The 105,050-nt window shown below is 37.7% G+C and overlaps 6 protein-coding genes across 15 annotated transcripts; 4 read left to right on the forward strand and 2 right to left on the reverse strand.

The window, feature by feature from the left end:
* Positions 1-211: 211 nt before the first annotated feature.
* On the forward strand, positions 212-8,570 carry LOC306854560 (mitochondrial fission factor homolog B-like). 4 transcript variants are annotated; one of them, XM_079392689.1, is made up of 8 exons: positions 212-383; positions 1,825-2,038; positions 3,062-3,234; positions 3,369-3,460; positions 5,635-5,799; positions 7,225-7,278; positions 7,393-7,477; positions 7,723-8,566. In XM_079392689.1, the coding sequence occupies exons 2-8, from the start codon at positions 1,825-1,827 to the stop codon at positions 7,852-7,854; spliced, it is 915 nt and encodes a 304-aa protein (XP_079248815.1). In that variant the 5' UTR covers positions 212-383; the 3' UTR covers positions 7,855-8,566. The 4 variants fall into 4 exon arrangements, with proteins under 4 accessions (XP_079248815.1, XP_079248817.1, XP_079248816.1 ...); XM_079392690.1 differs by having other exon boundaries at positions 237-383; positions 1,788-2,038; XM_079392691.1 differs by lacking the exon at positions 5,635-5,799 and having other exon boundaries at positions 7,723-8,570.
* Positions 8,571-9,190: 620 nt separating this feature from the next.
* Positions 9,191-15,270, forward strand: LOC306853915 (large ribosomal subunit protein mL44-like). Of its 2 annotated transcripts, none has more exons than XM_079391608.1 (5): positions 9,191-9,447; positions 10,212-10,434; positions 10,511-10,756; positions 13,893-14,071; positions 14,390-15,270. In XM_079391608.1, the coding sequence occupies exons 1-5, from the start codon at positions 9,275-9,277 to the stop codon at positions 14,565-14,567; spliced, it is 999 nt and encodes a 332-aa protein (XP_079247734.1). In that variant the 5' UTR covers positions 9,191-9,274; the 3' UTR covers positions 14,568-15,270. The 2 variants fall into 2 exon arrangements, with proteins under 2 accessions (XP_079247734.1, XP_079247733.1); XM_079391607.1 differs by having other exon boundaries at positions 9,230-9,504; positions 14,390-15,215.
* Positions 15,271-16,124: 854 nt separating this feature from the next.
* On the forward strand, positions 16,125-45,460 carry LOC306854383 (arf-GAP domain and FG repeat-containing protein 1-like). 5 transcript variants are annotated; one of them, XM_079392336.1, is made up of 13 exons: positions 16,182-16,536; positions 30,294-30,387; positions 33,588-33,703; positions 34,057-34,219; positions 34,731-34,899; positions 35,592-35,714; positions 39,349-39,552; positions 39,732-39,891; positions 39,977-40,056; positions 40,130-40,240; positions 43,549-43,698; positions 43,853-43,938; positions 44,693-44,890. In XM_079392336.1, exons 1-13 carry the CDS (start codon positions 16,370-16,372, stop codon positions 44,750-44,752), a joined length of 1,683 nt encoding a protein of 560 aa, XP_079248462.1. In that variant the 5' UTR covers positions 16,182-16,369; the 3' UTR covers positions 44,753-44,890. The 5 variants fall into 5 exon arrangements, with proteins under 5 accessions (XP_079248460.1, XP_079248462.1, XP_079248463.1 ...); XM_079392337.1 differs by having other exon boundaries at positions 35,595-35,714; XM_079392333.1 differs by having other exon boundaries at positions 16,233-16,536; positions 43,856-43,938; positions 44,693-45,460.
* Positions 45,461-45,555: 95 nt separating this feature from the next.
* Positions 45,556-54,516, reverse strand: LOC306853792 (thiamine transporter 2-like; the record flags this gene model as incomplete). Its single annotated transcript, XM_079391446.1, has 6 exons — positions 45,556-45,723; positions 45,850-45,991; positions 49,839-50,031; positions 51,502-51,714; positions 52,459-53,083; positions 54,370-54,516. The coding sequence occupies 6 exons, from the start codon at positions 54,514-54,516 to the stop codon at positions 45,556-45,558; spliced, it is 1,488 nt and encodes a 495-aa protein (XP_079247572.1).
* Positions 54,517-56,251: 1,735 nt separating this feature from the next.
* On the forward strand, positions 56,252-57,526 carry LOC306853949 (biogenesis of lysosome-related organelles complex 1 subunit 3-like). Of its 2 annotated transcripts, none has more exons than XM_079391673.1 (2): positions 56,252-56,501; positions 56,639-57,526. In XM_079391673.1, exon 2 carries the CDS (start codon positions 56,649-56,651, stop codon positions 57,255-57,257), a length of 609 nt encoding a protein of 202 aa, XP_079247799.1. In that variant the 5' UTR covers positions 56,252-56,501; positions 56,639-56,648; the 3' UTR covers positions 57,258-57,526. The 2 variants fall into 2 exon arrangements, with proteins under 2 accessions (XP_079247799.1, XP_079247798.1); XM_079391672.1 differs by having other exon boundaries at positions 56,258-56,331; positions 56,639-57,513.
* A 1,235-nt stretch (positions 57,527-58,761) lies between these two features.
* On the reverse strand, positions 58,762-86,257 carry LOC306854279 (sestrin-3-like). Its single transcript, XM_079392156.1, has 11 exons — positions 85,932-86,257; positions 72,436-72,787; positions 65,661-65,726; positions 64,432-64,626; positions 64,163-64,345; positions 62,938-63,186; positions 62,494-62,626; positions 61,947-62,065; positions 61,653-61,843; positions 60,656-60,800; positions 58,762-60,463 (listed from the first exon to the last, which is right to left on the reverse strand). Exons 2-11 carry the CDS (start codon positions 72,487-72,489, stop codon positions 60,377-60,379), a joined length of 1,422 nt encoding a protein of 473 aa, XP_079248282.1. The 5' UTR covers positions 72,490-72,787; positions 85,932-86,257; the 3' UTR covers positions 58,762-60,376.
* Positions 86,258-105,050: the final 18,793 nt, after the last annotated feature.

The following is a 105,050-nucleotide window of genomic DNA, read 5'->3' on the forward strand; positions in this document are numbered from 1 at the left end:
GTCTAATCAGCTGGTGGATCGTGATTTTTAAAGTCAAACAACTTTAATAGAAATAATTATTAAATAATGTAATTTGTGTATTTCCTGTTTTGTGACTGAGGGAATGCAACCCAAAATTAACTTAAACTGAAAATTATTTACAGACTGGTAATTAACAAACTTACACCAGAAGAGAAAGTGGAGAGACTTTTATTTTGAAAAGCGCTCTTTTGGTTCAAACAGCGTCCGCCAGCTTCACGCAGATGATAGATCTGGGTTGATCTGGTGTGTGCTGTATGACTGTCTGTTTCTAAAAAAAAATTAAAATCACAAAATAATCGCGTTTTACGACAGCATTTCACTTTAAGGTGTCTAATCGTTCGGCGGATCTGCTCTCGGTGAAGGTATGTGTCTGAAAGGTTTGTGATGTGGTTTTCGGCCCTTTATCAGCTGTCATTGATGTACTCATCATCTATTTCCACAGTTTTACGGCCCAAATATAACACATTAAAGTACCTTGTTATGTATTTTCTCTTTGTTTTGTTTTGATCCACCTAAACCTTCAAAAACTAAATATTACAAGTGCTTCTACGGTAGTACTGCTGCTGTCAATGCTGCCTTGTATCCAGCATAAATGAAACCAAAACCGCCCATATTGATGTTGTTTTTGTAAACTGACTTTCTGAAACACAATCCACAATAGCATGCAGTCGGCATGCTTACTAAGAGATTCAACTTTGGAGCTGCCAGTGTATTCAGTGGCATTTTGCTTCCTGAAATAGTTGATCTCACGATCCAACCACAAGACGATCTGGGCTTGATAGTGGGTGCATTGGTTATTTATCTAGGCTATATTACATACATGGTATTATTTAGTTACCACACAGCCAAGCTTACAGTCTTATTGAGTTATGGGCAAATGTCACAGGCCAGGTAGGACAACCTGTGATTCTGGTTTTTGTTGTATGAGAGGTTTTGATTTTGTTTGGAGGTATTTCGTTTTATAATTTGGAAGGAAATTTAAGGGATCATTTTTGGATTAAGCATAACACAACTAGATCGTGTAGTACTAGTGTTGTTATTGTTAACTGAAACTAAAACTATTATTAATTGTTTTTGGTAATTGAAATAAAACTTGAATAAAATATAAATATTAGTTGAACATTTTTAAAACTAAACTATACATTTAAAATGAGAAATGCTGCCTTGGCAATAAGCGGAAAAAAATTATAAATTGTGTTATAATTATAAATTAAATAAAGTACTAAAAGTGATATAAAAATAGATAAAAAAAATAATGAAAAATACAAAAGCACATAACAAAATGATTAACTTTAAGATGAAAACATAAAAATAAATGCAAGTGTAAAATACTAAAATGCTATAATAGTATAAAGATAATACTAAAACAAAAAAACAACTATGCAAGATGGATCTAAAGGACCTTTTTCAGAATTGTAATCTGGTTTCTAATCTGGGCATCGTAAAATATGTTGATTGTAGAGATCATTGGTGGCAATGGTTCTACGATCTATTTAGGGTTACCACGCTTTTGTGAAACGCAGCCCTGGTTTCTTTTAGCTGTCCTGACATGAAACTTTTTTCATTACAGTACAAGAAGGAATTAAAAGAAGAAAATATCAAAACATTGTGTGCATCCATTAAAATTCAATTGGATTCTTAGAGGATTCCTATTTGTTCCCATTTGATTGGTTTCAATGTATGATAAAATTCCAATAGGAATTCTGTGCACATTCCTTTACATTTTTTTTTTTTTGATTGATTGATTGATTGATTGACATGTTTAGGTCCTCACATCACAGCCCTCCTCCTCTTTCCCTGTAGATGAATGGAGCAGCATTCCCCTCTCCTGCAGCCGAGATGGCGGAGATGAACCGGATCCACTATGAGCTGGAGTACACAGAGGGCATCAGTCAGAGAATGCGTATTCCTGAGCAGCTCAAAGTGGCTCCGTATGAGCCTGAAGAGCAGGGACTTCCAAAGCATGAGACGCTCCACACGGCAATGATGCACGTTCCCGAGAGAATCGTGGTGGCAGGTACGAGATGGGAAGATCTTTGTTTGCACATTACAGTGGGATATAGTGCAGTGATTACGTATTTTTGTAGGTGACCATTAGTCCTATGATCAATTTAGGCTTACGATGCTTTTGGGAAACGCAGCCCTGGTTCTCTCAACAAAAAAAACAAATGGCATTTTTCCATTGGCTTTTGGATTATTGCAGAAAATAGGCCCTGTGACCAACAAAAGTTCATGATACTCACATATTTTGTTCATCATGATAATCTTCACAAATGAGCACAACATATATGACTTTGGAAATCTAAATACAAACACCAGAAATAAAAAAATATATAAATGGCTATAAACGAACTACACCACAGTGGCACAACTAAGAAAGTTTGAGTTAGAATAGTTTGCAGGAGTATGATTTTAAACACAATGATGCTGCAAAGCAGACTAGTAAGTTTGATGTATTTTATGTTGTAGAATAAATAGTGAAAATCTTGTTAAGCACAGACCTTTTTTTAGGCATTTTAATCATAAACCCATTGAAGAAACCAAAAATATGTGTGATAAACACAAAAACAGAGCTAGAACTGGATATGGCCTACAAAAATGTCATCCCTGCAGCACTATTACATTTAAAAAAATTAAAAAAAATGTACAAATTGCTATCAATGGTTCCCAGTGTGTTTTTTATATTCTTTTTTTCATTTAAAAAAAAAAAAAAGTAAAAATTCACGAAATCAAAAATCCCCCCCCAAAAACACCCCAAAATTGTAATTCTGTCTTATTTACTCTCCCTCATGCCATTCCGAAACTGTATGATTTTTTTTCTGTGATGCACAAAAAAAATATATTTTTTAATATTCCTTGTGGTTTTTGTCTTGAGCCCAGTGACTTTTAATTATAAATAAATAATAAAAAAAACTTCCCCAGATTATCTTCTTTTGTGTTTTACATAAAAACTAAAGTCATAGATTTTTGGTCAATTTCATTTGCTGACCAATTGTCACAGGGTTGAATTTCTGATTATTTGCTCAATCTTCCTTTTTAGGAGACGGTGATGACATGCAGTTTCCCAGAGATCTAGACCTCATCCAATCCACCACACTGGAGTCAACGCTGTCCCTCAAGACACCACCTCGGGTCCTGACGCTCAACGAAAGGCCCATCGACTTCGACCTTGAAATGGAGCAGCCGAGCTCCGTCAGTCACCCCAATGAAGAAGTAAGTGGGATTTAGCGAAACGGAAGCTGTGTAAATGTGACCGGTCACTAAAAAAAAGAACAACAGTGTGTCAGCTTGGGTTTAGTCAAATGAGGAACACCTGTCCACTTTAGTTTTTTTTCTGCTTCACACAGGTGCGCACGCAATCCAGGACACGTAGAGAGCGCTCGGTCAGCGAGAACACAGGTGTGCATCACAATAGCCAGCTCGCCAGAAACGACTCCATGTGAGTGCAAAGCCACGAATACACACATACATACGTACTTTTGTTTCAACTCTGGCCCTCTCACTGGCCCTATATGTTTTACCCTCCTTCCTGGTGTCTTTCTTTCTCCCTTCATGATGCTGTCTCAAAGGGGGTGAGTTAGAACCATGCATGTATATTGTTTAGTTTCAAGCCCTTTCGGTTTGGCTTTTGTGCTTTTTTTAACCTCAGTGCATGTTATTGCATGTGCAGGAGTGGAGCAATCACATTGTCAGTCATGGTCGAGACCAATTTTATCACAACTTGTGATATTGGTCAGTGTAGTTTAGAGTTGCTTTGTCAGTCAATTTCTCTCATGCTGTGACTGCTTGACAGCTCTATTCTACTCTATTGTTCTCTATTCTGTTCTAATGAATGGCCACTCCTGGCATTGAGAAGCTGTTCACATGGAGGGTTTGTACTTACAAAAACAGATCAGTCATTCTCCTTTAACCAGTTGTTTGCTTGTTTTGACATGGTGTTTTCTGATTGGCTGGGCTGTCAGTAAAAGTACGTAAACCCACCATTGACCAGCATCTCTTTTTATAGACCCCAATAAAATGAAGAATAGTGCAGCTTCTGCTACTAATCTAAATGCATCATGTCCATCAGCCAAACTGTTTTTACTTTTAATTTAGATTTAGTTAAAAAAAACAAAAAACATTTTAACAGAATCTGCTAATATAACATAATATAACATATGCACACTGCCGTTCTTAAACGTTTAGGGTCAGTACATAAGAGATTAATCATTTTATTAAGAAAGGATGCATCAAATTTATCAAAAGTGACTGTAAAAAAATGTATGATGATACAAAAGATTTCTATTTTGAAGAAATTCTGTTCTATTTATCAAAGAATCCTCAAACAAAAGTATCACAGTTTCTATGAAAATATTAGGCAGCACAACTGTTTACAACATTGATAATAATCGGCATATTAGAATGATTTCTGAAGGATCATGTGACACTGAGCATTGGAGTAATGGCTGCTGGAATTTCAGCTTTGAATCACAGGTATAAATTACATTTTAAAAATATATAAATAGAAAATTGCTATTTTAAAATATTTCATAACTGTATTTTAATCAAATAAATGCATGCAAATACTCCTTGGTGAACATAAGAGACTCGAATATAAAAATCCTACCGACACTTTTGAATTGTAGTGTATTTAATTATTTAACAATATGAACTAATACAATAGCAATAAACAAAATGAACTATGAATTAACTGTACACAAACTCGTCAATGCACTTGTTCGCTGTTACATCAGTAATTAATTACACAAAACCTGTCAAGAACATGTCCAAGTCTTATTTTACTAATTAATATTTGCATAAAGAAAATGAAGCTTATTTTTTTCATGACAATGGCAGTTCTAATAAATGTAATAAATACATCTTACTCCCATTACTGTGATGCAAAAACATCATGCTAAACTATTCAAAGGATATAATATAAAATATTATTGTACTATACTATAACAAAATGTATATATGATAAATTATTTTTAAATAAAACTATATATATTATTACAGTATATAACCCTTATTTTATGCAGATTATAAAACAAAAAAGTAAGCATGCAGTATGAACAATTGTGCTTCATTAATAATAAAACATGATTTTTTCTGGGGTTGGTGAAATGTGACCTGGACATTAGATTCACTTAACAAATACCTGAGCTGTTTTGATGTGCACTATTTTTAAAGCAGACCACATTATGGATCTCAGAGATGAAGTTGTCTATTTGGATTAGTGTGGATGGATTCTATGGCTCAGTAAACAGCCTCATCGTTAGTCTGATATGAGTTCAGCCGTTTCAGATCTGCTTTTGAGGTTGTAATACTCAGAGACTGCTTTGTGTGTTTGTGTTGTTAAACGATGAGAGTTTGCTTGTTTGGGCTTGTTGAAGGGTTTGTATTGGGCTTGTGAACCTTTGTATATATGATGAGGCTGTTGCCCATCTGTTGCAGTCTTTATTTTTTTCCTCCTACTTCTATTTCATTCTTTCTCCTTTTATTTCCTTCTTTCTGAAACCTAAAATTTGTTTGACTTTCTCTCTCACTTGTATCCTCTACTTTTCCTCTCTTGTTCTTTCGTTACCCCTCTCTCTCTCTCTCTCTCTCTTTTTCTCTCTGTGGTTCGGTCAGTATGACTCCCTCCCCCTCTGCTGCATTGCGCACTATGGCTCCTCTCGGTGGTGCCGAGGATGGCTATAACCTCTTCAGCGCCCGCGGCGTCCTTTCCTTCATCCAGTCCACCACACGTCGGGCCTACCAGCAGGTCCTGGAGGTCCTGGACGAGAACCAGCGCAGGTGACCTTTGACATCAGACCCCTGAATCTGCCCTGAAAGACTGACTTTTGACTAAATTAGCTGTTGCTTCACCGATTCACTAATCAGATTAGAAGTCCTCTACGACTATAGACGTTCACTTGTCATTCTGATAACAAACTGATTTGGAGAGAAAATGCACTGAGGATATTTGCACTGACAGACAAACAATTCTCCTTTCAAATGCAAAGCACAAAACCTTACATATTAAAATGTTAAGAGGTAGTTTTATAAATGACAGCTTTATCTCTGTGTTGTTTGCTGTTGGATTTGGACACGCTGCTTTCTTAAACTCCATTTCTTTCTCAGCCTCTCGGTTTGGGGTTTTATGTTTAGCATGAGTAGAAATGCGCACAAGATTGTATTTCTTTCTCTTTTGTTTGAATCCTTTCTTTTTCCCCTGAGCTTTTAGATTTCAGTTCAAATTTCACAAGCAGTTTATGGCATTGCTGTATAGTTTATAAGGAAATGTTTGTGCTCTTTACAAGTTTAATCTATATTGACAGCATTTGTGGCATAATTGCCACTAAAAATAATTTTTTTAGCATTTTATTTCAATTAAGAAAAAATCACAGCTGTATTTTTGGTTACAAGAGAACTTATTATATTTTTCTACTGTATTATTCCTTAAAATATGTGCAGACACACATTTATTTGATCAAAAATACAGTAAACAGTAAAATTGTGAAATATTATTACAATTTGAAGTAACTGTTGTTGTAACATATTTTAAAATGTAATGTATTGCTGTGATGTAATTAATTTTGCAAATGTAATTTAAGCTGAATTTCTTGCAGCCATTACTCCAGTCTTCAGTACCATGTGATCCTTCAGAAATCATTTTAATATGCTGATTTGCTGCTAAAGAAACATTTCTTATTATCATTGTTTAAAACAAATGTTTACAATAATTTTTTCTTTGGTAAACAATATTATGCCACAAATGCTGTGAATTGAAACAGCCTTAAATTGAATACAGAGCATTCCTTTAATTTTGGTTTCTGTGAATACCTGCACAGTTGGTATTCATGAGCTCATTTCCTGTGCCCTGTGACCTGCTTGGCTTCTCATTAGTAGCTTTCAGAATGGCGTTAACTTCAATTCCACTGACAGACACTAAACTCAACTGTAGGTTTGTGTAAAACCACTGTCTGAAAATGAGACTAAAATCAGTATTTTGTGTTTACATCTTTGCATTTGGCTGGTTTTACCATAAAATCATAATTTCTTTTGCAAGGTTTATTTGATTAGAAAATGTTGACATGGTCTGTGAGACAAAGACCTTCTGCAGTATATACATATTATATGCCAGTTGAAGTGCATGTTATTAAAGTTATCTGTTTGTCTGTCTGTCTATGTCTTCTTTTGTCCTTTCCCTCTCTCACTTTCTCCTTATCCGCTTCTCAGCAAGCCATCTCTTAGAGGGGGTTCAACCCTCTCTAACCCTCAGCATGACAACAGGTAACTTCCTCTCATCTCTTCCCTCTCATCTGTTTTTTCTCTCTCGATTTGTTTTTCTCTCTATCCTCTCAATACAATCTCAGTATCTTATAAATGAAATAATGTTTTTGGCAGGCATGCCCTGGCCACACTGGACTCGACTCTGGAGGGAGGAGCAGACGACATGGCTGTTGTGGATGCCACTTCTCTACGCAGACAGGTATTAAAAAAATACATGTAAAAGTAGAATTAAAAAAATGAAAGACACATTTTATGTACACTACCATTCAAATGTCTTTACTCACACTTTTGATCAATTTAATGCATCCTTTCTGAATAAAAGTATTAATTTCTTTCAGAAAAATCTTACTGACCCAAAAATTTTAAACAGTAGTAATTGCGCAATACTTGACCTGAGAGATGGAGGTGTTTATTAATTTATTTATTGATTTCTTGTCATTAAAGATTGTCAAGCTGAACCGGCGTTTGCAGCTCTTGGAGGAGGAGAACAAAGAGAGAGTCAAGCGAGAAATGATCATGTATTCCATCACTGTAGCTTTCTGGCTTATCAACAGCTGGGCTTGGTTCCGTCGCTGAAGCTACATGGACTCTGCAATGTGGGAGGGGCTAAATCAAAACTCCGCCCCTCTGTTCTATGTGTCAAACTTTAGCCGTATTTTTTAATGGCTAAAATGTTTAATTTTCTTCACAGTAAGAGCAGTAAAGTCAGAGATAGCTTTTGTGTTGGTGTTTGGGTTTGTCTGTCTGGTATGATTTTGTTATTCTAAATATGTATTTATACTTTTTTTTTTTTTTTGTACAACTGTACAATTGTTCTTTTTCTTGGTTTTGTACGTTTAATTACATTTTGATTTTTTTTTTTGCGTAAGTCAAGCATGAACCAGATGTATATATTACTTCACCTGTCTTTGAGCTTTGGCTGTAATCATTTATTTTTCCATATGTTTGCTACATAAATTAGTACAATATTATGTCAACTTTTACAAAGACCAATGGAATGGAATGCACTGATATGGCATAGTCAAAAGAAAAGCATATAATATTAAATAATAAGAATATTTACAGACTGTTGTGATTTTAGGTGTTACTTGCATCCATACTTGTTAAGTGTGAGTTTAGTCCTGGTCATTATTTATGTACATTATTGTAATATGCTGATGTTGTTATTTCTGCTCTTTTTCTGCAGGATATTACTGAAATGATACACATTCAGTTTTCCTCTCACAGAGCCATGAACATTGTATTACAAACGCTTTTATTTGAATAAATTACAACAGTAGTGAACTGCACTCTATCTTGTCTGCTTTTAATCTTCTGGATTTGCTTGCTTGTTTAATTTCTGAAGATGAAGTATCATTTTTGGTCTTAAGCATGACAATTTTTTTTTTAAATCAGGAAAATATGTACTTAGTGTCATTTTAGTATTTATTTTTATACTGTTATAATATTAATATATATTTTTTTCAACTTTTATATATTTATTTTTTAGGCTTGACCAATTTTAAAAGTTTTAGTCGATTTTGTTTTTTATTAAAAAAAAATTTCCTATATAGATTTAACTAGATTAATTTTAGTTCATTTGTCGTAATTGTAGTATCGTAACTTTAGCTTATTTCAGTTAGTTGCCAAGGCAGTATTTTTGTTTACGTTCAAGTTTTTCATCGAATATTTATATATTTTGTCTATTTTTATTTACGTTTTCATATAATAATTATATATTGTATATTTATTTCAGCTTTGTCATTTACCGAAAGAAAAAAAAATGTATATTAAGTACCGTGGTCATTCATACTTTTTATATTGTACTAATAAGTAATTGCGATATTGATGATTATTAAAAATAAATGTATTACACAACTTTGGGTAATTTTAATCACTTGTGGCGGCATGTTAATTCAAACTCAGTGCTCCGGACACGTGGTGGCGCTGTGGACAGTTCTCTCCCGCTTTCCGTCGCTCTTTCGCGGACTGCGCGCAGTGTCAGGTCGCGGCTGTCATGGCGGCGTGCAGGGCTCTCGTGAGTCGCGCTGGATTACCTCTGCATTTCCATCATGTGTGCAGAGGAGTGATGCTCACACACATCAGAGAGAAGAAGAGATGGATGAAGGCTTACACGCTCATCATGGAGAGGAAGAGAAAGATGGAGGGACCTCCGCCTCCAAAGCCACGGTCAGTAGAACATCTCAAGGCCACTTGTGATACTCTCCGGCTGTGTCTCAAATCATAGTGAGCTGCCTACCTTTCTCTGAATGTAACAAAGTATACACTGCGGTAATGAAAATGCATGACTGATACTCGAAGAATTATATATATATATATATATATATATATATATATATATATATATATATATATTTACGTTTTAGACTAGGAGCATGTTGTTTTTGAAAGAAAAATGTGATGGCAGTACATACAGTACTATTATTAATACTATTAATTGGTTTGAGGATTATATATAATAAATAGCTTATCTTAGTATATCTTAGGCCATTTTGAAATGATTGGCATTGATAATCCTTCTTAAAGAGAGAGTTCACCCCCCAGAAAAATATATATTTTTTTGCATTAATGTATAAACAAAACTTTAATGACATCAAATGACACACCTGTGTATGTGTACTTGTTTATGCTACATTGTGGGGAATAAATGTCCCCACAAGGGTAGTAAAAACTGACATTTTTGACATTGTGGGGACTGGCCTGCGGTCCCCACGAGGGGAAAGTATGATTAAAAATTGTGAATGATGTTTATCTGAAAGTGTAACAATGCAAACAGGTTTTCTGTAAGGGGGAGGTTTAGGGTTAGAGGATAGAAAATATTGTTTGGCCAGTATAAAAGTTATAGAAGTCAATGGCAATCCCCACAATTCACAGAAACACACACACAATGGAGGGGGGCTGTGTGTTATTTTATGTGCACCTCTTCCTGTCAGCTCCCTGCAGCCAAACTTTGATCATCATGCTGAAGTGGAGGCTTTCAGTGCCCGACTGCAGGAGAGTTTCTCTCTGGAGCTTCTGAAGACAGCGTTTGTGAGCGCGTGTTACCTTCGATCTGAGGAGGAGAGGAGGCGAGCGCTGGGCCTTGATTTGGAGACGACCACCCTCAATCTGAAAGACAACGGCGAGCTGTGTTTGCACGGTCAACAGTTCACAAAGGTGAGAACACTGATGAGTCTTATGCTCAAAAATTGGTACAATATTCATATTCCTCTCCTTCTGTTGTTTTGTACAGGGTTTCCTCAGTGACTGGTGCAGGGGCAGCTTTCCCAGCCTGCCTGAGGAGGGTGTGGCAGCTGTCGTAGGCCACCTGACAGGGTCAGAGGTCATGTGTCACGTCGCACGGAACCTTGCAGTGGAGGATTTGACAATGAGTGCAGAGTTTCCTGTTCCAGATGAAACCCTGCAAGGAACGTTCTTCGCTGTGATTGGTGCTCTGGAGCAGAGCTGCGGGCCTGTGCGAGCCGGGCTTTTTATTAGAGTAAGACAAGAGTCCTCTTAAAGTTAATTTTTCATGTTTTTTTTTATGAAATATATATATATATATATATACATGTTATATGCTCTACTGGTCAAAAGTTTTGAAAAATAATTAAGATTTTTACCAAGACAGAATTTATTTGGCCAGAAATACAGTGAAACAGTAACATTGTGAAATATCATTACAATTTAAAATAACACATATAATAATATATATATATATATATTATATTATATGTATGTATGTGTGTGTGTTCATATTTTATTATTTTAAAAATTTCTATACACATTTCTATAAATTTCTATGATCTTATATATATATATATATATATATATATATATATATATTATTAAATAATATATATTATATGTATGTATGTGTGTGTGTTCATATTTTATTATTTTAAAAATTTCTATACACATTTCTATAAATTTCTATGATCTTATATATATATATATATATATATATATATATTAGATAATATAAAATATAGAAATGTATATTTCACATAGAACTACCGGTTTTCTCCCAAACAGTTAATATACAGCCTATTAAGATAATGTTGTAAATAAGAATCTGACAAGAAAGAAGCTTTTAATAAATATTTTTAACGTGCATTCATAAATCCAACCACCCCTATAGATTTAAGTTTCACTTAATCCAACATCTTGGCGACAAGGATTTAAATCTTTAACAAGACAGAGTGAAAGACTGGATTTTTTTCGATCAGGTAGGGTATAAGTGATTTCAAAATATTTCAGCCGGTTTATATATATCTTGTATATATATTTTTTTATCTTATATAAGATCCATTTGAGTTGTGCTGCAGTAAAGTGCTTCATTGTAGTAACGGTGATTTATCTCTTCAAGCAGTACAAACAATAACTATGACTGGGACTGTCATATACATAACATAATAATCAGAACACTATGGAGTCAATTTAATGCCACATATTTGCAAGGTAATTGAAGCATTGCAAAAGAAAATAAAGTTTTGCAAATGAAAATGAAAGTATTGAGAAAAAATAAATGAACGCCCCTGTCCCTTGACTCCGCCCCCATGTCAAAACCATGCCACAAAGTGAGGTGCGCAGAAATGTGAAGCGCAAAGGGGAAAACGGTATCGCAAGCTCAAACTTGACTGAAACGCAAAATAAAAGCAGCATTGCAAATACATTAGTAGATATGGCCATGCAAAATATGTATTTTCAAAATTATTTTACACTCTCATTCATATTTTGCAATTCTTTATTTTTGTTTGCAAAACATCTTTTTTCTCGCATTACTTCACTTTTTTTGCAATTCTTTATTTTTATTTACAAAAAGCACATTTATTTTTTCTCAATACTTTCATTTTCGTTTGCAAAACTTTATTTTCTTTTGCAATGCTTCAAGTCTCTTGCAAATATATGCGGCATTAAATTGACTCCATAGAACACTATTATAATAAAACGCAGTGAATTTTTAGAGTTTAGTTGCTGTGTTTCTGCACGTTGTTGCATGAAGAACGCGTCCACAAAAGGAGTTCATTCAGAGCCGTGCAGACACGTTGACTTCTGCATTCGGGGCATTTTGTGCAGATAACCTATAAGTTGTAATATTCAAGATTCAAGAGTTTTATTTGTCACATACACAATTATACAGAGTATAACCAGCAGTGAAATGTAGGTCAGGTCCGCTCCAAGGACAATGCAATTATAAAGTATACAAATATTAAGAGAAGAAAAGTAGAAAAAAATAAAATAAAATAAAAGAATAAAATAAAAAGATAGATAAAAAATATAAATATAAATGTGCAGGTCAGTATGTTGTTGACTTAAATAGTACTAAGAGGAATGTGCAAAAATAATGTGCAAAAAAGTTGTACAGGGTATATAATAGCAGCAATATGAGGTAGAGAAAAATTATGAATAGCTTATTGATATGGTGATATTACATGGAGTCACGTGATGTTATGACACAGAGTTAGAGTTTAGGAGCCTGATGGCCTGGGGGAAGAAGCTCCTCCTAAGTCTCTCAGTTTTTGCCATCAGGCTACGGAAGCGCTTACCAGATGGAAGCAAAGTGAATAGACGGTTACCAGGGTGATTTGAGTCCTTGATTATTTTGACAGCTCTATTTTTGCAGCGTTTGAGGTAGATGTCCTGCAGAGAGGGGAGAGCAGACCCTGAGATGCGCTCAGCTAAGCGCACAACTCTCTGTAGAGCTTTGCAGTCCTGATTGGAGCTGTTTCCATACCACACTATTGACTATGTATGTTGTATAAATAATGAACTGTATTCTATATGAGATAAATTAGTTAAATCCCACTGATTAAAAACCTGCTATCAAATGCTTCACTCTACTGGTCATCTTCAGCGCGCGCAGCTCAAACGCAGAACATTAATACTGTCATATGTTATAATGAGAGCACTATTTAAAAAAATGTTGTGAATTCTTAGGGTTTCGCTGACGTTTAATGTTAACTATCTTTTAATCAAAACATAAAACATTTATTTTTGTATCTGCAAGGCATCCGTTACACATTCTCTATATATATATATATTTGAATATTTTATGTATGTGTATATATATATATATATATTATATTTTATTTTATTTTATTTTTAATGTTTGAATGTATATTGTGTGTGTGTGTGTGTATGTATGTGTGAAATAATTTAACATTAATAAAAAAAATTAAATATCTAATTATAGAATGTTTATGTTTTTGATTATGATATTATATTATACGATTTTTACCAATATAGCATTTATCTGGTCAGAAATACAGTAAAACAGTAACATTGTGATATATCATTATAATTTTAATATAACATTTAATTTTATATTTGTTTAATTTTAGAATAACATTTATATTTTATTTTTAATTTTTTAAATATGTATACATATTTATCATAGATCTATACTTGTATATCTGTCTATATTGGTATACCATTTAAATATTATATTTTATTTTATAATGTGTGTGTGTGAAATTTAAAATTACTTTTCTAATTATATGTAATTATAGAAGTTTTATATTTTATGATATATTTTTAATTGTTTTATTTTATTACATTGCATTACATTATGTGTTACAGACCCTAATCTTTGTGCACTTATTGATTCATCTGTTGGGTGTGTGATTTTACAGGATTTCCTGGTGACTCAGCTAATAGGGAAAGATCTGTTTGACATGTGGAAAGTGGTTGATCCCATGGGGCTGCTGGTTAAAGAACTGACCCATAAAGGTATTGCTCTACCCGAGCCCCGCCTCACCCGGTCTGCTGGCGCCAGTACCGTCCTCCCTCTCTATTTTGTCGGGCTTTACAGGTATGACACAAGGGTTAATAAGCTGCATGAGGTCATTGTTAATTTCACTGATAAGTTAGTAACAGAAAATTAACATTTACAAATCATTGTGTAATGTCACACTGATATATATCTAAACCCTGATCTATATTCTCCACAGTCTGTAAATAAAGCTCTAGTTGATTAATCTGAAGTGTCATTTCAGAGTGGAGTCAGATTTATGCTGGTCTTTACTCCAGGAAACGTTTTCAGACACACTGCTATGGCAGATAATCAATACTCTTCTCCGTATAGGTTTTTGATTTATTTTTAAAATGCCAAATCTATTTTTTGTGTCAGTGACCGTAAGCTGCTGGCCCAGGGTCCAGGCGAGACTGTCCTAGCTGCCGAAGAGGAGGCAGCGCGCGTGGCTCTGAGGAAACTCTATGGCTTCACCGAGAACCGCAGACCGTGGGACTTCACTGCCCCCCGTGAGCAGCTTCAGAAGCCCAGCACACAGGCTCTCACCAGCGGATAAATGACAGACTCCAGCGGTTAATGTTTTGTACTGTGGCTTGAAGAGCAGATTCCAGTGGGAGCCAAAATATGTACATGCATCATCATCTGCTTTATGTAGGTTGAAACTTGATTTAATTTGCTGAAATGTGTCCGTCGGGTCGCTGGAGTCCAATTTAATATCCCAGAAAGACTGAAACTCTTGATGTACCACATACTATGATAATTAAAACATCATATACATCTACCTTAAGAGCATTCATCTGTTCTGCAGGTGCATGTTCCCTTGATTTATTGCTGCATATTGTTGATGTATATAAATGGTAAGCTTCATTGCTTCTAAACATTTGAACAAAATGTTCCATTTGAAGTGTTCAGTCTGGATAGAACTATTTGGGTTGTCATGGATACTGGTTTTGCTCAGTGGTTCTAAGTTGGTCACCTTAAAGATGTTTGACTCATCTAATCAGCACAAGTGATTATAAATGCAGATAACTGCTCTTCTGTTGTTAAATTATCTTTAATATTATGTTTGAAGATTTTTTATCTTTCAACCTACCGTTTTTTACATCTTGCTATGTCTGTAATCTTAATGAACCCTGATGAGCAAACCACCATATTCATGTTTCAAATGCCAGTCAAACTTAAAATGAACTTGTAATATAAACCAATCTGTCACTTGGAGTTTAAATTAATAGTCTTAAAGTTTCAGTAGGTTTTCCTTCAGTTGCATCATCTTTCATTCTTCCATTGATTTATTTAACACCGTAAACTATTGTGCTTGCGGTTCATAATTATTTTAATGTCTAAATCTTTTAATCTTGGTTTTATTTACTGTTTAGGATTTTTTTACGGTGTATATATGTGCAATTCCATATAATCTGAGACCCATATTATCTGAAAACACACAACACTGCTACTCCCCTGTCACATGAGGTAATAAGTGTGGGTAGTCAAGACTTCAAGGCATATGCCTTTACAAAACGTGAATAAATATTCACTGAGGTAAAAGGGGACAACTAGCCCCAGTCTCTCCCACACAGCATTTGGTCAATGCAACACAAAACTGCTTTATTTATCACTTCATTATACATATTCATGACCATCCTAAAAACAAAAGGTGATTAATAAAGTCGGTTCATGTCCTCAGCGAGCCAAATCTTCTGAATTAGGTCACTTGCAGAGAACTGGAGCCGGTTGCGTCCATGTGTTCCTCTAGAGGGCGCTGCTGATTAAGAACACTTAAACGGGCGGGGCTCGATTGTGGTCACGTGATCCTAGTTGTCACCTGTGATTGGTTACTTGCTTTCCCATTCCAGTGCTAATGGGTTTATACAATTATTAGCCCTGTTACACAAAAATATCACAGGTTTTCTCATTTGTAAGTACGAATATTGAGCACAACTATTCATGAGTGTATATGTATTATATTTCCATATCGATTTACACCGCATAACAAAAGTTATGGACAGTTTTAGCATTGAGCCCTTTGGTATTGCTTCCGTGACTCGCCCCCTGTTGGTCGTTATGTTAAACAGGAAATGAATACAGAGTGGGAGGGCAGGCCGTTGAGTCGCTCACTGGCAGTGATAGTAGAGTGGGCAGGTTGGCCGTTAAAGAACCTCAGGACCCTCCTCTCTTCACTACGGCGCTTTTCGCCCGTTGTTCGCGAAACGTGAGGTCCTTCTGAAAAGCTCCGGTCCGTCTTACCTGATACGTTTTAAAGGAAGCTCCTGTCTAATATATCCCCAGGAACACATATTGGATTTTTATTACATTATTATTATTTTTTTACTAACCGACGCTATATTAACGGCTCCGGCCATGGCAGCAAGCGCGAAGCGAAAGCAGGAGGAAAAACACCTGAAGATGCTGCGGGAAATGACTAGTTTGGCCCCCAACCGAAAGTGCTTCGACTGCGATCAACGCGGCCCGACCTACGCCAACATGACCCTGGGCTCGTTCGTCTGCACGTCCTGCTCAGGCATCCTGTGAGCCACCCTCCTGTCTATCTCTGTCTGAGCCTCTTTATGGCTGTGTCTCAAAACCTAGTGAGCTGCCTAGCTAGACATCGCATTATCTAACGCCCGTGATGCCATAAACATGTCTAGTTAGGCTTTATAGATTTTGAAACCGATTGTTTCAACCCAGCTGTTGATCCATTAACATAAATGTTATTGTTAGGGGGTTTAAAATGTAAATAAGGGTGTGAAAATGGGTTGTTGTCTTATTGGGGGTTGGTAATCTATCAGTAAATTGTATGGGTGTGGGTGGTTGAGCTGATGCAGTAACATCATGTGTGTCTTGCTCTCTCTCAATACACTCACTCCAGCAAACTTGAGTAGCTACCTGTAGGCATATCAATGGTCTTATACTCATGTCATGTATTGTCTTATCTAGCAGTAAAGACAGAGCCTTGTGGGTCAGATAAACCTCTATACAGCGTGTAGAAGAGCTGGATAGTCATAGAGACACATGATGACATGTGGCAAAGGGTGTGCACCCCTGCAGTCTTGTCCTGATAGCAAAGGGCTTGACAATCCCTAAATGAAGCTGAATTTATACTTCACTTGGTTGGTGTGGATCAGAGGAGTGCTGTGGATCAGTGTCTGTGAAAATGTTTAGAGAAAATCAGTATAAAAATGATATTTAAATAATACATCTTAAAGCACAGTACTAAATTCAATTCAAGTTTATTTGTATAGCGCTTTTTACGATACAAATCTTTGCAAAGCAGCTCTACAGGAAATTAAGTTACTTACGGCACAATTTGGTAATTCTGTATGTTGTCTGAGCATTGGCATCCTCTGAGGTCCTCTGAGGGGTTGGCATCATCTTTTCTCAGGTGTTCGGTCATCTCAGATCATTTAAGGGTTGGATCCAGACTGAAGCTTCTGTCATTCCTAGTTACCATGGGATGTTAATCCCGTGGCAGATACAGAGAAACAAATAGAGACATAATTAACGTAGCTGCTGTTTCATCTAAGCAAAAATTATTTGTTCAACCCAAGCTAAAGAATAATAATAATGTACATTTGATCAGATATAACTGCAGTACAAGATTATAAAATAATCTTGGCTAAAGAGATGTGTCTCTGAACACCGAACGTTATCAGGAAGGCTATTCCAGAGTTTGGGAGCCAAATGTGAAAAAGCTCTACCTCCTTTAGTGGACTTTGCTATCCTAGGTACTACCAAAAGTCCAGAGTTTTGAGACCTTAGGGAGCGGGTTGGATTGCAGCGTGGTAGAAGACAAGTTAGGTACGCAGGAGCTAAACCATTTAGGGCCTTATAGGCAAGTAATAATATTTTGTAAGTGATACAGCACTTAATACGTAGCCAGTGCAGAGACTGTAAAATTGGGGTAATATGATCATATTTTCTTGACCTGGTAAGAACTCTAGCCGCTGCATTTTGATACAGCATTTTGATGCATTTTGAAATCTCTTTGAGGGCAACAGCTTCTAATGTATTATAGAAGATAGTGCCCATGTTGCTAGTCATTTCGTCTAGTTCATGTGTATTTATGGGTACACAGAGCAGTTGAGATAAATCAGGCAGGTTATTTGTGAATCTGTCTTTGGTGGCTGGAACAATAGTTCTGCCCGGACGATAACGCGGAGCCATATAATTAATATCAGTAATACGCAGCATGCGCGATACAAGGAAATGATCAGTAACATCATCACTTTGAGGTACGATATCTATATCGGTAAGATCAATTCCATGCGATATAATTAAATCTAGCGTATGATTAAAACGATGAGTGGGCCCGGTGACGTTTTGCTTGACTCCAAAAGAGTTTATTAGGTCAGTAAACGCAAGTCCTAACGCATCATTTGTATTATCAACGTGAATGTTAAAATCTCCGACAATTAGCACTTTATCAACATTAACTAATAGATCTGAGAGGAAATCTGCTAATTCTTTTAGGAAATCTGTATATGGCCCTGGCGGTCTATACACAGTAGCCAGAGCAAGAGATAGGAGAGATTTATTTTGCATATCTAACAGTGTAACATTAAGCAGAAGTATTTCGAATGAGTTAAACCTCCTGTTTTCTGAGTAACATTGAGAATATCACTATATATTGTTGCCACACCGCCGCTACGACCAGTCTGACGGGGCTCATGTTTATAACAGTAGCTTGGTGGAGTAGACTCATTTAGACCAAAATATTAATTTGGTTTAAGCCAGGTTTCAGTCAGGCAGAGTACATCAAAATTATTATCTGTGATCATTTCATTTACAATAACTGCTTTGGGTGCGAGTGATCTAATATTTAGGAGCCCAAGCTTTAAAAATTGTTTTTGTTCATTTATTTTGCGTTTTTCTGGTTTAATCACGATCAGATTTTTTCTAGATCCTGCATTCAATTTATATTTTGACCTCGCTATTGGGGGAACAGACACAGTCTGTATAGATTGGACAACGCAAGTACTTCTATCTTTTAAGTGGGTAGAACAAAAGTCATCATAGCAGTTATTTGAGAATCGGCTTACTAGTCAGATGGAGCGTAGCGTCCTGGAGATGTTGTCCGACAGGAGTTCCGCTCCGACTCTACTGGGGTGCAGGCCATCAGCACGGAAAAGCCTAGGACGCTCCCAGAAAAGATTCCAATTATTAACAAAGAGCAGTTTCTGTTCTTTACACCATGACAATAACAATTCGTTTAAAGCAAACGGTCTACTGAATCTTTCATGTCCTCGTCGATACGTGGGAAGCGGTCCTGACATGATGATAGTCGTCGTGGGCGATGTGCTGCATCTCGATCAGGCTCCTGGAGTCCCTCTTCAGTGTCTCCATCTGCCGCAGCTTGGTGTCGTTAACCCCGGCATGCAGCATGACAGCACCGATGCTCTCATCGCCCTTCAGGATCGCGGGTATCTGCGCAGAAACATTGAGAACACGAGCACCGGGGAAACAGTGAGTGCGCACTTTACCTTCAGCTAACGTAGCACGGACGTGCCGGACGATGGAGTCTCCAACGATCACAGCGTCGCGTTCCGTCTCGCGGAGGGGAGCGAAGCGGTTCTGGGTGGAGATCTCGAAGACCGGAGGCGGCGGAGGGGGAGAGGTCGTCACCCGGGGCTTGGCTTGCGTCTTCCGCTGATGGTACACCCAGGGTCCGTGGCGTCCCGGCACCGGAGTGAAGGACATCTGGGAAGATCGCGTCCTGGGTGCACAGGGTCTGTGCAGAGAAACGCACGGAGTAGAGGTGGTGCGAGTGTTAGCAGCGTGCTGTATACTTACCCCGGACTTGTGAGCGTCAGCCCGGGATGTTTCCAGCGCGACTCTCCGCTCTCTCAGCTGGGCCTGCTTCTCCACCAGGTCGCGGATCTGCTTCTCCACGGCTTCCAGCTCCAGCTGCACCGAATGTAGCTCGAACGTGTCCTCACCTGCACTCAAAGGTAGACACACATCCGCCATTTAAGCAAGTAAGAGTGAAACAATGGTAATGTGTGAATAGAGTATTAGCAATGTAAGCGAGATTAGCGACAGCCACGTTGCCGATGCTAACAGGCTATAAGCTAATAGCAGACTCGAGAAATCAAAATAAAACTTGTGATAACAAGGCGCTCTGATTGGTTTTGTTTTAGAATGCTATAGTGGATATATTCACACGTTATAGAAACGAAAATGATAGTGTATAAAATAGTTTAAGGAAATAATTGTTTAATTTAAGGATGGAGGGCCTTCATGATCAAATTTGGGGGTCTGTGGCATTTGAAAGATTTAAAATGTCTAGTGTGGATAACAAACATGTTTGCTTTGTTCAGTTTTCAGCATGCTTTTTGATATTAGATGTAGTTTAGAATTTTACACGGAAGTCCTTTTCCATGTAATTTATCCTCCTTTGTTAGTTGATAAGCATCAGCACAGGAATGAATGCTGAAACATGTCAGTGGTAGAATCTCCATTGAAAGATGTATTTAAAAGTGCAGTTGTGTTTTAGATAGATTTATTTATAAATTTACCTGTTATGATGAAGAGTTGTGTGTCCTGTATCAGCATTTCAGCCTTGTTGTGTAACAGGCGTCTGCAGGGGATTTTGGATTAGAGTTGGAAATGCTCCTAAAATAATGCCTCTTTAATTCAAATCGCTGGAGTCATCCTGCAAGTATGTGATGCAGAGTTTCTTGAATTTAAGTAAATAAGCAGACCTCGTTCCTTCATTGCATCTATGAAGCTGACAGCCATGCTTGATGCTTCCCTAAACTCACATTTTTTGCATGGGTCAGTCTGTCTTAGTTGGTCAGTGGAGGTTGAGTTATTTTGAGTCTCAATTTCTTTATGCTAATTTTAATTTTTATGATGTTAATTTAGAATTTTCGGATCCCTTGAGATGGAATGACCCCTTTGGAGCTCTATAAATTTCATGGATATTTATTGAGTTTTTGAACCTCACAGTCAGTCAGAGTATTTAAATATGTTCTTCAATGGTTTATTAATTAATATTATAAAATGCATTAAGTTGCTTTCTCATTTGTTTGTAGAGAACACTGGTACAGTACTACTGTTGCAGTCAGACTGTGGGCTCAAAGTCATGTTTGAATGAATGTGTGCATTCCTGCTGTGTAATTCAATCATAATTGTATGCTTGGTTTGCAATAAGATGAAAACTGACCCACTTTTTCCCTTTTTTGCGCACATTTACATTGATATCAGAATTTGAAATGGATTATCTGAATGGAATAGTCCATTTTAAAGCATTTTTCATTCATACTCCTAATATGCACACAATCATTCATTAGCTGAAAGTCTTGATGAAGAATCTAAATTGGTTGTGTTAGTTCTTCAAATCTGTGTTTTGATAATGAATTGTCTCAGAGTCTGAACTAGCCATGTCTGAAGCATGGTTAGGTCTCATGGGTTTGCTTAAAAATGGGTTCAAGACAGTTCTGCTAGACTTGAGCTTCTTGTCAGATCTCTGAGTTTTTAGAGGAATCTTGCAATTGTGTTGAGTCCAAACAGTTACATACGAGCTACTCCTTTAATAATCTCTCTTTGTATCCCATGAGAGTACAGGAACCATCTGCCTTCCCTTTAAGGATTTCAGAGAGAAATGCAACAAACAGTAAATCTATGAGTAAATGAGCCGTAGTTCACTGACAAGCTAGGCAATATCGCGTTCATAATCGCAGACGAATCGCCTTGGATTATGAACGCAATATCGTCTAGCTTGTCAGTGTACTACGGCTCTGTGTAGTAAATGCCACTCCATCTGAAAGCAGGTGATGGCGATTTACTACTAATCACGAAATTGGCTTTACTGACAAGATGCGCATGATAATCGAATTTGATTAATTGCACAGCCCTAGGTCCAGATACTGAGATCTCTGGAATGCCATTCTGAGTGACCTCTCTACATAATTGCAAAGAAATGGTCAATAATTTCCCAAAAGACAGGGGAGAGGATAGAGAGATGGGTGCAATCGATTGAGCAAATAAAAGAAATATGAGTTTGTTGTTCTAGCTGAACTCTTCTGGAGTCCTGGAGTGAGGTGAGGATCATGTTAGTTCATTTGGAAGTGGTGTCAGGTGCATTTGAACAAGCCCGAGCCCAGCTGTTAGGTGGATCAGTCTGGTAGACATAAAACTAAACTAACTAAAAAGTTAATAAGGGGTGACGTATTCACACTGGTTCAGCCAACAAAAAAACCATTAAGATTTTTCTTTTGGATTGTTGCAGGATGAAAGCTCTGTGACTAATAAAAGTTTGTGCTTCTTACACGTTTCGTTCATTGAGATAATCTTCCCAAATGAACACAAATGAATTTTGAAGCCTAAGTACAATCATTAAGTAAAAAGCTAAAGTGAGGCTGTAAACATTACACCATGGTCATTGGTTGCATGACTTCAATGCCACCACCATTAAGCTTTTGAAAACTTTTAATATCCCTGACAGCCTCTGTAGTCTCTTTTGGGGGGGGGTACAACGCTGTTTCAGGCATTCAGAGATGTTTACGCTGTTAAAGAGTTGGATTCTCATGCTAAGCTTGGACAAAGTTTCAAAAAACTCTAGATTAACATGAGATTGGGTGAAACTGTGTGTGTTATGCCCCCTTTAACCACTGTGAGTGGGGTGTTATGTGAAAATATGTTGATCTTGTGTTAACCACCGACCTCATTTCAGGCATTGAACCAAAAACCCAATTGACTTCGGGGCAATGGAACCATAAGTGCAAAAATACTTGTTTCTGGCTTTTAGGGTTCAATCCTGCAGTGTTCTATTATTTCTATGTATTTCTAAGTATCATAATTTTCTATAGTTGTCCCTCCATTGCTGACAGTGTCTGTGAATGATGACCGTCCTAGTAAACTCCATCAGGGGAGATAATTGAGTTCTTTTCTAAGCACCAGCTTCTAAAATGACTTCAGGATCACCAGAGAGATGTCTGCTCGCTGCACTGAAGCGTATGCACCAGATGTCAGACAGCCAAAGCATGGGAGTCTCCTTACAATCAGTCTGCAAATATTTGACTTTTTTTGTACTATTTAATACCATCTTTGCACTTCTGTGTTCAGCCGTTTCAACCTTATTCCACCTTGTGTTTTGCTAAAAGGACCTTTTACTCAAAAGCTTAATTTATGCACTTTTCTCAGTGGGTTATAGAAAAGTGAATGATTAACGTGCTAAGCTATTAATGTATGAGCTATTAGGTGTTGGATTTTATTAGGGCATTTGCATGGGGAGATGGTCCTTTTGGTTTTGCCGGATTCACAAGTGTGCCAGTGATTCCCAGTTTTAATCCAGAAGAACTCAATGTAGATTTGTCCATGCTGCTTTTTACAGTGTTTTTCAAGTCTTTTCAGCTATGGGCTGAAATGAGTTTAAATGAATTAGATTGAGCATTTTTGAATGAAGTTTGTCAGAAATTAGGATATTTTGGTGTCACATTGCTGATTTAAAAAAAAAAAAAAAAAAATGTATCCATTGATATTGGATTTTAATTGTGCATGCTAATGCATATTTTATTTTTTAATATTTAGGTAACCATCATCTAGCGCTTAATTTACTTAATCTTGTAAATCTGATTTTTTTTTTTCATACTTTTAAATTTAAAGTGATTAATTTTAGTATTTTATTTAGGTAAAATCTATATATTTTTTAATATTAGCCATTTATCTGTTATTGGCCATAATAACATGAGAATTATTATTGGCTAATTTTAATTTTGGACATTATTTTATTCTATATCCTAACCCTAAAGTACTACATTTCTATCTAATTGATCCCATATTGTATATTCTACATCCTCTGCCGCAGCACTTTATCAATTCTCTTTGATTTCTTCAGTTCTGTGTTCGTGTCTAATATCCTGTAGTGATTTTGCTGCATTTCCTCTCACCTGATCTGAACTTTAATCACATACTCATCTATGAATTTATAATCACACTGATCATTCTCTGGCTTGTACATATGACCATCGGTGAATATGTATGTTTCTTGAGCAGGAAGTGTATGTCAAGTATTTGCAGCATCAGTAGCATGTGGTCTGCACGTGCACAGGAAGTGGAAACAGTAGGACAGGAAGTACACATTGTCCTCTCACTTCAGAGCTGTGTCAGTGTTTGTGTGAAAGGCCATTGCTACACTCAGACTTTTCACATTCACTTCATTTGATGGATGAAATCACAGTAGGACAGAAGTTTATGCTATGACTGTTTATTGTGAAATATTTGTTTCATCATTAGCTACCCACAAACTCTTCCCTGTTAGTTTTATGGAGGGGTCAGTTACTGGGTAAACGCATTCCAGCACAGGGTGGGTCCATTTGTCTCTCTCACTCTCTCTCTTCTTCTCCTCCCTCACTTTCACTCTCTTGCTTTATCTTTCTTTCTCCTTTCTCACACTCTATCGTTTACCCCATACTCTTGTTTGTCTTTCTTTCTATCTTTCCTGTTCTCTCTATCTAGTTCACCTTTATTTCCATAGTCTCTGATATATCAGACACCGCAGGTCTTGTCTTGATTTTGATCATCACCTCGTGCGACACGCTACTGTTTAGTCATGTGGCATTTCCTGTTGGGTGGTTTGCCAATGTAGAAATCATCAATTTAAAAAAAAAAAAAAAACAGTACAGTAGTACTCTTTATACTTTGTATACATAATCTATATACATCTACATTACATTTATCCTTTAACTTTTAGCCTCTTTAGCTTTTTATCTTTGCTTCATAAAATTTTATAATTTTTTATATTAAGCAGTAACCATTTTATAAACACAATAAGGCACTTAAGGCCATGCTGTATTGTGATATGGCTAAAGGGCGTTATTTGGTATGCCACATGTAAATATTAGTTATAAAAGGTGTCATAAAAGGTTAATGTGTAGTGAATTGTGCACTGGTGAGTAGTTTGTACACTACAAACAAGAGTGGGCTTGGTAAGATGAGAAAAAAAAAAGGTCTCATGTATTTTTATAAAATACATTAAAAAAAAATACAAATATATACACATGCACACACACAATCTGCTTTCTATTTTAATATATTTTAAAATGTCATTTATACCTGTGATGGCAAAGCTGAATTCAGTAGTTTTTACTCCAGTCTTCAATGGCATATGATGCTTTAAAAATATTTTTGTGGAAATAGGGATACATCTTATTATTTTTAAATGGTATCAAAATTATTAGTATTTTTTTTTAAATCCTAGTAGTATATATATATATATATATATATATATATATATATATATATATATATATATATATATATATATATATATATATACACACACACACACACATCTTTTACTGACACCAAACGTTTGAACAGTAGTCGGTCTAATGCTTTCCTCCAGACATGCATTGTCAGATGCTTTTTTTTGATGTGAGTGTGTGTGTGTTTTGAGGGTTTGTTGATGACTTGCATTGATGTGTTCAGAGGAAGTTTGAGCATTTTTTGCTTGCAGTGATTTCTTAAGAGGAACTAGAGTATTGGGTAAACTCTGACACACCCACACTCTTACAGACCTCACAAAACTGTGTATTTATCTTTGTATTTCTCTCTCTGTTTGCCATACATTATTACTATGTGGAGACTGGCCACTCGCCCAGTTTCTGACCCATTTTCCCCAAGCCCATCATCCACCTGCTCGGAGCATCATCACACACACACACACACACACACACAACCCTGATACAACCACCAATCGCACATGCACACCACACACTTGTGGCTTTTCTCATTAATGAAACCAGATGCGGCATCTGCAGACTCACCCAGTGTGTGAAGTTGATGCCAGAGTTTCTCACCACCAGCTAAAATGTCTTTCTCACACGCTACTCTTAAAGGTTGGCTTAGGCACTGTTAGCTAACTTTCCATCTCAAACATTAAGACAAAACATCGGTGCTCTTTTGAATGCTGCTCTGAGCGGCAACACTTTAGTCCAATAAAAACCCTATGAACAAATGCAAGTAACCCAGTACACGTGGGATCAGGCCTGGGTTACTCTTCATGTTTGTGTAGTATGTGTCAGGGTCATTCATTTGGCGATGCCGCCCGAGATGGGTGAAAATCCAGCTAGCTGTGTCCTGAATCCTGATCGAAATAATGTTCAGTTGTCCTGGTGACTCGGAGTAAGTGTTTTTTTTTTGTAATTTCTCAATGATTTATCAGGCTGTGATTCATAAATGTCATTGGACAGCGGTCTCTTCAAGCCCCCCCCTAAGATGTCATCATTATTATGCTCTTGTGTTTAGCCGGTCACTGTCTCCGATGCTTCTTGTCCATGTCATGGGTGAAGTGTGTCGTCCTTTTGCCTGATGAAGTGAGGAGCTTTTTTTAGAATGCAGGCCGGACGACAAGAGACCGTTCGCTCACTTTGAGGTCGATCCCATTTCAGTACAGCCAAATCAGGGGTGATTTTAACATTGCCATAAATATGTTACATTTAAGGCATACAAATTGTTTGCATTCTGTGTGTACTGGCCAATTTTAGCTTGTGATCAGCAAAGTATCGATCACTAGAATTCTGAAGAACTTTAGAGATACTTTGGTTAAAGGGATAGTTCACCCAAAAAAAGAAAATTCTTTTATTATTTAATCACCATCATTTCGTTCAGAACCCATTTGACTTGCATTTTTCTGTTGAAAGCAAAAGGGGCTTAGTTTGCCCTTGTTTTGAGAGCTACAAAATCAGTCGTTCTCAACCAGGAGGTCAGGACCCACTAGGGGACCTCAGTACACTTCCAAGTGGTTTAAAGTAAAGGAAAGTAGGTTTAAAATATGCCAGAATGGCTAAAAGATGTAAACTGAAATCTTATTTCCATTTAACAACCACTGTTTTTATTTAATAACCACGGTTCTCATAAACCTGGACACCCTGAATATACTGTATAAGGGAATTTTAAAAGTGTCATTTGTAGACTTGGGAAAGTCATGGAAAATGTATCAAATCTGAAGTGATTTATTTTTTGTATAAATAGAATAACATTTAAATGTATTTCAAATTAAATTTAAGTGTATTTAATGTATATGTTTATATTTTGTCTAGCACCAAACAAATTTGTATAGCAATTGCTATTTGTGAGTAAAATATTATTTAAAAAAAAAAACTGTAATCATAAATTAATTGGTAATAATAAAAGTGTATACCATGAAGAACATTCATTTATTGGCATTATGGAATTTAATTATTAATTAATTTAGTGTATTACCATTTCTGTAATGAAAATGTGCATCTTTGGTAGCAGAAATATGATGTGATGTGCCTTTTATATATTGTTTTTGACAAAGCAGGGCCTTAAAGTCAAAAAGTTTGAGAAACCATGTAAAATTTAATTCTGTTTCTCACAAAGCTAGTGTATAATATCTGAAAAGTTGTATGGATTACATTTATGAAGCTGTCCTTTTTGAGCTTGACCACATCCGTCCCCATTCACTTCTTTTGTACGAAAAAGAGCACCTGGGACATTCTGCTAAACTTCTCCTCTTATGTTCCATGAAAGTCATACAGGTTTGACACAACATGAGGCTGACCATTTTTAGTTTTGGATGAACTACAGTCTTAAAAATAAAGGTGCTTCATGATGCCATAGAAGAACGTTTTGTCTAAATTGTTCCATAAAGAACCTTTAACATCTGAAGAACCTTTCTGTTTCACGAAAGGTTCTTTGTGGCAAAAGAAGGTTCTTCAGATTATAAAAAGGTAAGGAAGAGATGGTTCTGTAAAGAACCTTTGATTGAATGTTTTTTTGTGGAACCAAAAATGGTTCTTCTGTGGCATCGCTTGAAGAACCTTTATTTTTAAGAGTGTAAAAACACGATGGTAAGATTTTAACATGTATTAGAGCAAGGCACTTCAGGTTACTTCAAGGGACTTCCTCTGCAGTAAGAAGCACTGTAAGTCACCTTGAATTTAAGCAGCTGCCAAATTAATTAATGTAAATACATATTCATAGCACATTTGCATAATTATCAAGCATTATACTATGAGGCTGCTAAAGAATTATTGCTGGTGCTATTAGTTTCAGGCAGTTTTTGGGACCGAACGGTTCTTGGGGGGCCACGGTTACAGAATCCCTGTGCCAATGGCCCGCAGCAGGTTGTGTGAATAATTTAGGACCTGGTCTAATCTTACCAAGGCCTTGCTGTTCATGCCCTTCAGAATTTTTCACGGAATGACTCATGTCTCCATAGACACATACACACACACACACACACACACACACACACACACTCTCATAATATAATGTAGAGGAAGTAACAGGTGATGTCTCTAGAGGTGGAAAATTGTTTTGGGGGAGTTTGCACTTGCATTCTCACATGCAAACAGGCACAGAATGTTAGTGCAGAAGTGCCGTGTTGATGTGTGTTTATGCGCCTTTTAGGGGTTTTGAGGGGGTGGGTTTGTGTGTTGAACATCTGTTGCGGCTCAGGTGTCACCCGTTTCAGCACAGAAGGACAGTGGAGTAGCGTTAAATGTCTTTTCCATACTTACACGTGCTAAAATACACCCTCCCATCGCACTGGCATAGAAACAGGTGCATGGGAGTGTTTCTTAAAGGAATAGTTCATCCAAAAATGAATTTTGTGTTCCACAAAAGAGACGAAGAGATGGATTTTTAGTATTGGGTAAAATGTTCCTTTAACTGCCTAAATGAAATTTCTGTTAGTTATTAGCTGCCTTATTAGATGAAAGAAAAAGGAAGAGATCAGGGGATGGAAATAACAAAACGGATGTGTAAGAGAAGCAGAGGCGGCGTGTCCTGCAGTACACAGAAGACTCTGATCCCTAGAGAGCAAATCATAGCATGCTAACTGGGTAAATACAGGAAGGAAACAGGCTTTCTAATGGGCAGACCTTACACATGTTTACATTGCTCTTGTGCATTCAGAGATCAAGTGTTCAAAGATCATGAAGCTGTGGAATAAACACACATGCACAGACTCATTCAAAGCCACATTGAATCGTCAGATGCTCCTCCAGTTGTCTTCAGGTTCTTCCTGGGATGTTCTTATGTTTTGTAATTCAATTTTAGTGAAGTTATAGGACAATTATAGTACTGTTCGGAGAGTTTTTTTTAAAGAAATTAATACTTTTTAATACTAAGACAATGTAAAGACATTTATAAAGTGACTAAATATTTCCATTTCAAATCAGTTGTTCTTTTGTTTCAACTTCATATTCATCATAAAATCTCAAAGAAAGTCATGATTTCCACAAACAATTGTCAGTTTCCACAAAAATATTAAGCAACAACATGTCATTAATAGTAACAACATTAATAATAAGAAGAAATGTTTGAGCACCAAATCAACATTATCTGATTTTTCAGAAATCAATATTAGACATCATAGGAAAAAACTATTTTTAAAATGTATTAAAATCGATACGAGTTCTTAAGACTTTTTTAAGATGTAAATAATATTTCATATTGCTGTATGTTCATCAAATAAATGCAGCCTTTGGGAGTATAAGAGACTTCTTTAAAAATAAAAGTCTCACTGACCTCAAACTTTGGAACAGATGTGTGCATATGGTTTTCTTTCTTTTACACTTGTTTTTTTCACATTTTTCTCTTTTTTAACAGTATTATCGAAATAAGAGGTAAAGATGAAATTAGGGATGTTCACTAAAAAATCAGCAGAGACTATAGAGATTATACATTTATGAACCATCCATAAACCATCCTTCTAAATTGTTGCATTCCTTTCAGTGAGGCAATTTATGTAAGAACAGTTTTACGATGTTTACACAGATTCATGATTAAGTTCTTGTGTGTGTAATTGACGCTTCAAATACTTTCATTCTTGTTCTGGTAAAGAAAGCTTTTTGCCTCATAAAATGGCTTAATTATGACCCATATTCCACCATGATTCTTTAATTGACATGCCTTTTAACTCAGATAGTCTGGGTATAAAGAATATCCAGTTTCCTACAGTTAATTACGACTTCCTGGTGCTGTTTATGTGCTCTCATCTCTTAAATGCAATCGTTCCATCATTATTTGTAGGCAGCATTAGCTCAGCTCTCTCTTTACACTATCACTCTCTTCCACCCCCTCATACACACATACGCCTCACATACGCTAGCGTTCTCTCTGCACACAGGCTTGGCGAGGTGCCAAGCAGTCTGACTTTGTCCTTGTCCTAGATCTGTGTGTAATAAGCAGGTTTGTAATGAAGAGTTAGTACAACGACAGCGAGCAGAAAATCTAATTCACACTGCAAGCAATTTACAACACTTTATTTAATTAACATGTTCTCATTTTATCTCATTTTCTTTCCCTTTAGACGAGGCCTGAATCCCCCCCACAGAGTGAAGTCCATCTCCATGACGACTTTCACGCAACAGGAAATAGAATTTCTACAGAAGCATGGAAATGAGGTAATAGATGATGGCATAGTCGAATGTGCAGTGGTGTTTTTATTGACATGGCAAATGTGTCGTCATCTGCGTGGGCTGTCTGTACTGATATCTGCATACCAATGAGTTGATGATTTACGGGGGAACAGTCGTATGCCTTTGATAAGATAACAGGAATTTCTGGGATTTTTATTTTTTGTCAATTTGAACATGCATAGCTTGAACAGTGAATAACCGCTATAAAATTGTGTTTTTAAAAAAAAAGGTAGTTCGAGACTTTATTTTATTATTATTTTTGAAGGCAGGTGTGATTTCTTCTAAAGTCTAGGTTTCTCTAAAAGCTGCTTCTAGGCGACCCCTGATGAGACCACTTTTCATCTCCCCCTTCCCTTTCTCCTAAGTCAACATTCCTGGGATTTTTCCCAGGTCTCGTGAGGCCTGATTTACGAGGATGAGCTGGAAATGATGTTGCGTGCCGAGAAGACTCTTATTTGAGCGCTCTGTGTCTCATTATGCACATGCTATAATCTCCTGTTTAAACCATGTTGAACAGAATGGTGTGCGTTTGTGTGTGTTGACATTTTGTTTTATGACGTTGTTTTATGTGGGTCCAATTCAAACCGGCTTGAACACACACCAGGTTTGGTGTATTAAAATCTCACAGCATCTGCCCGTCTGAACTTCTGATTTGGTTTTCAATGATGAGGGCATGTCACGCAAACTGTTGATGTTGGCAGATCTTCAGTAATTTGTCTAGCTTACTAAGTAACAGATGAGTTTTCAGCAAAATATTGCAGAGTTGTGGTTGCACTAATGATCTTTATGAACAACACAAGTTACACTACTATTAAAAGTTTGAGGTTGATAAGATTTTTTTTTAAGTTTTTTGCAAGTCTCTTATGCTCACAAAGGCTACATTTATTTGATAAACTATACAGTAAAACACCAATATTGTGAAATATTTTTCTATTTGAATATATTTAAAAATGTATTCCTGTGATGGCAAAGCTGAATTTGTATCAGTGATTACTCCAGTCTTTAGTGTTTACATGATCATTCAGAAATCATAGTAATATGCTGATTTGCTGCTCAAGAAACTTTCATCCTCAATATTATCAATGTTGAAAACAGTTAGGTTTTGATAAATAAAACATTTAAAAGAACAGCATTTATTTGAAATATAAATTTATTATATAAATTTAACAACTTATTTTGTTTACTAGGATGAGAGTTGCTGAAATCGCGTTTGGTCTCGTACTGTATCGTGTATCTTGTCAGTGTGTGCACTTGCTTGGCCATTTGTAGTTGATAAACAGGAAAGTGGGTTCAAGCGCCAGCAGAAGGCAGTGTAATGAAGTGGTCTTTAAGAGAAGCAGTCTATCAGCGGAAGTTTAAAATCAGCTCGTAAGTGTATTTACTTGTCTCAGTGTTTAGCGCATTTGCCGTTGCTAGGAAACGCTTATTTTGTTTACTAGGATGAGAGTTGCTGAAATCGCGTTTGGTCTCGTACTGTATCGTGTATCTTGTCAGTGTGTGCACTTGCTTGGCCATTTGTAGTTGATAAACAGGAAAGTGGGTCCAGCTGAATTGAAATGATCATTTGTTGGATTGGTATAATAAAGGTTATTATATCGCGGCAGCGGTCGCGGCAGTCGTCGTGTGAAGCCCTCTTAGTGTGAAGACCAAAGAGTGTAAAGACCATCGACTCTACCGTGCGACTCCACCGGGCAGGGACACCGGCAAGGGATAGTAGTAGCTTTTTATTTAATTTTTTCATTGATATGTTTATTATTGAAATGTTGTTGTTATATGCATGTGTTAATTTTATTTAATTTCTTTATTTTCTTAAATATGTGGGTAGATAGTATTTATAGAGTTGTAACTTTTTAGTTTTAGTTACTTTTTCTTATTTGTAAGTCGCTTTGGACAAAAGCGTCTGCTAAATGACTAAAGTAAAGTAAAGTAAAAGTAAGTAAAAGTAAATGTGATCAATTTACTGTTGAACAATTAAATTTAATTAAATAGTTTTCTTAAAAATATGTACTGACCGCAAACATTTTAACAGTAGTGTGTGTATAAAGTGCATTTACCATCCTTTTAAAATTTCATAATCCTGTGTGTTTGGCTATTTTAAATATGCGCAGTAACGTGATTTATTTATTTTTTTCCTGCTGTTCAGAAAAGACAGAGTTTTAGGTTGAAACCCACCAGTTGTCACAAAAATAGTGTGCTATAATATCTTATGTCTCATAACACTTATCTAACACTCAAAGTTGTTTGAAACCAATAAGACACAGTTGTACAGAATATTAATCCTGTCAATTTATTGTAATTAAGAGTTTATCTGTATTTTGTTCAGTAATTTGATGTTTCTTAAACCTCATGTGACAATAAAATGCATTGTTTCAATATGTCTTGCTATTTTTGATAATATATTCAATGGTCATATAGTTAATATGCCATTCTGAACTGTTGAAGGCAGATGCACTGATTTCTGGGTAATTTTTTGCTTTTATTTCATGAATGAGCCCAATTTGGCCTCTCTTGGACCAGCAAGACCAGTTCACACAAAGTGTTAATACGTTAATGTTTGAGGCTCATGGAGCGCTTCCTTGAGTGTCTGTATGGCTCCTCATCAGAGTCAAGTGATTGTGTCTTCACTCTGCTGTTGCTATTCATAATTAATAAGCTGCACTTTTTCCAAAGGGTGTGTGTGTGTTTACACACACAAATGTGTATCTGCATTGATTATATCTAAATGGAGGCAGTGTCTTCACTGCTGTGAGAGATTTCACACAATACTTGTTTGCAAAGCCTTATGGTTTAATTTTTTTATTTATCAGTTGCGTTATCTGGGCGCATGCGTGTTTGACTCAAGTTTATTTAAATGTTTTCTCAAATGTCATCTTGAGATGTTGGTTTCCTTTTTAAGAATGTGTGTATTCAAAGTGAGACTTTCCTTAGTATGAATGCCTGCATTGTTTTTTTGTTTTTTTTTTCTCACACACATGAGGCAGTGAGAAAGAGATACTGTCTGTCTGAGGGATCTTTGTTTTTCTTTCTTCTTTCTCTAATAAAATGAAGATTAAAGTGACTGAGTTTCTGTTAAAAATATTTCTTGTTTTCTATCATTTGAATGTCTGTTTCACATTTTTGTGTTATATTTGAATGTCTGATCTCTCTCCTTCTTTCTCTTCGTGTGTGCTTTCATGTATATGCAGGCATGTAAACGGATATGGCTCGGCCTTTATGATGACAGAAACGTGGCCATCCCAGATTTCAGAGAACCTCAGAAAGTCAAAGAGTTTCTTCAGGACAAATACGAAAAGAAGCGATGGTGAGAAACAACATATCATATTTTATATTTAACAGAGGGATCGTACTTTCAGTAATCATTATCACACAATAAACTGCTATGCAAAGTGACCTGTACTTTATCCAACTTGTTACAAAACAAATAAATGGGCACGAGTTGTGAAAAATAAAATATAAATATATACTGAAATGCACATGGAAGTGGTTCTCATAGTCTTGATTTGCACTTTATTTAGCATTTGTTGTTCATTATGCACCTTTAAGGTTATATTTGTATAGGCAAATAATTTTCTCAGTATAAGGATAAAATAAACACATTGTTGTGTATGTGTTCTCTTCTCATTTAAATGTTTTTCTCTCAATCCTTTCTCTCAGGTATGTTCCTCCAGAGCAGGCTAAGACTGTGGCATCGGTTCACGCAGGTGTCTCTGGTTCATCTGCTAGCAGCACCAGTAGCACTCCAGAGGTCCGGCCTCTCAAAACATTACTGGGGGAATCAGTACCCAGTTTACAACTCAACAAAAACACACCTAGCCAGGTAACAACACTAATATATACAATACTGTGAATAAAAGGATTAGTGCTGTCAAACAATTAATCACATACAAAATAAAAGTTTTTTATTTCAAATTCAATTAAACATTTTTTTACTTTGTATTCACAAAGAATCCTGGGGGGGAAAAATGTATCATGGTTTCCATAAAACTATTAAGCGGCACAAACATATTCCACATTGATAATAGTAAGAAATGTTTCTTGAGCAGCAAATCGGCATATTAGAATGATTTCTGAAGCATCATATGACACTGAAGACTGGAGTAATGATGCTGAAAATTTGGTTTTGCATCACAGGAATAAATTACATTTTGAAATGTATTACAGTAGAAAAGTTATTTTAAATTGTAATAATATTAGATCAAATATTTTAGATTAAATAAACTAAGCCTTGGTGAGCATAAGAGACTTACGCCAAACTATCCTAACTATATACAAACTAATTTCCTCATACATATTTCTGGTTTATTTTTTTTGGGGGCTTGCTCTCTCAGTCTCCGGTTGTGTCACGCACTCAGCTGACCCAGCAGCAGCAGCAGCATCATCAGGACAGGAAGTTCGATCTGCTCCGCGATCTAGGTGGCGACATATTTGCGGCTCCGCACTCGCAGTCCACAGGAAACTCAAACTTTGCCAACTTTGCACATTTCAACAGTCATTCAGGTAAGAACACTCGCACTACACTAACAAACTAAACCATCCACTAAAAAAGGTTCAGGACAACTCCTAGTGTGATGTGGTCGCTTTCCCATCATGCTGCACTAGACCTATTAACAGCCACTGCCACAAAACCCCTCATGAAATATAAAACCACTAATGCTTACTGGCATCTCTATAGGATAATGGTTGCGCGTTTTTATCGGTTAATGCCTGTAAACAGGTACAGAGGTAAACACACACACCATTTGGAAATCATCATGGCCAAACCTGACTTGTCTGTTCAAATGTGCATGGCTGGATTCGGAGCTAGTGCATTCTAGGTAGAGCTTTATGTTCATGTCATCTTTTGTGTCTATGTGTAGTTTTATTTGTGGGTTTTTAGTGGGTTTGTATTAAGCATTATATCATTTACTTCAGATCAGTGTGTGTTATATCATGTCTTTTTATGCAACCAGCGTTTAAGTCAGAACCATTACTGTTGAGATTTTCTAAATGTACAAGATTAAATTTTAGATGAAATGTGAGAATTAACTGAATTTTTAAGATGAATTTTTGTAATCTCCTGACTGGAAAGAAATCAAATTGACCTAAATGCTGGACACGTTCATCCCATAGTTTCATTCTTGTTTCACTGTCATTCCTCATTCCATTTTCTGTTTGTGGTTGTTTGTTTGTTTGTTTGTGATGGACCCCAGCAGCGCAGAATGCAAATTCTAATGCAGACTTTGCCAATTTTGATGCATTCAATAGTTCTGCTGCTCAAACCACAGCGGCATTTCCATCAGCTCCACAAGCCCCATTTCAACCTGCACAACCAGGTACAAAACACACATGAACATCCATTTACCTCAAACCTCCTGTTAGAAATGGCTCCTTGTCCAAGTTGTGTTGTTATAAATGTCACATAATAGTTGTTCTGTTTGTGTGTCTTTTTTCATTGCTGTTTATTTGCATTCTCACTTCTTAAACACTCTTCTTTTTTCAGTGGTGCTTTGGTTAAACTTTAAATTCTCTCTAATAAAAATAAATAAGTCACTTGATGTTTCCAGTGGTGGGTGCAGAAACATCTGGTTGGTTTAATTCTGTCATTTCAGTTCCTCACTATATCAGCTTGACTTATTTTTTTTTTTTCTGTTTTTACTTGAAGGGGTCATATGACGTTGCATGGTCAAATACATTATTTTGTGTATTTGGTGTAATGCAATGTGTTTATGCGGTATAAGGTTAAAAAACAAATTTTCTACATACTGTTCATTATTGTTGCTCCTCTATGCTCCGCCTTTCTGAAACGCATTGATTTTTACAAAGCTTATCATTCTGAAGCGAGGCGTGCTCTGATTGGCCAGCTATCTGGTGCGTTGTGATTGGCCGAAAACCTCAAGCGTGAGACGGAAATGTTACGCCCCTCACCGTATTGTGATGCCGTGTCCTGGCACGATGACACAAAAACAATAAAATGTTTGTTGCATCCAGTGGGGACATAATTACTGATTATAATGGCTTATACTGTCTTTTTATGCGTCGCGTTGCATTGCGCCGCGTAAACATTACCATGTCTGCATTTGTGATCGTAGAAACGACAAACAAGCGCTACTCTACACAGCTCAAAACTCGCGATTGAATCATCAGTGGCAAATTCTTTAAATAAGATGATGTACTTACAGGCTGTGAGTCAGAAGCGCCAGACTGTCCTTGCAAAGTTAGAATTGCCCCACTTTATAGAAACAGCCTTTGTGCATAGCTGGCAGGCTACTCCCAGGTTCAGGAAATAGTCCTCCATAAAATGCGCTGCACACACTTTAATATTTGGGTTGAATTGTTCTGGAACAGTGTTGTAAATACAACTTAACCACCGATTTCTAGTTGTGTCCTCTTTTCACCCAAACAAAGATCTTTCGCTTTCACAACGAAAAACAGCGTCTCCAGGACATGACTCCGGCGGCAGCAACAATACTACAGCCAGAATAATAGTCCCGCCGCCTTTCTTTGCGTATACATTTGGGCGGTGTTATGCAATCTTCCCACACCATGACGTAGATGTGGGGGTGTGTTTGAATGAGCCGTTTTAGGGGGGTGTGGTCGAGTCTTAACTTTTATAAAGAATATCTCTTTGGGTTTGAGACTTTAGTCTTTGCAACTTCAGGGATCTTATCTATGCATGAACAGCTTGTAACACTCCAAAGAGAAAGGAAAACTTGAAATCGCATCATATGACCCCTTTAATTTTCTAAATGTGTGTATTTTTGATCAAATATATGCAGCGTTGGCAAGCACAAGAGACTTCTTTTAAAAACAATAAAATATTACTGGTGACAAACTTGTTTTTTTCTCCTTTCTTTTGACGTTTTTTCTTTTCTGATTTTCTTAACATTCCTGTGCTGTCATTCACTCATTTCCTGTGCGTACCTCAGTATACAACAGTCTCCCATTTAGTCGCAGTGTGGGCGAGTTTACCTCATCTCTGCCTCCACTGGCCATGCACAGTAAGTCACAGCTTGTGTGCCTGTCTGTGTCTTTCATACACACGCTAACCCCCCAATTTATGTGATGCTGTTTTTCTACTTGTGACACTTGGTGGTATAAAATCCGATTTTCCTTATATAGCTCCTCAGGAATTCTCATGGGATGTCTCTCTGATTTGAAGGACACTCTTAGTCAATGTTCCATCTAAGCTACACGCTCCTGATGTTGTTCCTGCGCAGAGGGAAAAAGCGTTTTGGGTCACATTGAGCTGTACTGTGAATATAACACATCATTCTTGAGATTAAGGGAAAAGCTATCTCAACAAAAAGTTTTTAAATTGTTACATTTGTAATATACTAAATGCATTGAATGAATGAACTCCTTTTGTGGATGTGTTCTTCACGCAACAACGTGCAGAAACACGGCAGCTAAACTCTAAAACTTCACAGCGTTTTATTATAATAGTGTTCTCATCATAATGTTATGTATATGACAATCCCAGTCATAGTTATTAATATTCTGCATTCATTATTGTTTTTCCTGCTCGCGCTGAAGGGATAATCACCGTACCTCAATGAAGCGCTTTACTGCAGGGCAGCTCAACCAAATGCATCATATACAAGATAAATAATGTATAGGCTACACGATATATAAACCGGCTGAAATGTTTTGAAATCGGTAAATTGTATCCTACCTGATCGAAAAAATCCAGTCTTTCATTCTGCCTGTCAATTTGAGTATTGTTAAAGATTTAAATCCCTGCCGCCAAGATGCTCCTCTGTCGGTCACAGATTATGGAAAGTGAAACTTAAATCTATAGGGTTGGTTGGATTTATTCACGCATGTTAAAATATTTATTTGAAGCTTGCTCCTTTTCAGATTCTTATTTACAGCATTATATTAACTTATTAGGAGAAAACTGGTAGTTTTATGTGAAATCAAAGATTTGAGCACCCCCATATTTCCAAAATGGCATGATCATAACACCCCGCGAATATTTGACTGAGAGATTGGGAGTCGAATCATGCTCCTCCAATCGAAGCATCGAATCGTCGACTATTCGGGTCACCCCTAATATATATATATCTCTCTCTCTCACACACGCACATGAACCCTATTTGTTTTATTATTTATTTATATAATAGCATTTTAATTGTCTAATAATGTGTGTGTGAATACAACGAGCCCAAAAGAGCGCATGTTACACCTCTCTTCATCTCCTTGCACTGGCTACCAGTGGCAGCTCGCATCCAGTTCAAGTCACTGATGCTTGCGTACAGAACTACCACAGGCTCTGCACCCTCCTACTTCCACTCACTATTACGAACCTACATCCCCTCCAGAAGTTTGAGATCTGTTAGTGAGCGACGCCTTGTGGTACCATCACAGAGAGGCTCAAAATCACTCTCCAGAACATTTTCGTTCACCATTCCTGGCTGGTGGAATAACCCCTATCCGGAACGCCGGATCCCTGGCAACCTTCAAGCAACAACTGAAAACTCATCTCTTTCGGCAGTACTTGACTTCATCCTAAACTCAAAAAAAAAAAAAAAAAAAACCTTAATCTTTCCCTCTATCTTTCTCTCCACCTACTAGCTTGTACTTATTTGAAAAATGACTGAGACTTGGTGTTACGAGCACTTCCTCTGTCTGATTGCCTCTTCAAGATTAATCGCTTTTTGTATTCCCCAATTGTAAGTCGCTTTGGATAAAAGCGTCTGCCAAATGACTAAATGTAAATGTACACGCACACATTAGACAATTAAAATGCTATTATATAAATAAATAATGAAAAAAATAGGGTTTCCATGTTTTTAGCTTAGTTATAAATTATCCTAAATTTGTTAAAACAAAATGTGGTAAATGGCACAAGGTTCTCCACAACAACAAAATTTAGAGGAAATGTAGCATTGTAGCAAATTTAGCATTGCTGTTTAAAATTCTCTCCCTCTGTCACATATTTGCTCATCCTTTCTTTCCTTTCCACAGGTAGCTCATCAGGACTAGCTAATGCCAACTTTGCGAACTTTGATGACTTCCCCAAATCGTGCAGTGCTGATTTCGCCTCATTTAGCTCCACCCAGAGTAACTCTGTGGGAGAGGGGCATAAAGTGGAAGCAGTCAGCACCTCTGCAGACCGATACGCAGCCCTTTCTGACCTCTACAACGTGTTCGGCACCAAACCTGAGCAAGGTACATCTAGGAATGAAACTACAATTTTTGAACATCAACTAATTTTTCTTTTCGTTTTTCAGTCCAATGCTATGTGAAGCTACATAGCACAAGAAATCTTTTCAAAATCTTAATTATTAATACAATAAAACCTGATGTACATGTGCACAAAAAATGGCACATTTTGTCTCTCTCCACAGGTACGAGTTCAGCCCCTCCGTCAGCAGGTGTGGGTCCTCCACCTCCACAGGCAGCTCTGTTGGGCGGAGATCGCTACGCTGCTCTAGCTGAACTACACAATGTGTTTAGCCCCTCAGCTCCAAACGTGAGCGGCTACAACACTGCCACCACCGCACAGGGGTGAGACTATGAAGAGATGTGGCCCTTTCCCTCTCAATGTCTTTTTCTCTGGTGTGTTAAGCTCTCTTTACATTCTCGCATTCAGGTCTATGTTTGGATCCTCTACGGCTGCTCCTCCAGTTCAAGCACAACAGGGTTTACCCAGAATGCCTCAGGGTTTTGGAGGTAAGAATCTTTAAGATCTATTTGAGATATCCGTTCAGTGCATCTCTTACATCTCTCATGTGTTTTTTAACAGGGCCTTCGACGAATCCATTCGTCGCTCCCGGGGCTCCGCAGGCCGTTCCCACTAACCCGTTTCAGACCAATGGAAGAGCAGCAGTACCAGGAGTGGGTGTGGCCACTGCAGGTATGGGCGGATCTTAGGTCTACCTGCTAAAACTTAGATTTAGCTAAGTCGATCATTCTCATCTTCGCAGAGAATCTTCTCAGAATTCACAGCAGGCTTTGTCCTCGGTTTTAAAAGAGTTTAAGCAGCTCTTGTTTTGTGTCTCATTATTTATTTAACACACCAGAGGGCTTTGTGAAGGGTTTTAAGTGGGTCAGATACCCCCGGTATCCATGCTAGGAGCTAACAGCTCAAGATCGCTTTTAAACACGCAAGATACAAAGGCACCGCAGAAGAGCTGCAGAGATTTGTGAGTCTCTACATCCCTGCGGCGGATAAATGTTGTGTAAGTTCGTGTTCCAGAGAGAGAAAGAAAAAAGGCAGGAAGGGGAGGCATCTTTGGTTAAATGTGAATGAGAAGCCCCTGAAATTTATATATAGGCCAAAAGTGAGAGAAAAGCTAAAATGGAGTGAGCTGCAACTGATGGTTTTGTCTGGTTGTGTTCTTGACATGCTGATCAGACATGTTAGGACCCCTGCTGGGTCAGGCTTACCCTGCAGTCCACTTCGGTATGTCTGTCTCTCTCTTTCTCTCATTTTCTCCCTATTCTCTCTTCCTTTTCTGGGGCTTGACCTTGACTGTAGACTAGTTGGCTTGTATAAACTACACTGACCGCTATTCTGTGGTCATCCTGAACTTTTGACCCCATTAAAGAAAGGTGTGCTTGTGTTGTCTTTAATCTGAGGTTGATAAACCCCAGATAATGTATCAATGTCCCATGTTCACATCAGTGGTCTCCAGCTGTCATTGAAAATGAAAATTGACCAAATGCATATGTTCAATAGCCACTTAAAAATGTGTTTATTTCATGAGATACAAAACATCAAGCCAAGCTGCATCTGCAAATAAATGAAATGCAAGAGCTTTTCTCAGCCACTTGTTTTGATGTTTTGTTATGCAATGCTATCTTTCAAATGTTTTGGAAGAAGTCTATTATGCTAGTGTTTGATCAGAATTACAATGAAAGCAGAGCTGTTGTAAAATATTATTACAATTTAAATTTACAGTTTTTATTATTTTAACATTTTAAAATTTAATTTATTCATGTGATGGCAAAGCTGAATTTTCAGCATCACTATTCCAGTCTTCAGTGTCACATGATCCTTCAGAAATCATTCTGATATGTCATTTGGTTCTTATTATTATTATTCATGCTGAAAACAGTTCTGTCACATTAGATACATTTCTTTTTTCCAAAACAAATCTGACCCCAAACATTTGAACAGGTATATACAGTCATGGCCAAAAATATCGGCACCCTTGCAATTCTGTCAGAAAATGCAACCCTTCTCTCAGAAAATTGTTGCAGTTGCAAATGTTTTGGTACTTTATTTTAATTTTTTTGCATTGGAACAACACAAAAAAAACTGAGAAAAAGTCAAATCTGATACAATTCCACAAAGAACCCAAAAAATGCACTGGTCAAAATTATTGGCACCCTTAACTTAATATTTCGTAGCACCCCCTTTGGGAAAAAATAACAAATCAACCTTTCTACTGGAATTTTGGACCACTCTTCTGTTGCAAACTGTTCCAGGTCATTCAGATTTGAAGGATGCCTTCTCCCAAATGCTGTTTTGAGATCTCTCCACAGGTGTTCTTTGGAATTCAGATCTGGACTCATTGCTGGCCATTTCAGAACTCTCCAGCGCTTTGTTTGTAACCATTCTGAGTGCTTTTTGAAGTGTGTTTCGGGTCATTGTCCTGCTGGAAGACACATGACCTCTGGTGGAGACGCAGCTTTCTGACACTTGCCATTATGTTGCGCCCCAAAATTCTTTGGTAATCATCAGATTTCATGATACCGTTCACACAGTCAAGGCATCCAGTGCCAGAAGCAGCAAAGCAACCCCAATACATCTTTGAACCTCCACCATGTTTGACTGTAAGGACTGTGTTCTTTTCATTGAAGGCCTCATTTCTTTTTCTGTTAACAGTGCCATGATGTCCTTTACCAAAAAGCTCTACTTTTGTCTCATCTGTCCACAGTACGTTCTCCCAGAAGGATTGTGGTTTTGTCACATAAGTTTTGGCTAACTCCAGTCTTGCTTTTTTATGCCTTTTTGTCAGCAGTGGTGTCCTCCTGGGTCTCCTACCATAGCATCCCTATTCATTCAGATGGCGTCCACGTCCAGGGAAGTTAGCTACAGTGCCATGGGCTGTAAACCTCTTGATGATTTTGCGCACAGTGGACACAGGAACATTAAGATCTCTGGAGATGGATTGTAGCCTTGATATTGTCCATGTTTTCCCACAATTTTTTCTCTCAAATCCACAGACAACTCTTTACACTTCTTTCTTTTCTCCATGCTCAGTGTGACAACACAAAGGTTGTCAACTTTTCTCCATTTTAACTGGTTGCAAGTGTGATTTACTATATTGCCCACACCTGTTACTTGCCACAGGTGCGTCTAAATACAAATTACAGGAGCATCACGTTCTTGAAAAGCAATTATTTCTTACAATTGTGACAAGGTGCCAATAATTTTGTCCAGTCCGTTTTTGAGTTGTGTGTGAAATTTTATCAAGTTGACTTTTCTTCATTTTTTATTTTATTTTTTTTTTTTTGCAGTGCAAACAAAAACAATAAGCGCGTGAATACCAAAACATTTGCAATTGGAACAATTTTCTGAGAGAAGTGTTGCATTTTCTGACAGAATTGCAAGGGTGCCAATATTTTTGGCCCTGACTATATGTACAGGTGTGTGTGTGTGTTTGTATAATATAAAACACACACGCACACACACATTATGTGTGTGTGTGTGTGTGTGTGTGTGTGTGTGTGTATACATATATATTAATAGACTTGCTGATGTTGATTGAATAACGTTAGTATTGGAAACTGTTGGTTCTTTGTTCTGTATTGTCTTTCCTCCTTTTTTGCTGTGGAGCTTTTGTCATGTTTGTCATGCTTTGCAGACTCATTGCCACAGATTTCTGTACTCAGGATAAAAATAGGCTTACTGTGATTGATTTGTCTGTACATGTTACTTGAGGTTTGTCTTCCAAATTTAAAAACTAATTGCTTTGACTCTTAAATAACTTTACTATTCTCAGTGCAGTGTTGGATTCCTGAAAAGGTTGCATTTCAAATCCACTGATAAAGAATACTAAGTTAATTAGTCAAGTAGTTTAGCTGTTGTTTAAAGATTGTTTCAAGGGAAGTTGAAGTGCAAACATTGTCAGAGCAGCTCACAGATTGGCCAAGAACAGCACGTGCATGTACGTCAAACTGCGATGTTAACGCAGAGCTCTTTGTGTCCCTCAGCCTCTTTCGGTCCACCGTCCATGAGCATGCCGACTGGGTTTGGAAACGCTGCTGCGTACAACCTTCCCACCAGCTTCAGTGGAAACTTCCAGCAAGCGTTTCCTGGACAGCCATTCACCCAGCAGCACGTGTATCCCCAACAACCCAACGGTAGGGGCTGAGAAAGACTTGCTGCAGTGATTTTTAATGCCATTATATTAACGGTCTACAATTAATTCAAATGCAGCTTAGAATGTTTAGCTGTCCTTCTGTTTTACATGGTCACATTTCTTTTTTGGTATTCACATATTTGTCTCTCTTTCAGGAGGTTTTGGTGCATTTGGTCAGGGTAAAGTCACTCCGTTTGGACAGAACATGACAGCGCCTGGAGTAACCAACAATCCCTTCCTGGTGTGTTAAATGACACATTTTTGAATGATTGCAATATTTTTTTTATTTGGTTCATTTATATATTATAATTATAAATACATATTGAAAGACTACATTTTGTTCCAAAGGTTTATTTGAAATTCTTGCCAAACTAAAATGACTGTGAAGCATATTTTATTGGATTGTACTGTTTTTAATGTAATGTTTATTTAATGTTTTATTCAGAAATGTATCACGTGAATGTATTTTATAATTTTTGTCTAGTGTAGAATAACTTGTTTTTATAACTTTTTGTTAATTGTATACCTTGTGTAATTTATTCAGAGCTCACCATGAAAATAGCCTTGATGCTGGCATGGCGTTAAAAAGTGAATAAATAAATAATTTGAAATTCGTTTACGTTGAAATCAATCATTTATATAATTACATATTTTGTAAAGTCTTCATTTTATTCCCAATGTTACCTCGTCTCTTTATTTGTATTTATTTTTAAGTTAAATCTATTAATTTACAGAATTAAAAGTAATAATAATTAGTATATTAAATTATATATGTTAAGCTTACATTTTCCTCTATATGTTAATTGAGGACAAAGGCGCACTAATAGAATATATATATATATATGTATTCTATTTTTATAAAGCCTACATTTACATTAAAAATGTTTTATTTTAAGTCTATTTATAAAATATTTTAATTTTATTTATTATGCTAAATCTGTAGGGTTTCGGTTTCTTCTAGTCATCACATGTATCTTTTTTCTTTTCTTTTGCAGGCAGGGGCACCAGCAGCACAGTTTCCTGCAGGAGGCTCATCCACAAACCCCTTCTTATAGCACGCCTTTGTCCTCCGCTCCTCCGGTGGGCGGCCTGCGACTCGTTCGCAGCTCTTGCACTGTTTTGTTTCTCAAGTAGCTTTAAAAAAAACATCAATTTCTTAAAGAATTTTTTTATTGAATTTTAAGAGCAGAAGACTGAAAAAACAGCAAAGGAATATATACATGATCCTTTCTATGGCACATCCATAGTGACAGAAAACAAAACATGTTGCAGTGTTGTTTGGAGAAAAGGAGCCTTTTTTTTACCGTGCTCCTTTTGTCATTCCTGTGAACTGGCCTGACCTGGAAATCATCTGCATGATGTGGTGGATTACTAAATTATTGCAAACCTCCTGTTCATGTTAATGCTGCAATTCTGTATATAATTGTTTCATAGAAATTGCTGAATTTTAGGTCTTTGTGCATATCAGTATTTGTATCTTAAACACACACACACATGCTGCAAATACGGCGTTGACGTCCGCCATGCTGTGAATAACATTAAGCAAGAATGTGGAATCCCTTTTTGACATCATAATGTCGCCTTTTTGTGCTTTTGGAATTCCTGAGAATGAGGCAAAAACATCGGGGTTTCTTCCGTTACGAGGAGTTTAAACTACAAGACTCTTTTTGTATGTCAACTCCTCATTGAACTCATGAGACTCAGACTCAAGACCAGTTATGTTACAGAAATCTAAGTTAATGTGTGTGTGTATATATATATATATATATAAAATAAACATATACAATATATATTCAAATGAATTTTACCTAAATCAAGTGTGATGGCTTAAACTTCCTGTACTTCCTGTTCCTTGTGCTCAGAACTTTGTTCCAATGATGATTTGTGCATCCTCTTCTGCCTTAAACGTTTCTTCTGGATTCTCTCTCTGTGTTTCCATCTCAGGTTTTCGGCACATCGTGGTATACAAACCACTCAAGAAGAAAATGAGTGCAATAATAGAAAAATATGTCGCGTAGACTGTAAACTGGAAGACAAGTAACACAAGAACAATGTAAAAACATGTTCTGGATCCATTGCAAAATTAGCATCTATCGTGCTGATCATGACTATAATTATTCTGACCTATATGGAGGGTGTCAGGTAAACTCACCTGCGTGACAATATCCACCCCAAGCCCGCCGCTATCCACCACCACTGAGGTGATGATTGTCTGGAGGACCAGCGCACAGAAGGTGTTGGCTCCGAACACAAGGGCGTAACGCTCCATGTTCAACCCAGCTGCTATCTGGAACCTATGAAACAAGGACATGGATGTGCTCATCCGTTCATTGACTAAATGGAGAGATGATATTAGTGTTTTATTAAATGTCAGGAAATTTTGATTTCTGGGCCTGGAAAAGTTATTGTAATTAATAAAAAAATCTATCATTTATTTTTCTAGTTGTGCGCAGTTCTAAAAGATGTCATTGGCCGAAGTAATTTAGTGCAAATCTCTTTAACCTCTAGTGCTCCTTATTTGGGAGTCACATGTGGTCTTCATGATCAAAAGTGACCGGACACCTAAAATCAATGTTATATTATTTTTCTTTTGTATTTTGAGAGAATTTCATGGGACTAAATATTTATGCAATAATTATGAAAAAAAATTCCCATTGAAAAAAAAAAAATTATATTTTCTATTACTTTTCAATTATGGCAGTATTTCATGTTAAAATAGAGACAATGCCTTTAAAATGCATTTTTTTAAGCCAGATTGGCCATCTGGCACTAAAACATCTGCAATTCCATGGTTTAGCCCATAGATTCCTACATAGCTCTATATAAAAGGCCTATAAATTCTCTAATTGTTTTTAGACATAAATACTTATTTTTGTTAAGTTGTGGGTTTGGATATACATTTCGACATTTTCAAAAACTTTTTGTAAAGGTTTAGAATTATTGATTTTTTTGGTTTGAAATGTTTTAAAGCGTCAGTTTTTGAATTATTATTATTACAGTCAAACCTGAACACAGATAAAGCATTTTGTATGTAACAAAAATTAACTAATGTTTAATCCGAGATTAATCCTTCTGGGTCTGATTAGAATACCTTCAACCTCTTATTTCAGTTTTCTGACTCTGTATTGCTATATGGTAATAGCCATACCAATTCATTTGAGTGTGTATGTGTGTGTGTGTGAGTGGATGTGTCTGTTTTGCACTCTTGATGTTTTAGAATGTAACCCCTTCCTTGCGGTCCACTTTTTTACTGCATTGTTGTTGAATTATTGCTTTTATTTTTTACATATTTTCTGAGTCACACCAGTTCATAGGTGTGTGTGTGTGTGTGTGTATAATTTGCTGAATTTTTGTGTTTTGGTCAATTTCCCATTCATTTCCTATGGTCAGTCATTTTTGGCCGAAGACCACAAGTGTGACTTTTTTTTTTTTTGCGACCTCTTAGCTTGTTCGAATCAAGCCCTCAGTTTTTTTGTATTCACATTCTGAATGCCATAAAAGTCACCAAGTTTTGTACTATTCTGATGAAGCTGTGAATTTTTAAAGATTCAAGACAATTTTTCGGTCAAAAGTGACTGAATAGCACCAGAGGGATAAATTACTTTTTAAAAACTTTAATCTGTAATGATGAGCGACTGGAAAAATCATGGAAATTCACAGGGACTGATGAGTAGCGCAGCGAATGAAAATATGAAATATTTTTACAATGTACAGGTGCATCTCAGAAAATTTTAATATGGTGAAAAAGTTCATTTTTTCTTGTAACTTATTTCAAAAAGTGACATTTTCATTACATGTAAAGTAAAAGACTTCAAAAGTTTTTTTGTTTTTATTTTGATGATTAGAGCTTAAAGCTCATGAAAGTCAAAAATAAGTATCTCAAAATATTAGAATGTTTCCTAAGATCAATCGAAAAAAAGTATTTGCAAAACAGAAAAGTTTAAGTTCTTTAAAGTATGTTGATTTCTGCACTCAATACTTGGTCGGGGCTCCTTTAGCACAAACTCCAGCATCAGTGAGGAATGGCATGGAAGCGATCAGCCTGTGGCTCTGCTGAAGCACTATTGAGCCTTCAGCTCGTCTGGATTGTTGGATCGACTGTTTCTCATCTTTCTCTTGAAAACATCCCATAGATTCTATATGGGGTTCAGGTCAGGCATGTTGGCTGTCCAATCAAGCACAGTAATATCATGGTCAGCAAACCACTTGGAAGTGGTTTTGGCACTGAGGGCAGGTGCTAAAGTCCTGCTGGAAAAGGAAATCAGCATCGCCATAAAGCTTGTCAGCAGATGGAAGCATAAAGTGCTCTAAAATCTCCTGGTAGACGGATGCATTGACTCTGGACTTGATAAAACACAATGGACCAACACCAAATCATCACTGACTTCAGAAACTTCACACTGGACTTCAAGCAGCCTGGATTCTGTGCCTCTCCACTCTTCCTCCAGACTCCAGACCTTGATTTCCAAATGAAATGCAAAATTGACTTTTATCTGAAAAGAGGACTTTGGACCACTGAGCAACAGTCCAGTTCTTTTTCTCCACAGCCCAGGTAAGATGCTTCTGACGTTGTCTCTGGTTCAGAAGTGGCTTGGTAGCCCTTTTCCTGAAGACGTCTGAGCGTGGTGACTCTTGATGCACTGACTCCAGCTTCAGTCCACTCCTTGTGAAGCTCTCCCAAGTGTTTGAATCAGCTTTGCTTGACAGTATTCTCAAGCTTGCGGTCATCCCTGTTGCTTGTGCACCTTTTCCTACCCAATTTCTTCCTTCCAGTCAATTTTGCATTTAATATGCTTTGATACAGCACTCTGTGAACAGCCACAGCTTTCAGTAATGACCCTCTGTGACTTACCCTCTTTGTGGAGGGCGTCAATGATCGTCTTCTGGACCATTGCCAAGTCAGCAGTCTTCTCCATTATTGTGGTTTCCAAGAACAAGAGATACCCAGAATTTATACTGTAGGGATGGTCGTTTAATGAAACTCAAATGTAAATATTCTAATATTTTGAGATATTGATTTTTGACTTTCATCAGCTGTTAGCTCTAATCATCAAAATTAAAACAAAAAAACTCTTGAAGTGTTTTACTTTACATGTAATGAATCTTAAAATATATGAAAGTTTCACTTTTTGAAATGTGAGAAAAAAAAAAGAAAAAAATGAACTTTTTCGCCATATTCAAATTTTCTGAGATGCACCAGTAGCTGTTAAAATATATAAATTTGTCTACCCTCTTAACCTTTGCAATGTGTACATTATTTATTTATTGCATCTACTGTATATAAACACAGACTTTGCCATGCTTTGCATTGTCAGCTCACTTAAAACAAATGGACCCAGAATTTGTCTGTCAGCATTACAGGTCCATCTTCACCATTGCACCAATTAACAAACAAACTTTTTTGTGCAATTCGAAGTGTGCTACACACAGGTGAGTGGGCCTGTACAAACCACCTGTAGTAACACACTGTCCTTTATGTGCAGTAGACACTTTACACACACTGCTGCGTGTACACAATCCCACAAAAGACTGATATACAATATATGTATGTTTACATGCTCATGCACTACAAATCATCCTGCTCTGTTCCCCAACCAGCTGCTTGACTCAAAATGTCTCTCTTTGCACATGTACAGTATTTATGTGAAGCATTCGTATTAGTTTGTATTTTTTAGTTTGTATAGGGTAAATATTTATGTGAAGCATTCGTATAGTTTGTATTTTTTATCTTTTATTTTTTTAGTTTGTATAGGGTAAATATTTATATAGAGTATACTTATAATTAAAATCTGTCAGTAGGTTAGTTGTGTATAGGTTTATAGTGTTTTTTTACTTCATTGTTGTATGTCTGTATTTATGTAGCACCGTGGTCCTGCGAGGCACGACATTTCGTTCCACTGTATGTCCCCACATGTAGCGGAATGACAATAAAGCTCAACTTGAACTTGAACTTAAGGTGAAACAACGAGGGGTCAGATAAGAATGTACACCTTTCTGAAAGTTTATCATGCAATTACGTTGTTAGTTTGGAGCGGGTATAGGTTGCATTCAGGACAATTCAGTCCATGATAACATTTAACTTAATTATTAATAAATAAACAATCTGTTTCTGTTAAGTCACATATTTTAAACAGAACTTACATGGCAATGGTGATGAGCAGCATGTACAGGCTCTTAAAGATGATGTAGCCGCAGTAGCAGACCCAGATGTTGGCACTGAAGACCATTGCGAAGAGAGCGCCGCCCTCCAGGGCCGAGAGTGCGCTCAGAGTCACCTCTCCCCAGCGAGACCAGTCTGCAGATGAAAAACCAATACCGTACGCCGCTGCGGCCCCTGTGGTGCAATATTTTACAGTAAGAAACACATTAAAATACAGTCTAAAGGCCCGTTCACACCAAGGACGATAAAGATATGACTTTAAAAGAACAGTCCACAATACAATGATAACGGCACAGCATTTTTTTACCCAGCTAATGAAGAATACAAACATTAACAGCCAATCAGAATCCATCCTGCTTTAACGAGCTCGAGCATTAATGGGATAGTTCACCCCAAAATTACAATTCATTAGTTGCTCACCCTCATGTCGTTCTAAACCCTTAAGTCCTTTGTTAATCTTCAGAACCAAAATTTTTATGAAATCTGAGAGATTTTTGACCCTGCATTGACAGCCATGCAACTGACAAATTCAAGGCCCAGAAAGGTCATAAGGACATTGTTAAAATAATCCATGTGACATCAGTGGTTCAACTGTAATGTTATGAAGCTATGAGAATACTTTTTGTGCGTAAAGAAAACAAAAATAACTTTATTCAACGGTTTCTTCTCTTCCATGTCAGTCTTTGATGCGCATTCACAACAGTACCACGACACATCAAAGATATCTTAATTTGTGTTCCGAAGATGAACTAATTTCAGTAATTAATTACAGAATTTTCATTTTTGGGTGATCTCGCTTTATAGCAGCAGATGACAAAACTGCAGCATGTGCTTATAATAAACAGAATGTTAATTGCTACTTAGTGTGTGGACGTTAATACATATATCTTTATAGTTGTCATTCTTGGTCTATCAGTTTGAACCCGTTAATTATGTTTTATATAGTATGAATATGGAGAGTAGGAATGAAATTCTGATGTACTACATCTGGCGTGCTGATATAATTACATGACCTTCAGTGACATTTGTGTCACTTTTCTGCCAGTCGCCAATCACACATCCTCTATTGAGGCCTCATGGGAAAGTAAAGTGTCCATCAAATGTGCATTTCAGAATCTCACCGGAAGTCGTAGGTCATTCGAGTACTTTGAACCTACTTTTTATCAAATCCTGTGCATTCAGACGTACTAGCTACTCTTTTGCCGTAGGCAGTTTTTCGCATTCTGTATAGTCGAGAAGTGTTCAACTTCATATGCAACAATGGAGTTTATTGCGAGGTTAGATGCCATTCTGAATTTAACACTGTGACGGGTAGACTTATAGACTTGTTCAGTCTTACCATGGTAAACACTGTAAATATCTTTTACAAATATCTTGATTTTCACAAATCACAATTGTCAAAGCTATTTTATGGAGTTTTGTCTTGAAAGCTTTCTTTCTGGAAAGTTACAGCTGAAAAATCGGTATATTATTCAACAAAAGTACAATTCATTAAATGCACTGTACTTCTATCCCTCAAAGCCTCATTTCCATTCCTGTCAATAATATAATATGGTGCTACGGCCCTGACTAAAGTTTATATCAGGCATAGTTTTTAGTCTCAATTTAGGCTCACAATAAATAAGTCTACTCCCGTCTACTCACCAAACAGGTTTGAGAGGGCCTCCACTCCTCCATTGTAGACCGTGAAGTTACTCGACGGCTCCACGTACTCCCACAGTGACTGGACGTAGTTCACCGTCTGGTTGTAGCCGCAGGTAGCCAGTGCCCACCATACTGACCAGACAAGCAGCGTACGTGAGGAGAAACACTGCAAGAAATCCCTCCACAACCGGAGCAGAACATCCCAGCAGCCACCTGGGATATCATGAGGCCAAACAGAGACGCATTCCATTTAAATTTTCTGGATTCAGCTGGTTAATATTTTAATCATTTATGATAATTTTGTTAGTTATGACACTTATGGAATCAGCTTCCCATAGGAGAGTTCAATCTTTTATTTACAGAGCTATTTACACTTTTTTCAACTTGATCTTGCCATTTTTAGTCAAAACGTCTCCATATTCCAGTAAAATTAGTGACTTCTTCAATCATTTAGACATCTTAAACCCTGCACTTTTCTAATAATCAACTACAAGCTCATATTCAGATCTGCTTCCATCCAGTCAACAACCAGAAAAGATCTGTCACTAATTCCATTTCATTGCAGCTTAAAAGAGCATTTTAGCTATGGGTTCACTTTGGGATTTCCTATGGGTTTTATGTTTTAAATTCTTGGATAGATTGTAAAAGCAGAATGAGATGCGTTTTTCTTTTTTGTCCTCTGACAACCTCTGTAGTCTGATTTAGCAACTTGTTAGAAACCACCTTTTTAAAAATCACAAATAGGGCATAGCTTAGGTATTTTATGGCATAAATAAAACCTAAAAATATCTTGTGTTAACCACAGACCTTATTTAAGGCATTTAACCAAAAACCCAGTCAAAAAAGCCATTGACGATGGAGCCAGAAGTGCAAAAATGCCACTTATTTTAGTTGGTTTAGGACTCATTCCTGAAGCACTCAAGTGATTTTACTAATATGACAGATTCGACTCATTACCTGTCTTGGAAGTTTTTGCACTTGTATTATCACATTCAGCAGAAACGTCTGGTATTTGCTGCTGCTGTTTGGCTCCATCCAACTCTAAGCCATCTTTTTGGCCACTGCTCTGAAGATCCTCCTCTGTCCCAATATGCCCTTCACCGTCAGTCTCTCCTCTAGCACTCCTCATTTGGTGGAAGAACATACTTGTCTTGGGCATTGGGAGAAGAATGGAGCCGATCAAAGCAATACCAGTGAGAACCAGTGTAAACACTAGAATGTTGTTATAGGACATCAGCTCAAAAGAGACTAGGATTTGGCCCAACACTGAACCAACGGTGTAGCCCAGCAGCTGGGCAGTCCGGCAGTACGAGGTGGCTTTCAGGTAATGCTTCAACTCCACCACGCTGTAGAGGTACGTGAAGTAAGCAATGTCACACGACGTCACCACTCCATATGTAAACTGCATGGCCTGCATCTCTGGGACACCATTACACCACAGCAACATCGCCGTGGTGGAGAACAGGACTAAACACTGGAAGACCACCACAGGTTTGTAACGTACCCAATCAGTAAGGAGGAAGACAGGAGCCAGCACTGCCAGGTATGAGTATGTCCACACCGGGAATATCTGATTGGTTACCTTGGGGGAAAAACAAAACAGTGATTTATCACCAACAACAAAATAGATTTATTGCACAAATCTAAATCGGTCACTATATCACAACAATTGATTAATGCAAAAAACTGCATGTAGCCTAACCCTTGTTACACGTTACATGTGCTTACTATTATACTAACACTAAATTATGCATAATTACATGCAAGTAACCCTAAACCAAACCCTAATCCTAACCCTAACCATATAGTAACGAATACATGTAGTTAATTAATATTACTCAGTACTTAAATGTATAAATAGACTATAACAAGGACACCGGAAAATGAAATATAACCATATTAATATCTAAATAATAATATACTAAATATAATTAAAAATTATTTTTATAATTGTAGATTAAATATACTGCTGTAACTATTTGACATGTCATGGTAACTTGCCAAATACAGATTTTTTTTAAATATATTTTTTCTGTCCACTGCATATTTCACTGCAGTATAAATACTTCCTTTTAATTACACAAATATAACTCAGTAATAACTATACCAAAATCAGAGTACCTAATTACATTGTTCAAAAAACTGCATGTAGCCTGTAATTAATTAGTTCAATTACTAAAGAACAAGAAAAATATATACATATCATATAAACAATAATATTGAAATAATAATATAAAATAACTAATAATACTATATATTAAAAAAATGAATTATAATAATTTTAGATTAATTGTAGCATGTCATGTAGCTGTTACTATTTAAATTGTCATGTCAAATTGCCAAATATAGATGTTTAAATACTATCTATCCACTGCATATTTTATAACAGTATCATATTTTTATTGCACAAATCTAACTCACAATATCACAATAACTGACAGCCGTAAAAGGTTATGCTTTCTCTATAATGAATTTGCAGAGACTTAAAGGGATAGAGCACTAAAAAATGACTATTCTGTCATCATTTACCCTCATTCTAAATCTTTCTTCTGTAGAACACAAAACATATTTTAATTTTAGTTATTGTCAATACAATTAAAGTCAGTGAGTTCAAACCACCAATGAACCCCACTGACTTTTATTGTACGGCAAAAAAAACACAGAGACATCTTTAAAAAAAAAAAAAATATTTGTATTAAACTTCTACAGGTTTGGAACATCATAAGCATGAGTAAATTGTAATTTATAATTGGGTGCACTATCCGTTTAAGGTCTGCTCACATTTATTTCTATGAGTCATGACGAGTTTCTGAAATTCTGATATCCAAAAAAATGTTAATAATTAAACGTCTTGAAAGGTCACCTTACCTGCTCAATGGTTAGGTTCTTGTCTGGTCCAGTTAGGAATGGGATGAGAAATGGCTCTAAAGGCTTTACTGTGCTGAAGAACCCATAGATGCATAACAGAGAAGTGGGATACTTCCAGTCCCTCATCCAATGCTTCAGAGTCTCCATCTTTTTAGATTCAGTGTTTCCTTAAGTTGGATGTAAATACGGTAAATCTATCAGACTGAACACTATAATAATATAATCTTTATGTTATTTTCAAAAGAGCACTATTTTGGCATGCACGGTTTACCTTTGCAGGTGCGTGAGATCTGTTTTCATGGAAGTATTGCTCCTGTCTTGAGATAATCACCACTCAGTCTCAGGGTGAGAGTCTCTGTGTGTCTGTATGTGCTGTAAATGAGCAACCAGTGATCAAAGTTCTGCTTAGATTATTCTGATTACACCTTCATTCTGAGTAATATTGTTATTCACTACATAATCAGACCTTATTTATTATTCTAATGCGGTCACGGTGCACACACACACGAGGAGGACACAGGAACACGCAGACGAGGACAGAACTTCAAATAATAGTCTTTACTGATAACATCAAGGCAGGACACAAACAGGAACACCGGGGAGTAACGAGTAGACCAGACGACGTCTAACTCAACAGACAGGACTATAAATACACAGGTAAATCATAAATAACGAGACAAACACAGCTGGACAAGAATTAACTAATGATTACATATAACAAGGACAGGTAACAAACCAAATATGGACACAGGGGGCGGGAACACATGACACACACGACAGAGGACTAACAAATGCATTGTTCTCATCAACTTGTTAAAAGTCATATTTATTATAATTCTTTATTTGTGACAAACCCAAAATTAATTTTAGAAGGTGTTGAGCTAACTGAGAAAAAGTACAATAACAAACATATTTGTAATATTTTCCAAAAACAAAATGAAATATCTCCTAGAGGGATTTATTTTTTTATTTTTTTTTGGAACTCTATAATTTAGAATATTGACTAGAGAAGAACTTGGTTAATTCCTTTTAAATATTGTATTAATAATAAAATAAAATAAATACAAAATTATACATACCATTTACCCTTCTAAATCTGTAATATCAAGATTCTCTGATATTGATGATATATGCTTTTTTTTAATAATGAGAAAGAGATAATGACCGACTGTAAAGTCGTAAACAAGTTTTGGATTGATTTGGCAGATTTTATATTTAATTTAATGAATATTAATTATTGCTTTACTTTTAAGGATGCTATTATGTGTATTATGAAAACAAAAGCAATAAGGATCTAGAATTTATTGTTACATTTTTTATTTTTTTAGCAAAATGTCACATACATAAAAAATTCTTAATTCATTTCCTATGTTAAATTTATTTTATTCTGACTTTGACTTTTATATTTCTTCAATAAGACTGTTAAAAAAAACAAAAAGTCTGTGAAATGTTTAAAATAATATGATACACTCTTCAACCCCCCTGGTACTTTGTAATATCCTTATTCTTTAAAATTGAATGTGAGCTACGCCTTTTTATTTATTTATTATTTTTTTCTCTTTTAGTCTTATTTGTTTATATTTTGTATTGTTATTATTTGAATGTTACCCTTTTCTGCAATAAAAAAAATACTATGCATTGTTCATGTTATTAATTTATTAGTGTTTAAGATTCATGGCTTTGACAAACTTTACCTAAGTCGTGTCTTCACTCTTTAATAGTATAACTGTGGCAATATTTCTTGTTATTTTCTTCTGGTTTTGGAGTAGAGTAGGTTGCGTTTGTATTATTATTTATTTTTATTTTATTGTATTTTTTCACTTTTGAACTTTTATTTTGAATTCTTTGGTCGGCCTTTTATTTTGAATTCCAACCTAATTCTGGCACTTCCTATTTCAAACTGGTATCTCGTGACAAATCCTATGATACTTGCTTGCTTTGTGGATTAAAAAACACCAGCAGGTTAGAAAAATAGAAAAACTTTTATTGCTTTATTAATGTAGCTACTGTGCAAAATTAGTATCAAAATAGACAATGTTATCATAACTTAACTAAAAAGTGTCAACAGTATGATAATGCTACAACAAAACGTAAATACGTCGTGACTTAAGCCTTTATGGATATATACCAAGGTAGTGCTATGATATTCCTTGAAGTACCTTTCTAGATACTTGTGTAAATGTGATTACATTTTATAAGTTATTGTAATGGTGTACATTAAATTATCAAAACTTCTTAAGTAATGAACTGATTTAAATGTATCTTCCAGGTGTGCAATCATGGCAAGCAACAAACTCCAGATCGTGGTGCAGGGAGAAGCATCTGAGACGGACTCAGATGATGAAGTGTACATCACCTCTGCTCCTCCTGTCCATGCTTCATCATCATCATCATCATCAGGGATGAAGGTGGCAGGAGAGGCGTCTGAGACCGACAGCGAGGACGAGGAGGAGAGAGCTCGCAGACTAGCCTCAGAAAGCCATCAACAGATGCTCCGCAAAGACCTGCCTCCTCTCATCGTGATCAGAAACACACCTGCGACTGCATCCGGACAGGAGGATAGATCCTCGCCTGTGTCCAGACCTGATTCAGGTAGGTTTAACACGTTACTCCAGCAGAAACTGCAGGAGAGCAATGCACGGTTGTGCACGGATGTCAATCAAAGCCTGAAACAGGTGTATCAGAACGCAGCACGGGACATAAGACAGGCCACCGTTCACCTCAACAACTCTCAGACAGGCATCATCAACGCGTCCCACAGCATTAGACTCATACTAGAGGACCTGAAGTCAGTGTCTGAGAAGATCGACATCATTACCAGCTGTCATCTGCTGCCGGACATCACCATGCCAAACCTGCTGTCTGAACAATCCCAATCAACTGCTTAGGACCACGATGAGATAGCTGCATGTATATAAAATGACAAATTCTTTGAAATATTATTGCTAAATATGGGCCTGCTGAAGGTCCAATGTTACCCACAACTTGGATACATTTTTAAGAATTTCATGTGTGCTACATATAAATAGCATTTGACCAACATGGTTATTATTAAGAGTTATTATCAATTAATAACATGAAAATTTGTGAGTGTGAGTGATTTGTTGCATGCACTGAGGAGACAATAAATTCTGCAAGTTATAAAAATTGTAAACTTGTCCAACGTGTAAACTAAATTTCTTAATTTAGTTTCTCTTTAACATACATGCTGAAATTTAGATTAATATGTAAAAGAAAGTGTATATTTTATTGGACAGTCGTGGCCTAATTGATAGAGAGTTGGACTTGTAACCCGAAGGTCGTGGGTTCGAGTCTCCGGTCCGGCAGGGATTGTAGGTGGGGCCAACACTCTCTCCACCCTCAATACCACGACTGAGATGAGACCCTTGAGCAAGGCACCGAACCCCCAACTGCTCCCTGGGCGCTGCAGCATTGGCTGCCCACTGCTCCAGGTGTATGTTCACTACTGTGTGTACACATGGATGGGTTAAATGCAGAGCACAAATTCTGAGTATGGGTCACCATACTTGGCCACACACCACTTCCCCCTTCCCCTGTTTTAGGGGATATGTTACGCTGCCGATGTCCAGTGTATCAGATATACGTCTGACCTCTGATCACTTGTCACTAAAATAGTCATCAGAAGATATGCTTCAAGCTTGCGTCCATATGTGGAAATTGTCTGAGTTTATCTAGGTTTTAGAACCAATCTGAATTTTGCTGACTTAAGCACTGACACAATTAACAACCTCTGTCAGGGAATAATTGTGGTGATTTTTGTATTCTAAAGCAGGTCTATTTCTTCAGTACATTTTTCTTTAATTGCATGTGACTCCTGGTCTTTGTTCATCATACCTGGTCCATGGGTTTAACTGTAATTCCCCAACAATTGCTATTTTATTCATATTAATATTATCAAAATAATAAAATTACACGGGTCATAAAATTTATTTTTGCATAGGTTGAAATGTATATCAATGTATAAAGGAAAACATATATTTTTGGGAATCTTTACTAGTCACCATTTCTTTTATTTTATCCTTTGCAGTTCACTTACAGTCCTGTTGTTCATGTAATAAAAAATATTTTAATATTATATATTACAATTAAAATATATTTAGCATTTTTATACAAAGGTTGAAATGTAAACGAAAGGAGGATTCACAATTTTTAATCACCTCAAAATATTATTATTATTACTATTAAAATGATACAATGCTAAAAAATGAATTTTAAAAAACTGCATGTCGCGATTTAATATTAATGTATATATTTAAATTAAATATAGCAGGTCAAAAATGACTTGCCATACTTGCCAAATATGAATTTAGTTTTTTCCACCTGCTGCATATTTAAAAAAAAAAAGAAAAAATCTGCACAAAACGCATCACTCATAAACGAAGTTCGTTTAGAAACTTTATTGAAACATACAGGTGTGTGATGGACATTTTGGGAATGTAAAAATTTATTACGAGTGGAGAACATGAAAGCTTCATAGCACCACCTTGATCGAAATAAACACAAGTAGGAAATGCAACAGACACATATGCCTAGTATTCAAAAAATGTTTGCCAACCAATATGCTCCATACACTTTGAAACACTTGCAACTAAGTTTGAGAGGCACTTTGAAGACAGATTTACTTTCTCCATCGATACAAACAAAATCTCTGGTGTATATATGACTAAATGAAATCTAACCTGTGTTTCTAAACATGAATAAGGCACTGTGCGTGAGACTGAACTGGGCAACACTTTTGTCTCATTCTATAAAGCTTATCTTTTCACTATATTTTTAATTTCAGACACAATCTTAATCTATTTTTAAAGGACACTGATGCTGCACCTTGATTAGAGTTGTGCAAATACGAAGCAATGATTCTTAAAGCGATATAAATGAACCTTTGAGAAATGGTTTGATGGACAGTTATGATCACATCAATAGTATCAAAATTAGTTCGTTTCTAGACGCTCCCTACAGGCAATCACTCACACACATGAACCCTCTCATGCTCCTGTGCAACAGATGTGCAAATACTTTGTCCTACGCAGACAGACTTTCAGCTTCATGTTAAAGCTCTCTCTCACACGCACAGAGAAATAAAGTCATGAAATGTGATTAGTAGAGCTATTGCAGCAACATATATAATAAAAATTAATGTTGCTATCTAAAGTATAACACTGAGGCTCAAAGAAAATAGTAAAGGACTGATAGTACAGTAATAATGCTACAAAAGCTTCCAGGTAAACAACTAAACCAAACCAAATTGATCTGAAAAAGCATAGAAACAAACTGCAAAAAAATCTAAACAATACATTCAATATGAAATAAACAAAGTATGTGAAAGACAAAAGGCACAGCCATTTAAAAAAAACAAAAAAACAATTCTCTCTCCATACAGGAGTCTCACATTCTGTTATTGATATTACAAAAGGAAAAGGGTATTCTGTTCCAAAATACAGTTCTTTTCAGATGTGCAAAAAAGAAAAAAAAGTCAACTTCCTGTTTCAAAATGTCAAAATAAACTCTGTCCTCCAGTATTTCAGCTTACAGTATAAATGAGATTTCAGTGAGAAAAAATATTGCACGTTAACGTGATTTGTCAAGTCAAGATGTCGTCTGATAGATCAGGTCAAGTCCAAGGATTTGAGTCTGTTTTAATGTTGGGATTTATCTGACCATGAAAGATTACGTCATGACTGCCCACCCACAATTCTTGATGGCTATTTGAACATGAGATCCCATTAGATCCCATTTTGATATTTGGGATTATACTCTATTCAGTGTCCTTCATTTAGTTATCAATCAGAACAGTCTTAAGAAAAAGAACACACAATTTTGGACACAATTATAAGAATTCAATATCCAAAGGTAATTGCTAATAACATGTCTTATGATTGAAAAAAAAAAGAAAAAAGTTTTAGTTGAATTTATAATAATAAGGATGTCCAAATATTGTGGGTGAGGTTTGATTGGTCAGGTCACCTAAAACATGAAGTCTGATTGGTCAGGTCATATAATGAGTGATGGCTCTCAAAGCATAGAGCAGCTCTGCCTGCATTCGAGCCTCCATTAGAAGCAAATTCACATGAACCTGGATAAAGCAAAGGAAGAGAAAAATAAATTCAGTATATTTAGAGGAAAGTCAATGCTGCATTTTTCTGACTTCTTGTTTTGGGGATTCAATGCCTCTTTACGGAATAAAAAAAGTACTATTAATTATAAATCATAAATGAATAATAAATAAATTAAAAATATATATTTGAGACGTGATAATATGACTCACCTTCTCGGAGTGTCTGAACTGGTGCCAGTAGCTCTCGTACATGCGGCGTGTGGTTCTCTCTGGATAACATGTCACTGTTTTAATGTAAACCTTCAGACTGCACTCCAACAACTGATTCACCTCACCGTAGTCATAATCGTCATACCTGCAGACACAGTGTGAATGTTCATCTTTCAATGCAAGGCAGGATAGACTGGATTTCAGTACTTCTGGTTGTCCTGTGCTAGTACACTAGGGGGCGCTATGGGTGTACATACTGTGTACTACAGTCACATACTACTATTTCTGCAGTGTACAGTAATTGTATGCATTGAAGACCCAGATAACATTTGACTAAATTTTATGTATACAACAGAGCACGCCATTGATGTTATTGTTAAGTAAAACTGTTAAAAATGGTTTCTGTTCATTGATATATAGAAAATAAAATTCTGAAACATAAAAAGAATAGAATATTAAAATAAATAAATATATCTAAAGGCCCGTTCACACCAAGAACGATAACTATAAAGATAACGATAAAGATATAGTTCTAAAAATCATTCTGAATATTAAAGAATAGCAGAGTCCGATTAGAATTAGAAATGCTGCTTTTGCAACTAACTGAAATGGAGTAAGTTTAAGCTGAAGAACTAAAATGACTAAAAGAAAAACTGAAATAAAAATCTAAATAGAATTGAAAACCCCGAAAGCTAATAAAAAGGAAATAACAAAATTACTAAAATTTTAACAAAAAAATTATAATGATGAAAATACAAGATAACTGACATAGTATATAAATAATACTAAAATAACACTAGAGCACACTGCATGTAATACTGTATCCCAGAATGCAATATGCTTGACTTGACCTTTTATTTGCTGTGTGACAAAGAATTGTCCATGATACATGATTTATAACACCCTAACTTTTTTGTTTTTATTTGACTCATGATAGACTGCTAATTATTTTTCATTAACAGAGTTTCATGAGTGTTGTCTGTGCTCGTAGACGTACCGTATGCCATACATACAGTGGACATAGTTGAAGAGAGCCCTGCGTAGCATGCTGGTGTCCACCCCCTCGTGACTGGCCATGTTGTAATAGGTAAGATCACATGCCGTTCTGAACTTATCATCCAATAGGTGACCGATGTCAGAGTACAACCTGTTCACCAGAGAGAAACCATGATCCTCCCATGTGTAGTCCTACAGAGTGAACAAGACAGAATGATCAATCATTCATCAGAAACAGAGTATAAAAAAGAATAACGATGCTGTATATCTGTATATTTGAGGGTGTTTCTCATACTTGTGCTTTAAAAGTGGGTGGGTTGTCTTCTCCGTGCCGTGCAAAGTCTTGGTATCCAAATGATGGGTCGTCAACAAATCGAGCCACAGGAGAAGGAGGCACCACTTCCTCATCAAACCCTGCATATGAAAATCACAGCATTTTAATACATGCACTGAAAACTTGCTAGATTGCTAGATGCTTTCTTGTTTTCAAGGAATGGTTCAAATAAGTCATGTTGACTTATCATGCATAGTTTGATGTGATTTATGGCAAATAAAGTCATACAGATTTAGAACAACATGTGGCTGAATACACAATGGCAGAATTTTTATTTTGGTAATTTATCCCATTAATTCACGATTTAACACAAGACCACAACCAAAAGTGAAGGAAAATAGGAAAAAATAAATAAAAAAATTGGAGAGACAGAAGAAAACAAAAAGAAAGAGAAACAGTCTAGTTTTAGTTCAAATACATTTAGAAGTTTTAGCATGTAATGTTAAAGAAAAGATGTACTATGAACTGAAAAAGAGCAGTCGGGTAGGAAGATTCTGTATTGTGATACCTGCAGACACCACTAGAAGACTCTCTTTCTTTTCTTTTTCAAAGCGAGTGAACATCTCCTCCTCTGACGCATCATCGTCTTCTCTGTCTTCCAACAATCGCTTCATTCTCTCCATCAGAGCTTCCAGCTCACTCTAAAATACACAAAAATGGAGCTAAAAATTATATTCTGCTTATATATATATATATATATATATATATATATATAGAAAGTATATATTCCGCATTATATTTTGCATAAAATAAATGAATAAATGAAGCCTGTATTAGAGCCTTATATGTATATATATGTATAAACTTATATAAAACAAGGAATTTAAAAGAAACATTTTAGTGGTCATTTTCTGTATGTTTTTTTGACTTGGTGGTGAAATGCAATCTGAACATGTTTTCCTGAGATAAAAATATAAAAACAACACATGGACACATTGTAATGTTTTCCTACCCCAGTGTCAGGGTTACGTAGGGGATTCCCGTTGGCTTGGTTGCTGTTTGTTAGGTGGCAGGTGCATAAACCTGACATGGCTGGACGACAAAGGTCATCCGTGACCCCGTTGACCTCTGTGACCTCAGGGTCAGGGTTGACACCACTACCAAACACAAAACTAGCCAAGGCATGGAAATGTGCCAACAGTACGACAGCATGAACCAGCTCTGCCAGAGACCAGCTGTGTTCTCCTGTCTTCACCAGAGCCTGAGAAACAGAGAGTGTAAGATCATTCATATCTGATGTAGAAAGGATTTAAACAATTATAATGAACAATACAGTTTAAGACACTGTATATGGGTTCACCTACATAGGGTTATATAACGCTAGATGGCTACCATAGTACACTACTATTTCTACAGTAAATGTGCAGTATGCATTTTTCAACATGTATTTTCCAAAACATAGTGTGCAGTATATAAAACATAGTTTGATACATGGAATGTTGTATCCCACAATGCAAATGCATTGACTTGATTTTCAAGGTGAGTGTGGAATGCACAGGAAGTAACATCTTATTTGACTCAGTGCTTCATTTGACTAAGAATTAAAATGTTTTTACACAAAACTGGATTGAAAATGCACTGGTTTCATTTACATGATGATACTCTTTGCACGCTTTGAATTAAACAAAGTGATTACTGTTTGAAATACTTTGTTGCATATTGCTTGCATATCGTTACAACAATTCTGTGTATACTAGGGCTGCATGATATTGGAATAAAAATGACTAAGTTATTTTGTTGTGGAGTGCAAAATTAAAATAATAATTTATACCATAATAATTTATAATATATATTTTTTTTCTCTGAAGACGTTTTTGAGTGTGAAACACTCTTTTAGGCCTGAACAGTTAGGGGGATTTGTTTTTTTTTAAATTTGGGTTTTAAAAAAATGGGTTCACACTTGGGTTTATGCTTTACAAGAATCGACTCAAATTTAAAAAATAGCTTAAAAAATAGTTTTCATAGGGCACATTCCTGCAGTTTTTGCCCAGTTATATAATCTAATATGACTATCAAATAATAATTTGTGAGCAGTGCCATTAAGTTAACGCATATATTTTTATAATTAAATCACAGTCTGCACGATTTGACAATCAAACTAAGCCCTATCATGATTTATTTTGATATACCATGTGGCCCTAGTGTATATTAAGCAATGAACAAATCTAGTGTGTTACCTGTATGTGTTGCTTGGTAATAAGCCACGGTCGGTGCGCGAGGATCTTGTTAATCTCGTTGAGGTTGCGAAGTCGTTGAGGACAGAACTCCAGACCTCTCAACCAATCAGAACACACGCCAATCTGCTCGAACTCTTGCATATGCTGACAGACCAGCGTGGAACACTGGTGCCGCGCTGCAGCCTGGAAAAGACAAACAAAAAATCACTCTTAAAACTATTCAAGTTGAATAAAGTCTCCCTTGAAAGTGTTTCTGTGTGCGTTTGTACCATTATAGCGATATAATGCCTGTAGTGAAGTGGTAAGGGGCCATCCATCCTCAAGAGATAATAGTGGCAGTGCTGGAAGGCTTGCAGATAATGCGGGTGGAGCCCCATCACCTGCGTCAGGTTGTCCATACGACCGCTGAAATCTTCTTCTAAGAACATCACTGTGGAGTCATTCAGAGGCATGGCTCCTATGATCTGGGATTGAGAATCAGACATGAACAGACTGTATTTTCCATACAGTATTATGGTCAGATGGTAATATAAATTAAACGTGGCCTGTCAGATTTTGTAATGTGAGAAGGCACTAACATGCGATGCTATGAATTAGAGCCAAGAAAGATTTGAACTTTAGTTCAGGTTCATCTTAATTCAGCAAAGTCAGGACAGATGCTGTAATTCAATTTACAATCTAAACACACTTTCTTAGATCTCCCGGCACGCTTAGCTCGGATTCAATGAAAATCATCTCCTGAACCAGATGAACTCAAAACAAAAATGAAATGAACACCAACTGACCCGAGAAAGAACGATAACAGTTTCTGAGCTGGGTTAACTCAGATTCAACGAATGTGTGAGAAAAAAAGAGAGAAATTTCAATTACAAACAAAAAAATTGGCAATATGGTACTTTGACATACACTATGGTATTGAAAGAATACTATAGTAATATACCATGGTATTTACATGGCACAAAAGTTTGGGAAATTAGTACTTTTATTCAGCTAAAACTAAGTAAATTGTCAGCTATTTTTATTTCAAATAAATGCTGACCTTTTGAACATTTTATTAATCAAAGAATCCTGATGAACAAATTTCCAGGTATAACAGTTTTCACAAAAATTATTAAGCAGCACTGAATATTTTTTTTGCAGTAAATCAGCATATTATTATGGTTTCTGAAGGATCAAGTGACATTGAAGACTGGAGTAATAATGCTGAAAATTTTGCTTTGCCACAGGAATAAATTACATTCATATAGAAATAATTTTTTATTTGTAATAATATTTCACAATATTATTGTTTTACTGTATTTTTTATTTGAAACAATTGGAGAGCATAAGAGAATTCTTTCAAATATGTTAAAAAATCTCAACAGACGTTTGAACGGTAGTACATTTCCAAGAAGAATATGATGATAATACCGTGGTAAATGTCCAAAATAATTGTGGAGTAGCAACTGTACAATCTCTAAAAAAAAAAAAAAATCCCATTTTTTAAGTTAAGTATTACCTCATTTTCTGGAATAAATGAGCTTGGTCCTGTTGATATGCGTCTTGACATCTTCATTCCTTTTTCCTGAGGAACAAGAAGAACATTTGTGAAGAATATGAAGAAAATATCCTGATGTGTGTGTGTGTGTTTATGTTATAATATTTCTCCAGTTTCAGGTTAATATGCAGAGACAAATACAAGTAAGCCATCTGTAGTTGGATTCTGCCCAGCAACAGTGGCTCAACCAATAGTGTGAGTTTGGGGGTGGGGTACTTGTTTATTCAACTAATGGCAGACAGAGAAACCTGTTTGAAAGCAGTTATTATTTTACAGACACTAATGCCTCACAAATTTTGTTTTAACAAACATAAAGTGAAGGAAATTCAGAAGATATTTCAATAAAAGTATCATAGTGTGTCTATAATTTAAGGAGCACAATGTTGATTTTCAGGTAGATTTGGTGCTTTATTTTAAAAGTCCCTCCCAGTCTTTGTTGTTCCTGTTACAGCGAAAACTGTATTTGTGTTTTATCTGTGTGTGTATATGCACTAACTATAATGGCAAGGGTGTAAGGGTTACTTCAGATCAGTGATCCGAGGCCTGGACACACCAAATCTTCTCACCCTCCCTTTCACTTGATCTATCCTTCCTTCCTTTTCTTCAGGATTTGGGTTTGTTCAGGATATCACCACAAACGGTGTTGTATTTGCAGTCAGAGATGTTTTGCCTTCACTCTGTAGCCTCATTGAAAACCTGTGCTGTTTATAAAACACTAACCTAGAACTAATAAGGGTCTGCACAGCCAGACAAATATTTTAACGTTAAATCTGGTGCACAATTCCCAAACATGTTATTTTTTATTTAAAAAAATGTATTCCCACACACAAGTTGTTTTTCTAAGGATGCATAAATCGTGGAAGGAAAGATTGAGCAACACAAAGACAAGGAGAGTTTTGTTTCGGGCTTGTTGGTTTCTTACATCCATTTTGATCAATTTAATGCATCCTTGCAGGATAAAATTAGAGATATGGATAATACAGAGGGAGAACCACAAGATAAGTGAGACTAATTGAATTGGTTTAGTTTGTTCTCTATGGTTAACGTGTGTAAAGTCTGTGTGTATTTGCAATGAGGCAGCAATGATTTGCCGTCCAGACTTGTTTGACACACACGGAAACATTGGCATGGCACTGTGACCACTGTGACCTGCACCTTGAAAACGCATCACCGCTCCCAGCCAATCAAAACGTGGCATACTATCAGCACTGATAATGCTTGAGACTGTCATTCTGCGGAACCATGGTAATGATTCTGTTGTCATGACAGCAGCATGAGTGTCCATGGATAGAAGCAGCGTCTTCCTCAAATACTCTGGGACAGTGTCCAGATTTAAAGATGCTCGTTTCAATAACAATGAATAAAAATGACAAGAAACCTTAAAAAATGTAGTCTATGAATATGAATAACTGTTAATCTATGCACATGAATAAACATAAAAACTAGTGCTGTCAAAGGTTTTTGTTTACAGAATAAATGTGTGTGTACTGTGTATATTTATTATGTATAAATAAATACAAACACATGCATGTATATATTTAAGAAAAATAGGTTATGTTTACATATTAAATATAATTGCATATATTATAAATTATATGAATATAAATATATACATGCAAATACCTGTAAATATTTTCCAAATATATACATGCATGGGTGTATATTTATATATACATAATAAATATACACAGTACACAAACATACATTATGTAAACAAAAACTTTTATTTTGGATTCGATTAATCGCGATTAATCATTTGACAGCACTACAAAATACTGAATAATACCAAAAAATTATCATTTTTAAAGATGTTTTACAAGAAAATACTATTTCAGTGTTTCTATTTCAAAACTTCATGTTTAATTCAATGTGTTACTGGCCGTTTCTTTGTAAAAAAATGTGAAATTTACTAGCAATTTCAGATTGTGCATTTATTTGAGATCTATATGGAAGCCCATTTCCGCCACTGAATAAAAAATAAAAATATAATTACGACTTTTTATCTCACAATTCTGACTTTTTTCCTCTGAATTGCGCGATATAAACTCACAATTCAACCTTTTTTTTCTTTTTTTCTCACAATTCCGAGTTTACATTTCGCAAGTCAGTCTTTTTTCCTCCGAATTGAACTTTATAAGTTGCAATTCGGCCTTTTTTCTTGCAATTCTGATTTTTTTTCTTCCTGGCAAATCTGGCTTTTTTCTCACAATTCCGAGTTTATATTTCACAATTCTGACTTCTTTTCTAAGAATTGTGAGAGAAAAAAATTCCAAGAAAAAAAAAGAATTTCACTCAGAATTTAACTTTATTCAATTGCAAGTTTATATCTCACAATTCTGAGAAATTCTTTATTTGTTCATTTTTATCTCGTTAAAGTTTTATTGTTAATTAAGAAACTTAAGGCCTTACAAAGGCTTGCCATATTATATTTCTTTCGGGGGAAAACTATACTAACCATGATTTTATTAACTATAGTATTTTGTCAGAAAAGCACCATTATTTAATATGGTATTTCCATTTCCACCATTGGAGTACTGCCACTTTTGCCATGCATAGTACTATAACTATGAGTTCATGGTTATCTACGGTATCTACGGTTACCAACCCCAAAAATTGTTCTTTTGTTTATCACTGTTCATTTTTATACGGGTGGTTTTTATGCTTGTACGTTATGTCCAGGTAATTTAATAAAAGTTAAGGTTGTGGTTTTAATCCTCGAACAGCCACTCCTTGAACTTCTTAAATCTGTTCTCATCGCTCAAATAGACTCTGGATTACAGCGGAGGTGTCTCAACAGTACTCTCGCCTTTAGACACGTCTGGTTTTGTGTATTAACGGATGCTATTGTTACAGCACTCTGCTTTTGCCCAGTCAAGCTTTTGATTCGAAATGTCTGTCCAGGAATCCTATATGCTTCCTTCCCCTCCAGGTCCTGGCGCTCTACCTTCAGCCAAAGAGACGAGAAGTGTAAGTGCATTTTAAAGAAATGAAGAGGGTGAAAAAGTGGGTCTGTTGGGGACTGTTCGTGTCTATGTTCTGGGGGAAAGAGCAGAAATATTTGTCTCCATGACAGCAAAGGTAGGAGTAGAACAAAAGCACACACGTACACTTATACAATGCTTACATAAGTCCACTTTGTGCTCAGTTTAAACAAATGAGTCTGTTTAGTCAGGCCTACTTGTACTGAGTTTGAAGAAAGAGAGACAGAAAGAAACTGAAAATGACTACATGGATCAAATATGAAAGAGGGAGGGTCAGAGAGAGAGAAAGTTGTGATATAACATTCTGGCACACTGAGCCATTAATGAGTCTCCATCCTGATATGTTAACAAATATTCAGCATCTCGGTAAGGATTAGGATTAGGTTTGATCTCCAGTGAAGTTTTTTAATGAGATGTAATAAGAGAACGAAGGGTTATTATGGAGCGGTTTACTGGGGATTACTCTTTTGAGTTTTTCAAGGATAAGGATCAATTAAATTTAGATTTATAGTGAAAGACAGGTCTTGATGTGGATATTTTCAGAGCAGGGCACTCAAAATGTGTTTTAAAATAAACCAATTAAACAATTTAAATAACGGATATGAAGCTGAAATCAAATATAAAAATAAATATAAATTGTACATGAAAAAACGTTTTTGAAAATGTTGCCTTGGCAACAAACTGAAATAAAACAAGTTTATGTGCTAAAATTACTAAAACATAAACTGTAATAAATACTGTATAAATAATATAAATTAGAAAAAAATAATCATAGAAATGATGTAAAACGACTAAAGTGTAATTCAAACTCAAATGAAAACAGAAAATATAAAAATAGGCTAATACAAAATATAAAACATACTAGAATAATATATAAATAATACTAAAATAAGTAACACTATCTTGAATACACTGCATTATTTAATATCAGCCATGACTGTATAGCACAAATGGTGTGGGATGGGTTTGTCAAAGATTTTATTTATTTAAATACATCTAACAACAGCATTTAAATTCAACTTCAATTTCAGATCAACAGCATTACTGTTTCTCTCATGAGGATCCTCCCCCTGGTGATCACTTGATTACGTCAAAGTCTGTGGCCCTTGAATGATGCCATTAATCTCATAAAAGATTATGCAACACTGGCAGAATGCACAGGTTTTAGTTTTGCTTGATCAGGCACCTGGTGGCACCATGGCAAATGTGCCCGGCCGGCACTTGCGTCCTCACTCAATTAGTGGTTTGGAGTATTTGTAGTTCTCATGGCAAAACCTACCCACAGATCTCTGCTCAAACACGACTACACAGTGTACAAGCACTGATGCTGTTCCCGACAGGTCACTGTGTGGTAATGGGGTAGTGCGATTCATTGGTCAATTATGTCACACCAGTGCACACGGCAGCTGGAGGAACAGGAAGTGTGTCAGCTGCTGAATCAGCAAAACTCAGCAGCACAATTTACATGGGGCTTCTATCAGTCTCTCTTTCAAGCAAGAAAATGCTCAAATACAAAATCGGTTGCATCAAAGCAAGTTTTGTTGCTGTTCAAATTCCACAGTAGAGCCATTGTTGCTTTTTCACTGAAGCGTGTGACAGCAAACAGGAATAAAAATGAACCGACACAGGTGGTATGGGTTCGGGTGATAAGAGAGAACATTTTTGCTCTATGTGAGTATTGAGTCGCTTATAAGGTTAATAATTATTATGCAATAACCTTATATTTATTTGCTTCCACCTACATCCTAGTACACCCCCTGCATCTCCTTCTATTCTATTCCATTCTATCATCTATAGCACGACTGTACATACAATTATTTATGTTTCAATTATTTTTCTTTTTCAATTTTTTGTTTATTTATATTTACATGTGTATTTTTTATTCCCATCTTATTTTTATTGTCTGTGTGTCGTTGTTGTGAACTGGAAGCTTATGATACTAAAACAAATTCCTTGTATGCGCAAGCATACTTGGCTTTAAAAGCTTTTTCTGATTCTGATTAAAGGTGAAGTTTTTAAGATTTTTATGTCAAAATACATTCTCTTACTTTAGTTTATTTTTCATTGACTATAAATATGCCATATGTTTATATCCCAGAAAAGTGTAAATGCCAAGCTCTGCCCTGAAACTCAACATGGCGCTGGCTGATGGGTCGTTAACGCAGACTGATGATATTCACAGTGTTAAACTACTTGGCACAAGCTGATTGGTTCATGTTGCATATGCAACCAATGAGCTTACTGCTTTACAATTAAATGGCTGGTTTTCTGAAACCCTCCACCTCCCCAGTTCCCCCTATAAAGATCTATTACAGGTTATTATATATGCTATTTGTGTAGCAGCAGTATGTCTTAAATACTCACAGAACTGTATTGGCATATGTAATGGCAGTAGTAAGTTCATGTTCTTGCTTTGCAATGGATAATGGTGTACTCCATTTATAGGCCTACCTGAAATTCAGAAATTCCGAGTTCCCAGTCAGAGTTCTGATTCGGAAACTTCAAGGAACTTTGCAATCCGAAATGGCTGCTCATCGCGTCAACAGTCAGTGAAACAATAATATGTTTAATTTTTAGGTGAAATATTCCTTTAATGCACCAATGCGCATGAATGCTATAAAGAACTTTAGAATAAAATGTTCTTTGTGTTCTAATTGGAAATAATTTGACTCTAATTATGAATAGCATAATTATTGTGCACGTCGAGGCAGGACAGAGAAGAGTTTTAACTGGATGATTCCAACTACATGCTGATGAGAGTTATAACAACCAGTGAAATAAGTACTAAAGAACCCTGTCGACATGACAAACTGACCACAGTCCCCCAAACAACAAGCTTTATCCAAACACACACACGCATATTGTGTCAGGAACTCAAAATACAGGTTTGCATACAGCCACAGGATAACTCTCAGTATTTGCTCCCGGTTGCTGTTACAGACATGAAGATCAAACAAAGAGCTCGCAAGCCTTCAGCCAACAGTTCGATCTGATAAATGCCAGCTCGTGTTTCAGTATTAAAGTCCAGTTTGATTTACAACAACTTTTGGCAGGGTGTCTGTGAAAGGAAAATGTGCAGAGCAGAAGTAGGTCACGTGTTCAACATGATTAATGACAGCTAAAAATAACATCTTCCAACCAAAGAAAAGAGAGGGTGGTGATAGCAAGATTTCAGATGAGATGAGCCTATATAGCCTATGTGTGTGTATCTGTGTGTCTGTGTGTGATAGATATAGACAGACAGACAGACAGACAGATAGACAGATAGATAGATAGATAGATAGATAGATAGATAGATAGATAGATAGATAGATAGATAGATTCTTCACATACATATGCACATGCATATTGCCTACATATGCTTATCTCTTTTTGCAAAAAAAAAAAAAAACATTTAAAAAAACATTAAAAAAAATATATATATACGTTTGCAGGAAAACATTTATGTATGCTATATATAGGCTATGTAGTGAGGGTTTAAGTATTAATACAATTATCTAACAGTTTTTTTAAAGGTAACATACAAATATGCATTAGTTTGAAAAATAAAGTAATATAGGTGACTAAATAAACCTCTTTGTCGCTACGGATAAAGAAATGTCTGACACTTATGCACAACCCATTCAACAGCCACATTACAAACCAAACGCACAAAGATTAGCATCACAAGTAAATGCATATTTAAGGAACACGTGTGACTGAAATAAGCCCAAACTGTTACAGAATAACAGCCTGGATGCATAAACACACGCTACCTTTTCTCTGATCATGTTCCGGCAGTGGTTGCAGATGTCTGCGGTTCCGTTCATTCTGGCAAGATTAAACCAGGTCTCAGTGACGGTGTACTGGTCTGGGCATGTCCGCTGCCAGCTCTTTTAAGGACGATCAAGACCTGAAGGAGGGATGGAGACTCCTCCGTATCCCTTCGTGTCTCCCTTCGCAGTGCGCAAACCTCTCCAAGTGTCCAACTTCAATATGAACGTGCGCTACACGCCCCCTCAGCTGGCCTCTCTCGATCCGACTCCAGTGTGAATCGTTCTTGTGAACTGATTCGTGAATCACTCCCTTTATTTGATGACTTCCTTTATTTTTAGGGGTAGCCTAACCCTGTGAGATGAAAACATATCGTTAACAATATCGACAATAATTAATATTAACATTACCGATAATTAATCATATTACTATTTTATATTATAGGCTATTACACACAAAAAATGCATTACAAAATATTATTTTATATAAAATACATTTTATTTTTTAAATTTAAAAAAATTGTAAAAGTGTAGTAAGCGTGTTTTTTGGCGTATTGACTCCCAGTAACAAGTATAACCACAATTTTACTACAAATACCATAGTTAAACTATGAAAAGTGAGGCAAAACCATGCTTAATTTGTGTTTACCACGGGGTAGGCCTATAACATTAGCAGCAAAACATTAGTAGCCTACTGACAGGTGATTATAGATAGAAACATTACAAATATATCACAAATTCATTATTGTTTTGTTTAAAATGGCTCAATATTAGCTAACTAAACAATTCAAAATGAAAAACGAAATCGTACGGAGACATTTTGAGAAGCGACTCAAAAGAATCGGTTCATCTGAAAGAACCGATTCGCTAAAAGAATCATACTTCTCAGTGGTATTCTCTTCACGAGCCACTCCCCCCTCCAAGATGTTCTCTCTTGTCCAGACATGTTCCTCCCACTTACATATAAAAAATTGTAAGACTTTCTGTGAAGGGCCAATAATTTTTCATGTACAGTGCTAAAATTTCAGTTCTTATTTGCAGACAGGGGGTGAATGTTTTATGACTTAACAGCTCCCAATGAAAAGTCAATGGCTCATATAACCTCTAATAAAACAGTGTATTGCACCAAGAATACACTATCTCTATATTTTTCCTAAACTGCATATTTGCTCTCTTTTAATATGCATTTACTGCTTTATTTTCTAGGAAGAATAAGCATGGCTGTTCAAACCCTCATTGTCTCGACTGGACAATTGTCTTTTTACAGTGCATCCAAACAGGAGCCTTGAATAGTGCTGGGAATTGCTGACGGAGCGGAATGACCATCAGACGGTGTGGACAGGAGCCAAACCCTGCAGGATTTTGAAGGCGGCCCACGGGGTGCTCCTAAAAACATTCCTATGATCTCAGACTGATGTTGAAGAGTTCAGATGAAATGAATGCCGGCCAACATAAACTTGTTCATGCTGTGATGTTCTGTTGTTCAAAAAGATTGCAAAATGTCACTCAACTTCAAGTTTGTGCCTTAAGTTAAGGAGTTTCTCTTCTAAAAGCGTGACAGGACAACATACAGGACATGTTAGCAACGCTGCAGCATTTAGTCAGCAAATTCCAGGGTGATCCTTAAACATTAAAGCCTTAAGCTGAGAAAATCCGCATGGATCTTTGTTGAAAAAGAAACCCAACCTGTCAAGTTTCCTTTTTTCTTCCCTGCCACCAGAGTTCAATTTCACCCTGCAACAACGTGATGTCATTAGGAGAGAGAGAATCAGCCAATCAGAGTGCCGACTGATCAGCCGTGAGGTCACAATGCTGTATCCTAGCAATGGCTAAATGGTGCTGGTGTGAACTTCCTGAGACAATCTAGTTTTATGCAACACACTTAGAAATCATGTCAGCCCCAACACACACACATCAGTGTTATTTTAGTACCATTGATATACGATTATAGTTTTTGTTAATATTTTGAATTACTTTTTCTATTTTCATGTTAATGATACTTTTAGTAATTTTCTAGCGTTTTTGTCATTTTTCTATGTTTCATTTTTGTTTTTATATACATATATTTCTTAATGATTTTATTTTGGTTCGGTTTTATTCAAATGTGTCATTTTAGTACTTCAAGTTTAGCTAAAAGAAAATGAAAAAATTGTTTAGCTAGCAACAAAATTATATTTTAGTTCATTTCAAGCACTACATTTGTTTTTATTTATATTTTAGTTTCACTATTATTAGTAACACATTACAATGAGGTTCATTGAATTAATAATACTACTACAGCATATATTAATCTTAAGTAGTGTTAGTTTCAACATTTACTAATGCATTATTAAAATGAAAAGTTGTGCTTGTTAACATTAGTTAATGCACTGTGAACTTATAAACTAAAAATGAACAACTGTATTTTTATTAACTAACAAAAGATTAATAAATACTGTAATAAATGTATTGTTAATTGTTTGTTCATATTAATTGATATTAACTAATGGAACCTTATTGTAAAGTGTTACCCTATTATTTTAGCTTTAATTACAATTTAGTTTCAGCTCAGATTCCCCACAAAACCTTTTTTTGGAACAGTTGCATCTTTGTTTGTTCACTTTGGCAGCAAATGAACCATTGCTAGAATACAGGCTGATGCACACACTCACAAACACACAAAGGTGGCTTCCTAAACAGCCCCTCACAGAATAGAAGACTATGAATATGAGTAATGCACACAGACTGGGTTTATCATTAATGTTAATAGCTTTGAAATTTGAGTCATTTGATGTAATACAGATATACTCAGTATTGTGGTGTGTGTGCAGTGGTTTGAAACGGATGTAATCCTGCAGCAGGACTGCCACCCATTTCCTTCTATTCTGTGAAGGGCTGTTTAGGAAGCCACCTTTGTGTGTTTATGAGTGCGTGTATCAGCCTTCTAGCAATGGTTCGTTTGCTGCCAAAGGACACATGCTGTGAAGCCCATTTCCATTCAAGCACAATTCCACAAAGTTATGACTGTAAAGCTATATGCATGTGAACGGGACCCTGCCTATATTATATTAAGCCATTAAGTTGGCCTAACTTTCCAGTACTCACCCAAACAGACTGACTCGGTGTCTTTTTTATCAGATGAAAGATCTGTAAGTCTTTCCTGCATACTTGTTTAGATACAGAGACAGTGGGAGAGCCTGCCAAACAAGCATTTCAGCTGTGAAAGCCTTGTGTAAACTGACTTTGACAAACACCTAAAAATAAGCTTGATTAAATCAAACTAAATCCATTTAAATACAAAATCAAACTCAATCAAATATAACACCTCCCTTTTCTCACCCTTTTGTGTGTCCTAGAGCGCCTTTGATTTGTCCTTTTGATGTTTGATTAATGTCGCTATATCACTTTATAGACATTACAGTCTTTCTGTTTATCTATTAAATTGGCTTTGCAGAACATTTTAAGTCTCATTTTATGAAACCAAACAAGACAAATAGTGTGTTTATTACATTGTGTAATCTCTTAAGCTAAATGAATAAAAGTGTTAGGATGTAATCAATGTCCCTTTCAGGGTATTCTACAGTCTTTGATATAATTATGTTATAATTAAGGTTGAAAGATTCAAAACATAACTTATTACAATAAACTGACACTGAATCTACAACTCAGTTTTTCGCTACACAAAATACAAAAATTAGTAAAAAAATATTTTAATATAAAATTATTTAAACAAAAATCAAATATTATAATCACATATATAATATACATAAAATAATATTATAATTATTAAATTTTAATTATTTATTATATTACTCTCAATATAATAAATTTCATATATATATTTTACATATTTTTGTATATTATATATAAGTGTGTATATGTACATATATATTATAATAATATAAATTATTGATAATATTACATATGATATAATTCTCAAAATATAATATGAAATTGTATATATTTTTTTTTTTCATATTTTTGTTAGTATTTTATAGATAACACCCATAGAATGACCCTGAATTGTGTGTTTACCTGCAGTTTTCTGCTGAGTGTTAACTTGTAAAAGGTCACTTCTTGTGATAACAAAGACCATACATTCCCTTCAAAAATCCATTGACCAGAGGCTGTCCTAAATTCCATGCACACACAGAGGGGAACCGTCCAGGGAGAGCCGGATGTCGCACAGAATGTTTACAGTGCAGTTCCTAATCCCAGTGCTTAGTTTAAATATTTACGTAGCTTTTCATTTAGATTCCTTAAACATGTCACAGGATTAGGAATTATGTGAGTGATATGATTGTGCAAGGATTTTGAAAACAAGCAGGGAACGACTGTAGAAAAATTCCTGGAAATCTGGCTTCCTTAAACATAAGAGAGGGAGTTTTATGACTACTGAATATAACTATAGAAGATATAGAGTTTGAGAATGCAGTAGGTTATAAAGAGAGAGAGAGAGAGAGAGATAGAGCAAGAGTTAATTTATCTGTGAATAAAAGGCCAGGAATGTTTAAGACCCTGCATGTGATTTTAGATTAGAAAAACCCTCAGGAATCTTTGCAAACCTCTGTTCACTTTTTTCCAAACAATCCTGCAGCCCACTCAGATATGGAGGATGTGAAGACCGAGAATGTGAGAAGGAGGTCATGGGGCTGGTGTAGGGTATAGAAGTAAACAGAAACAGAGCATACTCGTGTTTGTTTGCATTAGTGTGAGTGTGTGTGTGCAGTATAGAGGTCAGCATATGTAGAAGACTTCGGGTTTTCTGGGACTGAGTTGTTTGGATAAGTGGGGGAAAGTTCACAGCTCAAAGACTTCTTTCAGTCCCAGCATGCACTGCACAGCCACCAGCTTTCTTCTCCAGTGCACTGAAAAAAAGCTAAACATAGCTGTTGAACATTTTACTTTTATGTATATATTATTATGCCTATTATATGCATAGACTGTATTTATATATTAATTTTCACGTCTTTCACCTACTTTGCAGCTCCTGTCGTCAAGTTAAATTCCTTGTGTGTGTCAACATACTTGTTCTGACTTCTTTCCATGCATGATTACGAACGTTTTTTACTGCTTATGTTTTATGTATATTTACATATGCAATGGGAATACTGAATAACGCTTTGTTTTCCACGTTAAGGTTTTATGAGTGTGCAAAGCAAGTGAACAATAAAAAATGATGAAATACTTTTGAAACCTTACATTTCTCGTTCGGCCTTTGCCTGACAAAGAGGAATAGTGTAATAACTTTAGCTACTGGCGGCCTCTTGTGGACAAATGTTCACTGAAGAAAAAAAAACGTTTTCTAAGCATCGGATATACAGTGCCCTCCAAAAGTATTGGAACAGTAAAGACAAAATTGCTCTGTTGGCTGTGGAGTCAAGACATTTACAAATATGATTAAAAGATGAATATGAGACAAAACTACAGAATGTCACATTTTATTATTAGCTGTTTCAACACATACATGTTTTACCAAATAAAAAGAACAGCACTTTTAGAGTTCATCCCACAGTTGAACATAAGGCAGATATAAAAGATTAAAAGCTATTATTTAGTTGCAGATCCCTTGCGCACAATCACAGCAGTGACTCTGTGACCCATAGACATCACCAGACTCTTGGGCTGTATCCGAAATCGCCCCCTATACCCTCAAATAGTGCACTATTTGAGGGGACGGCCATTTTAAGTGGTGTTCGAAACCTTAGTGGATGTTCTCGAGTGCACTCATTCAATCCCACAATGCACCGCAAAAACGAGTGTACAACCGATGTACACTCAACGGCTAGAGAATCCCCAGAATGCACTGTGAGAGTCGCGCGCCGAATGAATTCCCGCGTCTCGCCAGAAGATGGCGCCCGCAGCTGAATCATATCCATTCATTGATTTTAGAAGCGCTCGTCCACGGCGTAATACAGCGGAATACAACAAAGGTACAAAATTAATTGTAAATTGACTATTAGGGTTTATACATAATTTCCCTGACAGAGTTCAAGATAAATCCTTCAATCTTAATTTTGGAGATGCCGTTTCGAATGATTATTTAACAGGAAGCAAACTATGCAAAAGCGGCAGTTCTTCCGGTGCATTCCCAGCTAACACAACGTAACGTATTGGTAATTTTTGGTAATTTTATGGCTGTATCCGAAATCGCCCCCTATACCCTCATTCACTATTCCCTACATTAGTCCACTCATATAGTTCACTTGAAGGAGTGAATGAAAACGAGTGAGTGAATTCGGACACTAAGTGCACCGGAAGGACTGCCGCTTTTGCATATTTGCTTCCTGTTAAATAATAATTTGAAACGGGCAGCTCCAGTAGTAAGATTGAAGGATTTATCTTGAACTCTGTCACGGAAATTATGTATAAACCCTAATAGTCAATTTACAATTAATTTTGTACCTTTGTTGTATTCCGCTGTATTACGCCGTGGACGAGCGCTTCTAAAATCAATGAATGGATATGATTCAGCTGCGGGCGCCATCTTCTGGCGAGACGCGGGAATTCATTCGGCGCGCGACTCTCACAGTGCATTCTGGGGATTCTCTAGCCGTTGAGTGTACATCGGTTGTACACTCGTTTTTGCGGTGCATTGTGGGATTGAATGAGTGCACTCGAGAACATCCACTAAGGTTTCGAACACCACTTAAAATGGCCGTTCCCTCAAATAGTGCACTATTTGAGGGTATAGGGGGCGATTTCGGATACAGCCCAACTGATTACCAGCACACAACTATTGATCCGCAACGTTGCCACGACGTCGCAGTTACGAACTGGCAACGTCACGAAGTTACGTTGTAGCAACGTATCCGGGAATTTCACTTTTCCGGTTGTCACAACGTAACTAGTTACGTTGTCACAACGAAAGTTCGGTCGTCAAATTACGTTGCAGTTACGTAACAAACACGTATTATGGTTAGCTGGGTTCAGTGTCCGAATTCACTCACTCGTTTTCATTCACTCCTTCAAGTGAACTATATGAGTGGACTAATGTAGGGAATAGTGAATGAGGGTATAGGGGGCGATTTCGGATACAGCTTTGGTCTCATCCAGGCGCGCAGATAGCAGTAGGGACGGGGGGGACATGACCCCCCCCCCAGATTCATAGTGACCCGATCCGTCCCCCTCACTTTCTCTACGAAAGGCAACATCAGTATACAGAGGATAAATGAGGGTTTCCGCTATGTACATTAGCCTAAGTAGTGGCGGCCAGGCCACATGCACTAAGCCATTTTTGAAAAACTCTTTTGACCGCAGTGTCTGACCGAGTCCCAAAACACGTGTAGCCAATCAGCAGTAAGGGGGCGTGTCTTGTACTGGTAGAAAGACAGCACAGCACTCTATTTGAGTGCACAGGAGTCAGGACGTATATTAGCAGATCGACTATAGATAGAGAGAGATGGCAGATAAAAAAAATAGGAAAATATCATAGAAACAAAATATTAAAAAGAAGGGTTACGATCAGGCAAGAGTATAGATCGGAGCAGCTTTCTAGCGGTGGAGAGAAACTCAGGAAGGGCTCGAATTGGACACCGAGGTTGTGTTGTTTCTTTTTGATAGGAGAGTAGCGTTGATTTTGCTTTGTCTCACACATCTTATCCTTGTTGGCTTTTTTTTCTGGCTCACCTTTGTGCTTTGTTGCAAACTCTAATCTTGCCTTTCTATTTTTGGTGCTGGTCAGAGGTTTGCATCTTGCTGTGTAGCATCTGTAATTCTGTGTCAAAGTCTCCTGAGGACAGTAGATTGTCAGAGCATCACCCCAGCTTTCTGGGAGTTGTTGGTGATTTTACAGACACGTCTTTTAGGATTCATTTTCACAGCTTTTATGATTTGTCTGTCATCAACTACTGTTGTTTTCTCAGCCGATCAGGTAGTTCACTTGCTTTTCTCTCAAAGTCAGCTCCCTCGTCTTCATCCTGGTTTGTGTGTGTCATCATCAAATGCAAGATTCAGAATGCAGAAGTAATGGATATAACTGATACGACACATTCCCTGCTTTTAATATCTGAAGAATTAATGCAACAGGACACAGCTGATCACTTAGAAAGATCTGTGAGGCAACTGTTCCAATACTTATGCTCACATCAGATAGAGGGATGAACTCTAAAAGTGCTGAACTTCGTAGCTGGTAAAACATCTGTGTGTTGAATCACCCAATAATAAAATGTGACATTCTGTAGTTTTGTCTCATATTCATCTTTTAATCACATTTGTAAATGTCTTGACTCCACAGCCAACAGAGCAATTTTGTCTTTACTGTTCCAATACTTTTGGAGGCATGTTTAAGTCTGTGTTGTGTCATCAAGAGAAAATGAATTATACAGTTTTATGACAAAAGGATATGGGACAGTAATGATTAAGCATGTTCTTGTCCCTGTTTTGTGTTTCATTACTCGTCTCCTCCCCATCCATGTTCCTCCTCACTCACTCCTCCCCTATTTTCTTTCTCTTTTAGATTTCAGCTCTCATTTGAATGAGCGAGTTCAATCCTCCCTGGTCTTTTAGGTGACTTCATTTCATATGACTTTTCAAGTATGAATTTAAATTGTTTGGTAATTTAATACATTTCTACTTGTTTCTTGAAGGTTGAAGAAACAATGAAGCTAAGCAGAAGAGAGGTTCCTATTTATGTGAGTAACACATTTCTGTCTTTGCCGGTGTTTTTAAGATGAAAATATTGTTGCTGTCCTTTTAGAAAAAGAATTACTATGCAGGTCTACAATGAAATATATAAAAGTATGCTATTTATGTTGTAAATGTTGTGCATGTGTGTTGAAGGGCCAAGCAAAGGTTTTTGCACTGATTCCATCGGTTCAGGAGGAAGAGGTCTTTGTGGTTCTAGAGGGCTCAACTCTACTACATGTTCTGCAAACTAGAGTTCACAGCATGCTCTACTTCATTGTTCCAGGTGAAAAACTATAATAAATAAATAATGTGATGTAATGTAAAATAATATAATCCATTTTCCAAATCTCTTCTCCTAGGGTATATAATATAATATAATATAATATAATATATAATAACATAAATTATAGTAAAGATTAATAAATTACTTTTTTTTTTAACTTTGCTCCTCCTCCCACAATTTGCAAGATAATGTTCATACAGATCATGTATGTGCATTTAATGCTTTCTTTGTGTTTCCATTGTTGTGTTTAGGTCATAACCAGCCAGAGATGGTGCGTGTCCGAGCGTATATATTTACAGATGATGCGGTGATGTGTGTGGGTGTGTCTCATCTGACATACGTGGAGGATGGCGCGCAGGAGCTGGCTGAATACCTGGTTACCCATAGCAACTGTCTCAGCACCACTGAGCACAGACATCTGATTGGCCGATATGGTTTGAATGACAGCTCTGCAAGGACAGATATGGATCAAAGGGTCACACTTGCCCTAGCTAACCTACACACCCCTCACGATCTTCTCGGACAGCCATCACAAGGTGTGTTTGTCGTTTATTGTACACGTGTGTGTGTGTGTGTGTGTGTGTGTGTGTGTGTGTTTGTGTGTGTGCATGATAGCAAAGGAAAATGCAGCACCTCTTTCCATGTATTGTATGGATGCGTATGCATAATCAGATTTCACTGTTCCTGCTTCACATCCAGATGACACAAATGTCCGGAGATGAGCAGTGGAATTATAAATTCTGAGTTCTAATTGGATTAGAGGTCACCGTCGTGACCATTAATGAGGATGTCCAAAGTGCAGTGTCACTGAAGGAGTTTCAGAGACAGACAAATTGGAATAAATATGTCATTTAAATGCATTTATGCAATTAATTAAACATGCAAAAATTATTTGTAAATGTGTGTGTTTGTGTGCATATAGAATCTCTCCTGCATGTCTGTGTGCGTCTGGGTTTTGTGAGCGTCTCTGAGTTTCTTGTCTGTCAACCCGGCGCCCTGATGACTATCCGCTCAGCCAATCAGGATGGGGACACGCCCCTTCAGCTGGCCCAACAGACCAATCAACACATGCTGATAAAACTCTTCAAGCAGTAAAGTATCCTTATTCCTGTACAAATAATATTCAATATTGTTTACACTTTGTTTTAGTTATTTTACACCTCAGTATGCAAATAGTCAAGTAATCATTAAAAAAGCTAAAAAAAATAATGGATATTTTTTTTATTTTGGATCTGTGTAGCTAATTTAAAACATAAAAATATTCAGGACAAACAAAGCTATTGAATGGATTCAAAAAGCTTAATATAGATTTCACGAACAACACAAGTAACTATTTCTCTTTTACACTTTCTCTTGCAGGCCTCCTAATCCATTAGCCACGCCCCTGGCAGGCGTGTCACAAGTGTGGGCGGGGAAATCCCACCTGCTCAGGTTTAGCCACGCCTCTGGGATGCTGTCTCTGTCTGTGTGTGTATCTGAGTCCTGTCCTACTACACAAACCTTACAGTCATCCATATTACTGCTGCAAGAGTGTTTGAAGGACTCTGCTCTGCTAAACAAGGTCAGATAACAGAGGTCAAAGGTCACACAGATATTACTTATTAACAATACATTAAAATAAAATTGAATGAATTTCAATTCTTTGGATTTGCTTTGAAGAAGAAGCAAATATTTTTTTGTCTGTATGTGTCTTATACAATCCCAGATCAAAGGTCTGAGAGTGGATACAGAGAGAAGAGCTGAAAGCAACACTCTGTTTTCACACTCAGGTTAATATTTCTCCTTTGATTAGGAAAATGACATTCACAAGGCTGACTGAATATTATCTAGTTCAAGTACCTGATGAATATATAGAAGTGATGGCAACTTTCTCTTTTTTTCTCTCACATTTTTCCCCTTTTATTAAGGATCACCATACTCTCTGCTTCACAATGTAAGTGGCTGTGACAGACTGAAATATAGCTACCAAAAGTACTAATACTCTACAGAAAAAGTAGATATGCTAGATGACAGCTAGTCTTTTCACAAAGCTCAAAGCATCCTGCTGCTTCGCTAACACTTTGTGGAAATGGACAGCTTTACTGTTTGTTGTAAAATTTGAACATTAGGCTACTGATATCATTCTTGTTTCATTTCTTATTTTTAGTCTTGCTTTTTATTTTTATTTTAGGTGTGGTTTAACAATTCCAGTCAGGAAGAAGATGAGGAACTTTTATCATCTGACGACTCTGGTAAATGTTTATCTTTACATCAGTTCACAGTTATTTCATGGCTTCTGTAATTATATTGTTACTGTACTTTTTTTAAATGTACATATTTCACACAGTTGGTCAACCAAGTACAGAAAGTGTATTAGGACTCTCCCTAAACCTCTATTAAAATTTTGACTATCTAATCTGATATCTAATGTTGCATACTTTTATATCTTGATTTCAAAATTCATAATTGTGTTTTAGTAGGTGGACTCACAACTCGTACTGATTCAACAACCAGTTCACTCACTGACTCCAGTATGACCATAACAAACAGCATTAACACTCTGCAGGCTGGAGAGGATCAGGTGAGCTGAAGATTTACTTATAAAGTATCTAGAATTACTGTCATGCAATATGTAACAAGAAAAATACTTTTGTTCATTAGTCAATTTATCCTCAGGAATCTTTTGACTCTTTTGAGTTTGAATCAGACTCCACGGCATCTGAACAAGACTATCCGATTCAAGACAAATTACCCATCTGTAGTCCACAGGACGGTGTGTTTTACTGTTTTTTCCCCCTGTGTGTATCTGCATTAGTGTGTTCAAGACAGATTGAGATGTGCACAAAATAAGCTATACTAGTTTACAAGAATGTTTGTTTTTTATGTTTCTAGAGCCATTCCGCTTCAGTGATGAAGAAACATCCACAGAGATCAGACGGTATTTGATCTCTCACACCCATGCATACAGACATTTGTGCATAAGATGCTTGATATGTTTAACTATTTATTTCCAAATTCCTAGTATGTGGTATAACAAGTCAGAGGAAGAAGAGAAAGAGAAATTCATCCCTACATCCAAAAGTGAGACGGAGAAATATAAAGTGAGTCGAACACTTAGCTTTCTCAGGAGCCGGATGGTCAACGCCAAAATAAAAAACAAGGTAAGAGAAAGACAGTAAAAGAGACTTCCTGTCCTGTGCATCAGACTTAAATGTAAGTCTCAAAATAAAACTTTTGATGTGTTTCTAATGTATTTTATATGCAGAAATGTCCACAACATTTCAGGAAAATTGAGTGAAAAAATACATATATAATTTGCCATTTATCAATAAATTACAAGAAACAAAAAGATACCACTGTCATCAAAAGATGGTATGATTGATGGCGATTTCTATAATTAGACACATTATGAATATCCTGAGGAAACATGCTGTAATATGTGTTTGGTCACAGGTAAATGCAGAGGTTTCCTCAGCCTTGCACCAGCTCAGCTCACCACAGCAGCCTGTTGTAGCAGCTTGTGAAGTCTGTGAGGGAGCTGACAGTGATGAACCACAGCAGTGCACATGTAAGTGTGTCTTTCTTGTACAGACATATATTTTTACATTTATAAAAATGTAAAATAAATGTAAACATCCTGGTGTTATGATGTCATTTCCTGTCCAGACTGCTCCATGATCATTCATAAGACCTGCTGTGATTCTGCACCTCTGTGTGTAAAGGTAATTGTTTGTGTTTGTTTGTTAGACGTGACACTTCACTTACAAGTGTACTAGAAACTACGATAAGCTATTGCATTTATTTCCATAACCCACAGAATCCTCATCAGGCACTTCTAAAAAGCGCTGACTCTTCAATATTACTATGTGTGAGAGACAATCATGTTATTCTGACATTAAATTATAACCAACCATGTCATGTAGAGCTCATGTGATGATGTATATTTCATTAACAGACTCGTCAAGTCAGAGTTCTCCATCTCTGTCTCTGGTCAACGACAACAACACCATGTCACACAGGTTTGTTTATCTCTTCCATAAACTTAATTTGTCTGTATGTCACTAATGTTTACATTTTGAGATGCTTTGTATGCTTCTGTAGGGAATGAATCCTACATATATTTATTATTATTATTTAGCTTTTAGGGAATCACTCTTAAGAGTTGATCTTCATATGATTAATTGTTATCAATCATAATGTACAACTTATGCCTTGTTAACGACTTGTCCAGCAAGCATTAATAACAGCAAGTTATCTTTTAACACGTTGTTTATTTCATTCGTGGCCAACGATTAAAATAAATCAAATAGTTAAATTGAGTTAGCTTAGTTAGCTCAAGAGCGTATAGGTAAACGCGATCTATTGGCAAATAGTTACGACATGTTAAATCACATAACACAGACAAAAGATTTCTTAATAAAGTCAAAGTTTTATTCACTATTCTAACACAACATTAACAGACAATTTAACATACACACAAATGGGAGCGAGTTGTTTGTATCTGAAGAGAGAGACTTAGGTTTTAATGCTAGCTTTTCAACCTGAGGAAACTCATAGACAAAGAAGTATTTTATCTTTACCCTCAGCGGAGCGATATCCCGGTTTCAGTCAATAAAGAGATTTGCCTTACTTGGTCTTTCAGTTGTTTTGATCGAACTCAGTTCAGGCTTTCTCCAGTTCAAAGAGACTCTTTCCTTTGGTGAATTCAGTTCTTTGCGGGCCGCGTTCGGATTGGCTGTTCGGTCGGTCGTGTGACTAGCGCACTCTTCAGTGGTTGGTTGTCTCGTTCTGACGTAATGATGTTTAGGATTAAAGTTCTTTGAAAGTTTAACTGAGTCTTTGTGTTAGTTGCTTTGCTTCGCCGTGATGTTATGGCCTGAAGCGCTTGCCGCGTGAGCAGAACGAGAGACTCGCTGGCGTGCGTGTCCTCCTGTTGTTTTCCAAAACTCCAACTCCGCGAACTTCATGGGCGTGCATCCGTTTTAAGCGAGCTGATTTAGGTCCGCCCCTTTTGGCGCGTAGTCCAATCGAAAGAGTCTTTATGGGCAGAGCCCCGCCCTGCGTAGCTGCGTGTTGCATACATTATCTGCGCAAGTATTTTATCACATAAAAACTTATAACAGCAGACTTCCATTCATCTTGTAAATAGGCGTTAATGAAAAACAGATAAGATTTAATTCATACCACAATATTATTATTCATTAAATCAGCTTTCATCCGAGACCAAACAGTAGCAGTTTTAACAGGCACCAACATACAAATATCCTTTATATTCGATTTCGTAGTTAAGGCATTGATTAAACGATCTTAAATGATAAATACACATATTAACCATGCGGAAATGAACAACTAGTGATCAGGTGAACTTATACATTCTGGAAACAGATTTACCATGGATTAAAAATAATGTAACAGCTTATAAATGTCGCAAACACACTTCTTAATACATGTATAGATAATCTGTCTATAGTGTTTCTTTTCTCGAGTATATTTTGTTTAACTTTGTTCTTTAAAACAAAATCCTTCAGGGTGTGGCTCTCTTTGTTTCACTAGCACATGGTCCAGTTGAATTCCTTTGTCTGTTTTGGGGGGCGCAACAGAGAAACGGCGCGCATTCTCAGGAATGTACTGATAGTTGCTAGGTCGTAAATGTCTTTGAATTTACTGCATGAAGTCAAGGGAGTATGGCGCCAATAAAGTTTAGGCTCCGGGAAGGGGGGTTCTGTTTTCTTTCGAAATGACAAAACGTGAATTTCCTGAGCTGGAATGCGGGCTTTGATCCATCCTTGCATCAGGAATGTGTTGAACCTAGATGTGTGTGTATCCTGATCAGGCATTACATATTCCCCCTTTGCTCGGTGAGGTCCCCGTTTGTGGACGTCGGCGGGCACTGGAACAAGAATCAGGGAGAACAGGCACACACAAGGCACAAACAACATCTCCATCACTGACTGAATCCTGGTGCAGGGTAATTTTGGAATGTACAGGTTAGAAACTTGAGAAGACAACTGGATTACTAGAAGTGTGGTTATTTTGATTGGTTTAGTTGTCCGGGGTTCGACGAGGCGGTACAGGCGTGATCTCAATCAGGTTAAGTGAGTTCTCCGGTTCGGGTTCTTGGTCAGTTTTATCACGTCGGAAAATGCGCGGGACGCCTGACGTGCATTTGTTGCAAGACTCTTGAACGGCGTTCACTCGTTTGTGTAGGAGGAAGGCCAGGGTCAAAGTCACAACATATCCTACAATAGTAGAGATGCAAAGCGCTGTGTCAGCGGCAGACCAAGACCGAATAATTGGCGCGCCAGCGGGCGGAAGGCGAGCGATAGCTTCTAAAGCTGTATCAACGGGAGTTAAATCAATCAGTTGTGTTCCTTCCTCCCTGATCCTTTCTTCCAATTCTGGATCAAGGGTGAAGGAGTGCTGTTTGAAGAAAGGTGAGATTTCGATTTCGGCCTGATACTCGTCGTCGGTAAGGTGGTACAACGCCAAATCGTCAATATGGAGGATCGAGCCCTTAGGGACCTAAGAGTTTGGTTAGGTAGGATAATGCGTGTGGCGGTGTCGTGTTGATCGTATGTGAGGGTAGCCGTTCGCGCTGGGGTGTTGACCAGTCATCGGTTTCCGATAATTTCGGCTTGCGTTACCTCAACTTGAGAACGTGGTGTCGCTTCGGCGGGGCAGCTAGTGTCGGGCCTTATGGATTCTAGGCCGCAGATGCCCTCAGTATTATCGCGGATAAAAGGCTTACTCGGGCAAAGGAAGTGAATGTCCTTCGTGAGCGTACACATCTTTAGGTTTGGGGCCAGATACAACTGTTCGTTGTTATCGTGATACGCAACGACTTCAGGAGCGTGGATTTTGACATAGGTGTTCCCTTGCCAAAATCCCACATTCACTACATCTTTGAGCCGGTAAATGTTATTAGCGTCGATAATGGTTAAACTGAGGAGAATGGCCCGGTCACCTGGATCGGTTGACCACGGTTCTCGCAACGAGTTACAACGACTTATTAAAGGGAGTCAATCTCAATTTCGGGACCTGGATTTAAGGAATTTGTAAAGGGAGTTTCCTGATGAGGGGACTAGAGGAGAAGAGAGATTGGATTGAGAAACGGAAAATGGGAAAAACATAAAAGAGACACGACAAACAAAAAGATACACAAAGAGACACAAGGACACCGAATGAGGTGAGGCCGCAAACGTGTGTCACATGTGTGGAGTACCTCCTCTCTACTAGAGGCTGGCCCTAGTAGTGCAGCTGAGGAGAGAGTGTATGTGTTATGTTTAAGCGAGGTCGCTATATGTTTCCTAGACAACAGAAATTATGTTAGTGTGATGTAGAGCGTATGGGTGTCGGTCTGTGTCAGTGGGTTTGATCTTCCCCCTTTGCCAGTCGGCTGGAGCTCTGGTGCCTCTTTATCTGGTTTCGATGGACCCATCGAAGTATTGGCTCGCTGCGCCCTTGGCTGATTTTGATTCGGTAGGCGACAGGTGAGAGCTTGTCTACTATCTCATGGGGTCCCGTCCAGCGAGGTAAGAACTTCTTTGCTAGGCGATGGGAAGTGTTCTGCTTTGGTTGGGCAAAGCGGTAGTACCACACTTTGTCTCCGACACTGAGCTCATGGTGAGAGGCCTTTTGGTCGTAGTAGGCTTTACGACCTTCTGCGCTTCGCTGCAGTTGCTGTTGCGCGAAGGCGAAAGTCGCTCTCAAGTGTTGATGCAACTCTTCCAGGTACTGGTGAGTGGTGTAGGCAGTGACAAGGTTCAGGTCACCGGGTTGGTACAGCAGATGCAGTGGTAGCGTCATGTTTCTCCCTGTCATCAATGTGAACGGGGGTACCCCGGTGGACCGGTGTGGGGTGGCTCGAGCGGCCATCAATACCAGTGGAAGTTTGATATCCCAATCCTTTTGATTAGCGGACACATACTTCTTTAACATGCTGACCACTGTTCGGTTACCACGTTCGACTTGCCCTGAGGACATTGGTTGGAAACTTATGTGGAGCTTGGCCTGTATGCCCAGGAGTTTCCACACTTCCTGCATGATTGCAGCGGTGAAGTGGGTTCCACGGTCAGAGTTGACCCTTAAAGGCAATCCAAATCTTGAGAAGATGTGGTTCATTAACAGGCAGGCTGTTGTTTCTGCTGTATCGTTGGGAGCTGGGAGACATTCTATCCACTTTGTGAATTCGCAGACCACGGTGAGGAAGTATTTGTTACCTCGTGTTGACCGTGGCAGGGGTCCTACCCAGTCTATTTGGAGGTCCGACCATGGGAAAGTCATTCCCTTTCTTTGCAGTGGGGCTCGGTGGTTTGGGTTTGCCGGTTGGAACTGGCAACACACCAGGCATCCTTTTACGTATTCCGCTACGTCCTGCTGCATGCCGGGCCAGTATGCTACTTGCTTGAGGGTTTCGTATGTGGCCTTGGCACCGTGGTGTCCAGCGCATGGTGCATCGTGTGCGTGTGTCAGCAAAATCCCCCTTTGGCCGTGAGGCACTACGAGCTTTGGCGCAGTGAGAGGCTCAGGGACATATGTGAGAACACCGTCTCTCAGATGTAGCATGTGCTTGATTGAGTGGAGCGTGCGGAGCTCAGAGGAAGTAGTTAGGTCGGAAGTGGAAATAGGATGAGATAATGGATCGGCTATGTGAGCCGCAATGGTTCGCAGAGTGGGATCCGCTGTTTGGAGGGTGAGCAGATCGTCAGTAGCGAACTGAGGTGATAGGGTAACGAGGGAGGAGGCGGGGGTATGAACGCCAGTGGCGTGCTGGCGGCGGGTTATGGCTGCCACCGTTGGGTTGGGTGGGAGGGATTGAAATGTCCAGGACTCTCCGTGTAATGCTCCTGCTTTGGCGAGGGCATCGGCTTGGTCATTGAAGTCTTTGTCTTGTCCTGGTTGACGTGAATGACCTCGAACCTTCTTCCAATACACGATAATGTCGTGTTCAGTGACAATGGCATCGCTTGCTTGGAAGAGTTCCTGGTGCTTGACAGATTTGTTGTTAGCTGTCTTGAATCCATTCTGTTTCCATCCAGCTAAATGGCAGGTGAAGCTGAGACGGGCGTAGTTTGAATCGGTACAGATGAGGAATTCTTTGATGTTGTGGGATGCGGCCATTTGCAGTGTAATGAGGATGGCTGCTATTTCAGCATATTGTGATGAGCGAGGGCCTAAGTTGAATTGTTGCGGTGGGCAAGGGTCGTTGTTGAGCCAGACCACTCCCGCTCCAGCTTGTAAGTTGCCCTTGTGGTTGTAGGAGCAGCCATCGACATATGCTGTGGGCATTCCTTCACACACATTCTCCTCGAAGTACCTGTGATTCGTCATTTGAGGTTGTGGTGGTTCTTTGGGTTCCGCTGGTTTGTGCAGCGCGTCCGTTGAACAGTTTTGGCAGGCTGCTAGCCCGTTGCCCAATGATGATTTGTAGTTTTGGGCGTATCGTGCCTCAACGTCCCGTCCTTGGAGTGTCATTAGCCAGGTAGCTATGCGTGCGTTGGTCACCACGCCATCTCTGATGCGTTGACTGTTGAGGAAGGTGACAGGTTGGTGACAAGTCTCGATGATGACTTTCTGTGCACCGATGTAATTCGAGAAACGCTGGATAGCCCACACAGTGCAAAGTAAAGCTTTTTCGCAGTCTGAGTACTTGCATTCTGGGGAAAGCAGCGTTTTGCTGGCATAAGCGACCACTCGCTTGTCTTTGTCATGGAGCTGGTATAGACCTGCGCTGAGGCAATGATTGGAGAATCCAGCATTCAAGTAAAATTCTTTTCCGGGGTCTGGGTAAGCTAGACACGGGGCAGAGCACAGGCGCTGTTTGAGCTGGCTCATAGCGGTGTCCTGGGCTTCCGTCCAGACGAAGGTTTCATCCTTTTTCAGGAGGGAGGTTAGTGGTCGGGCAATGTCAGCGTAGTCTTCGATGAACTGTCGCGAGTAATTGCACACTCCCAGAAAGCTCCGCAGTTCAGAGATGTTAGTCGGCGCTTTTATGCTTTGGATGGCTTGAGTGCGGTTAGACTGTGGCTCAATGCCGTTTCTTCCGACAAGCAGTCCGACATAGTTCACCTTGGTTTTGCACCACTGTCCTTTGTGAAGAGCGATTTTGGCTCCTGCCGTTGTCAGCTGGTTTAGGACGTGATCAATTTCCTTGAGGTGATCTTGAACATTTGAATTTTTCATCAAAATATCATCGACATAGACAAGGTTGCCTCTAGCTCTGGCGTCAGGGCATGCTTTGTTTAGAAAGATGTTGAATTCAGCTGGTGAGTTGGCATAGCCGAAGGGGCACCGTGTGAAGGTGTACTGTCGATTGCCAAAGGTGAATGCTAACTTGTGTTGGTCATCGGGGTGGACAGGGATCGTCCAGAACCCGGAGGCGACGTCCAGTGTTGACAGGATCGTCGAGCCTTTGATCTTTGGGATTTCTTGATCCAATTGGGTCATAGGCCATCGTGACAGTGGTACTTGTTGATTCAACTTGCGATAGTCGATGGTGGGCCGCCATTTGCCGTTAGGTTTTAGGACTGGCCATATCGGGGCAGAGTATGTGCTGTTGCAGGGCCGGATGACCCCCTTTTCCAGCATGGAGTCAACAATTTCTTGCACTGGCTCATATGACGCTATTGGAATCTTGTATTGTCGCACAAATGTGGGTGGCGCATTCGGGTTTGTCGGGATGCGCACCGTGTGGATGTTGGTCAGTCCACAATCCAGAGAATCCTTTGCGAAAGAGTCTCGGTATTTGTGCAGAATGTCTTTGAGTCCTTGGCGATCCACTTCGTTGTGAAGAGCATCCGCCTCACTCAGGATCTGCTGAATTTGTGCGTTGAACCCGGTGTAGGGTTCTTCTGTAGTTAAGTCATTTGAGGGGCGTTGGACCCCGATGTTCACCTGTGGAGGTGATTCCGTTGCAGGCTGTGTTGAGACAGCATAGACAGCGAGATGAGTGTCATCTGTTAGTTCTGATCGACAGACGCTTTCTCTGGACACCGGCAGAATGGAAGTGATGGCAATGATTCCATGAGGTTTTGTGAACATTACGGTGTCGTCGTATTCGTGTTCGTCTGGCATTAGATGTGCTGGTATAGGGCCTATGACAGGTACCATCAGTTCAAAGTCATGGAATGTCTGGCTGATGAGCCATCCCAGGTGATTGGCTTTGGGAACGTGGATGTCTTGGGCCGTACAGTTGTTGAATAACACGTACACAGCACGAGATGACACTTCGATGAGAGGTGTGGCTTCCAGGGTCAGTCCTAGTTTCAGGCAGGTCCTGGAAGGTTGGAAGAAGCTTAGCTTACTGTTGAGAGTTTGGCCAGGTCGCATGTTGAGGCGGACGCTGACACTCTTGCTGTAGGCAGGTATTATGGCTTCTTGCTCCGTGATCATAGCGCATGCATCGGGCATGGTTTGACCAGATTGGAGGTTCTTGAGGTTGACTGCAGTTGTCAGTTGGTGTGACAGAGGAGCCCATATGACGTCGTTCACAGTGTCAATGTAAGCATTGAGCCGGACCATGATATCCGCTCCAATATAGATGTCGTGCGGTAGATCTGGAATGACGAGGAAGTAGTGACTCAGCTGTCTGTTGTTCCATCGTATGTCCAGAGCGCAGATGATCTTGGAGGTGGCCATGGTTGTTTCCCAGGGACTGAGAGGGAAGCGGCTGTGCTTAGCGACATGTGGTAGGCTCTGATGTCTTTGCTTCACTGTGCTGAATAGCTTCAGGCTGATGGCTGAGTTCTCTGCCCACAGGGCTAGTGCTGCGTCGGACACTGATGTGCCTTGAACGTCTATTGCAGTCATGACTCGATGGGGGCCTGTGTTTGATTCAGGCTCTTGCAGTGAGCATAGGAGTGGGTCCTGGTCTTTGTTGCTTGTGCTTGATCCAGGTTCAGGCTTTGCTACTGCATCATCAGTCGCTGGATTGAGGGTGGTGTCTGTGACTTGACACTGCGACTCGTTGGAGTCTAATGACTGGCAGGGCAGAGGCTCGCGGACTTGTGTCCACATCTTTAGGTGCTTGAAGTCTATCAGCGGTTCGAAGCGATTAAGCAGATCTTTCCCAATGAGAAGTGGATACGTCTTGAGTGGTGAGACGTATATTGGATGGACGAGATCCATTGATCCAACCGTTAGGTGGATTGGGGCCACATGTTTCAGTTGGAGGCCCGTGTGGGAATATGCTTGGAGGTCCAGCTCACATCTGTGGAGTCTGAGAGTTCTGTTAGTCCCCTTTGTTCTTTCTTGGACCTTTTCGAGGAGCTCGGTGGACATTAGAGTGATGTCGGCTCCCGTGTCAAGAAGGGCTTCGACTCTGATGTGTCGTTCAATGATGATGGAGAGGTAAAACTTTTTCGCTATACCTTTCTCAATGAGATCGCCTAGGAGTTGAGGGACTGGATTTTGGGAGGAAACGGTTAGGATATCAGGGCTGATGTGGTGTTCTTCGGAGGAGTGGCAGACGACCAAGACAGCACTTTCAGGAACTTGAGTGGTTTCATCAGCAGGTGTTTGCTGGACGCTGCTGTGATCTAGAGGTTTGAGTGTTGAGTTAATGTCTAACTCTGTTGCTGGGTCTTCAGATGGGGTTTTGTGTCCATCTGAAGTTATTGTGATTGCAGTTCTCTGAGAGTGAGATGAAGGAGTGCTGTTCTCCATGGCTGGTTGGGCCAGCTGGTCGCTGCCTTCTCGTCCGGCCGCTAGTCAGGCTGAATCTGGTTTCTCTTTCTTTTCCCATCTCCGATCTTCCTCTTTCCGTTGGAAGAATTCTTTCATCATCATTTCCATCAGTTTTTGTGAGTCGAAACACGGTGGTGACTTTTGTTCTTGCGTGGATTCAGTTTGAGCTCGGTCAGCTTGGAATCGTTGTGAATTCTTTCGTCGATTCCTTGGGCTAGTCGCTCCAGGGTGACTTTGTCGTTTTCCCTTGGCGTTTCCGTTGGATTCCCATGAGTTTTTTCCTCTTGAGTTTCCAAACGAGCTTGGCTGGTTCCACGATCTTTCCCATTGACTCTCATGAGGCCTTGGCTGGTCCCATGTCTTTTCCCAATGCCGTCCAGGTGAGCGTTGACGTCCACGCGGTCCATCCCAGCGTTCATATCTCTGTTTAGATCTGGTACTGGCGTGGGAGTCTCGTTCTTTGTTGGACGAGGGTGCATTCCACTCTCTGGGTGGCGGCTTGGCACTGTCTTGGCGTTGGGCGCCCTCTAGAGCCAGGCCTTGACTGTTAGTGTTGAAGTCAAGAACTGCGGGGCTTTTGCCGCTCTTTTCCGAGGCCATTTTCTGTTTGCCGTAGGCTTTCTGCGCCAAGTCTCGCAACTGTTGAGCAGTCATTGTTCGTGGACATGCGAGAACGCCAAGATGGTGGCTTACGCCGGGGTGAAGGTTCCTTAGGAAGAGAGTTTTGAAGTTTAGTTCATCTTCCATGTCAGGTTCGTTACGAGTTCCAAAGTATGCTCGTCTGAGTCGGCTGTAGTAGGCTTGAGGAGGTTCGTGACGTCCTTGTCTTGTCTCCAGGGCAGCCACTAGGCCTTGATCGGACTCAGGGTCGGAGAACTCTTTAATGAGGGCTTCTCGGAGCAGTTGGTAATCAGTCTTTGTGTAAGCAGGCTGCCTGTCCAGGAAGCTGCGAACTTCAGAGCTGGATGTGGTTCGGAGCAAATAGAGTCTATCTTTGTCCGTAACGTTAGGTCGCATTTCCAGATGGAAATCGATGTCTTGGAGATACGCTTGGACATTTTGGCTGTTTGGCACACTCGGAGTGAATTTGCCAATGTTCCTGGCGAGCTTGTCGAGGTCTTTTAGGTCCAAGCCGTGCGATGATCTGTGGCTGGCTGCCGCAGATTCTTTTGGCTGAGGTAGAGTGAGGTAAAGTTCTCTAGAGGCAGGTGGTGAAGGTTTCCGTTCCACGCCCTCCATCCTTTTCTCACGTGTCAGTCCAAGAACAGGTGACCCAGTCCTGCTTGGCAGGGGTGAGGTCGGTGCGTCTCGTGTCCTTGATGGCTCACGGCGCAGTTCATAAGCATGCTTGAGTTCCTCTTGGAAACTATCAGCTTCTTCTTTGACATAGTCTAGCTGATAGGTTAGACGGCTAACCTCGTTTCTTGACTCATACAGGTGAGCTTCAAGGGCTTTGATTCTGCCGTTCTTGTCCCTGAAGTCGGCCTTTGCTTTCGCCAGCAGCTGTTCCGCGTACTGTAGCTTTTCGGACCGATCAGCGTAGTCTGCCTTGACTTGTTGCATTTCTTTGTTAGTAGCTGCTAGGGTTTCTTTTAGCCTTTTGACTTCCTCCTCAGCGCCTTGGTTCACCTCATCGGGTTTTTCCCGTCGTTCCTGAGCTTCCAGTTGTAGCTGCTCGATGCGCCGTTGTGCGCGTGTCAACTCCTGCTGGAGCTGTGCAGCGTTCTTGTCGCTCAACTTGAGGGTCGCAATGAGTGTGTGACTTAAGGAGCCGGTAATCTTGGCTAATTCTTTGTGACTGTAGCTTTGACTTGGGTCTTGTGCCATGAGACTTGTGATGTTTTCATCTAGCTGGTCTTGTGTCTGGTGTTTCAGTGTTTCAGCGGCTTTAGGCAGGAGGCTGTCGGTTGCAGCACTTAGCCATGTTTCCAGATCCTCCCAGTGACCGACATGTTCCGTTGCGCGAGACATGTTCTGACGGGTGAGGGAAGTTTTCCAACCGCAACTGACACAGACCTTGAAGAGAAAAACAAAACAAACCAAAACAAAAGAAACCAAACAAAACAAATCACAAACAAAGGAGTGTAGATATGCACTGTTGAGTGTATACTAGTGTTGAGTAGTGTTGAGTGTGTACTAGTGTTGAGTGTAGTTCTCTGTGACTGTGATCCTCTGGGGGGGGGGGGGTGTGTGCTTCTAATTCGTTGCCTCTGTGGGAGAAATTGAACACACACACACACACACACACACACACACACACAGGTAGAACAGCTAGAGAACAGATAAAGAAAATGAAAAATCCCGACAGAGCGAGGAACAGGGTGATAATCGAATGCTGCACCGTTTTCTGTAAAAGAAAGCCCTTCTCTCTTTTTTTTTTTTTCAAGGGTGAAGGTTAAGCTAAGCCAAAATGAGGGAGAGGGACTAAAACAAAATATATCTTTCTGATATTAGATTTTCCCTTTTTTTTTTTTTTTGTAAGTCTGTGATTGCTAATATTTTTCTCCGGGGTGGAAGAAAATAATAACAGTCACAGCCCTGGTCCCGTAATGGCAAGATTGACACCGCAACGCCTGTTAGCGTGTTCCTCGTGTGTGTTGGAAATCTCGCTGACGCCTACCTTTTCGTTGACCTGCTTCAGCCTAGTGGGGTAGGATTTCACAAAGAGGAAGGTAAAAATGAAAACAATTTGAAATGCCGTTCTCAAGTTTCCAAATACCTGCTTGATAGCTTTATAGTTCTGTCTATGATTTCCCTCAGGCAAAATCCCAGCAACTAGTAGCAGTAGTCAAATCAGAAGATAGTGACAGAGAGAAAAGAGAAAAATGAGCTTTAGAATTTACTCCCAATATCAAGATTAATAACAAGTATGGCCACACGGTGGTGCTGTTGAGTCGATACACCTAAGGGTTTGGCTAATTAGAAGTCTAAGTTCTTATTTGATCTAAGCAAAAGTATATTTAAAATTAACTCTCGTGTTAATTAAGTAACTAAAGGATTGAGAATAAGGTAGACAGAACAAACTTAATTGCCATTTGAATTTAGAATTTCAAATTATAAATAGAGATTCCTAATTAAATTTTTCATGATGTCATCATTAAAATTGATAGGATCGATTCAGATTAATTTTTAGAGGGATATATATTTGATTATAATATTAAAATATTATAATAGTCTTCCTAGTTGCAGTTAAGTATCAAGATCTTAATGAGGTTTGTCATTAAAATTACAAGCACAATTGCAACTGAAACCAATATGAAACAGGAACTGTAATTAATTAAATTAATTAGAATTTTCCAATTCGTAATTAATTATGAAATTAATTTACAACTTCCACATCCCTAAATCTGACAGGTTACTAATTCCTTGTGTCATCAGAACCTTCAGAACAAATTAATCTCAATTTATAAAAGGAAATTTTAAATTTTTCAGGGCCTGAAAATCAAACACATTGATAGTTAATAACTACGATCTTAATGTTATTGTTAAATTATCAGAGCACACATAATTATCTCAATCAGTCTATATGGAATCCGGAGCTGAAATTATTTTCAAATGAGTTTAATTTCAAATCTGGGATGAAATTAAATTATCAGTTTCAAATATTTCATAGCGATTCATCCACTGATTATCCCAAAATCATGAGCACACTTACAATTGAATTAATTATCCTTTTATCAAGGTGAATGAAGTTAAGGTCTGACATTAACTGTGTCTAACCTCAAAGGGAGGAAACCAATCCTGAATAAAATGCCTTTATTCCTATAAAATTAACTGCTTTGGAATATAACTATTCCTATAGAATTAACAATAGTTTATCGACATCTGTATTTGTTAAAATCTTTTCAAAAGGGAGGAGAGAAAGCATTAATAATGCACAAGAGAGAGAGGAATGACGTGAACATTCAGAAGTGAGTTAGAGTTCAGCAGTGAAGGAGTTAACCGTTTACACACACACACACTGCATAGCACACTGCATTCAAACCCACAAAATGCTAGGTGCTAATCGCTAGCCTTCAATGCTACCAGCTCGGCTAAGCTTTAATGCTACCTACTAGCTTCAAATGCTATGCTATTTGTTTACAATAGCTTCAAAATGGCGCTCGCGGCTGCGCGTGCGCACTAGAACCTTTCCGGGCAAGTCTACTGACTACCTCCGGTTCAGGCCGTTACCACGACACCCCTAGTTTCAGGGTTCAGGTTTCAACAGCCAGACAGCACTGTTTTAGATTAGTTTCTTTCTAGCACTGCAATCTCAATTTATTTAGACCGAATCAAATTAACCCACAGATTAATTATCAATCTAATAGTTTGACCACGGCGGGCCGATTCTCTGTGTCACTTCACGTGACTTCACAGGAAAAACACAGTGGATTATTTTATCACACTATCAAAATCAGATCCAATAAAATACTCCCTCACAGACGCGATCTGGCCACTCCTTCTGAGTGCCACGCGCTGGCTTCACTTCTTTAGTGAATTTACAAGTGGCAGAAAATATTAAGTAGCTACGTTAATGTTTAATGCCAAGGGAGATTCATTAATCATAGGTTAATCGAATAGTGGGACACGCACTTCCTATCAACACTATGAACAAGGCCTTATGAGGGGAGAACAAGGAACACGCTTAGATTCTCTCCTTTCCTTTTCTGCGCTATGAGCGACTTACATGTCTCACGGACATCTTTTAATCTTACTGCAGTTTTAAGCTTATATCTCTAAACAACACAAATACACTTTCATTCCACAAACACATTGCCACAAGTAAGTACAGAATAGTGAAACCAACTTTGACTCTCTGTGTCTCTATTTCTTTCCGGTTAAAAACAGAAAAACACACCTTTTTTTTTTTATATGTTATGAATTTTTCAAATCAAACTAATGCCCGCATTCTCCACCATTAATACTGTAGGGAATGAATCCTACATATATTTATTATTATTATTTAGCTTTTAGGGAATCACTCTTAAGAGTTGATCTTCATATGATTAATTGTTATCAATCATAATGTACAACTTATGCCTTGTTAACGACTTGTCCAGCAAGCATTAATAACAGCAAGTTATCTTTTAACACGTTGTTTATTTCATTCGTGGCCAACGATTAAAATAAATCAAATAGTTAAATTGAGTTAGCTTAGTTAGCTCAAGAGCGTATAGGTAAACGCGATCTATTGGCAAATAGTTACGACATGTTAAATCACATAACACAGACAAAAGATTTCTTAATAAAGTCAAAGTTTTATTCACTATTCTAACACAACATTAACAGACAATTTAACATACACACAAATGGGAGCGAGTTGTTTGTATCTGAAGAGAGAGACTTAGGTTTTAATGCTAGCTTTTCAACCTGAGGAAACTCATAGACAAAGAAGTATTTTATCTTTACCCTCAGCGGAGCGATATCCCGGTTTCAGTCAATAAAGAGATTTGCCTTACTTGGTCTTTCAGTTGTTTTGATCGAACTCAGTTCAGGCTTTCTCCAGTTCAAAGAGACTCTTTCCTTTGGTGAATTCAGTTCTTTGCGGGCCGCGTTCGGATTGGCTGTTCGGTCGGTCGTGTGACTAGCGCACTCTTCAGTGGTTGGTTGTCTCGTTCTGACGTAATGATGTTTAGGATTAAAGTTCTTTGAAAGTTTAACTGAGTCTTTGTGTTAGTTGCTTTGCTTCGCCGTGATGTTATGGCCTGAAGCGCTTGCCGCGTGAGCAGAACGAGAGACTCGCTGGCGTGCGTGTCCTCCTGTTGTTTTCCAAAACTCCAACTCCGCGAACTTCATGGGCGTTCATCCGTTTTAAGCGAGCTGATTTAGGTCCGCCCCTTTTGGCGCGTAGTCCAATCGAAAGAGTCTTTATGGGCAGAGCCCCGCCCTGCGTAGCTGCGTGTTGCATACATTATCTGCGCAAGTATTTTATCACATAAAAACTTATAACAGCAGACTTCCATTCATCTTGTAAATAGGCGTTAATGAAAAACAGATAAGATTTAATTCATACCACAATATTATTATTCATTAAATCAGCTTTCATCCGAGACCAAACAGTAGCAGTTTTAACAGGCACCAACATACAAATATCCTTTATATTCGATTTCGTAGTTAAGGCATTGATTAAACGATCTTAAATGATAAATACACATATTAACCATGCGGAAATGAACAACTAGTGATCAGGTGAACTTATACATTCTGGAAACAGATTTACCATGGATTAAAAATAATGTAACAGCTTATAAATGTCGCAAACACACTTCTTAATACATGTATAGATAATCTGTCTATAGTGTTTCTTTTCTCGAGTATATTTTGTTTAACTTTGTTCTTTAAAACAAAATCCTTCAGGGTGTGGCTCTCTTTGTTTCACTAGCACATGGTCCAGTTGAATTCCTTTGTCTGTTTTGGGGGGCGCAACAGAGAAACGGCGCGCATTCTCAGGAATGTACTGATAGTTGCTAGGTCGTAAATGTCTTTGAATTTACTGCATGAAGTCAAGGGAGTATGGCGCCAATAAAGTTTAGGCTCCGGGAAGGGGGGTTCTGTTTTCTTTCGAAATGACAAAACGTGAATTTCCTGAGCTGGAATGCGGGCTTTGATCCATCCTTGCATCAGGAATGTGTTGAACCTAGATGTGTGTGTATCCTGATCAGGCATTACACTTCTGTATCAGAAAGCGGAGTAACAGTGAGGGGTGTGGCCATAATTTCACTCTGCGGAAAAGCAAGTCTTTTATTGGCTGTTCTTCTGGAAACCCCGCCTCCGGTGAGTTCACCCACTCATTCCAAACCTGTATGACTTTCTTTCTTCTGTGGAAATCAAAAGATGCAGAATTTTCTGCCTGATTAAATGGGAATTGAGTATCATTGAGATACTATTATAGTTTTTACTCATTTAAAAAATATATTTTCCCTTTACCTTTTAATTTGTTTAAATTTGAGTAATTTTGCTGTTTTGTCATTTTCATTAGTTTTTAAAATATGTCTGTATTATTTTTTATACATTTTTATATCAACTATCTGATATAAGACTAGCTGATATCAAATATATGAAGAAATGTATATGAATATATTAAATAAATGAAATTCATTAAGTTGAATAAATGTATAAATATTATAAATGTGTAAATAGTATGTTACATGTACATTGCATTTATAACATTTATTTTAGTTTTTATATTTTATTTTATTTCAAGTAATGAAATGGGTTTTAGTTTTAGTTAAATATCGTAATCCTGCTGTTGAGCTCAAAAAATAACGAAAAAGTACCATGAATATATTGTCAGGGTTCTGTTGTGTCTGTCATGTGTTCCCGCCTCATGTTTCCTTATTTGGTTTGTTTCGTGTCCTTGTTTCATGTGATTATTAGTTCATTCTGTTCAGGTGTGTTTGTCTCATTAGCGCGTGTATTTAAGTTCCTGCTTGTTTGAGTTTCATGTTGTCTGGTCTACTCGTTACTCCCCGGTGTTACTGTCTGTGTCTTGCCCTGCCCTGCCCTGCCCTGCCTTGATGTCATAAGTAAAGACATATTTGAGTGTACATCCTCGTCTGCGTGTTCCTGTGTCCTCCCTCGTGTGTGCACCGTGACATATATGACTTGTATGGGTTTTTTTTTTTTTTTTTTAATTTGTCAATCAGTGATGATTGGAACCAATGGTGTTTGCTGTCATTGATGTCAAACAACATGATTTTTGACTGAACTATAGTTTTTCCAAATCATGCATACCCTAATTCACTTTTTCCATCTTTTTGCCAGATTCTACTGATTCTTCAGCTCACATATCATTTGACTACTCTGCTGAATCTTGGAGCGCTGTCGTGGACACTGAATTCAGTAGGACGCTGGACAGAGAGGTGGTCAAGAGACAGGAGATCATCTATGGTCAGCGACTGCAAAGCCCATTTTATATTGTTGACATGCTTTTGATCATTCATGATACACTGTTTAAAAAAGTTTGGTTGCTTTAGTTAAGCCTTACTTGATTGGTTAGTTATGTGTTTGTCACAGAGCTGATGCAGACAGAATTTCATCACATCCAGACTCTCTCTGTTATGGCTGATGTTTTGAGGCGTGGACTGTTGGAGGAAGTGCAGCTGGAGCAGGACGTGATCGCTCAGATTTTCCCCAGGCTGGATGAGCTCTTAGCTTTGCACAGAAACTTTCTTGTCGACATGGAGACCAGACAGCGCGTGTCTATTCACCCAGGAATGCACAAGAACTACATCATAAGACAAATTGGTGATATTCTGTGTCAACAGGCATGTGACAACCTAAACATCTGAAGATTTGAAGTTGATCAGTTTACATATTGTGGCTGAACAAGTTTAACTCTTACCTTAGGTTAATTTACATCATTGTGTATGTAGTTTGCAGGCCGAAATGCTTCTCAGATGATAGAATTGTACGGTGATTTCTGCAGTCGGCATCCAGAAGCACTGAAAATTTATAAGCAACTACTACAGAGCAACAGGAAACTACAATTATTTCTCAGAGTAAGTTGATTTAACACATTCAAACACATACAAAACAGTTTGATTTTTATGGTGATGGCCATATTTGTTGCCTCTACAGCAGCAGAGTACCAACTCTGTCATAAAACGACGTGAAATCCCAGAATTCCTGTTGCTTGTTACCCAGAGAATCACAAAGTACCCTGTTCTGATAGAGAGACTCCTTCAACACACTGATGGTAAATCGGTTTTTATAGAAGTTGTTTTTTAATTAAATAAATAATTATTGATCATAATAAATTAATAATTTTCATTATATCAATAAATATTAATTATTTAATAATTATTATTATTGTATATGACTCCAACACACTAATGGTAAATCTGTTTTTGAAGAAGTTGGTAAACTGCTATTGAAGATCAGTTAAATATGACTAAATATTACTTTTAAATTAATATAAAATAATTTACATTGGTATTATTGTCAATAAATTAATATAATTAACACATTAATTAAATTATTTAATGAATTATTGATATTAATAAATTATTCATTTTCATATCAATACATATTATTTATATTAATTATTTAATAATTATTATTATATATGACTCCAACACACTGATGGTAAATCCATCTTTGCAGACCTTGTTAAACTGAATGATCAGTTAATAATAATATAAATAATAAAATAAATATTTTAATTTATTATTATTATTATTATTATTAATATATAAATACAATATAAATAATTATAATTATTCATGTGAATTACTGTATAAAATATCAATTTAAACAATTTAATTCATATTGGAATGGTCAATCGTGTGAAGTAAAATATAATAAATGTAAAATCCATATGAAAATGTATTTAAAAAAATTGTGCAAACTGATATATTTCATAATTACGCAGAGAGAGAGCGGAGTGATCACTCTTATCCTGTGCTGTGCTGTTGCTCCTGTAGATGACAGTGCTGAGCGCTATGATATTGCAGTGGCACTGGAGGGTCTTCGGGGAGTGATAGAGGAGGTGGAGCGGCGTGTGGGAGATTACGAGCATGCAAAGAAACTACAAGATATCATAAGTCGCCTAGATAACAAGAGCTGCACCCGCCTGAAGAACGGAGAGGTCTTCAGCAAGCAGGACCTGCAGAAACCACACCGAACTCTCACACACTCTTCAGCACTGACCTGTAGGACCACCTCTGGCAGACTGAGAGGTCCTACTGCCATGTGTTTCTATTCTTTTGTCATTAATGTATTTAATTCCATTCCTAGTGTCTCTTTCTCTCTTTTGCAGATGTTCTTGCGCTGCTCCTTACAGATGTTTTGGCTTTCCTTCAGGAGAAAGAACAGAAGTTTGTCTTTGCTGCACTGGTATAGAAATATATACATTTATATAGTGTTTTTTTTTTTTTTGTCGCTGAGCAAGTGTTTGTGCACATAAGAAACCAGAATATGAACTCAGTTTTAAATGTATTGTGTCTTCAGGAGCAGAAGCCGTCTGTGATGCCCTTGCAAAGGCTCATTGTGAGGGAAATAGCCAATCAGGAGAGAGGATTATTTCTGATCAGTGGCGATTGCTCTGTGGGGCCAGAGATGTACGAGATACACACACAGACTCGTGAGGAACGCAACATGTGGATGACTCTGCTGAGACAGGCTGCTGATAGGTGTGGTAGACCTAGAAAGTGTTTTTATTAGTCTGTACACTACCACTTAAATGTTTTTTTTAAAGAAATTAATACTTTTTAGTCAGCAAGCATGCATTAAATTGATCAAAAGTAGTAGTAAAGACAAGTATAACGTTACAGATTTCTATATCAAATAAATGCTGTTCTTTTGAAGAAAAAAGTCACCATTTCCACAAAAATATTGAGCACAAGTGTGTTCAGCATTGATAATAATAAGAAATGTTTCTTGAGCAACAAATCAGCATATTAGAATGGTTTCTGAAGGATTGTGTGACACTGAAGACTGGCTGAAAATTGTAACAATATTTCACAGTGTTACTGTTTTTATTGTTGTTTTGATTAAATCAATGCAGTATAAGAGATTTTTCAAAAACATTAATAAATCTTACCCACCCTAAACCTTTAAACCGTGTATATTTGTATTTGTTTCAGCCTTCCTGATGATCAAACCAAGAAGAATGAGGGGGAAATCAAAGTCAAGAAGATACAGAAATTACAAGGTACACATTCATCCATCCAACTGTGTATGACTTTATCATTCCTTATGTCTGATTGCTTGTGTATGTCTGTGTGTGTGTGTGTGTAGAGGCGCTGTTCTCGCTGGATCTGCAGCTGTGCTCTGTTATTGAGGAGAAGTTAAAGATCTGTAGAGGGACTGGTAGATGGAGTCTGGCTAAATGCGGTCTTCTCGTCCAACCCCACCCTGAAAACATTCCTCAGGGTGTCACATTACTGTCTGATGCACAGGAAGAGGGTAATCAATCTGTCTTTCTCTCTGTAGACACACAGTCAGGCTCTACTGATCTTCACCAAAGTCTCTTTCTTTCCCAGTGGTGAAGCTGGCTATCACTTTGTTGACTTGGCTTTTTCCTTGCATATGGTCACCAAGTAACCATGACAACTTTGGCCAGGAAAGAGCAAACTGTGAG

Source organism: Barbus barbus, assembly GCF_936440315.1.
Source record: "Barbus barbus genome assembly, chromosome: 34".
Taxonomy (NCBI): domain Eukaryota; kingdom Metazoa; phylum Chordata; class Actinopteri; order Cypriniformes; family Cyprinidae; genus Barbus; species Barbus barbus.

What these genes read in the sequence shown, in the direction of transcription:
- LOC306854560 (XM_079392689.1), top strand. Translation starts at nt 1,825, where the DNA reads ATGAATGGAGCAGCATTCCCCTCTCCTGCAGCCGAGATGGCGGAGATG. An exon ending in CGAGAGAATCGTGGTGGCAG is followed by an intron (nt 2,039 to 3,061) that starts GTACGAGATGGG and finishes CTTCCTTTTTAG; the next exon opens with GAGACGGTGATGACATGCAG. An exon ending in CTGGACGAGAACCAGCGCAG is followed by an intron (nt 5,800 to 7,224) that starts GTGACCTTTGAC and finishes TCCGCTTCTCAG; the next exon opens with CAAGCCATCTCTTAGAGGGG.
- LOC306853915 (XM_079391607.1), top strand. Translation starts at nt 9,275, where the DNA reads ATGGCGGCGTGCAGGGCTCTCGTGAGTCGCGCTGGATTACCTCTGCAT. An exon ending in CGGCTGTGTCTCAAATCATA is followed by an intron (nt 9,505 to 10,211) that starts GTGAGCTGCCTA and finishes TCTTCCTGTCAG; the next exon opens with CTCCCTGCAGCCAAACTTTG. An exon ending in GAGCCGGGCTTTTTATTAGA is followed by an intron (nt 10,757 to 13,892) that starts GTAAGACAAGAG and finishes GTGATTTTACAG; the next exon opens with GATTTCCTGGTGACTCAGCT.
- LOC306854383 (XM_079392336.1), top strand. Translation starts at nt 16,370, where the DNA reads ATGGCAGCAAGCGCGAAGCGAAAGCAGGAGGAAAAACACCTGAAGATG. An exon ending in ACATTTCAACAGTCATTCAG is followed by an intron (nt 34,900 to 35,591) that starts GTAAGAACACTC and finishes GATGGACCCCAG; the next exon opens with CAGCGCAGAATGCAAATTCT. An exon ending in AGTGGGTGTGGCCACTGCAG is followed by an intron (nt 40,241 to 43,548) that starts GTATGGGCGGAT and finishes TGTGTCCCTCAG; the next exon opens with CCTCTTTCGGTCCACCGTCC.
- LOC306853949 (XM_079391673.1), top strand. Translation starts at nt 56,649, where the DNA reads ATGGCAAGCAACAAACTCCAGATCGTGGTGCAGGGAGAAGCATCTGAG.
- LOC306854279 (XM_079392156.1), bottom strand. Translation starts at nt 72,489, where the DNA reads ATGAACGGAACCGCAGACATCTGCAACCACTGCCGGAACATGATCAGA. An exon ending in TACGTAACCCTGACACTGGG is followed by an intron (nt 62,627 to 62,937) that starts GTAGGAAAACAT and finishes TGTGTATTTTAG; the next exon opens with AGTGAGCTGGAAGCTCTGAT. An exon ending in TCTTCTAGTGGTGTCTGCAG is followed by an intron (nt 62,066 to 62,493) that starts GTATCACAATAC and finishes TTTCATATGCAG; the next exon opens with GGTTTGATGAGGAAGTGGTG.